We start from the raw sequence: 133088 nt of genomic DNA on the forward strand, positions 1-133088 counted from the left end.
CATTGTCCATAAAATTAAAAGCAAAAGGATTATTGGCTGGTCGTGGTGTCTCTTCTGGATGAGAAGGCGGGAAGCCAACCTTCTCATTAGGCTATCTGGGCACACGGGAATTGGGCAGGAGCCCAAACACTACATTTCCTGTGGTCAAAGCTGAGGAGAAGATAGATATGCTTTTCTCTGCGTGGAAGGGATTTTTATTAACTGGCTTAATGGATTAAGATGCCTGCGGGGCACTGAGCTTCCGTGTTAAGCAGGTAGCAGTTTATCTTATGTTCTCGGGCTGCATTTAAGCAAATAGCTGCTCAACAGCCAAGAAGAATCTTTTGATTTTCATGACTCCCGCTTCACGACCCCTTCAGCCTATGCTGATTTTACCTGTGGGAGATGGTCAACAGTTCTGAACTTCATGAAGGCAGACAGAGGAAAAGCACTACACTCTTTCCCCTTTTCTAACCGCACAGGTTATAGCCACCAGAGATTAAAGCCCATGGTGGCTTACCTAGAACACCAGGGAAGGAAAGACACCCTGGGAATTCGGCCCCAGCCGTTCTTCACACAAGAGAGCCAGGAGACAGTCAGTTGTATTTGATCTCCTGTCGATGGTTTTGCCACATCCCGACAAATTCTTACAAAACAAGAATTGCCCAAATTCTTTTTCTTCACTGCCTAAGCTGCCCAATCTGGTATGATTGGGGCCAGAGCCTTATCGATTTGGAGAGGGGGCGGGGTGGGGGGAAAAACAGGGAGGTAGTGGTAGATAGCGTCCCCTTTTCCCCCTTCCCTGAGAAGCCAGGAAATCTCTCCACGTAAGCCATTTTCTCCTGGTTTTCACTAACAGAAATGAAGCAGAGCATATTAAACACTAGGAAGTTCAGCTAGACTGTAATAGTCATAACAAACTTAGATATAAGTTCCCTCAAGTAGGGCACAAAGAAGCTCACTATCTCCCCTGAAAGGTAAGGCTGAGTGTCCCAAGAAAAGAGTATCTGACCTCGCGATCCTCCAAACACAGCACCACCACGTATGTTTTCTCTGGACTTGAAATTCTAACAATCAAGAATCGGAAGGTAGAGAAAGAAAGGCCAAATATAGGAGGGAGGGATTACAGAGAAAAATCATTGGCAGAATATTCAATTCCTGGGCTTCTGAAAGGGCACTGAGCAAACACCTAGCCCTTAGTTGTATAGGGTATTTCTGTTCACCTTGCATGACTGCATCAGGAAGAAGGATGCTGTGACCTTCTGAAGTCCTCACCCTATCATGAAAACTTAAGATAGTAACTACAGGACTAAGATGTCAAGTTCTTCAAACAAGCAAGCAGTATTTGGGGGTTCTGGAGATGATTTATTTTTTTATTTCTTAGAGCACGCACATGAGATGGGGAGAGAGGCAGAGGGAAAGAGAAAGAATCTTGAGCAGGCTTCACGCTCAGCACAGAGCCCCACGCGGGGCTCCATCCCATGATCCTGGGGCTCATGACCTGAGATGAAATCAAGAGTTGGACGCTTACCCAGGCGAGCCACCCAGGTGCCCCTAGACTAGGATGATTTTTTTTAAGTTTGAGAGAGTATGAGGAGTGTGCATGTGAGTGGGGGAGGGACAGAGAGAGAGAGAGAGAGGGAGAGAGAGAGAGAGAGAGAGAGAGAGAGAGAATCCCAAACAGGCTCTGTGTTGTCAGCTCGAGCCCAACTCAGGGCATGAACTCACAAATCATGAGATCATGACCTGAGCTGAAATCAAGAGTAGGACACTTAACCAACTGAGCCACCCAGGTGCTCCTAGGGTGATTTTTAAAGGGAAGACATTTTCTAGAGCAAAGCAAAAAGTTGAAGTGCTCCAAAGACCCCAGTCCTGAAAATACTCTTTGCATATTTACTTGCTGTAGAGCGTATGCCATATTCTGGGGTAAAGCTTTTAAAATAAAGGCAGGAGGAGAATCTGCCACTGCCTCTTGATCCATTCTTTGTGATTGTGATGTCTTCTAGGTATAAATTTCCTGGTTTCTGATGTGATCTGCAAAAAAAGGTCTTATAAACCTGAAATGGATAAAGGCAATGCTAAATAGAAAGAGGGATGAGAAAAAGTGGTAAGCTCAGCCCCATCTCTACTGATTGACTCCGATTCTCAGCTTTGGCAGTAATAGTTAGCTGCTACCTGTTTGCATCCCATCAGATTTGTGAATCAGGCTGTGTTAAACCATGCACCAAACAATGCCTATGTCTACTCATTCCCAATGACTATATTTATATATACACCTGTATTTCCCCAGATGCTTGGTTACATAATGATACTTGTGATATGACTGGACCCTAGATTTATATTACAGTTTCCAAGAAGAGACAACCAGCGAGTGTAACATTTTGTTCTCTAGAAAGCAGATATCCTGCTTTGCCTCACAGCTTTGTCTCTTCAAAAATAAACTTGTAACTTAACTACATTTATCCTGACATAACTTTGCACCAGCAAAGTGATGTGTGTGTGTGTGTGTATCTATCTATATATCTATCTATACATATATATACATAGATATGTATAGATATATATATATATTTAAGTGCCCATACTGACATTTTAAATTGCAGTGACTTCATGCAAGCCAAAGTAAAAAGAGTAGCAGGTAAGTTCATTGCTTAAAGTTTGTGACTTTTGCAAACCCTACAACATTTGATAGTAACTACAGTGCAAACTCTGGTGCTCTAGTGGGGTTCTGTGGTGAGGAACTAGATGTAGGGGAAAGGTTAGCAATGTATTTTTACAGGACTAGTTACTTAGTCGACACAATCTCTTTACTTCCATTTACACATGCTAAATATAGTCCCTGCATTTCTACTTGCTTCTTTCATTCACCTTTTCTATTGTTTAAAAAAGTAAAACAAAACCTTGGAGTATTTCAAAGGCTGAAGGCTCTCAAGATGTTGAGAGTGACCAAAGATAACGTAAGACGTGAAAACAAAACTTCCCCAACAATCATATTGCTTCTGTCCTCCCCTACGTGTATCTGCACAAACACCACAGCTGATGACAAGATACCCAGGAGAATTTGGACTGAGTATTTTTACCAGTTCAAGGAGTGATTTCAAAAACAGAGATGTGCAAAACTACTTTCACACAGTGTTCTTCCATTCTGTTCCCGATCCTTCCCCCATAATTACTTGATGGCTACTAAAAGACAAGCTGATTTTGGATATAATAAAGTCAAAAGTCCTCTTCACTTAAGCTTTGGTCAACAGAAAAAAGTAAGAGCTTTAACACGGTGGTTTTCAGATTTGTTCTTTGGTCAGGCAGTATAAAGCTCTCTGAATGAAGTCCCCTTACCTGCAAAGAGTCGAAATAGAGGATCCCAGTTTAGCAAAGAGATACAGGTGTTCAGGATTGCTCAAGAGGAAAAAAAAAAAAAGGAAAAAAGAGAGAGACCCTAACCTCCAGATGCCAGATTAGAATTGTCTTAGGACATCAAGAATAACAAAAGAGAACTAGCAGTCAGAAGAGTAATATTTAAATGGGTCAGCTTCTAAAAAGGGTAAGTTAATAACTTTAATCCTTAAAGAGGAACATGACAAATGATTTCTGAGTAGAGGATTTACCAACATTTTCCTTTATCAGTTTAAATCCTAATCTGGACCCAGACCCAGGCAGAAAAGTAAACAGTATGAATCAACCACAGATGTTCCACCGGGAGTAATCCGTTCTCTCCACACTGCCCCGGCCCTCTGACCCCTGCAGGATGGCAGGTCACTCTGCCAAACAGCGGTAGACACAGAACACACAGTGAGGTGTGAGTCAGCTCCACCACAACAGGTCTGACCAGGGTGGGATGTGGGTACTTTTTGAACAATTTAAGTGTTTTAAATAGCAAGTGGGAGTGTTAGTTTAGAGCTTGGGGAAAACCCAAGAAAGTGGACATAGCCCTCAGACGGTGACCATTACAAAGAAATATTTGATGGTGAAGGAAGAAATCCTCTGGTGACCAGAACAAAACGGAACAAGACCAAGCCTTGGGAGGCTGCTGGCCAGAGGGAGATACATAATGAGGGGCGGTTTTAGCAATGTTAGTGTTTAGGTTTTTCTTAAATGGCTAAGCTTGAGATGAAAGGAACACTTTGGTCGAATCCTTGACAGGTTAAATAAGGATTCTGAGGCTGGTGGCCTCTGAGACCTGGATGGGAAGTAAGCGGAAGGCACTTGCTCCCTGGGAAGGAGGGCCGGGTGAGTCTCTAGGCTGTAGTGCGGGGGACAGCAGGAGCTTTTGTAGGGCCAAGTCTGCAGGCGGCGGGGAGAGGGTAACGGCCTGCGTGGTTAGCCAGGGACAGGCTAGGGTCAGCGTGATTTCACAAGGAGAAGAGTTATAAAATAAAACATTTTTAATGGACAAAAAAGTAGAGCGGGTCACCTCTTTTTTGAAAGGTGAAATGTAGCAAAGGAAGAACGTGAAGCAGTTTTTTACTATTTACAAAATGCCATTTAGAGTGAGGTGGCCACCGTCAGTAGTTGAGGAAATGTCTTTCACGTGAGATGGCCACAGAAGTATGGTTCCTGGAACTGGCTCAGAAAAGCCACACACTGTCCTGGTAGGAAGAGTTCCTCCAAGGGAGCACCAAAAAGGCTCAGTCTTCTGTTTCTTCATATGTAGTCTCGTCAAAGGGCCTGTCCAGTAGAGGTACCAACCGATGACGGGAATACTTCAGTTGCAATAGGTCCCCAACTTCATCTATCTCTTTTAAAGCCTAAAATATGTAAGAGCAGAGGTTAGTCAGAGCCAGTAGGATGCAGGCATGCCTGGTGCTTTATTTTTCTAAAAACACTCATGGCAAGATTATCCTTTATGAGACCATTCGTGTCTAGTGCATTTACTCTGATCAGACTATAGGACAGCTGTGGAAAGAGCTGCTTTTTGAGCAAGAATGTCAGGCTGGTCATGAATAATGGGTTGTGAATAGCAATTATGCAGGATAAAGGGTATAATTCATCAAAGGACATTATGCTTGGTAGAAAAAGGAATATGCACCCTGAACTTGTCAGCCTGGCTACAACTATCCTCTCTCCTTTCGTATTCCAGTACTTGTTGTTTCTATTATTAAAATACAAGAAAACCGATGAGAGGTCTGTGTTGAGATGCCTTCTACATGCAAGATGAAGAGACCACCCAAGGTGGGCTGCTGATCAGACTTAGTAAGAAAAAGAGGAAGCTGGGGCGCCTGGGTGGCTCAGTCGGTTAAGCATCAGACTTAGGCTCAGGTCATGATCTCACCGTTTGTGAGTTTGAGCCCCGTGTTGGGCTCTGTGCTGACAGCTCAGAGCCTGGAGGCTGCTTTGGATTCTCTCTCTCCCTCTGCCCCTCCCCTGCCCCTCCCTCTGTCTCTCTCAAAAATAAACAAACATAAAAAAAATAAAAAAGAAAGAAAGAAAAAGGGGAAGCTGTTAGGAGACTCTGTGTAGGTAATGGACAGGGTGTAAGTGAGGGAGCAAGAACAGACAGAACCAGGATTTAAACTCAGGTATGAGTCTGAACTCCAAAATCCTAATCTTGAGAGATCATCTTGTCTTCCCATCAAAACTAATTAGCTCAGTATAACTTTCTTTCTTGTAAAACTTGCTCTTTTGTTTTTCAAAGAAATTCAAACGCTAAGATAAGTTATGAAATGAAAAGTCTCTCCCTGTCACCCCGCCTTTTTTTTTTTTTTTTTTTTTTTGAGAGTGCATGTGTGAGCGGGGGAGGGGCAGAGAGAAGGAGAGAAAATCCCCAGCAGGCTTTGCACTGTCAGAGCAGAGCCCGATGCGGGGCTCAATCTCACAACAGTGAGATCATGACCTGAGCCAAAATCAAAAGTTGGATGATTAACCGGCTGAGCCACCTAGGCACCCCAAAAAATCTCTTCCTGATTGCTACACCAGTCCTATCTGGTAGAGGTAATTGTTATTTTTTATACGTGTATGTTTTTTAAAAAATGAACTCTCGGTTGAAGTATAACATGTATACAGCAAAGTGCACGAATCACAGTCAGTTCACAGACTTAATCTTTCCAAAAAGCAGCCCAGAGAGTCAGATTAGAGGATCCAATATAAGAAAGCGATATGTGTTCACAATTTCTCAGAAAAAATCTAATAGAAGGACAGAGAAACTCTAAGCCCAGATACTTCCCAAAGAAATCCAAAGACAGCAAAAATTTGTAATCCTAGGTTCTAAGGCTTTTTACTAAGAGTGCCTCACGCAGGTCACAGAACGCAGTTTGCATGGCAGCTCTCCAGCCCTATTATTCATTCCCCAAGCGCCTGTGGATGTTACCCCGTGGATCCAGTAACAAACCTGGGGCAAAGGGCCCCAGCTTCGGAGACAGGGCTCTGTCTAGGACACCCTAATTAGACTAAGAAATGGAAAAGGTGGGCAGTAGTAGCCGAGTGTGACTCTCTAAATTTCCATCACGTCATACACATCTTCTGTTCACTCTTACGGTTACAATTTCATATGAAAATGTATACCTTCTACTTCATAAAAGGGAATCAACTGATTATTAGTAAAAGACACATTTGCCTGTTCTTAAATTTAACTTTTAAAACTCAGTGTTTGTAGAGAGAAAAAAAACCCCACCGGTAAATAGTATTCCTTAATTTATGTAGAAGAAAAAAAATTTTTCACCGCAAATGTGGAAAATATAGAAAGCAAATTAAGAGCTGCACTTCAGAATGCTATCAGAACAGTGGTATCTTCAAGAAAATGTTTAACCGAAAGTTCCATATGTAAATAAATTAAGAGTGACTTCAGCTGGAAGAACCCATTAACCATTTATCCCCCTGACCTCTGATACAGGATTTATTAATTTAAAACAACACATGACTTATGGAAGATCACAAAGGAAAGGACATTTATGACCTCTGACTTCAGAAAGACCTGATTTTTTTTATTGATGTAAAAAAGAAAATGAATAGACAGAAAGAAAAAAAACCCCACAGTATCCCAAAGGGATCTAGATTACATGATTTCCTCTGATCCCACACCAAATATTTCAGATAAATTGGTTTTATTTATTTATTAAAGATAAAATTGTACCTAGAAACTGTTAGTTTGCCATTATATAGGTTACCTGGTTAGATTAGCAATAAGAAACTGCTACAAGTTCCACCATCTGTTAAATAATCTACACTCAACCTCTGGACAGGGTGAGATGGGTTCTTAGGAAAAAAAGATGAGTAAATCAGAATTGAGTTTGGTCCTTGAATAAGAGAATATTCTAGGACAGCTGTAACCCAGAGATGATCGATAACCTTGCCCTTCTCATTTTTAAAAGTAACAGTTTTACTGAGATACAATTCATATGCCATAAGTCACCTTTTATTTTTAATTGATTAATCTTTATTTTTGAGACAGCAAGAGAGTGTGCGAGTGGGGGAGGGGCAGGGAGACAGGGAGAGAGGGAGGGAGATTTGGTGGGGGTGGGGTGGGGTGTGGGGGGTGGGGTGGGGTGTGGAAGAATCTTAAGCAGGCTCCACGCTCAGCATGGAGCCCAAAGCAGGGCTTGATTCCATGACCCTGGAATCATGACCTAAGCTGAAATCAAGAGCTCAACCTACTGAGTCACCCAGGCACCCCAAATTGTAAAGTGTACAATTCAGTGTTTCTTAGTATATTCACAGAGGTGTACAACTTTCACCATGCAATCTTAAAGCATTACCACCTCAAAAAAGAAACCCCACACTCTCATCCTCATCCCTGCCTCCTCCCAGGCCCTGAAAACCACCAATCTATTTTCTGTCCCTATGGATTTGCCTGTTCTGTACACTTCATATAATGTGGTCTTTTGTGCCTGGCTTCTTTTACTTAGCATAATGTTTTCAAGGTTCATCCATGTTGTAGGGGCCAACTTCATTCTTTTGCATATAGTTATTCAGTTGTCCAGTACCACTTGCTGAAGAGAACATTCTTTCCCCATTAACTAGTCTGAGCTCTCCTGTGGAAAAATCAATTGGCCATAGGTGCGTGGGTGTACTTATGGACTCTCACCACCATTGGTCTATACGTCTACCCTTAAGCTAGCACCCCACTGATTTAATTACTTTGTAGTAAGTTTCAAAACTGGAGAGTTTGACTCCTCCAACTTAGATTTTCCATTTCTATACTGTTTTGGCTATCGGGGGCCCCTTACAGTTCCTTATGAACTTGAGGATCAGCTTTTCCATTTCTGCTAAAAAAAAAAAAGCCACTGGAATTTTGACAGGGACTGCATTAGATCTACACATTTTAGAGTTTTCAGTATACAAGTTTTTCATATCATTGGTTTAATTTATTCCTGGGTATTTTATTGTTTTGAATGCTAGCATAAATGAAATTTTCTTAATTTCCTTTTTGTTTCTTCACTGCTGGTATTGGGAAACGTTCTAACTTTGTGCTGATTGTTTATTTTTTTATTTTATTTTTTTAATTTTTTTAATGTTTATTTATTTTTGAGAGACAGAGACAGCATGAGTGGGGGAGGGGCAGAGAGAGAAGAAGACACAGAATCCGAAGCAGGCTCCAGGCTCCGAACTGTCAGCACAGAGCCCAACCCGGGGCTCGAACTCACGAGCTGTGACATCATGACCTGAGCCGAAGTCAGATGCTCAACCAACTGAGCCACCCAGGTGCCCCTGTGCTGATTGTTTACTCTGCAACTCTGCTAGCTATGTTTATTAGCTCTAGAGGTTGGTTTTGGTTTTTCTGTGTGTGAATTTTATGGCATTTCTATGTAATCATGTCACACGGCTCATTACACACAAAATGCATTTGTACCTCATAAGGCTCATGTTTACCTCCATAAAATATTCTAGGACAAAACAACTTCAAGAAACCTTTGGTTTCAAAAAATGCACTTTATGCTTCAAGAAAAACTAAATGGGAGACAAAATCAAACAATTCCTTAAGTGGATCTTACAGAAAGGGTGAGAATTCTCAACTGGCAAACATATTTATTGGCAACATAAATCTACTTCAATATCTTGGCTACATCTAAATTCTTTCATGAATGTGTATAGTCTTTGGGAGTCAAAGCTGTTGTTAGAAGACAGTGTACTGCTGTAGCCATTGCTTGTAATGACACAGATCTTTTGTTAAAGGCACATCAAACTTTTAAACACACAAATAAAAGAGAATAGAAGAAAAGTTGGTATCAGTGGGTTAAAAAAGAAATAATGAAGAAACTCACCAGTAAGATTTTTGAAAAATTGGAAAATCTATTGGACAAAATTTGAAAGGCACATCAAAATAAAGAAAAAGAAAAAGATACAGTATCAATAATACAGTGAATCTAATTTCCCAGTGTTAGAATGTGATTAAAAATATAAATAAAGTTAAAGAAAAAAAAAAGGCTTGCAGTAGAAATAGCGCAAGGACAATTACACAGTTATAGTGGCCATAATAAGGGACAGAATAGAACAAGATAAAGCGAGAAATTCCCAGAGCTCTGATGGGTCTAGTGGGTGTTGCTAATGGCTTTGCGATTTATTTTGTAAATTGCAGTGTTTGAAGCAGCACTGTACACTCCCTCCTCCATTTTACCAGTCAATACCTCAGGTGCTCAAAGAACTTCAAGGTCAACAGATGATTAATTTCATCTGACATCTAGGTGTGCTTAGTGTAGGTATGTTTATATCAAGGTCAAAGTGTCTACTTACAGTATCAAGTATTTCTTTGGTATGAGCTGCTGACAGGCAAAACCTGGCTCTGGACTCAATGATGGGAGTAGCAGGAAACCCCACCACAACTACCCCGATATTCCGCTTCAGCATCTCCCGTCCAAAGGCGCTGCAAGGGGAAAGCAGGGTAAGAATCAGGAAGAATAATAAACTACGGTCCAAAGGTCTTTGGTCCTGAATGATTTAAACTCAGGAGACACAGGCATTGGAGACTTCTGTTAGAAATTTCCTCTAACTTCTTTTCAAGTTAAAATTGCCAGACTTCTTTAATTCAGTCCTAAAGTGGTCTTCTCCCAAATGGTTTCCTTCACAAAGATAAAGAATATAGTTGTCACAGACCAATTTTTAATAGGGCTTGACTAAAGTGATTTGCAGTTATAGCCTTAAAGTGTCCCTGACACATAAGAGTGGTTCAGAGGCTTCAAAATAAACTTGAGTTTATTTTTTTAAATACTTTATTTATTTTTGAGAGAGAGAAAGAGACAGAGCAAGAGCAGGAGAGGGGCAGAGAGAGAGGGAGACACAGAATCCGAGGCAAGCTCTGGGCTCTGTGTGGACAGCTCAGAGCCTGGAGGCTGCCTCAGATTCTGTGTTTCCCTCTGTCTCTGTCCACCCCGCTCCCAAAAATAAATAAACACTTAAAAAAAACTAAAAATTTTAAAACCTTGTCCTTGAAATATTAGAATTGGCGTAAATTTAAAGAATTCTTAAGATTACGGATGCAAAAGATCTGCTGTAACATGGACATCTTTCTGCTGGCAGAATGGCCGATTAGTATTAGCCCTCCAGACCAGGTATTTCTTTCTTTTTTTTTTTTTTTTAAGTTTATTTATCTATTTAAGTAATCTCTACCCAACGTGGGGCTCAAACTCACCTGAGATCAAGAGTTGTACAACTCTTCAGACTGAGCTAGCCAGGTGCCCCAAAGACCAGGTATTTCTGATTTGGAATTTAGGATTTCCTTTGGCGTCTGTGAGGCAAACTCATCCCCAGGCTTCAGCTGATTTCCCAGACTACACAAAATTTATTTAACTCTCCACCCTAAACCAAAGTGATGGCACGTGGCCTCACTCCACATCTATATCTTGTCTAAATAACAGAATTCTAACTTTCATGTAAGTTCTTATTTGCTAATTATGTTGTTTCTTGTCTTTCCCTCTTGCTGACCTACCTTATTCCTTCTTGACTATTCCCTTAGCTCTTTAAAGCATTTGTTTGAGAATAAAAAATCCTCCACACTTTAGTTACATGAGTAACCAATTATGTAAGTGCCACCCTCTCTCCACTTCCTCTAGTACTTCTTTTGACACCGAGCACCCTACATCTTCAGTCACCCTCCTGAACGGTCTAGTGCTTTATTCACCCTTTCTAAATCTTAATCATTTTGCACAGTCAGGTTTCCCTTGTGTAGAATAGGTCAGACATAGTCCTCTCTAAAAAAAACAGTTCTGGGGCACCTGGGTGGCTCAGATGGTTAAGCGTCCGACTCTTGATTTCGGCTCAGGTCATGATCTCACAGTGCATGGGTTTGAGCCCTGCATCGGGCTCTGTGCTGGTGGCTCAGAGCCTGCTTGGGATTCTCTGTCTCCCCCCTCTCTCTCTGCAACCTCCCCTCGCAAAATAAACATTTTCAAAAAAGGAAAGAAAGAAACAGTTCTAGACTAAGTCCTTCAGACCACACAACTCTTTGTTTATTTATGATAATTCCATTTAAAGAAGAGGGAGAAAATCTACACCTCTGCTTTGGTTCATTTCCTCCATCCCTGTAAGGCTATGAGGCCAAATGCGCATAGGACTTCCTGTTGAAAACTGAACTTTTTTTCCCTCAGTGGGCACTTTTCCCCAATTTCCTCCTCGTTATCTTTGCAATCACCGTACTTCTCCGCTTTAATTTTCCCTCCTATATCCACTTTAATAAACATTTACTGAGTGCCCTCTGAGTGACAGGGATCATGGTGGGCACTGGGGAATCAAAGATGAATAAAAATATCTGCTTCTTTAATGAGTTCAATTAAACCTGAGAAACGATCCTTATCCAGTTTTATATTTAAGATCAGTCAAAACCCACAAATCTGAAAAAATGTGCCTTTTTTTTAACCTGAGTCTATACTAAGTAGATAACTCCTTTCTAAAAAAAATTTTTTTTAACGTTTATTTATTTTTGAGACAGAGAGAGACAGAGCATGAACAAGGGAGGGGCAGAGAGAGAGGGAGACACAGAATCGGAAGCAAGCTCCAGGCTCTGAGCCATCAGCCCGGAGCCCCACGCGGGGCTCGAACTCACGGACCGCGAGATCGTGACCCGAGCTGAAGTCGGACGCTTAACCGACTGAGACACCCAGGCGCCCCAGATAACTCCTTTCTAATCTCTGATGCAGTTTTGCCTACTTTGCAAGTAACTATATTTGCTCACTTCATACTACTTTTCTTTCTTCCTTCCTTTTTTTTTTAAATTACTTTTCAAATGTCTTCTGGTTTTGTTATATACCTGGACTTGTCAAACACACTGGAAGCGGTTCCAGAGCAAGGCTTTCCATTATACACGAGTTGCACAAATCAAAGAAACTGGTGTAATCTACAACAACACACCCTGACCTCAAGGCTCATGACTCCCCTCCGGGCACTGCATTTCAGCTCCACTCACCTTCTTGCTACCCCTCTATCGACTAAGCATGTTCTTGTGCTATGGCATTTGCAGAGAACTTCTTTCTCTAAGTGGCTAACTCAGCTCCTTCAAGCTCACATGTCACCTTCCCTTTCCACTGGCTCACCCTGACCATTCCAAGTTAATACTGTCATCTGCCCACCCACAGGGTACTCTCCCCATCCCCCATGCCCTGCTCTACTTTTCCCCATAACATGTAACATCTTCTAACAAATTACATAACTTATTTATTACGTTTGTCTGACTTCTGCCCCATTAGAACATTAAGCTCCACAAGGACAGGGATTTTATTTTTGTGTTTTGTTCACTGATCTATGCCAATCTCCTAGAAGAGGGCACTGAACTCAGTATTTGTTTAATGAAAGACTAACAAGTTAACATTATTTCATAAATTGGAATCCACTATTTACGGAATTTCTAGCAAATGAAGGTAGGTTAATATAATGAAGCCAAGACAATTTTTCCTGACAAAATACATAAGCCTGAGTCTAACAGCACAGAAACCTTAAGTCTAATTAGAGACCCATCTGTGATCTGCAATAAAACATACCCAATTTTGGCTGGCATGTAGAGCATCAAAGGCACCACTGGAGAATCTTCATTTCCATAGATGATGAAGCCCATCTCTTTCAGACGTCTTCTGAAATACCTGGTGTTTTCGGCTAACTGCTGTATACATTCTTTGCCTGGAAAATCAAGAGGAGGAAAACAATAACACTAAGAAAAAGGAGTGGGGAAAAAGAGAGCAATCTCCTCTGTCTACATTCTATCAATCAGTCCTATGTTTGGTTCCTCCCTCCTAACATAAAATATTTTCACATAACAAACTGTATGAAATATAAATACAAACAAATCTTGCTTTGTATTCTGTCACAGTAGATGTTGATAGCAGATTTTGTAATAATGTACAAAATGAAGTTTAACAATTAATATTTTCATGGCACATTAGCATCATTAAACATTTTCAATATATCTCATTTAACATTCTTCTATCCCTTAACAGTAGGTACAATATTAACTATTATCTTCACTTTGCAGGTTGGGTGACTCCCACAAAGGTGGTGACTGGCCTGCAGTTACACGTTAACAGGTGGCACAGCCAAGACGAGAATCTAGGTCCCTCGACTTCAATATTCATTCCAATGAACTATGCTGCAAATAATTTTACACACGAGACCAGAGATGGAGCCATTTAGAGCCCCAAACTTTCCTCCTAAGAGTTTGGTTTTATGTTACCATTTCCCCAAAACTACTATCAGACAACAATAGCATATCCGTAATAATGTAAAATCATATTTTTAATCCCAGTCTGTTCATCTTCCTTACATAGGAATGGATTATAACAAACATTTCTCAAACCGCGGACTAAATATTTGAACTGGGTTTTGACATTATGGTACGTAAATCTATGAACAGACGTCCACGACCAGACATCATGGAGAGCAAGCCTAAATTCAAAAGATCAGCACGCAAAGGGCTCAGCACTGCTTAAGGGTCTTCCCAACCACAAATACTCACAAATAAGAAAGGGTTGCAGTCATCTTCTCACATATATTAGGGAGCCAACAAATTCGTATTTTTTAAAGTACAAGTGTCATATACCTCCAAAGATAAATTAATCAGTTGATCAGAAACACAGATGGTTAACAAACGTGCTTAGAATGCTAACATATCCATCCACTGACGCAAAGCCACCCTAGGTAAGTCTGCTACAAATAACCCAAAATTAATACTTTGTGTAAATAATTTCAAGTTAACCAGAGAATAACACTCAAACTTAGACTCGCTTAATGTGAACACTGAAGAACATCACTTAAGTTATGACATATGTCCTACACTAAAGCAGACATTAAAGTATGTTACATTTAAGTATATTGAGAATCTCTGAGCCCTGTGCCCAAGTTTTTCCCTAGAAATACCAATACACGCTTAACTCTGCATTTAGAAAAAGAGACTTCTACTTCTGGCCATGGTAAAATACCCGGGACCAGTTTTACCTTTCTGCCGTTAACAACAGAAAACTGGACAAATCACATAAAACAAAATGTATATACAATGGTTTTCAAACACCAGGCCACAGGCAGTGCAGGACTATGCTGCTGGGGAGAGGGAAAACAATACAGAAGCCTCTGGATTGCCCCGTGACTGCCTAGAGACAGGTCCCAGGCTGCTGTCCAGGGACAGGAACCTAGTCTCCTCAGTTGGGACACCAGCGATCAGAGTTGGGGATGCTAAGGTGGCTAGAATTTGCCGGGCAGCGTACAGGAAAGGAGGGAGAAGTGTACAAAGAGAGAAGTGTGAGGGTCTACAGAAGGGTCCCCTTGAGCCTCTGGCTGAGTGTCATCTGCTTGTGCTTGAGAAGAAACCACCAGGGGCTGGGGAAAAAGCCAGCAGAAAGCAGCAGACTCAACAGTTCCCAGAGCTCATACGGAATTGGCAACAGTGTGTACTGTCACCTTCCAAAATGGAGAGTCACACGAGTCGTGGAGCTAAATTAGCCCTAGACTCAAAGTTGCTGTGGATCCACCCTTACAAACCTTAATAGCAAGTCTCAAAAGGATCCAACTAATTCCAAGAACAAAGTCCAACACTACCTAAAGGAATAAAACAAAGTGCAGCCCCTGGTAATGTAAAATTTACAACATCTGGCATACAACAAAAAATTCCAGCCATTCAAAGAAACGGGAAAATATGACCCACCAACCAGGAGGTAAGTCAATCAATAGCAACAGACCATAAATAAGAGTACCAGCAGACAAGGATGCACAAAATGCTATTGTAAATATGCTCCATACATTCGGAAAAGTGGAGGGAAAACATGATAAAAGGGAGAAAGGAAATATGCTGATGAATCTCAAAAAGCATTATGCTACATGAAATAAGCCAGACACAAAAGACTATACACTGAGTGCATTCATATACAGGAAATTCTAAGAAAGACATAATTATAGAGACAGAACACAGGTTAGTGATTGCCAGGGAGTGGAGAGAGGACTGGCTGCAAAGGGGTATGAGGGAACTCCTGGGGAGTGACAAAAACATCCTATTCCTCGACTGTGGTGTGATTGCCTGACTACATTCATTGGTCAACGCTCATGGAATTATACACTTAAAGCTGGTGAATTTTACTGTATACAAGTGATATCTCACTAAAGATGGTTTTTAAAAAATTGAATGATACACCTACATATTAGTATACATTATTTTTTTCTGCATTCACCTTATTATTTTGCAATTTGCTACCTTTTTCTCATCACAAACCAAATAGCTGAAAAAAATTTTTTTCATTGCAAATGGCAAGACTTCATCCTAAAAAAATTTTTTTTCTCATTCCAAGAATATCAAGAAAAATTATCAAGGGAAAGGGGGCGCCTGGGTGGCTCAGTCGGTTAAGCATCGACTGCGGCTCAGGTCATGATCTCACGGTTCGTGAGTTCGAGCCCCGCATCGGGCTCTGTGCTGTCAGCTCGGAGCCTGGAGCCTGCTTCAGATTTTGTGTCTCCCTCTCTCTCTGCCATTCCCCCCTGCTCACACTCTGTCTCTCCCTCTCTCTCAAAAATAAATAAAAAACATTAATTAAAAAAAATTTTTTTAAAGAAAAATTATCAAGGAAAAGAGGAAATCTTAGGAGATGAAGACCTTAACTTTTTCAATTATTATATCTTTCTAAGCAAGTTTTCTCTAACAGAAGGAAGTGAAAATCTCAGGTGCACGATTCATCACCATCTGCCCCCAGACAAGAAGAGTCCCAGGAGAACATACATCTAAAATGACACTCACATTACACAACCTGAAGACAGTGGGAGTAGGCATTTAGGATCCCCAACTTATATAGCCCCATTGTTGCTGACTCGTGTTCCTTTGTAAAGATGCACCACCATTTTTTTGTTTGCATACTCACGTGCTAATGGACATCAGAGATCACCAACCTTCATTTTGGCAGCTATTAAAAGTTGAGGTTAAAAAGAATTCTCTCCTAAATATATATCTAGGTATCATAGTCACACTAGAATTGAAATACAATTTAAAAATAAATTTTAAAAAAAGAAGAAATTAACAGCTCCATTTCATTTGATCCCAACTGCTTTTAGATGGGTATAGTAAAAGAATGTACTATTGACAAAAAGAAACTGCCCGCAGGTGTTAAATTACTTTTTCTAAGGCCTTTCTTTCAGTAGGAGGCAGATCAACGTTCTCTGGGTGTTTTTTCTTCTACACCACATCAAGAAATTATGTATTTTTCAAACTTTAAAGAGCACAGCCCTTTACTGGGTAAGAGTATCTGTGTCCTATTTTTAAAACAGTACTTACTGGCAAATGAATAGGGTAGGGGTGAATGGGTGCAGGAGCCTAGGGAGACACAGGGCAAGTACAAGACAAGTGAAAAATAGTTCTTCCAATGAACTCACCCTGAACAGCAGACCACAGTCACTGCTGGTGAGTACGGGGAATAAAGACCGAGAGGAAGTGTCAAGACCAGTGCTAAAGAAAGAAGTCAACTCAATCACAAATGGCAGCAAATCATACAAGTTCAGTGGTCTATTTATGCTACAAAAGTCGCAGCCTGAACCATGAACTGCTAATATTTGACTATTTGTGACCTAAAAATGGCAATTTCTTGTGGTACAACCTAATAATATCAAAGATAATAATAGGAAAAATAAATAATAGCACACAATTCAGTAAGCTCTGGCATTTACATATACTGGGAAGTAGTTAAGTGGTTATTCCTTTTTTTGACGTGACACTGAATTTTAAAGACAACACAGTTACCTATTTTGAATTAAATATCACCTAAAATACTAGTTAATATTAATGCAAGAAGTGTAACTGCTACTTAAGTCCAATCTGCTAGCTCAGTTCTAAGAAGTTTTCTTACCACAGAGTTGCCACAAGTTATAACAGGCTGGAAGAATGGTCTAAGAGGGATTTAGACCTATTTCTTTTTCTTTTTTCTTTCTTTCTTTTTTTTTTTTTATTTAAGTAAACTCTACACCCAATGTGGGGCTCAAACTCATGACCCCAAGACCAAGAGTCTGACCAACTGTTAGGGATTTAAAACATGTAAAGTGTAAAAAGAAGGTTTAGTCTTGTCTTAAAAAATCTAACTCTTAAAATGTCTTTATCTTTTTAAGAACACAGATGGTACTAGAAGAGGCCAGCATTCTTCTCTACTTTGCAAACATAAATCTTTACTTTTAAGGATGATAAAAAGCATCAAAGCAATTGAAAAAAAAAAAAAAACCAACCTTAATACTGATTCTCTTTAACTTTACAACTAAGCCTTGCTGTGTGGCCGTGAGTTTGGAGTTCTTCAATATGGTTAAGTGAAACCATTTTTAGAACTTCCTTAATAAAATCTACAGCTTGGCATGAAAAAAAGAAAACAGGAGCACATAATTTCATTTCTCAGAAAATATAAGAGATAACTTTAATACATCATTTTTAGTCCTCAACTTCTTTGCAATGAATTTTATGCTTAGGAAGTAATGAAGGATCAATAGATTGTGATGGCATCATTAGATTTAGTTCTTTTAAGGAAACAAAACCTCAAAAGGTGGGGCATCACAACTATCTACCTATTGATAACCACTATGTATTAATAACTTCAAGTCACCGAACAAGATAGGATTAGATTTGGAGCTATAATTATTCACCCTGCCAAATAGATTGTGAGGTTGTACCAAATGCATTCCAGATGTTCTCCAAAAGGAATATTTGTATCAAGTCTTAATCCAGATTCCTCACGATTGCCAGCCATGTGAACTTAATGTTTGAAGGAACTACTGGATTATTACTCAAATAAAATTTCGTAAGCCCTCCCAGACAGGTATCAATCAGAACAGCTAGTGTTCTGTGAGCTACAAATTTCCTGATGTCTCAGGACTGGTTACAAAAACAACAGGACAAGACCTATGTATAGAGTAAGGGGATAAAAAAGGGAGCATTTTGTCTGAAATGGCATTAGTGCTAACTACTCAGAACTTATTCTTCAAAAATTATGGCATGTACTCACCTGCTTAAATAGCAATATAATTGTCAATTTAGCTGATGAGCTTTTATATAACTTATAACATAATCAACAAAATGTGTTTGAGTCTGCAACTTCAAAAATACCATCTCTGGTGTTAACTGAAATCTTTCAAAATAAAGGACACAAATATAAATGATGTTCAGCCAGATCTGATCCCCTAACTCACATCATACTCCATTACACAGTTCCTAATCTTCTTAGATTTCCTGGATATGCTGATATAATCTGCTTTCCTGGGAAAAATAAAATAAAATTACTGCTACTCTTCAGACTTACACTTTCCAATTAATTATAACGGGCTGGGAAAATTTGAAATTGAAGAACTTCTTCTCCCTCCTCCCTTTTTCTTCAAGGTCATAATCTCAAAGTAGGTTAAGGGTTTTCTTAATTGAGGGTCCCCCAAACAAAACAGCCCCAAGAATGGGCTCAATTGGTTTTCAGCTTTAACTACAAGGTAAGGGTTATTAAGGCAGGATAAAATATGGAAAAACACTACCCATCACCTTGGTCTAATTTAAACTATAAAAAATGTTACATTGTGGACAGTTCACATAGAATCTCTTTTTTTTTTTTTTTTAACATTTATTTATTTTTGAGACAGAGAGAGACACAGCATGAACGGGGGAGGGGCAGAGAGAGAGGGAGACACAGAATCGGAAACAGGCTCCAGGCTCTGAGCCATCAGCCCAGAGCCCGACGCGGGGCTCGAACTTGCGGACCACAAGATCGTGACCTGAGCTGAAGTCGGACGCTTAACCGACTGAGCCACCCAGGCGCCCCACATAGAATCTCTTTAATACTATAGGTCTAAGAATTGAATTTAACTATCAATCTTTTAGTTTAATCATCTATCCAAATGGCTTATTTTTGCTATTTGGAAAGTTACTTCTAATATTTTACTTTGGTTAGATCATACTGCCAAGTGAAAAGCAACTATGTTTCACTCTAGTGGTTTTTCTCTTGAAAAGCATTTTAGAAAAGTAGAATAAACTCACACATTGTGTACTTACTTTGCCTATGTTAAACATGTCTCCACTCAAATCTAAAATGGGGTTTTATCTTAAAGATCTCTTAAACAAGTATTATATTGTATCAAGTAAATGAGATCACATGCAAACTATGTTTTCAAAGGCTATTCCCACAGTGATTATGGAAGCTCTTAGTACTGATCCCCTTCAAGGCACAGAAAGTATGTAGTATAGCAAGCAGGGTGCCAGGCTCACTAAATGCTTCTTCCCTTTCCTTTGGCTGGTAACAGCAATTTCCAAACTGTATTTCATTTCAGTTGCTATATCTCTAAATATTACCAAGTCCATTACCAGCCAGCCTTATCTTCTAATAAGATACTACTGTATAGTCTCCCATTAGTGAATGGAAGAACATGTTGATTTATATTAATGTAAATGAACTTGGCATTCTCTTATATGAGTGGTGCTACATCTAAATGTAATGTTAGGACAACAGCTCAATCTCTTGCTTGGCTGGAAGTATTCTGGGCTTAGCTGAAGAGGCAGTCAGGTCTGCCTTAACTATTGCTATTACAGCAGTTCCACGAACTGTAAATTATTTGCACGGTAGAAAATCTCAGATGCAATCACGATGACACTTTCAAAAGAGACAAGTAAACCTTGGCTACGATACTTAAACCACAGTGTCTTTCCTACACCACATCAATAATTTCTGAGAGAAGAAGAGACTTAGTAGGGGTGCCCTCCTTTCCCTTTTAGAAACTGGCAAATTTAAGAGTTATTTTGCAGCTGGGGAAAGTAAACCAATGCCAGGAGAGGCTAAGTAACTCCAAGAGGAGGAACCAGGATTTGAACTCCCTGGTTCTTCTAGTTTCAAAGACTGTACCCTCAACCACTGCTCACAGACCCTGTTTAGCTTCTGTATTAAGTAGGACATAAAAGGGAATGGTAGTTAACAGGAATGTAAAAAAAGAACTGAGTAACTGTTTAATTAAAGTCACTGATGGTGCCTGCTGGAGCCTCCCTTGGAGACTTACCTGCCTCTTAAGAATCTTACACTAACCCTGCCTCCACCACCCAGCCCTGGAGGCCACACATCTCCTTGATTCTTGGGCCCTGATCCATCTGTTCCTAGGGAAAGAGTTGGTGCCGAGAGATTTCCTTTCATCCCGCATCCTTCGTATAATAGCACTTCAACCAGTATTAAGGGTTAAATTGTCTCAAGCTTATTCTGACCCAAGTCCCTTGATCTGTAGCAGACCTGACTTTCTCTGAGATTTGCAGACCACTGGCCTTGAGGAGTGAAGGACCAAACTTTCTCAGAAGATAAGGTCTGACTACATTTGAAAGCAGTTATTGCTGCTGCCAGCAATTCTGTTCACACTCATGTCAACAGAGGAGTGGCTGTCTGGGCACCTGCTTCTCTTGCACATATCCCCCTCCCTTTTCCTGTGCATTCCCTTTTAAAACCTTCTGGCTTCCCCTGGATGGGGCAGATGGTCTTTGAGATATTAGTCCACCATCTTCCCATGTTGCCCACTTCCTGAATAAAGCAATCTTTCCTTTCCCAACATCACCTGTCTCTCCACTATTGACTTTTGAGCGGCAAGGAACCAAATCTAAGATTGGAACGAGTTCTCTTGTCTAGTAACACTTCCAAATTTCCATTCTAAGATTTCAGTCACTGCTCTATCTTCCAACAGGGGGCATCCTGCAAAATTTCAGTCAACCACTGCCAGTGTTTCTCAGTAAGACTGCGATTGGCATATGGGACACAATTCTTGGTTGTTAAGGCTGTCCAGTGTCCTGAAGAACACTTAGAATCATTGGCCCCTTGGCAATAAATGCCAATACCACCACCCCACAGCCTAATCGGTGACAACCAAAAATGCCCCTAGATTTTTCCAAATATGTCTTAGGAAGGCAGCACTGCTCCTGGTTAGTTGAGAGCCACTACTGGCCCTAACGTTCTTTCTACATAGGAACCATGGGTTTCTTTTCTCTTTACCCTTAAACTTGAGTTGGAGACACATCAGCTATATGATCTTGGGTATGTTTTTACCTCCCCCTAGATTTAATTACGATATTACCAATTATGTAGAGGAAGATATAAATGTGGAGCAATCTGGTATATTTAAAGTGTAAAACCACACATGGGAAAACCCAATGTAAAATATGAGCTAAATGATTAGCAGTACATTAAAACACAATACTTTATGATTAGGTAAGGCTTCTTTTCAGCAGACCCTTTTCTTACCTTTCTGGAATTTTATTTCTATTCCATTACTTTGACTATTACAAATTATTACAGTTTATATAATAAATTGTACTCCCCCATTACTCTACTCTTTTTCAGTTCTCCTCCTTTTATTAAGATATAATTCACATCCTGTAACATTTACCCTTTTAAAAATGTACAACTCAATGGTTTTTAGCATATTCAAAGTTGTGCAGCCATCACTAGTATGTAATTCATCTCTCCCAAAAGAAACTCCTTACCCGTTAACAGTCATTCCCCATTTTCCTCTCTCCACTGCCCTGAGCAACCACTGATCTACTTCCTGTCTCTATGATTTGCCTATTCTGGACATTTCATATAAATGGAATCATATTTTATGTGGCCTTTTGTATCTTACTTCTTTCACTTAATGTTTTCAAGGTTCATCCATGTTATAACATATCAGTCCTTCATTCTTTTTTAAGAATTATTTTTTAATCCATTCTTTTTTAATGGATATACTACATTTTGTTTATCTACTCATCAGTTGATGCACACTGGTTGTTTCTACTTTTTGGCTACTGTGAATAATGCTGCGTATGTTTTCAATTTGATTGGGAATATACCTAGGAAGAGAATTTCTGGGTAAAGTGGTAACTCTTTGGTGTCTGCTTTTTGAGGAACTGGAACTGTTTTCTAAAGTGGCTGGGACATTTTACATTCCCACCAGTAATACGGGAACACGCCATTCCAATTGCTTAGATCCTCACCAACATTACTGTCTTTTTTACTTAAGCCATACCAGTGAGAGTACAGTGGTATCCTGTGATTTTCATTTGCAAATCCCTAACGTCTAACAGGTTTAAATACCTTTTTTTCTGTGTTTATTGGCCATTTATCTTTTTTGGAGAAATACCTATTTGTATCCTTTGCACATTTTTAATTGGGTTGTTTAGTTTGAGTTGTAAAAGTTCTTTCTATATTCTGGATACTAGAGTCTTATCAGACATGATTTGCAAAACTTCCTCCCATTCTGAGGGTTGTATTTTCACTTTCTGGATGGGGTGTCTTTCAAAGAACAAAAGCTTGTAATTCTGATGAAGTGCAATATATGTTTTTTGGTTGCTGATTCTTTTGGTGTCATAACTAAGAAAGCACTGCCTAATCCCACAGTCATGAAGACTTACATCTACATTTTCTTCTAAGAGTTTGGTAAATTTGGCTCTTACACTTAGGCTTTTGATCCATTTTGAGTTATTTTTGTACAAGGTGGGAGGTAGGGGTCTAACTTCATTCTTTTGTATGCGGATATCTAATTGTCTCAGAATCATTTGTTAAGAGAGACTATTCTTTTCCATTGGATTGTCTTATTGAATACCAACTAATCCTAAATTAAAAGTTTACTTCTGGACTCTCGTTTGTATTTCATGGTCTGTCTATCTATACTTATGCCAGTTTGACACTATCTTGATACCACAGCTTCGGGACATGTGACTCCTCTTTGTTCTTTTTCAAGTTGGACTTTTCTGGATCTCTTGTCTCTTGCATTTCCAAATGAATATGAGGATCCACTTGCCAACTTCTACAAAAAAGGCAGCTGGGATTCTGATGGGGATATTGTTGAATCTGTAGATCAATTTGGGAAGTACTGTTGTCTTAACAATACCAAGTCCTCCAATCCATGAGCACAGGAATCTTTCTATTTGTTTAGGTCTTCTTCCTGTTTGTTTCTGTACATTTTTTTTCCTTTGGATGGAATGTAGTAAATATTCTCAAAATATTGAGTTGGGTTGAGAAGGCAAGGCAAAGGGAGAAACGAATAAACATATTAAATACAACATGATACAGGTCCTAATTTGCATAACAATAAATGTCTCTTCTTTTTTCCACTTCCCTCTCTGATTTCCCCTAACGAAAATGTGTCTTTAAATGCATTAAAATATGTTGGAGAGGCTCTAGCAAATGCTGACAAAAATATGAAACCTCTCATACGTTGCTAGTGAGATGGCAAACTGGGACTTTGTAAAAATGACAATATATGCAGGGTGGTCTCAGGCGGTCTCCTGTCAGCCTTTGTTAGTTAAGACAAACCTGGAAAAATAATGAAATTTGCTAGGTGTTCCAGGAATTTGTAAGACAGAGAAAGTGTTATGAAAAGCATACTTTGGAGTTAAAACCCTTGCCCCGAGGCAGGAAATGAAAGCATAAAGGGGCTGGCCCTTCCTCTTTTTCCTCCTTTCTCTTTTAAATGATATGAACAAATGCACAAATCAGACAATACTGGCCATAAAAATATTTATTTTCCACCTGTGAATCTGCTTTCATTCTCAAAGTCATTTTTCCCTAGATGTTTTAGTATTAGGTGTTTTGTCTACATAGTTCACAAGGGGGAGTAGCTGATGAAAGGTTGGCACAAGTATTGTTAACGAATCTGGTTCCAACTGCCCTCCTGGATGAAGGCCTTTTAGGAGAGCTGCAGGGCATTATCACCGGGATTATCAGCCTGCAATGGGCACAGAACTAATCAGATTAGCAAAGGAAAAGTTAAAATGACGCCAATCTCTCAGTAAGCATAATATATTATCGATGTACAAAAATGGGTTCTCTTGAGATTGTGCTTTCTAAGGAAGACTCAAATCTGAAATTCTGACCATCAAATATGGCAATGGCAAAATATTAATTTCTTAGGACTAATGCTTTTGCTAAATTACAATAGAAGGATAGGTTCTTTTGGAAAGGAGTAGAGTTTGATTTCCATTTTAAAAGGTAGAGCTGAGCAGAGGGTGTAGATGTAGACAGACAGTTTAGGGAAGGCTGGACTTGTCCCAGGGTTTAAGATATTCCTGAACTAAATAAACCCTAGGTAAACAGAACATTCCTTACATGTGTAAGCATATCCTTTAATAGGGAGAATTGCTGGGATTCCTGACTCCACTTAATCAGGAAATCAGATGTCTAAAAATAACTTTTACTTCTTCCAAGAAAGAGGAAGTGGGTTGGCAAGTGAACATTTAGATTTGATAATCAACAGTAATGAAAAACATTCTTAAGTCTCTGGGGTTTTCAAGAGCCTAAAGGAAAACAGCTGAATGTTGAATCCCCATTAAAACTGCTACTTATTTAAAAAAAAAATTTTTTTTTGTACATTTACAGAAGTCTCAATAGAATGTGTAAGTTTGTTTCATACAAATTATTTACTCCATGTAAATGATGAACCACTTCATCAAATTCAATATAGTCAATTAAAACAAAAGTGCTCATAGGGCACCTGGGTGGCTCAGTCGATTAAGCGCCCGACTTTGGCTTAGGTCATGATCTCACGGTTCGTGAGTTTGAGCCCCATGTTGGGCTCTGTGCTGACAGCTCAGAGCCTTGAGCCTGCTTTGGATTATGTCTCCCTCTCTTCTGCTCCTCCCCTGGTCATTCTCTCTCTCTCTCTCAAATAAACATTAAAAAAACTTTTTAAAAAGTGCTCAGATTTGAGAAAAATGACCAATTTATATTAAGGTCACCAAATGAAAGAAACGGTGCATATACAGTAGTTGTGAATATGCTTCAGGATTTCTGTTTTTTTTTTTTTTTTTTTAAGTCTGCTAAAATACAATTGGGATGTTTATTATTTTTTCCATCAGCAGCAATGAAAAAATCACCAGAAATCATATTTTTGTCTTTTTCAAATAATCTGCATTCAGTGTCAAAATCCTCAAAACGTTTAGATATCAAAGACAAATAATGATTTTTTTCATTAATGATGAGAAACAAGAGATCCAGTTTAATCAAGATCTGACATTTATAAATTTTAAGCATGCAAGTGAGCTAAAAGATTAAGAGATTAATTATAAATAACAACTACAGGAAGAGATGATCATTTGTGTGATTTCTAGGTTCATTAGGATAGTATATACATCCAGAGAACCAACAGAAGTTCTCAGATCCAATGTCGAATAATGGAATGTGGGCAAGCACTCTTAAATGACCTTTATTATTTTTAAAAATTTTTTTTAATGTTTTATTTATTTTTTGAGACAGAGACAGAGCATGAGCAGGGGAGGGGCAGAGAGAGAGGGAGACACAGAATTTGAAGCAGGCTCCAGGCTCCGAGCTGTCAGCACAGAGCCCGACGCGGGGCTGGAACCCACGGACTGTGAGATCATGACCTGAGCCGAAGTCAGCCACTTAACTGACTGAGCCACAGGCGCCCCAAATGACCTTTATTTACTGTGCACTACATGCATACTGTATGCTGCAAGCAGAGAAAGAATCCATGCATTAAAGACAGATTGGTACTATTGCCAAACTATAGACATGCTATCAAGGTGAGTCAACTAGGATGCTGTTCAAAGCTCTTTATACTTAATGGTTTCCATGAAAATAAGTGCAGAAGCATAAATGCGTACACATCCCAAAGCGTCTTCTTCATTGTTTCCAGTGCTTTCTTTGCATTGTTTTTCTTTTGCTTTTTCTACTAGTGGCATTAACTGCTAGTGTTCTGCTAAAATCTTTAAAAATTCCATAATGAAAGGCAGATAATTATGCTACCCTCTGGTATTTTTGATCTCTTATCTTTTTAGTTTCTGTACTATTTCTTCAATAAGCATCTGAGTTTTGGCAACCTCTGACTGAACAGCACTTAACATATTATTATCCTGATCTGCATCCAAGAGTTCCTCAGCAAGTTGTCTTGTAACTGCTATCTGTTCATGTCTCATTTTTCTGTCAGACACAATGGCCATCAAGTTAAATCAAATTTCACTGTGCTTTTGTATCCGTTTTTCTATGACTGCTTCATTGTGCTGTCATCTTGATCTCATGCATCTAAACCAGTCGGTCCTTCTCTTAATCCATCTAATTCATACAATCTTCTGTCCACAGGAACATAACTGACAGAGTGAAAAGCATCTTCTTCTTTTGCTGATGACTTTGCATCAAATGCAAACATCTGCTGTCTGGACAAGCTATTGTGGACTTTCGAATCACACCTGGATTGCTCAATGCAAATCTTTCATAGCTGCATCAAAGCTTTGTGAACGTTCTTTAAACTCTGATAATGTCTCTTCTAAATGGACACCTTGATGGGTACAATTCAATAACACACTTACTGTGGCTTGACTAGCACAAACATTCTTAATTATCTGCTTGGCAAAAAATATCATGTCAAGTCTGGAGTCCTGAACTAAAGATACAGAGGGTGCTGATTCTTTTCCTGGCTGCCACTTGAAAAACAAACAAACAAAAAAAATTAGCCCATGAACTGGCTTTAACTTTTCAAAATTCTTAGGCTCTAAACTCCGTATTTCTTCTACTTGGGCTCCTCAGCAACCAAATCCTTTAATGAGCTCAGTGAAGAGACCAGGGTCGTTTTCCATGAAGCACCATTCCCCAGCACTGGCTGTCATGCCCTAGGCCACACACTACCCCTGCTGCCACCTAGGCTCTGCCCACCCCTCATCCCACCCGCTACCAGCTGCCACTGGCCACTGAGCTCGTTGATCTCAGCAACCCTGCTGCGGAGTTCATCAACCCAGGTCACTCCTCCTACTTCCGCCGACAGCCTGCTTCAGAATTTCTTACAGAAACTTAAAAGCAAACATTAAAGAAGTTGATTTGGGGGGCTACTAACATTTTTGAAGCCTCATCTACTTTTAAGACACAAAACTGTGAAGAAAAACAAATCTAGCACATAAAAATAAATAATAAAGATGTCATTTATTTCAGCATATATTTGCTAGAAATAGAGGAGATACGAAAGTAGCATCATAGTCACTACACGAAAGACAAAAATCTCACCAGGAAGGCTACACAGAAAAGGAAGAATGTACTACGTGCTAGGCAAGCAGACGTTAAATAAATACACCCTGAGTACCTGTCTAGTGTATCTGTCAGACATCTAGGCCCTGGATACACTGCATGGAATAAAAGAAGCAAAGTTCATCCAATGTGGGAAATGGACAACAAAAAAGGTAAATGTCTCACTCAAGTGATGTCTGAGAAATGACCTGGATGAGCAAGCACTATCTCCATAAAGCACCAAGGCCCAGAAGCAAAAGCACATGTGGCATTTCCTAGGGTGGAGTAAACCAGCAAGGCTGGAAATGAGCCAGTAAAGGGAGCGTGTGATACAGGCGATCTATAGAGGGCCAATCCACAGGGGACTCACAGGTCTTCACTGTAAGAAAGACTCTGATTTTGACTTTGAGAGGTGGGAGAAGCCCCACAAGGGTTCTCAAACAGAAGATTGGTAAGATCTCCTGTTTCAACAGGGTTACCTGAGTGCTGCATTTAAACAGGTGAAGAGAGAAGCAGACAGGGGGTGTGGGCGGTGATGGCTTGTACTAGGGTGACAGCAATGGGTATGAAAAGTGGATAGGACATGTATTTGAAGGTGGACAGAGTGTTTTACAAACTGTTAAAGCACACAGAAGATACAAAATAAATATTTGATGAATGAATGAATCTTGGATAGGAAAGAGAACCAATGTGGACTAGAGTACTCAGGAAAGGCATCAGACTTATCACGTTTCACTTGAACTCTCTGCATGGATGTCTCCTATTCCTTATTATAAGCATGTTTATTTATCTTAATTCTTGGAAATTATTTTTGCTCGACTGATCCTTCTAGGACTATTAAATCCAAGTGAAAGTAGATAGAAGTCTAAGTAAATAACAGTGGCAATAGAGTAGTGGACAGATTCAAAGATATTAAGGAGGCACAATCTAAAGGCTCTGGTGATTAAATACATGGAATAAAGAAGCAGAGAAAATATAATAGGGGTTTCTTATTTGGACAACTTGCTGTTATCTGAAGGAACACGAAAGAAAAAGCATGTTTGAGGGGGAAACAAATGGAAAAGGCTAAAAAATTTTAGAGAAATAAAACTCAATTTGGGGGAAGCAAGTATTTTTAAAGTCTAAAGGTATAAAATTAAGTAGGTCAAGACTACTGCTTCCAAACTCGGATTGGCATATTAAAAGTTAATTACTGTTTGGAATGATGAGAGGATTCTGGAAATGGACAGTGGTAATTGTTACACAACATTCTATAATATATTTAATGCCAGTGAATTGTACACCTAAAATTAGTTAAAATGTTACCTTTTATGTTATGTATATTTTACCACCATGTTCACTCACTAGAGGTCAAGTGGGTTTTTTTGTTTGTTTGTTTTTTTAACGTTTATTCCTTTTCAAGAAACAGAGACAGAGTGCAAGTGGGGGAGACACATAGAGAGAGGGAGACACAGAATCTGAAGCAGGCTCCAGGCTCTGAGCTGTCAGCACACAGCCTGATGCAGGGCTCAAACTCATGAACTGCTCGTGATCATGACTTGAGCTAAAATCAGTTGCTTAACCAACTGAGCCACCCAGGCGCCCTGAGGTCATTTTTTTAAATGAGATATAATTCACATTCCCATTTAAAGTGTTCAATTCCAAGTTTTTTAGTGTAACTATAGAACTGTGTAACCATCACAGTAATTAATTATAGAACATTTTCACTGCTCCCCAAAAGAAACTGCCCATGTATCACAGTCAATCATTCCCACTTCACCCCAATCTTCCAGCCTATATGTCAGGTGTAAGCAATACTTTTTGTTCGTTTGTTTGTTGAGGAATAATTTATCCCAAAGTCGCCTTTTTCTACATAAACAAGAGACTTAGGGGGATAACTTCTGAACAAAGCCCACACATCTTTCTCCATTGTTAGCTTGGTGGTAAATACACAGCTCTACTAACAAAAATTCCTGTGGACAATTTTTTTCCAGTAGGTGAAAATCATACAAATCAGTAAATATAAGCAATTTGTTTTCTCATTTTCATTTTGTTTTTGTTATTTTCTACCCATGTTTATATAGTTCTAAGTTTTTGAAAAACCTCAAAGGAACCAATAGCATTATGAAAGACAAAGGATAGAAGTAAAAAATTAGGTCGTGGAAAAATTCCTGGTACCCTTTAAGACATGCCTCTACTTTGTATGTCATTAATTTGCTCTTTTTATAAGTTCCTGTTTCTGTTCTTACACCTTTGATGTGTGGCCTCCTGTCCTCAAAACAAACTGCAAATTCTGAGGGCAAATAAGGTTTTCTCCCCCAGCACCTCCCCACCAAGAATATACAAACATTCAAGTTGAAATATTCTGAGAAAATGGAAACCTTTTTTATGTGTTCAAACTAATTTGAATTCCACAGAATTACCTAATTCAATTACACACACACACACACACACACACACACACACACACACAAATAATAATGAAATATGAAATAGCTCATACACAAAAAGCATCCTCACACTGGACACCCAGGTTCAAATTCTGGCTCTTCCAGTTAGTTAATTCTGTGACCTTGGGTAAGCAACTTAACTTCTCGGCTGTCTCATTTTCTAAAAGAAGGAAAATCATGTCTAATACATATTCTGAGAATTTATTTAAAAATTTTGAGCAGTGCTCAGTACATAGTAAACAGAATACATGTCCACTTTATTATTCTCTGCCACCTGTGTATTTTTCCCTTAAAATTATGCCATTTACATCTTCCACAACATGACATGATCTGGCTTTAGCTTAGCCTTAGCTTTTAAAGATGAAATAAAGTACCCTCTTGCTTTCCCTCACTGTTTCTAGTTCCCCACTTTTTAATTTAGTATACTCTTAACACATAACATAGGACACAGCTGACTTTACTAACATATAAACACATAACATATAAAGGTTTACAACTTATAAATACGCCTCAACTATCATACCATCATACTATACTATCAACTTTTCAAAGCTAGTTTTAGCCAGTGTTCCCTTACCAATTTAGACAATCTCTGCCATCACATTATCCATTAATTACCATCCAGATGAGGCAAATTACCTTTGCAGTTGGGAGTATTCAAGATGGCAAGCAGACACCCTTATTTTCTGAAAACCACTCCTCACCTTAACAGGGATGGGACCTGGTCCCTATCTGGGCTAAACTGATTCTTCCACCTAATCCAGAAGAGGCATACAGACATGCTTGCACTAAGGACATTTTATTTTATTTTATTTTTAAGCAGGCTTAAAAGTCCCCAACAAGGGACTTGACCTCATTACCCTGAGATCAAGACCCAGAGGAGATCAAGAGTCAGATGCTTCACTGACTGACCCACCCAGGTGCCCCCACTGAGGACATTTTAAAACCTGAAACCATCAGACAACCATTTTTAAGTAATACATCAAAGCAGTAAAAGCAGGTCTGAGAAAGAAAGGAACTAGTAATTCTACTGTCTTCCTAAATTTTACTCATGAGCTTTAGTTTGGTTCTTTGGTGGCACATACCCTTCTGAAGTCAGGCTATCTGGGTTTGTATTCTGGCTCCATCATCTACCAGCTGTAAGGTTTTGGCTAGGTCACTTAATCTCTCTGAGCTTGTTTCCTCATCTGCAAAATGGAATTGATAATGACGATTTCACCTACTTTGTAAGGCTGTTTGAAGGATGAAGTGAAATAATACATGTAAAGTGCTTAATAAAATGCCTCACATTTGGTACTTAAAAATTCATTAATTATATAAGAATTTATTATTTTACCTATAACAATGTGTTGAGGCATTATTCTTTCTTCCAATCAGAAAAAAAGCCAGAATAGATGACTATATATACTTTGTCTTAATAAGGAGATATTAAATATCTTGAGCAAAAAGAGAAAAAGCCAACTGACTCTTCTAACTCTAAAGCCTAATAAGACACCAAAAACGAGAGAATAAAAATTAATAAAATAAAACACACAAGGGGTTAGGAGGTATTAAGAAATACTAGGAAAATGTTGCTTATTTTGAGAATTCAAAAACCTGAATGTTTTGCATTAAGAAGTTTTTGAAGATGCTATGCCATTTTCCATAGCTGGCACACAGTAGTCAAAAACTGACTGCTGAGTGAATGAGGTCTTACTGGGGCTTAAACTAAAAAAATAACATAACATAACACAAAATTTTTAAAAAGCCAAAACCAAATAGAGGAGATAGTAAGCAGCTCCCTCTGGATGTTTTAAACAAACATCTGGATGATATCAATAAAAGGAATAATATGCCTTAAAAAGACTAAAAAATATAAAAATGTAACAAGATACAGTTCTTATCTGCTACTAAAATAAATTTAACAACATATTCTCAATTAACTGTGCAGATGGGAGAGGGGTGAGGTACAGCAGCAAGGGTGCACAGATAACCAAAAAAGTCTCCATTTGAATTTGAAATATATTTTGTTACCTTAAAAGCAGACTTCCTTAATTGCTAACATTTAATTCTGGCCTAAGTCCACATATGGCAGTTCCACTGAGACGGGAACTAACACATAGTTAGGGGAAATGATACATTTAGTTGCAGAGGTGGATTACGAGAACAAATGTGCCATAGATAATGTGTTTGCAAAACCAAAAATATATGAAACATGCAAAATCCAAGAACATGCAAAAATTAACTATACGAAGAAGGTCTGTTTGCAATCATTTTATTTTTTTATTTTAATTATTTTTGAGAGAGAGGGGGAGGGGGGGGGAGAGAGAGAGAGAGAGAGAGAGAGAAGATGCACAGGTGTGCATAAGCCGGGAAGGCGCAGAGGGAGAGGGAAAAAGAAACTCATAAGAAGGCTCCACGCTGGGCATGGATCTCATGATCCTGGATCATGACCTGAGCCGAAATCAAGAGTTGGACACTCAACCTACTGAGCCACCCAGGTGCTCCCGCAATCGTTTAAACTATACAGAAGAACAAACCAGTTCAACTGAAAGCAGCACATTCATCGATCAAAGAAACTTTTCCCAAGCAAAGTCTTATCATGGCCTATTTTCATTTCAATTTACTGTTTTCAGCTTAGAAACGCAAAGATTCTAGGTACACAGACTGCATTATCTGGACATACACATAACCCCGTTTAGGAGAGGTGTGGGATCTGTAAGGAAATGTGTTTGAGCATAATCCTACAGAGATGTACTTTCAGACAGGAACAGAGGAAGCCGCTTCTTGGCATCCTCTGAAATTATGGCAGGCTTCTGGTAACTCCACTGTTTCCTCTACTATCCTCACCATTACTGGTCAATACTCGCAGGCTGCAGGGACATCTGTGATGCTTTACAGTATCAAAGGCCTTAACTAACTAATCCTATTTTTTTTCTTTTTTTTTGCCGATCATTACTAGCTGAGTCCTCAACCATTTCCTTGAAGAAACATCTAGAAGCCATGAAATGTGCATTTGAACACCTGGCATAATCCATTCCTCATTTGCATGATAGCTCTATCACTTGCACACATTTGTCGGTCATGACACACAGGTCAAAACTGTTTGTCAGAATACAAAATACACTGGGAATGCAAGCTGGTGCGGCCACTCCGGAAAACAGTATGGAGGTTCCTCAAAAAACTAAAAATAGAACTACCCCATGACCCAGCAATCGCACTACTAGGCATTTATCCAAGGGATACAGGTGTGCTGTTTCAAAGGGACACATGCACCCCCATGTTTATAGCAGCACTATCAACAATAGCCAAAGTATGGAAAGAGCCCAAATGTCCATCGATGGATGAATGGATAAAGAAGATGTGGTAAATACATACAATGGAATATTACTCAGTGATCAAAAAGAATGAAATCTTGCCATTTGCAACTACGTGGATGGAACTGGAGGGTATTATGCTAAGTGAAATTTGCCAGAGAAAGATAAAAATCATATGACTTTACTCATATGAGGACTTTAAGAGACAAAAATAGATGAACATAAGGGAAGGGAAACAAAAATAATATAAAAACAGGGAGGGGGACAACACAGAAGAGCCTCATAAATATGGAGAACAAACTGAGGGTTACTAGAGGGTTGTGGGAGGGGGGATGGGCTAAATGGGTAAGGGGTACTAAGGAATCTACTCCTGAAATCACTGTTGCACTATATGCTAACTAATTTGGATGCACATTTTAAAAAATAAAAAATAAAACTAAAAAAAAAAATACAAAATAACAACAGCAAAAGAAGACACAAACATGCTCAAGTCAAGACAGAGAAAGAGATTCCTGCACAAGAGTATCTGTGTTCTGCCAGGGCAATTCTCACTGGTCTAAGGTGAGGAGAGCAATTGGCTAGACTCACCTCTCACCAACTCTTATTAACAACTGACAGTAACATGGCTTATTTTGTTTCATTTTTTTAACACTTCAGAGAGAATTAACATTGTAATACATTAGCCTTATGTGGGGTGCTCTCTCAGATGAAGGTGTATGTACAAGAAATGCTGAAACAATACAGACAATTCCGCTTACCATAAGGACAAGATTCTGACCTTCAAGCCGACTTGGATATTAGCACTTGCTTAGGCGTTGTTAATGCCCCCATTTATGGAGAATTCACAAGCTGACAGCCCTCTCACAATGTGATTTCTTTCTCTTCTGTAATACTTAAGTACTATTAAACACAGATGGTAGAGGAGGTATCCCAGCAGAACTCATCTGTTTTTTGTTCTTGCCAAAATTACGGAGTAAAGTGTAATAATCCTAGAACAAAACTGTCCCCAGCAACAGTTAAAAAAGCAATAAATATTCTCATTTTCTTCCTTCCCATGACTACCAGTCAAACTCTTTCTAATCAAGTGGTTTTATTTACACGCCATTGCTAAAAAGGAGTAACCGTGATAAAAATTACTATTTGTATAGAAGGGCATGTAAAATCAGTAATCTGCAGACTATATGCCAAACAACTGACATGAGTTATCCCAAGACATAAGATCATAGGGACTGTTTACTTTCTGTAATATTTGGGTTTGAAAATAAGCATGTTATTAGTTTTATAAACAAAATAAAGAATGAATAGATGGATACATTTCAATTGGTATTAAAAATCCTGTATTTTGGATCCTTAACAGACTGATCCCTGAGCTGCATATACTCATCATGTTACTGATGTTACTTTACAGCAAATTTCCCAGAGTTTGAACATTATTAATGAAACCAACTAAAAATCAACGAATAAACTAAAATATAAAGTTAACAAACAATGTTATAAAAACTGTTTTACATTTGAAGAGAACCAGAGTTTAGAACCCAAAGCCGGTTCTTCACTGCCAAGCCCACTACAGAGGGAGACAAAAGTGACAGGCCTAGAACAGAGTTTATTCACGTATTTACTTCTAGTGAACCTGGAAAACTTTGCAGGCAAATTTTAGTGTTCAAAAACAAGAGGGCTGGGGTGCTGGGTGGGTGAGTCAGTTAAGCATCTGACTCTTGATTTCAGCTCAGGTCTTGATCTCACGGTTCGGTTCGTGAGTCCGAGCCCCTGTTGGGCTCTTGCTGACAATGTGGAGCCTGCTTGGGATTCTCTCTCCCCCTCGCTCTGTCTCCCCCCGCCCCCAGCTTGTGCACTTGCTCACACACACATTTTCTCTCTCTCTCTCTCTCTCTCTCAATAAATAAACATTTTTAAAAAAGAGAGAGAGTGCTAATCAACAGAGAAGAAAGCTGTGATGGCTAATTTTATGTGTTGTCTTCACTGGGCCACAGAGTGTCTGATGTTTGGTCAGACATAATTTGGGTGTGCTTGTGAGGGTGTTTTGGATGAGATTAACATTTGAATAACTGAGTAAAGGCTGTCCTCCTTAACGTGGGTGGGCCTCATCCAGTTGGTTGAAGGCCTCACAAGAATAAATGGGCCTTCCTGAATAAGAAGGAATTTCTCCTGCCTGCCTGTCGCGCTGGCAAATCAGGTCTTTTCTGCCTTCAGACTTGAATTGAAGCATCAGCTCTTCCTGGGTCTCAAGACTAACGGCATTTGGACTAGAACTACATCAGCTCTTCTGGGCCTCCAGCTTGCCAAATGCAGATCTGCAGACTTGTCAGCCTCCACAACTATGTGAGCCAATTTCTTATAATACCTCTCTTGCCCACTCTACTCTCCCTCTTCCTCTCTATAAAAACACTGCACAGGAAAAGTCCAGCAAATGCTTTATGATGATGATTGCAGCTTTGATGCCTCAGAAAGCTTCAGATCCTCTCCAAGAAATGGCCATTTATTCATCTAACCAACTTATCCCAAGCCCAATGGGACTAAGATGATACTTAATAGAACATTTTCTTGAATAATGGCCACGCTCTTACTTAGATGTTAAAAATAATCTCCAACTGCTGTTAAAGCCACTCATTTTCTACCATCTTCTTTCTACTTCTCTCCCCAAATGGTCACCATCCCCACTGCGACCACTATCTGAAGAACAAGCACAGAATTGGAAAGAGTACTAACCCATATAATTACTGTACTTCATCTAAATAGTTTTGATTATGAGAGAGAAGAACCCCCCTTCCCATACCAAATATAAAAATAGCCAGGTACTTCCTTTGCTCTCTATCAATGGGCAAAAAACAGTACTCTAGGTCTCTAGGGAAGACAACATCCTATCATTAACGGGGTGTTTTTTAGGAATCATTGAATGGTACACATTACTCAAAATCACATACAGTAGCAAGCATCTTAGAGCAAAAAATCTTGCAGCCATACTCTCTGCACATTCCTCCAAGAATCAGGGTATGCTAACGAATTAAAACTGAATGGTAAGTTCAGAAAAGGTGAAGATCCATTAATGGAAAACAGAAAACCTTTCTGGCAGTAGTGGCAAACCCTTGGTACTTGTTGACATTTCTTAAACTTTTGTTTATCTTAAGAATCTTATGAGTGCTTAAGTACCAAAGCTGATTTCCCTGCCAACAGAAATATATCAAGAATTAACAAGGTTACACTACAAAGGAACTTCCACTCCATATTATTATTTTTATTATTTCACATGTAGATGATACCTTAGCGTAGGGGCTGGGCAGAACAGGGATGAATTCTTAACAAAGTCATCCAGTTTCTTTCCTAAAGAAGCAGCAGTCTCTCCTCACTCATCTTTCTTAATTACCAATGGTCACCTTCTATGGACAGCTCTAAAGTGGGTGGAGAAGGCAGCAGACAACACTTTCCACTCATCAGAGAACTTTCTAGATCAATAAACTATACACGTGTCACAAGCACCCAGTCAGGATATACCAGGGGAGTAGGATCTCATGGTTTACTGGAAAGGAGGGACAAAAGAATGCCTAAACACACAAATCAACTGACCTATGAGGTCATCCTTTGTTCTTTAACTTCTGCATGAACACCTGAAAATTTCAATCTGTAAATGAAATTAAGATCACTATACCTAAAAATATCTTTAAGTACCAAACAGGACTAGAGCAGGAAACAGGAGTGGGAGAGAGAGGAGACCATGGGATGTAAAGAAAAAACATTAGCAAAAACACACTATGTTGGAATTTGAATGTATGAGTTCAGGTTTTTCACATGATTTCAGAGAAAGAAGGATAAAGTATCTTATCCGGAAATATTACTTAAGACAAAAATAAAAGATATATTAGCTAAACGGCAGGGCAGACTGATTTGAATACCATGTTCCCCTTAAGTACCAGCTAAATTGCCCTAGAAAATCTTTCTGTTTGAAGGTCCTTATAAGAGACATAAGGAATAGGACAATAAATGTACCCCCAACCCACTCTTAACGAGCTATTTTTGTGCTCCAGCAAACAGTCTTATAAAAGAGATATTTATAAGGCACTTCCAGAAAGCAAGAGTTCAGGAACTTTAACACTGAAGCAAAAGGAGTAGGAGCTAGTTTCACCATCTCCTAGAAGCAGCCCCTCTATTTTGCCAGACTGGCAACAAACAAAGCGCTCAGTTTGGGCAACTGTCAAACTAATGAACATCAAAGCAGACAGCCTGCCTCTTCCTCCCCTAGGGACACTACTGTTCCAAAGTGGACTTTGGCGTTTTGTCTCCCTACAAGAATGCAGCCGAGTTATCTGAGTCTACTCTCCCACATTACTATTGCTCTTTCTCTCATCCGCAACTAGAGCAGCTTCTGCTAACACCAAGCACTGCACAGTAAATTACTCTCTCAAGTACTGCTTATCACTCCCTAACCGTAGTTTAATCTCTTAATTAGTTTCAATGCCAAAAATTAGGATTTCCTGAGGACTGCCACAGGATGTGCACCAGGCTGCAGGGGCCAAGGCTTAAAGTTGTTGATTCAATGCAATCAAGAGTTTAAAAGCATGGTTGCTATTGCACAGCCAGAAACAGAGGGCCCTAAACAAAAGGAAGAAAGGAGGCCAAGTGCTTTCGAAAAATTAAGGAACTGAGTTTAAAGGGTGCCAGCTCACAGTCAGGACAGAAAGTCTTAATTTGTCCAAAGACTACGCTTTGGGGCTGGAATACATTTAGGCAGAACTAAAGGGATGTATTGCCCTCAAGCATCCACCCTCAGATGAGGAGGGCCAGGAAATAAGACACTTGCGGGTAAGGCTAGGCTTGGAATTAAATTAATAGTTACCAGGGGTGGAAGACAAGCAATAATAAGTTTCACAAGCTAATTAGTATTGAACTTTTTAAAGTTTATAGCAGGGAAAGCCATTCGTAGGTTAGGTACTAGAAAAGTTTGATTCTGAATTAATAGGCCATTAAAAAAAAAAGAGCGAAACAAAAGTAATTCCAACCAGACTTAAGAAGCATGATCATGGGTCTCTGAATTCTTACTTCTCTTTCTCCTTTCCTAGTTGGTTTTTGACTTCTCCACCTGTGTCAATGATTCATTCAGGAAGGATCATCAGCTCTTTAGAAGAAAGCATCAAGGCATCCAGAGTTCCAAAAACAATTAAAATTGGCAACTCAGTTTTACCACCAAACTCCTGTTCCACAAGCGAACATGTCCCTTTATTTTTCTTTCAAAAGAAAGAGGTCATATATCATGCCTTCCAGACACCTACCAGTAGAGTAGCTCTTGGTTCTCTTTGAAGTAAGTAAGCAGAAGAAAGAAAGAAAGAAAGAAAGAAAGAAAGAAAGAAAGAAAGAAAGAAAGAAAGAAAGAAAGAAAGAAAGAAAGAAAGAAAGAAAGAAAGAAAGAAAGAAAGAAAGAAAGAAAGAAAGAAAGAAAAGAGAAAGAAAGAAAGGGAGGGAGGGAGGGAGGGAGGGAGGGAGGAAGGGAGAAGAAAAAGAAAAAAAATAACCCTTAAATTCCTTAAAAACTAGTTTGCATTATTAACTGAGGTTTTCTTTAAAATAAACATTCTAGGGACACTTGGGTGGCTCAGTCGGTTAAACACCTGACTTCGGCTCAGGTCATGATCTCACAATTTGTGGGTTTGGGCCCCACGTCGGGCTCTGTGCTGACAGCTGGGAGCCTGGAGCCTGCTTCAGATTCTGTGTCTCCCTCTCTCTCTGCCCCTCCCCTCTCTCCCTCTCTCTCTGCCCTCCCTCTCTCTCTCTCTGCCCCCTCCCTCTCTGCCTCTCTCTGCCCACTCACACTCTGTCTCTCTCTCAAAAATAAATAAACATTAAAAAAAAATTTTTTTTTAATGCACATTCTAGGGCCTTGTCCACCAAGACTCAGTGGTCTGGTAGAATGGACTAGAATCCTCATTTCTAACAAGCTCTACAACACTGGTGCTCAACTTCGAGGTGCTTTAAAAAAAATTTTTTTTTCCAACGTTTATTTATTTTTGGGACAGAGAGAGACAGAGCATGAACGGGGGAGGGGCAGAGAGAGAGGGAGACACAGAATCGGAAACAGGCTCCAGGCTCTGAGCCATCAGCCCAGAGCCTGACGCGGGGCTCGAACTCACGGACCGCGAGATCGTGACCTGGCTGAAGTCGGACGCTTAACCGACTGCGCCACCCAGGTGCCCCTCGAGGTGCTTTTAAATAACACCCTGCAGGGGTCTTACCCCCAGATACTCACAGGGTCTGCAAGGGACCCTGACATCAGCATTATTACTAACTTTAAAGCCTTCCTTTGTGTGAGCAAGTTAAGAACCACTTCACTAAAAGTGCCTTTGATGCCCAGGGTCCATGGACAAAGCTTGAGAACAGAGGCTTACAACAGTGTATCTTAATGAGGTCCTTCTGAACCTTACTTCACCACCGGAGCAGATGGCAGGCAGATTAAAATATTTAGATAATTAGAAAAACCATAGGTGACTTTTTGTTTGTTTCCTTAAATCAATTCCTCTTCAAAAAGCTCTCAAATGTGGCAAGGCTTCAGAAGGGTATCTGGTTCTTAATTGAGAACAGAGTCCATACACCCTCTCCTTTTTTAAAATATGTAGCAAATTGGTGAAAAACTAGGATCAAGTCTCCTAGACAAAGTCCTCAGAAATAATTCTGGGGGCAGGGGGGAAGCAATTCTAATCATGCTAAGGTTTAGAAAGTTCTTCTCCAACAAACAAAACAGAGCCTGGGTTATAAAGGTTCACAAATTAGAAATGATAAGAACAGGCTTAAGGAATGGTCATAAGGCTCAGCTAAACAGTAACTGAATAAATCAAACTGTGGGGAAAAAAATCTTCAAAATAAACTTGTTTTTAATTTTTTAAATTTTTTATTATTTATATTTGACAGAGAGAGACAGAGCATAAGCAGGGAAGGGGCAGAGAGAAAGGGAGACACAGAATCTGAAACAGGCTCCAGACTCTGAGCCGTCAGCACAGAGCCCGACACAGGGCTCGAACTCACAAACCGCAAGATCATGACCTGAGCCAAAGTCAGATGCTTAACTGACTGAGCCATCCAGGCGCCCCTAAAATAAATTTGATTATGTAATAAAACCAAGGTAATTCACCCACTTTCATCTTAAAAAACAAAATGACCCTGTACTGACTCACAATGCTTTAATTAAGAATTAGCTTCCTTATATCATCTTACTACATCTCCCAAAGGAGGAACATCCAGTGCAGGCTCCTTTCCTGTCCCATGGGAACCTCCAACTCCTTATTTATGTTTTGCATTAAGAACCATATTCTACGAACTGAACAAGCCTACATTTGTTCAAAGGTTAGCTCCCAGCCTGCTGCCTGTGGGCATCTTAATAGCTAGTTTCAAACAAACTCTGAAGCAAGACACAAAGGGAGAGACCACTCTTGTGGTGAGACACTTTTATTAGCATTTGGATGTGGAAGAAAGAGATGGGAGTGGAAGAAGAAACAGACTGTGCAACAGAGCTCTGGAGTATTCCAAACAGATTCCTAAAACAGAGAAGGAGGCTTAAGGGGTTATTGATCCATGCAGAGGAAATAGGTAGGTAAATACCCCAAAGGACTTTCATTTGCAGGGCTAATTACTCACAAATAAATTTAGCTGTTTTTTGGAATACTAGCATACCAGAAATCAGAAAATTAGAATGAGGTTATAAAGGTCTATTTTAATAAAATGTTAAATACCATTAATGCAACTTCAGAAGAAACGGAGTTCAAGAAAGCCACGTTCTTTCAATTTAGAGACAAGATATTAAGAAAACTTGTACCATTTGTGGGCTGAAATTTCTCCACTTATGAAGTGGTCATATTGCTTGCTGATTTTTTAAAATTTTTTTTTAAATGTTTATTTTTGAAAGGGAGAGAGCACAGGCAGGGGAGTGGCAGAGAGAGAAGGACAGAATCCAAAGCAGGCTCCAGGCTCTGAGCTGTGAGCACAGAGCCCAACGTGGGGCTTGAACCCACAAACTGTGAGATCATAACTTGAGCCGAAGTTGGATATTTAACCAACTGAGCCCCTGGCACCCCTGAAGCGGTCATATTGCTTGCCGATTTTAGAAGGCTTAAGCTATTGGTTAAAAAGCCCTTTAGGCTACATAATGATGAAGTCAATTTACAAAAGGAAAATCTTTCTTTTTCTTTAATTGCTGGTAATTTACTAGAGTGAAAGCTTCTATAGAAAAAAATCCACTTTGGGGCGCCTGGGTGGCTCAGTCGGTTGAGCGTCCGACTTCAGCCCAGGTCATGATCCCGCGGTTCGTGGGTTCGAGCCCCGCGTCGGGCTCTGTGCTGACAGCTCAGTGCCCGGAGCGTGTTTCAGATTCTGTGTCTCCCTCTCTCTCTGACCCTCCCCTGTTCATGCTCTGTCTCTCTCTGTCTCAAAAATAAAATAAACATTAAAAAAAAAGAAAAAAGAAAAAAAAGAAAAAAATCCACTTAGATGGGCCACCTGGGTGGCTCTGTCAGTTAAGGGTCTTGACTCTTGATTTGGGCTCAGGTCATGATCTCACAGTTTGTGAGCCTGCGGTGGGCATTGTGTGGACAGTGCGAAACCCACTTGGGATTCTCAATCTCTCTCTCTGTCTCTCCCCATCCCTCCCTCTCTCTCTCCTCCGCCTGCTTAAGTACACTCTAAAAATAAACATTAAAAAAAAGGGAAAAATCCATTTAGAAAAATTAAAGGAACATAAGATTAATAAAATCTGAGTTTGCCTCAAATAATTAGCTAGCTTCAAGGAAGTTTAAGATTTTGGGGGGATGATGGTGAGGAAGGAGCTTTTGGGGGAGGAGACAGAAGGAGGAACCTGAGAAAAGAGGAAGCTGAAAAAAGGAAGAATTTACCCGTGGCTCTGAGACCAGGTCTTTTCTGGAATCCTATCCCTAGCACTAGACAGTAAGATTTTTCAAAGGCAGGTATCATGTTTGAAACCTACCACAGGATACACAGTAGATGCTTGATAAATGTTTTATAAATGTCGAAGCCAGTATCTTTTTTAACGGTGTTCAAGGAAGTCAGTTATAAGAAAGGAGGTAATCTGGTTTGACTCGCGATGTCAGATATACTGCTAAGCTATACTAAGAAGAAAACTTTATTAGAAAACTTGATTTTTATTTACATGAATTTCTAATATTGAATTAAACACTTAGGTAAAAGCAGATAAATAATGACAACGAAAAAAGCGGAGTCCCAAAACAGTCCTGCGCGCAGAAAGCTCAGCACTTACAGAAGGGTGCCCAGGCTTAGCCTGTCCACCTAACGTAACAAATGGATGGAAAAGCTGCAGCCTCCTGCAGAAAAGCAGGAGATTCTCCTTAGGCCTACCTCTCCTCCCAAAAAGACCGTTGTCTTTTCTTTTCTTTTCAAATATTTTTTTAACATGTATTCACTTTTGAGAGACAGACAAAGAGTGGGAGAGGGGCAGAGAAAGAGGGAGACACAGAATCCAAAACAGGCTCCAGGTTCTGAGCTGTCAGCACAGAGCCCGATGTGGGGCTCAAACTCATGAACTGTGAGATCATGACCTGAGCCCGAAGTCAGATGCTTAACTGACTGAGCCACCCCGGCGCCCCAAGATTCTGTTTTCTTTAAAAGTTCAGCCTCCTCAGCATAGGACTCCTGGAATGCTTTTTTTAATTATTTTTTTAAGTTTCTCAGTTCTCCTAAATTAACTTTTGACAGTTCCTGGGATTCTCAAGATGATCATTTAACACCTCATTAACAAGTCTATTATTGGAATTAATTCAAATGAGCCCAAACTAATTTTAATTAAACCTCAATCTGCCCAAGGTATTCCTTTTTTCTCCTATACAATAACCGCCTAAATAGGCTCAGTTCTTTCAAAACTAAGAAGTACAAAAAGTGCAGTTTTCCGGAAAATTACTTGTCATCGTTTTTAAATTTACTTAGTAAAATGTACCTATCTATTTAATTTGTTCCATGATTTGGCCATTCCGCTTAACATTCATCTACTTAAGCAATACACTTTAAGAACCCACTCATTTTCTAATAGTTATGGATGTGTGCATTCATTCATTCAGCAAATTTATCAAAAGGCTACTACTAGATGCCAGACACTAAGCTGGGTGCTACGCATGTTATTAACTACATCTCTAGCCAGAAACAAAATACAGCCAAGCACAGCTCTGGAAAATGAAAAAGCACAATTTTAGTTGCTTTTGGTCAGTCATGTTTTGCCTGGACTCATGAATAGATCTTACAGCTAAATTTCCATTACTGGAGGTGTGCTAAGTAAAAGTTAGAATTTCAAATGTCTGGCAGAATCTGTCAGAATTTCCTAGCTGTCAGTTTTTCTAGCCGGCCTGTTCTAACTCCGTGTGTCCACTCAAAGCACGAGCCCCCCTCCTCCCCGCACACTTCCCACCCACTCTTCTCTGGCTTCGGTTCAACAGCTCCTCATCAATCCAGTCACATGACCCTCTCTTCTTTGGGAAAAGGAGAGGAACTGGAAGGAGAAAGGGGGAGAAAGGGAAGGAGGGAGGGAGGGAGGGAGGGAGGGAGGGAGGGAGGGAGGGAGAGGAGGGCTTACAAAGTAGGGGAGTGGGTGGATCTCAACCTCCCCTGCGCCATTGCGGCTTCTCTGAAGGCTCCACACTCCTATCACCACAGAGCAATACATCTTCCCACAAAAAAGATGAGAACATTTCTTAACAATCAACCATGTAATATCTGTGTATATGTTTAAGCCTTACTTTCATATTTTAGGCAGGATTTATTTCCATGTAGGTTATTCATGTAGCCTGGCATCTAATAACAAAAAAGTTGTACTCACAAAAGTGACATACACATAGGATAAAAGTCTAGTAGTACCGAATATTAAATACAAAGTACAGAAGTGCCCCTGCCCACCTCCAACCAGCCACCTCCATTCCCATCCCAGGAAGCGGGGCCGGGTTCTCCATCCAGCTTGTTGGCAGCTAGCACCACAATGCTGATTAACACGCTCACACCCCTGCTTCTGTTCCAGCAGCGCTGTAGGGTGGTGGTGGGGGGGGGGGGGGTGGGGGGGGTGGGGGTGGGGGTAGGGGTGGTGGGGGTGGCGGCGGCGGCGGCGGCGGCGGCAGCGGTGTGCCAAGACAGCCGTGCTTCTGCTACTAATCACTGCCCAGTTTTGTCGTATGACTGTTTTTAATTCTAGTGGCCAGCACCGTCATAAATTTGAAGACGATTCCTTTACTTTAAAATACTTTATTAACTTAAAATAGTATCTACTGACTCTCCACCAAGTACGTAACAGAAGCTGATACACCTTCATGTCCCTTACCTTCCTTTACCCCTTTCAACACCTCCTGTCTTCCGTCTGCTACTGTTTACAATGCCGAGGTTTTTGTTATTTACATTTGGTTTATAACCACTGCTAAACTTTCCATGCTTTACCTGTAACTGATCCTATAAACTAGAAATTAATTAAGAGCAATAATATTATGATTATTTCACCACACTTGTGTGAAACAAAAGAAAGTCTTCCAAGTGTCAAAACTAAGTGATTTTTTAACACCCAACAATTCAAGTCACATTTTAGTTTTGATTTCATCTTTTTTTCTTAATTGTTTTTAATGTTTATTTGTGAGAGAGACAGAGCATGAACAGGGGAAAGGGCAGGGAGAGAGGGAGACACAGAATCTGAAGCAGGCTCCAGGTTCTGAGCTGTCAGCACAGAGCCCAATGTGGGGCTCGAACTCACGAAAAACTGCAAGATCATGACCTGAGCCAAAGTCGGACGCTTAACCGACTGAGCCACCCAGACACCCAATTTCATCTTAAATGAAGAAGAGTTGTTCACTATTTCATAGCTCATCATATTATCATTATTTTTTTTTAAGTTTATTTATTTTGAGAGAGAGAGTGAACATGCTCGTGAGCAGGGAAGGGGCAGAGAGAGAGGGAGAGAGAATCCCAAGCAGGCGCCATGCTGTCAACGAAGAGCCCAACACGGGGCTCGATCTCACAAACCACCATGAGATCATGACCTGAGGCGAAATCAAGAGTCAGAAGCTTAACCAACTGAGCCACACAGGCACCCCCATGTTATCATTATGAAACAACTATTTCAGATCCACTAACTCTGGCTTTGGGGAGGGGCAGGGAGAAAAATCATACTAAGCACATAACTGGAGAGAGAACAGTAGCTCCTGTGAAAACAACGAGTGCCATAAGTCCCACATTCTGACGCAGGTCATATCTTTGCTTAGAATAGATGTTCAGGGACAACCCTAAAGCTCAACTAGAGTATTTAATGACAAACAAATATTTATATTATAATCCAAGTCTTCTGTTTTACAGTTACCTATAAATCCTATTTATATGAAACTAGGTTCAGCGTCTCTATCCTAATCTGATTCATAACATTTCTCCAACAATTCTTAGGCTCCATTTCTTTATCACTGATGAGATACAACACCTGCCAGTGAGAATGGAGCAAATGTTTCTCAGGCTCAGAAAGCTAACTTACAAATGGTTGCTACGTTACAAGTGGACCTGGTTAGGGACAGCAAAGGTCAAATCACCTGTATCATCAAAGTTTGAGGATTTATCCCACTAAGGGAAAATCAGTAACAACATCAAATCAAAGATACATTTATATTTTAAAAGCCAAATTATTAATCTTAAGTCTCTCGTATGTTTCTTCCTAAATCCTATAATTCTAGGAACATTGGTCAGTATACATACATGAGGCTTCAATTCAGGAATAATCCTATATGAGTGAATGAATGATCTTTTCCTCTTAGGTGCATAGGTTTATCAAGTCCTCAGCATTTAAGAGCACAAAGAATATAAGGGACTAAATCGTAGGTCATTAACTCTTAAGAATGCCTCTCTTCAAGGCACCAAAGTATTCATTTAATCACCCCCCAAGTATTTACTGCATGCCTACTATGTGCCAAACACAGTTCTAAACAGAAAGAATAAAATGAACAAGATGGTCAAAACTCCAGGTTTTTGTGGAGTTTATATTCTACTTTGGGAAGATATAGGTAACAATTATGAGAATAATCAAGTCAAACAATTATTGACTCTAAGTTCCTGATACAGGCACTATTTAAGGTGTGAAGGAGGAACAAGACAAGGATCTTAACAGGGGAGGTGACAGGGGCGCCTGGGTGGCTCAGTCGGTTGAGCGTCCGACTTCAGCCCGGGTCACGATCTCACGGTCTGTGAGTTCGAGCCCCGCGTCGGGCTCTGGGCTGATGGCTCAGAGCCTGGAACCTGCTTCCGATTCTGTGTCTCCCTCTCTGCCCCTCCCCCGTTCATGCTCTGTCTCTCTCTGTCTCAAGAATAAATAAACGTTAAAAAAAAACAAAACAAAACAGGGGAGGTGACATACATACAGAAACATTACAGCCAACGGTTAGGGAACTTCAATACATTATACAGTGAAATCTCCACACTACTGGTCTAGCTCCAGCACCTGACCAACAAGCTTTTCAAGTTACTACCCAGTAATACTGCCATAACTGAACGTTCATTTTTGGAAAAGTTTCTGTCTTTCTATAAAAGCATTATTCTATGACAGTTCATCCTGTATTACCAAAAATATTAGCTAAAGGGAAAAATAAAGTGTGAATACTAACACAGCACTCAGAAACTTAATTTATCTGAGACAAAACCAAAAATTATTAGACTCGCTGAATATGACAATAATAAACTTTATATGCTCATTGGAATTGTACTGTAGCTACACAATCAGTTATGAAGAAAAAAAAACCCAAAAGCAAGTAACATAAAATACTTTAAAATACTTAAAACAGTCAAAATTACAATGAAAAGGTAAGGTTTAGAGATTTCATCACATATTTGGTGTTTTAGGACTGGACACCAATTTTAACATCTAGCAGTTAAGTCTACAAACTGACGTACATACACACTTTAGACAAAACACTGTGTTCAAACATTAAACACCAACCCTGTGAGACAAAATTATAAGTCTGTGATACTATAAAGCTGTGAAAAAGGCTTTTGAGAGAAAAAGGGTATTAGCACAAAGGTGTTGGAAAAGAGCCTTTCAGCTGGTCCTGAAGAATGAACAGAATTTGGGGGATAGGAGGATAAGCATTCCGGCAGAGGGACCAAGCTGGTTTAAATAAGGATACGTGAGAGGATACAGAAAAAGATGGGTTAAGCTACTGTTAAATGTAGAGGACCTTGAGCATCGTATCAAGAATCTGGACTTTATTCTGCGAGCAACTAGCAGATACTGAAGACTGCTATTTTCTATTTCTGCATCTTTAGGCAGATGCTGACAAACAGCTGTCTGTTAGGAAGAGCAACAGGTGGCCGTGTTCAGGAAAAGATTGCAGCAAGAAAAAGGCAGTTATAGGCTGGGGCAATCGTTTGGGCAACAGGTAATCAGGGCCTAAAATAGAAATGTGGCAATGGGAGTAAGCAGAAGTGAGAGGCAGAATCAACAAAATCTGACTTAGATATGGGGGGTGTTGACCAAGATTTCAGGCCTGAATAACCTGAAGATAGAAAACCGCAGTGTAACTTCTGTGCTGTTCCTGTTCAAGATACATTCCTGAGTCTTAATCACGAGGAAAACACTGGGTGAACCCAAACTGAGGAATATTCTATAGCATAAGTGGCCTGTAATCGTTCGTGGTGTCAAAGTCATGGAAGTCAAAGAAAGAGTGGGAACTGTGGCGGCAGAAGACTAGAGACGGGGACCATTAAATGCAACACGTGATTCTGAACCACACCTGCATCACTCGGACACTGGCCAAACTTAAAAGGGGTCTGTGGAATAGACAGTAATAACGTTTCAGTATTAGTTACTGAAGTAACATCATGCCATATTGTTTAGTTAATTGTTAATTGTTTCAGTGTCAATTTCTGGCTTTGTATGGTTGTATTGTGGTTATGTAGGAAAATGTAGGAAGTACTCACTAAAGCATTTGGGATGATGAAGCTTCTCATCAGCAGCTTGTTTTCAACTGGTTCAGGAAAAAAAAAGTCTTTTGTGCTTTATTTCCAACTTTTCTTTTTTTTTAATTATTTTTTTAACGTTTATTTATTTTTGAGACACAGTGAGACACAGCACAAGCAGGGGAGGGGGAGAGAGAGAAGGAGTCACAGAATCCGAAACAGGCTCTAGGCTCTGAGCTGTCAGCACAGAGCCCGACGCGGGGCTCGAACTCACGGACCGCGAGATCATGACCTGAGCTGAAGTCGGACGCTTAACCGACTGCGCCACCCAGGCGCCCCTATTTCCAACTTTTCTGTGTGATTGTTTTAAATAAGAAAATGATTTAAAAATACTATGCTCAGAAATACTGACTCTACCATATGGCTATAGCTAGCTCTACATCATGGAATTTTCAAATATTTGAATAATATTTCAAATTATTGTGATTTTTTTCCCCACAGTTTTTAGTTGTCTTCCCCTGCCCCAGTCTCTTAAAGCCAACAGGAAAAGCCAAGAACACGGAGCAAGATTAGAATGCTCAAATTTCACATCCAGATGGCCAACCGACACACTCATCATCACTCAACATCAGGGAAATACAAATCAAAACCACAATGAGATACCACCTCACGCCTGTCAGAATGGCTAACATTATCAACTCAGGCAACAACAGATGTTGGCGAGAATGTGGAGAAAGAGGATCTCTTTTGCACTGCTGGTGGGATTGCAAGTTGGTGCAGCCACTCTGGAAAACAGTATGGAGGTTCCTCAAAAAACTAAAATTAGAACTACCCTATGACCCAGCAATTGCACTACTAGGTATTTATCCAAGGGATACAGGGGTGCTATTTCAAAGGGGCACGTGCACCCCAATATTTATAGCAGCACTATCAACAACAGCCAAAGTATGGAAAGAGCCCAAATGTCCATCGATGGATGAATGGATAAAGAAGATGTGGTATATATATATTCAATGGAGTATTACTTGGCAATCAAAAAGAATGAAATCTTGTCATTTGCAAGTACGTGGATGGAACTAAAGGGTATTATGCTAAGCGAAATCAGTCAGAGAAAGACAAATCTCATATGACTTCACTCATATGAGGACTTTAAGATACAAAACAGACAAACATAAGGGAAGGGAATAAAAATAAGATAAAAACGGGGGGGGGGGACAAAACATAAGAGACTCTTAAAATGGAGAACAAACAGGGTTACTGGAGGAGTTGTGGGAGGGGGGATGGCCTAAATGGGTAAGGGGCATTAAGGAATCTACTCCTGAAATCACTGTTGCACTATATGCTAACTTGGAGGTAAATTAAAAAGAAAAAAAATGCTCAAATTTCTCCCTACATTTTCTATTTTCTTCCAGAAGCTGCAAAGTTTCAAAAAATGAAACCTGCACACTTAAAAATAAAAGACATAAGAAAGATGATCTTTGTATGGCAACAAGAAACTTGTGCTGCAAATCAACAGGGGTCCATACTTGGCCAGGAAAGAAGAAAATAAAAACTACCTTAGCACGGGTAATACATGAACTTCCTAAATCAGTCTCAAAATTGACATTCTGAATAAAAGCCTCAAATTTATGACCACATATAAAATGCTAAAAACTCAAATAATAGATTATCTTAAAGAAAAGATACATAATCAGGGTGCCTGGGTGGCTCAGTCGGTTGAGCGTCTGGCTTTGGCTCAGGTCATGATCTCATGGTCCGTGAGTTCGAGCCCCGCATCGGGCTCTGTGCTGACAGTTCAGAGCCTAGAGCCTGCTTCAGATTCTGTGTCTCCCTCTCTCTGTCCCTCCCCCACTCATGCTCTGTCTCTCTCTCTCTCTCTCTCTCTCCCTCTCTCTGTCAAAAATAAACTTTAAAAAAAGAAAGAAAGAAAAGATATATAATAAATTCATGATCTTAAAAACAGAAAACTAAAACACATCTATCAAATACAACATATTCAGAAAAGTGAATCTGAGTGCCAAATAGGGTAGAGTGTGTGCTAATAAGGGTAGATTCAATTATATGGTACTGCAAGTGGTCAAGTGTAAACACAAAAACAAAACAAACAAAAAAATGCCATGCTAATAACTGCAGCTTATTTAAAGCCTCTAGCTATAATTCTTTGAATTATCTGAAACTGACATGAGAGAGAGAGAGAGAGAGAGAGAGAGAGAGAGACAGAGAGACAGAGAGAGAGAGAGAGAGAAAAGAAAAGAAAAGAAAAGAAAAGAAAAGAAAAGAAAAGAAAAGAAAAGAAAAAGGAAGGGAGGAAGAAGAGAGAGAAAGAGGGAGAAAGAAAGAAAGAAAGAAAGAAAGAAAGAAAGAAAGAAAGAAAGAAAGAAAGAAAGGAAGAAAGGAAGGAAGGAAGAAAGAAAGAAAAAGGAAGGAAGGAAGGAAGAAAGAAAGAAAAAGGAAGGAAGGAAGGAAGGAAGGAAGGAAGGAAGGAAGGAAGGAAGGAAGGAAGGAAATCAAGTTCCCAGTGACTTCACTGCCTTCAGCCCCATCTGCAACAGAACTCCATTGGGTTAGCATCCTGTTTGAAGTAGTCCTACAGCAAGGACTAGTTATGGTGAAATAACTTTACACAACACAGAGATTGAAAACGTGCAAGTAAACAGGAACTGTCATATCTTATAAAAAGGAGAAAATAGTATGTCAAAAATGAACTTATTCAAAATAATGCTTGATATTTTATATCCAATAACAGAAATCAGAAAATTAGAGGGTAAGGCATGAAAAGAAAGCAAGCCAGCTTCTTAGTCCAACATTCCCTAAAACTAAAATCAATGCCAGGACCAAGCACTTACATTACGTGACCTTTTCTCCCTCCTTCCTATACAGAAATTAAACATGAGATATCTGACACCAGGTAGAGAAAAGGCTCTTCACTTTGCAAGTTCACTGTCATGATGTAAAAGTGTCTTCAGCTCACATATGGGTTATCTTTAGCTCTCCCCATTTCCAATTCACAGCACTGTGGAAATTCAATGAAAGAAATACTGGTGCAGCTCTTATGTAAATCTGATTCCTTCCAGACAAACTTCTTCAACATATAAAAAGTGAAAAACAGTACAATATTAAAATGCATGGTTCTAGAAAGCCTAGATAACCCAAGATGAAACTGAAAAATGCCCCTAAAATAAGCCATGCACATACATATATAACCATAAAGACATACCACAAATTAATACAAAACAGAAGAAAGCAATAAACACTTACAGAAGATATATTTGACTCAGACTAAAGAAAAGTTTGTTTAAGGCACAAAAACATTGTTGGGGCGCCTGGGTGGAGCAGTCGGTTAAGCGTCCGACTTCAGCCAGGTCACGATCTCGCGGTCCGGGAGTTCGAGCCCCGCGTCGGGCTCTGGGCTGATGGCTCAGAGCCTGGAGCCTGTTTCCGATTCTGTGTCTCCCTCTCTCTCTGTCCCTCCCCTGTTCATGCTCTGTCTCTCTCTGTCCCAAAAATAAATAAACGTTGAAAAAAAAAATTAAAAAAAAAAAACAAACATTGTCCACATGGGAAAAGAATCATAAATTCTATCACATTAAGAATGAAAACTTTTGTGAAAGTTTTATGAAATTATTAACAAGATTTAAAGAAAAGCCATGTCTCTCAGGTTGAGAGACAATAGTGGTAAAGAATTATTATCCAGAATACATGAAGAACTCTTAAAAATACCCATCTAAACAAACAGCCAGGGGCGCCTGGGTGGCTCAGTAACTCTTGATCTCAGCTCAGGTTTTGATCTCAGGGTTGTAAGTTCAAGCCCCACCTTGGGCTCCACACTGGGCGTGGAACCTACTTAAGAAAATAACAAAAACCCCTGGCCAATGGGACAAATGATCAGGAAAATAGAAATAAAAACTACAATGAGATTCTGTTTCACACAGATCCTATGTGCAGGATTAAAGGGACTGACAGTATCTACAAAGACAAGGAAATGGGCATATGATAACTTTCATATACTAGAATGGGAGACTGAACTGCTGTAAGGACTTCTGAAAGAATTTGGCAGCCTCTGAGGATATCCACCAATATCACTGCAAGATAAAGAATCTCGGCCACACTGTTGCTGCAGCACCACGTAACAACAGCGAAAAAGAGCTGACAACCTAAATGTCCATCAATAGAGCGATGAACACAGAAGCTGTGGTAATACTACGTGGAACACGTTAACGGCAAAAACAAATGAATGAGAACCTCACACTCAACAGAAATAATGCAAACAATATTAAGCAAACAAAATAAATGGCAGAAAAACTTCCCTCGTATGACCAACTTATGTAACATTTAAAAACAGAAAATACCATAGACAGTCCTCGCTACTGGAATCCAGTCTGTTCCTAAGTGTGTCACACTGTGAATTTCAGGTGGCAGAGTCTGTATATTACATCATTCAAAAATAAGAAAAATTACATGTTCCTGGCTCATCCAAAGCTCCAAACTGAAACAGTCTTCAATATCTACATAACAGCCTACCAAGAATTTCTATAAAATAGAAGGCACCTAAAATACCAATGACCTATTTTAACCCTCACAACTGAAGTACTCTAGCGTGCATCATTCAGTGATGCTGCCCAGTACGGAGTCTATTATATTTTTACTTAGGCATTCACTCGTCTCCAGGAGCATGAGCACTCCCACATTTTCTTCAAATGCAGGGACATCTGTGGGCCTCTTGTGCTCACCTATTTCCTTCATAGGCTTTCCTGCATATCACAGGACATTTTCACTAGTAATATAAGGAAGGTAAGAGATATTGCACAACACATTTTACAACACAAGTGGACAAGGGACCGGGTCCTATCAGGAAAAGAGGAGAAATACAACTGAAGTGCACTCCACAGCCTCTTCCCCAGACTTGTGCACAAGTGAAAACATCTTTGATGGTGTGCACATGATGGGGGTTTTGATTCAGACAGTTAAATTCCATAAGCATTTCTGGAAGTCATCACAGCAAAGAGTGAGCCTTCAAACAGTGGGGGATACTTACATTACATGGATATGGTCCTAGTAAAAGCATAAAAGTACAGAAAGATAATTTCAGAATAGTGGTTATCTCTGGGGAATGGGTGAGAGAAACAGAAACAAGAAGGGACATTACAGGGAGTTTTAGCTATCTTTTTCTTTTTAAAAAGTGGATAAATGGGGTGAGATATTAACATCATTAAAATATTAGATCATGGGTACATTATTTTCTGTACCTTTTCATCAAATCTGAAGGACCAATAACATTTTTTTTAATGCTTATTTATTCTTGAGAGAGAGAGAATAGAGACAGAGCACAAGCAGGGGAGGGGCAGAGAGAGAGGGAGAGACAGAATCCGAAGCAGGCTCCAGGCTCGAAGCTGTCAGCACACAGCCCGATGCAGGGCTCGAACCCATGAACCATGAGATCATGACCTGAGCCAAAGTCAAACACTTAGCCAGCTGAGCCACCCAGGTGCCCCTGAAGGACCAATAACATTTTTAACCTACCTGAAGCATGCCAGAAGCCTGCCAACATTAGTGAGGCCACAGATTCATAAGAATCTGAACTCAATACTAGACAAGAATCTGAATTTGATACTAGGGCAAGAGAACCAGTGTGTCTGTTTTGTTTTGTGTCACCCTAATACCCTTAACAAGACAAGTGTGCCTCCTATCAGAACTGCCATCCTCCACACCTCACCTGCAACCCCTCTACCTGTACTATTATGCTCAGGCCACAGTGGACTCCTTGGTCTTCCTGACCACAGAGTTGCCTCCATCTCTAGGCCCTTTTATCCCTGGATTTTTCAGAGCCAAATCCTCACTTCTCTCAAATTCTTGCTAAAATCTTGCCTTCTCAATGACAGCTTTATTTAAAATTGCAAGCTGGGTCCCTCAAAACTTCTCTACTTATTCTCCGGAGTACTCACCATTTTCTAGCATACTCCATAATCTGTTTCCCTCACTAGAAACCCCATTAGGCAAAAATTTGGGGGTGTTTCATTCTTGATGAATCACGAGTGCCTAGAAACAGCACCAAGCACACAGCAAGCGCTCAAATATTTGGTAAAATAGTAAAACTTCAATTTTTCTGATATAGTACTCTCCAAGGCTAACACAACAAGCCACTGTCCTCTGCATCTCCAATACTGCCCAAGTATATACTCCGCTCAAATGATCTGCTTGTAAGCCCATTTCCTGTGGATTGTGATTCACAGAGCCTAACACGTAGTGAGATACTCCGTGTTTGTGGAATGAATGAAATTCAATGTCTCGAACATAAGAGAGTAAGTTTCACTCAGGGCAGGCCACTTCTATTATAAAATCACACTCAGGCAATTACTTGCAGATACCTCTTTTTAAAAATCACTTTAAGGCATAGTCAAAGGGCTGCTGCTTGAGTCACACTTTTTTCCTTCTGCAAGGACAATGAAAAGATGCATTCAGTGATACCATAAAAATAAACATTACCTTACACAGTCAAATCTAAAAGAAATCAGGTCATATTTAATTAAGACTGGGTAGCTGGATTTAAGAGATACAGAATTTATCTCTACTTTTGGTTTCATTTTTATTATCCTCTATTTTGGCAGAGAAATAATGTAACCAAAAGAAGTTTGTCACTACTAATTAAAAGTTTTAGAGAGTAATTTTTAAAATGTATAATAGCTGGTAGTGGCAAGTTGTAAAAATGGCCACAAACTCTTGGACCCACTTCCCATTTGAGACGGTGTCTGATTTCCCCGCCCTGCAATCTGGACTGGCCTTAGTGACCTGCTTGTTAACAACAAATCAGAAAAGGTCATGGGGTTACAGCACATCCTTTGGCAATGCCTGCTCTGAAGCATCCCTCTGGATTCCCAGTCACCGTGCAATAAGGAGCCCAGCCTCGCGGGGAGGGAATGTGAAGGTGCTCTGGTCAACAGCCTCAGCTGAGCCCAGAATTCAAGACACTTGGGCCCAAGTGACATGGGAGGGAAGAAGCCTCCAGATGATCCCAGCCCCCAGCCATCTGAGTCTTCCCCAGCCGTTTGGGTCTTCCAAGCTCAAGCCTTGGATATTACGGAGCAAAGACAAGCCATCCTGCTGTGCCCTGACCGAATTCCTGACCTGCAGAATCTGTGAGCATAATAAGACGGCTCTTATTTCACACCACTACGCATAGGGGGTGGTTAGAGAGGCGAGAAGTAAACTGGAAAATGAGTGCTAACCCAACGTCTATCTATAGCTAATTACCATATTTCATTTTCCCACTGCCAGCAGAGCCTAGATTTCATTATTTGGTATGGATAAGTCATCTATCCAGAGGTCACACATCACACAGATCCATGCTCTAGGACAGGGCAAAAAAAATATCCAAAATTAACTTTGATAGCTGTTGGCCTTTCACTGCAGTCACCTCAGTCCATATACTGGATCAGTAAGGTTGATGGCACCTACGTGAAGGAGGTAGATCACTGCTAGCTATATATGTATATCTCAGATCAGAACACGCTACTTGTAATTAACACCATAAAGGAAGGAGAGGAGATAACATAGATACTGTTAACAGGGGGTTACTCACAAGGCTCCATACTGTGTTCACAATATGAATGAAGTATTTCCTTCCCCAAGGAATGAATTCATGAAACTGAAAATGATCAACACTTTCAAAATCCATTTCCAAAAATCTCTTACTAGAGATAATAAGGATATATCACAGATGAGAAAAAATATTAAGGTAAAATTCTGATTTAAGAAAACAGGCTTACAATAATCAAAATCAGACATACTCCTTCCTTCCTGTTTTTCAGTGCAAACCAAATAAATCTTACCACAAAATATTATATAAATGAAGACAGCTCAAGGCTGATAATGCAGGATCTTTTACAAGAATAAGACTCATTTTAGACGCACTTAAAAAAGCAACAACCAAAACTAACGTATGTCTCATACACACAATGGAAATAGTTCAGAAGTGAAAAAAACAAAACAAAAATCCCAATTGTTCTACATTTTCTGCAGTCAATACTGCCCTCTAGTGATGCAGAATAAAAGCCAAATAGAAAGTGAGTACCACATTTTATTTATTGTTCATTTTAGTATGTTTATGTCAGGGCACCTCGCTTGGACTACAAATCCCACCAAAGACAGAATAAACAAATCCAGGATGACTTTTATTATCCACTCTTAAATTAGAAACTCTTTTAAAAGGCACTGAATCAAGGACACTAATATATGCAAACAGCAGACTTTAAATACATTGGGAACAGATTCTCACTACACACAGTGAGTTACATCTTCATATAAAACTGTACAATTTGAGAAAGACTCTGGGGCCCATTACCTAAGACTTATGAAGATAAGTAAGATCGTAAGATTAAAGTGTCACCATCTGTAGACAAGAAAATTCAACTGGAAGCAAGCCAGGCTAGTTGTCATGGCATATGTGTACCAAACACACTGAAAAGTGCCCATAGCAACCAAGGCCTCACACACCTGCCAGTTCTGCCCATTAGTAGACCTGACTCCTCATTTGAGGAAAAAAGTTCAAGAAAAGAGCATGTTTGGTTGCTAAGCATTTACTGAACATAGGAAATTTTCCAAGAAAACAGACTTACCGAGGGTAGTGCCATCCTGCCCCATGATGCACTTCATAGAGGTGACAATCTGCTCCACAACAGGCGGTGACAGCGACGTGGCATACACTGCACTATGGGAATGTGTTCGCAGATAGTCTATCAGCTCCTGCGGAGTTCACAGAAGCAAGTCATTAGAGGTAAAGCTTGAATCCTCGGACGATGTCACTGCCTTCCTTCCAGGTGAAAGCACTCTTCCTCCCTTCAAGAGCATGGGGATGGGGACACTAATCTGAGATGCGAGATCAACCAGCATCAACGGTCAAAGGACACCACCAGCAACAACTGCATCTGACACATGGCAACAGCCTCAGGCTTTGTTTTGTTTGTTAAATGTGCCACAACATGAAAGAAAGAAAAACTAGTTTTAAAGAAGCCCTCTAAATTTGGAGAACATACCACTTAATGTTATAAACATATCTGCAATGCTGTGTTAATAAACAAGGCGTATGGATTGCTTTTTAGATACAATAATTTCCTTTTTTTTTTTTAAGTTTATTTATTTATTTAGAGAACACACGCAGGGGAGGGGCAGAGAGAGAGGGAGAGAGAGAGAATTCCAAACAGGCTCCACACTGTCAGCGACTTGGGGCTCAATCTCACAAACCACGAGATCATGACCTGAGCCAAAACCAAGAGTCAGACACGTAACCAAATGAGCCACCTGGGCACCCCACAATAATTTACTTTTAAGTATTACAAAAAATATCATCTACATGCTACCCTATGTCTGCTAAGCCCATCCTTACACTTCTGAGTAAGAGTAAGACCGTTCTCTAGCATCAATTTTAAAGGTATTAAATATCCTCTAGGGGCGCCTGGGTGGCTCAGTTGGTTAAGTGTCCGACTTCACCTCAGGTCATAATCTCATGGTTCCTCATAACCATATCTCATAACCATAATCTCATGGTTCCTCAGTTCAAGCACCCCACAGGCTCTCTGCTGTCAGAGCAGAGCCTGCTTCAGATCCTCTCTGTCCCCTTGTCTCTCTGCCCCCCCCCCAAACATTAAAAAATCTAAATATCCTCCAGATACACAGATTTATAAAATAATATAAATATGGCAGAATAGAAATTCACTGGGTCTTTCATGAGAACAGGAAAGCCATCTCACTGAGTGAAGAAAAACTTTGTATGCCAGTTACAAGGAGTCCAAAACAATCAGGTCTATGTCCCTATTCTCTCCTTTTAACTTCACTAAATCTTTAAATAAAATGTGCAAAGTAGCTCATGTATCAGAACCCAAAAAGGACACACAGAATAGGACTACAAAAATAGCGTATCACTTCAAAAACACTAAAAACTATTCAAAACCCACAAAAGCAAAGATATACCATACCTAAATGATCTCCCAGAGTATGATTTCAAGTCCTTTGGTTTGGCAATAAATCTTAGCAATCAAACTCTCCAAAGTGAGCCTGGTTCCATTAACAAAAATTTGAGGTAAAACTCTATCAACCTTGACTAAAACCACTAATAATGAGTTTTCTCTAAAAGGCAATCAATTATTAAGAGAAAGTCCATGCTTTAAGCCTCCCAATGCCAAGGTTTAAAAAGGAATTAGAGATATGTATGAGCTCCTACCACATACCTCATACAAATACTGACAAATGATGTGTTTTTTTCTAACACCATGGAGAGTTTTTTTAAATAACAGTTTTACCAAGATGGAATTAACTTTTCTAAAGTATACAATTCAGTGGCTTTCAGTATACTCATAGAGCTGTGCGACTTTCATCACTATCTAATCTTGTTTTATTTATTTTTTTAAAGTAGGCTCTATGCCCAGCATGGGGCTTGAACTCATGACCCTGAGATCAAGAATCACATACTCTACCAACTGAGCGAGCCAGGCCCTACTATCTAATTTTAGGACATTTTATTACCTCAGAAAGAAACCTCATACCTATCAGCAATCACTTGCCACTTCTCCCATCCCCTCAGCCCTTGGCAACCACGAACCTATATTCTGTCTCTGAATTGGCCTGCTCTGGATATATCATATAAAAGCAATAATACAATGTGACCTTTGTGACTGACTTCTTTAAGTTCATGTAAACTGACTAACGTGAACTTTCAAATTCATCCATGTTGTAACATGGACGTACATTCTTTTTTCAACCCTTACTATACAATCTTATAAACTAGGCATATTTATCTCTGTTTTTAGTGATAAGGAAATGGGAAGGTTAAATGCTTTGCCCAAGGTCTCACAAAGTTAGGGAAATATTCAAACCTAGGCTTCTGTCTCATGATTCAGCCATTTCCATCATACCGCATTGATTCTCAAAAGCCTCAGAGTTCATTACGTAATTTTTAAATTGAAAAATACAATGCCTTGTAGTACACCAGAGCAGGCAAAATAATCTTTTTCTTCCTGTCTCTATGCTCACCCAAGATGCATTTGAGGTCAAGGGGAGGGAAACTGGTCTTCTATTCCCACTGGCTCTCATTGTAAACTCTACTTTTGAAACTGTGGGCACAACTCAAACCCAGTAGAAGACTGTGGCAAACAGGCAGCACCACTGTGTGTTCTCTCATACAAGAGGCTGTTCTGTATCTCAGACCAGTGTGTAGTTTAGAGTGAAGCTCAAATAAGAAAACAACAAACAATGAACAGAACCCGCCTTTAGTTTATCAGTCACTCCCTAAGCTGAACTGTGAAGCCCAAAGGCACTGTGAGCCTAAGCCACAAACAAATTCAGGGTCTCCACATCGGGGTTCCAGATTCTTATCTGTCACAAGTGAGTTACCAAGTCTAATCACCAGTCCCTTTATCCTCAATTGCTCAATTCACATGGCCCATTTACCTTCTTGCCTCCAATGTATCCTCCAGAAGCACCAAAACTCTTTGTGAATGTTCCCATCATAACGTCCACATCCTCAGGATCCAGGCCAAAGTAATCTACCACCCCTCGACCTGTAGGGCCCAGAGCCCCAATGCTGTGAGCTTCATCTAGATACAAGTATGCCTTGTATTTCTTCTTAAGAGCAATCACTTCAGGAAGGCGAACAATAGATCCCTCCATGCTGGCAAGACAGGAGAAAATACATACAGAGACTTCTTAACTCAAAATTAGGAGCTGGTCTGTCAACTTACTGTTACTATTAATTTTTTCAGTTTATTGCTTTTTTTAAAATAGTTTGACAACTCTGCCTGTGATTTTAAACTAGCAAAGTTAGGTGATGCCATGGCCAGGCAGATGTCTAGGGGAAAGGAGAGTGGATCTTTTAAAACAAGCGTCAGAACAGAACTGATCTTAATTTACCACAGATGGATAAAGGTCACCAGATTCTTCCAATGCTTGTAATTACAGGCAACATTAGATTTTGTATTACGTTGCATGTGTAATTAAAATAACAGAATAAAATGAAATAAAAGAATTAAAAAAAATAGGACGTAAGAAAGTAAGTGCGAGGACTGCAAATAAACCAGAATAAAATCTTTCTTCAAATGAAATGATGTATGATTTGTTTTGACATATTAGAAAATATATTCCAATTCTTGTCCCTGTGTATAAATTCCCTCTATAAACAGCAGAAAAAGAAAAGACCCCAACAGAGGGGTGATCTGAAGACTATGAAGCACAACAGAAAGAATAAAGAAAAGCCAGAGAAAAAGACTTCTGTTCTAGTGCAAACTCTGCTTCCAGGTTTGCTTTTTTTTTTTTTTAACGTTTATTTATTTTTGAGACAGAGAGAGACAGAGCATGAACGGGGGAGGGCCAGAGAGAGGGAGACACGGAATCTGAAGCAGACTCCAGGCTCTGAGCTGTCAGCACAGAGCCCGACGCGGGGCTGGAACTCACAGAGCGCGAGATCATATGACCTGAGCCGAAGTCGGCCGCTTAACCGACTGAGCCACCCAGGCGCCCCTGCTTCCAGGTATTTTAACAAATCATAAACATTGTTTCCTTAGTTTCCAGAGGGGTCTAGATTACCATTCCCTTCTGCTTAAAAATTCTGTAACTTCATGGAGCCAAATCAGAAAAGATAAGAATAGGAAAGTAGGATTACCTATATATTCCCTCCACAAGGATTAGGATTTTCTTCCAGGGCCTTCGAGTCCGAGGCTGACCATAAACAATGGCATCTTTCAGCAGCTTCTCTAGGCTTTGCATATCTACATCACACAAAAAAGAATTTCAGCACAAAGTACCTTCCTCTTTCTGAACTTTATTTCAGAAATGCAAATACACATTTCTTATTCAGGAAGGGTGTCTCAAATAGCAAAGGACATTAACTTATGGAATCAGAACTGAGCAGAAAAAGGCAAAATGGGTGAGCTACTGCTAGCTTGAATGACAATCTGAAATGTAATAAATGTTCAAAACCACAAAAACTCCACCAAATAACTGGCATAGGTGATTCAGAGTTGGTTAGCATGCTTGTGAAATGGCTCATGTTTCATGTTAAATACCTGACCATTCAGTTAGCTTTTTTTTTTTGTATTCGTAGAATCAACTGTATCTTTAATCCTAGTGAGTCATTCAGAAATACACATATAAAAGACTGAGCAAGAAAGTGCAAATAAACTATTAAAAATACATGCACCTCTTAAAAAGCAAATAGGAGGGAAAATTCATGCGCATGCTCCATTTCCTTTCACCCAGGATACACTCAATAACTGCTTGTTAAACAGCTTTAACTTAGTAGTGTGCTAAAAATACGCCAGTGGCATCCATGAGACTATGTGGTAAGAAAGCTTGGCAATCAGTTAGCCTTTTGTTTGACTTGATCAGCTGTCTGTACATTATCTAGCTCTCATGGCTCTGTTGGTCCTTAAGGATGGTTAACAGGCCCAGAAACAGCTTGGTTGGTACTACCATTAATGAGGATCATAATTTTCCTGTTAATGATAAATGCTCTGGGGACACCTGGGTGCCTCGGTCAGCTGAGCATCCGACTCTTGGTTTGTGCTCAGGTCATGATCCCAGGGTCAGGGGTTCGAGCCCCATGTCAGGCATCAGTCTCCACGCTGTGTGTGGAACCCACTTAAGATTCTCTCCCCCACCACAAGCCCTCCCCTGCCTCTCTCGGGGCACCTGGGTGGCTCAGTTGGTTAAGTGGCCGACTTCAGCTCAGGTCATGATCTCACTGTTCATGGATTCAAGCCCCACATTGGGTTCTGTGCTGACAGCTCAAAGCCTGGAGCCTGCTTCGGATTCTGTGTCTCCCTCTCTCTGCTCCTCCCCTGCTTGCACTCTGCCTCTCTCTCTCAGAAATAAATACACATTGAAAAAATTTATTTAGAAAAAGTTGAAAGCCAAATAAAAGGAGAATCTTGTATTTTGTACCAAAAGGTTTCCTTTAGCCTCTATTTCTATTCGAATGAGGAAGAGAATAACTTTTTAAAGTTTATTTATTTTTTTGAGAGAGAGAGAGAGAGAGAAAGAGAGAGACAGAGACAGAGAAGGAGAGAGAGAGAGTCCCAGGTAGACTCCACTCTGTTAGCACAGAGCCTGATTAGGGGCTTGAACTCACAAACTATTGATTGTGACCTGAGCCGAACCCAAGAGGCAGTCGCTTAACCAACTGAGCCACCCAGGTGCCCCAAGAATAACTTTTAAAAGACTGGACCAGAAGGACATTTTAAATGCTGCAACATGCTTCATTTAGATTTTCTATTATTAATGTAACTAATGGTACCACTGCCACTAACCCAAAAAATATTAAACACTAAAGTCTGAAGTGGATTCCACATCAAACTCACTGTTGTGTTTGAAGATTCGAATGGTTGCTCCCGAGAGTCTGGCTCCTAGAACCAGAGATGCATGGTTCAGTTCATCACTCAAAATCAGGCAACCCTGCAAAACCACAAGCACAGGAAGGTAAGAAGCTGGGAGGAAAGATGTAGTTACACAAATTATAAAACGCTAAAATCATGAATAATGCTATCTTATTAAGGAAAGCTTGTACAACAGCAAAACTATCAATTTCAAGAAGTATACATATTTTTGTTTTGCAAAATTAACTTAGAAGTAGATGCAGAATTCCAGCCTTTTAATTTCTTCAGTCCTGTGACTGACTTAAATATTCAGGTATACAACAACAAGCTTTTATTTACATCCAAACTCTGAATTTCTCTTCTCCAAGTCTTCAAATCCTTTACTTGCCACTCTTGCATTCCACTGTACCTTAAAAGGATCCTCCTCCTTTCCCTCCATACAATTTTATTTTCTTCTCTTTCCAGCTCATTTTTTTTTCCTGACAAAATCTGCAATATGATTTGTTATTTACCTTTTTATGTATTTTTTTTTATTTTTTTTTTCAACGTTTATTTATTTTTGGGACAGAGAGAGACAGAGGATGAACGGGGGAGGGGCAGAGAGAGAGGGAGACACAGAATCGGAAACAGGCTCCAGGCTCTGAGCCATCAGCCCAGAGCCCGACGCGGGGCTCGAACTCACGGACCGTGAGATCGTGACCTGGCTGAAGTCGGACGCTTAACCGACTGCGCCACCCAGGCGCCCCTTTATGTATTTTTTTAAGAGTTTATTTTTAAGTAATCTCTGCACCCAACGTGGGGCTCGAACTTACAGCTCCAAGATCAAGAGTTGCATGCTCCACGACTGAGCCAGCCAGGAGCCCCTTACCTCCTTTTCAGACATTCTTATTCACCATTTCTGTGTATCAATCTACCATGAACTATCCTTAGTTCAAAAATAAAATAAAATTAAATGTCAGCAGTTAACAGCTAAGTACTTAATAGGTTCCTGGCATTATGTTAAGGCTTTTAAAGGCATTATTACTTTTAATCCTCATTAAAAAAAATCTCTGAGGCAGGTACTATTATTATCCCCACTTTACATATGAGGAAATTCCCTTTCAGAGAAGTTAACAAACCTTGCCCAAGGTCACAAGCATGCTAAGTGATTCATTACAAAGCTTCTGCTACCAGAACACATGCTCTTATTCTACAGTATACTGTTTCCCCCTTCCTTGAAGCTGAATAATCAACAACCTCACATAGAATTTAGTATCAGACTCAAAGAAATATTAAAACTGTATTGGTTCCTGCCTTTAATAGATTAAATGATACTTAATAACATTTCAACTAAAATACTTGATTTGAAAGGTAAATCTTTAAGGTAAGACCTTCCGTGTCTGTATATAAGATCTCTAATTCTACATGATTATTAGAGTTTCTGAACATACAGGGAAGAATAGAACAAGATTATTTAACTCTTTACTGTGAAAAATTCTGAGAAATTCCAAGTAAGAATCTCAAGATTTATACTGCTAAAATGCATGACAGGAATGTATTATAATCAACGTAATGAAGTCAAAGAACCATACATTTAGGTCTTTCAAAGAATGTGTCCACTCTATCTAAGTTGTTGAATTTACTGGCATAAAGTTCTTAAAATGTCCTTATTATCCTTTTAATGTCTATAGGATGTGTAGTGATGTGCCCTCTGTCATTCCTGCCACTGGCAATTTGTGTCTTCTTTTTACCCTCACCAGTCTGGCTAGAGAGTTATCAATTTTATTCATTTTCTCAAAGAACCATCTTTGGTTTCACACATTTTTCCCATTGTCTCTTTTCTAAATCATTGATTTCTGAATTTACCTTTATTTTATCTTTCCTCTGTTTGGACTCTTTGGGACTCTTTAATTTGCTCTTCTTTTTCAAAGTCCTTATTTAGATGGCTGATTCATAATGTGGTTTTTTTTATATAAAATTTATTGTCAAATTGGTTTCCATAAAAATTTTTCTTTTTTGGGGTGCCTGGGTGGCTCAGTCGGTTAAGCATCTGACTTTGGCTCAGGTCATGATCTTGCAGTTCATGAGCTTGAGCCCCACATTGGGCTCTGTGCTGACAGCTCAGAGCCTGGAGCCTGCTTCAGACTGTGTCTCCCTCTCTCTCTGCCTCTCCCCTCCTCATTCTCTCTCTCTCTCCTTCAAAAAAAATGTTTTTCTTTTTTTTTTTAATGTTTATTTTTTTCATTTTGAAGGGAGGGGTGATAGGGACTGAGAGAGAAGGAGAGAGAAAAATCCCAAGCAGGCTCCAAGCTATCAGCATGGAACACAGGGCTCCATCTCATGAACCATGAGATCACGACCTGAGCTGAAATCAAGAGTCGGATGCTTAACCAAATGAGCTACCCAGGCACCCCAAAACTTTTCTTTTATTAATACAAGCACTTAACACTACATATTCCCTGAGAATTGCTTTAGCTTTGTCTCACAAATTATAATATGCTTCACTTCCACTTCATTCAAATTATTTTCTATGTTTCCTTTCTGCTTTGACTCATGAGTTATCTGGAAGTATGTTTTTTCAAATATTTGTGCATTTTCCAGGTATCTCTGTGTTACTGATTTCTTTTCTTATGTTTGTTTTTTTTGTTTGTTTGTTTTTGAGAGAGAGAGCAGGCACGTACGAGTTGGGGAGGGGCAGAGGGAGACACAGAATCTGAAGCAGACTCCAGGCTCTGACCTGTTAACACGGAGCCCAATGTGGGGCTCAAACTCATAAACCGTGATATCATGACCTGAGCCAAAGTCTGACACTTACGGATGCCACCCAGGTGCCCCTTATGTTACTGATTTCTAATTTAATTGCATTAGAATCAGAGAACATACTTTGAATAATTTAAATTTTTAAAATTTTGTTAAGGCTTGTTTAATGGTCCTGAAAATGGCCTATCTTGGTAAATGTTTGCTGTTATTGGGTAAAATGTTTCATAAATGTCAATTAGGTCAAGTTGGTTGATAATGTTTTTCAAGTGTTCTCTAACCTTGCTGATTTTCTGCCTAGTTCTATCAATTATTCAGAGAAGGATATGGAGATCTCTAGTAACAATTATATATTTGTCTATTTCTCCTTTCATCAATTTTTGCTTCATGTACTTGGAAGCTCTATTTAGGTACCGATATATTTTAAATTGTTACCTTTTTAATGAATTAACTCCTGTATCATTATACAATGTTCCACTTTACCCCAAGAAATATTCCTTGCTCTGAAATCTTTGTTTATATTAATATAGTCACTCTTTCTTTTCAATTATTGTTTGCTTGCTGTATCTCCTTTCATCCTTTTACTTTTAACCTGTGTCTTTAAAGTAGATTTTTGGTAGAAACCTACTTAATTTTATCTAATCTGACAAGCTCTTTTTTCTTTTTGAAAAAATAATTTTTTTAAGTTTATTTATTTTGAGAGAGAGAGTACGTGTGTGGGGGGAAGGGGCAGAGAGAAGGAGAGAGAGAGAAACCCAAGCCGGCTCTGCACCCAACGTGGGGCTTGATCTCATGAATAGTGAGATCACGACCTGAGCCAAAGTCAGATGCTTAAATGACTGAGCCACCCAGATGCCCCCAACCTCTCTTTTCTAATTGGAATGTATAAGCCATTTATATTTAATATAATATCATATAATATCAATATAATTGGATTTAAACCTCCTCCCTTGGTATTTGTTCTCTATTTGTTCCATGTGTTCCTTGAAACCATACATTATAGGGGCGCCTGGGTGGCTCAGTCAGTTAAGTGTCCGACTTCGGCTCAGGTCATGATCTTGCGGTCCGTGAGTTTGAGCCCTGCGTCGGGCTCTGTGCTGACAGCTCAGAGCCTGGAGCCTGTTTCAGATTCTGTGTCTCCCTCTCTCTCTGACCCTCCCCCGTTCATGCTCTGTCTCTCCCTGTCTCAAAAATAAATAAACGTAAAAAAAAAAAAAAATTAAAAAGAAACCATACATTATATAACTGAAAAGGACTTTACAGTTAACCTAGTCCAACTACCTCATTTTACAAGGCAAAATCTGAGGCTCAGAAAGTCTGTGACGGGGTGCCTGGCTGGCTCAGTCAGAAGAGCAGGCAATTCTAGTGTCTCCCTCCCTCTCTCTGCCTCTCCCCCACTCACACTGTCTCTCTCAAAAAATAAATAAACATTAAAAAAAAAAAAAAAAAAAAAAGAAGAGCAGGCCAATTCTTGACCTTGGGAGGTCATGGGTTTGAGCCCCAGGTTTGGGTGTAGAGATATCTTAAATAAATAAAACTTAAAAGGAAAAAAAAAAAAAAAAAAAAAGGAAGGCTGTGACATGCTCACAGTCATAGAGCTAAATTTGAATATATAAGCAACCAAACAAAAACCCAAGTCTTCCAACTCAGTAATCTACCAATTTTTCAATATACAATTCCTAAATATCAATATTAAAAAACCTGGGGCACCTGGCTGGCTCAGTCAGTGGAGCATATAATTCTTGATCTCAGGGTTGTGAGTTCAAGCCCCACATTGAGTGTGGAGCCGACTTAAAATAAAATTTAAAAAATAAATAAAATTCCTTGAGGGCCCTTTCAAGCTGAGAGTGTCAGTCTGCTAAAATGTGATTTACAAAGTCTCTAATCTCTTCTCTCCTTAACTGCCCCCTTACAAACTCTACCCACAAGGGAGCAAAAAATACACACTTCTTAAATTATTATTTTTATTAGTACTACTACTTTTAACTTTCATTATTACTTTTTTTAAGTTTATTTACTTATCTTGAGAGACAGAGAGAGAGTGCAAGCACAGGAGGGCAGAGAGGGAGAAAGAGAATCCCAAGGAGGCTCAACACTGTCAGTGCAGAGCCCGATGCAGGCTTGATCTCATGAACTGTGAGATCATGACCTGAGCCGAAATCAAGAGTTAGCCACTTAACTGACTGAGCCACCCAGGTGCTTCAAACCTTCACTATTATTAACTTATATTCTTACTTTTAACCTATAGTATTACCTTCACTTTACATATATACCTATAATTTGCCTATATTATCTCTGAGCAACACGCATTATAAGAACAAGTATTAGGGTACCTATGTATTTTCAAATTTTTCTACTTAGGAAAACCACCTGTTAAACAACCTTCCAAATTAAACATTCTTTCTTTCAAAATTTTAGCATTTTATGAGGTTTTTATCAGAATCCCTTTCAAAACCACATGAATGACGAAGGCAAGGGTCCTCTAATGGAAGAGTAAAGAATCATGAGTTCTAGCAAGAAAGCTTCCACTAAGTCTCCATGTGATGTTGTTATTCAAAAATTTGTGATAGAAATATCTTTCGGCAGACCAGGTTTGGTATGAAGTTTACAACAGCCTTTGGCTTGTTCTGAATGCTTTACAACATACAAGAGAGTTTTCATAAATGACAAGTCTTACTTTGCCAACAAGAGCAGGAATGTTCATTGAATTTGTTGCAAATCCCATGCCATATGCCATAGCAGCTTCTACTCCCAAGAAACTTGCCACAAGCTTCTCTAGTTCTTCATGCTTGTCCAGGTTTCCTGTGTGAAGAACTTAGTGAAGTTAACACTGCCAAATCCTGAATTTAAGAGTTACTCATTACTTTATAAAAAGAAATCACAGTCTTCACGTTACAACCTTTTCAGACTAAGCTCTATGGAAGAGTAGTATGAAGAGAAATGGCTAACGAAAGACATCGTGGTCGATACCACTTCAGATCTGAATACCTTCAGATTCAGCACCTGTGACGGAATTTCTGTAAAGAAGATTGCCAACAATTTCTCCCATTCCTGCTGACACATGATAGTTCTAAGTCTAGGCCTTGAGAGGCCTGGCAACATCTGCTTTTATACTTTTGAAGTCAGCTGCCACACAAAACAGTCTAACTAGCTTGTTGTAAAGAAAAGCCACGGGGAGCAGGAGGGCCTCTGGAGGATAAGAGACTATGGAAGAGGAATGCAGGGCTCAGCCAGCCCTTGACTGATCCCACTACCCAACTGAGGTACCAGACATGTAAGTGAAACCACCCTGGATACTCTATCCTCAGCCATAATGCCCCACCCAACACCACATGGAGCTAAGATAAATATCAAGGCTTCTCCAAACGGCAGAATTATAAGCAAATAAATGTATGTGTCTGTTTTAAGTTGCTAGGTTTTAGAACGATTTGTTATGTAGCAAAAGACAAGTTAAAAAACATCCTCCCTCACTTTGTATTGTGATTTTATGTCAATAATCAAATCTGTAAGGACTGAACAAGACTGATCAATGCAGAAAAGATGATGAAAAAAAGACTGCTGAACTGAGATGCTACAAGTCCTCAAAGCTTTAAGCAAGTCATTTAACCTCCCTGGGCTTCAGTTTCATATCTGCTAAATACCAATAATAATATTTGCTCTATCTACCTCATGACATTGTTGTGAGGATCAAAAGAGAGAAAAGGCTCAAGAAATTTATAAACTACAAAGTGCGATAAAGATGTAAGGTCTGATTACCATATATCGTCATTGCACCATGCTTCCTAAACTATGTCATTAAGGACCTGAGTACAAATGACCCAGCTAAACTTGCCAATCTTTAGAACTATGAGAAATAATGATGAATTACTGTTTTAATCTACTAAGTCTGAGGGTGATTCATAGTAATAAATATCCAGAAGTTGCCTTTTAACCTTTATAGTTATCAGTTCTCTGGAACAAAACAGAAGAATTTGAAATCGTCCTATGAACAAAAATGAAATTTATTTATATAAATCTATTCACCTTTACATTTTGTAAAGGTACAATAACCAAAAGTTAACATTTACTGAATATTTACCAAGTCACAAATGCTTTATATGAATTAATTCTTCAATAGCCCTATAAGGTAGTAATTATTCTCACCCCCACTTACCAGCATGGAAACAGATTAAATAACCCTCATATGCCCACAGGGTCAGGCCTAGGAAACAGCACTCTTAACCACTACCATTTGTAAAAGCCAACAAAGTGAACACTAAAGCTGTAAATGAGTCATATACTTATGGAACTTTTCTAGAGATATTTTGTATTATAATATAATGGAAAAGATAAATATGTCTCAACATGTGTTGAACACATTAAAATCATCCATTATTTCAGAAACTATATGGCAAAGTATGTATTTGGATGTTTACTATTCTAGCTCTGTATCAGCATTATTCCCTCCTGAGTAGCACAATTAAGAACATTAGCTGGCCAAACAGAGCCTGCACTTACCAATTTCCTGCCGAGTGCTGCACACTCCAACTCCATACTCCTCTAGGACTTTGGCAGCTGCTTCTTGACATGATCCAGTATTCCGTGCAAATCCAAGATAGTTGTAGGAACCCATGTTTATAACACCTTTAATTATATTCCCTGTGTACCTGTATTTCAATACCATAAAAGCTCATGAAACTCATGAGCAAATCAAATATGTACACGTAATAATAAACACACTGATGATATAAAAGGAAGCACCATATACAGAAAGTAGGGAGAATATGGCCTAGTAGAAAGGAAGCTCAAACTCACTAAGAAACTAAAATTAAGCAAATGAAAGTTAAAACAAAATAGTAATTTTCACGTATAGATAATGATAAAGATTTAAAAACTGACCATAGGGGCGCCTGGGTGGCGCAGTCGGTTAAGCGTCCGACTTCAGCCAGGTCACGATCTCGCGGTCTGTGAGTTCGAGCCCCACGTCAGGCTCTGGGCTGATGGCTCAGAGCCTGGAGCCTGTTTCTGATTCTGTGTCTCCCTCTCTCTCTGCCCCTCCCCCGTTCATCCTCTGTCTCTCTCTGTCCCAAAAATAAAATAAACGTTGAAAAAAAAAAATAAAAAAAATAAATAAATAAAATAAAATAAAATAAAATAATAAAATAAAATAAAATAAAATAAAATAAAATAAAATAAAATAAAATAAAATAAAAACTGACCATAGCCAGTGTTGGCCAGGACAGTCTCACATACTGTAGATAAGAATATCAGTCAGTAATTTTTTTTTTTTTGGAGGGCAATTTGGCAGGACTTCTCCATGAAAAGAAGTACATACTCTTTGACTCAGCAATTTCCACACAGATACGAAAGGATAGCTGCATAAAGATCCTTTCAGAGTCACTGCACAATTTATCTACCATGCCCCTTCTCCAGGCACACAGACCAGTGACATTCCATATGATGGAAGCTCGATCAGCCTGGGCCCACCAGTGAGAATAACATGGTTCAGAGGCTCCACCAACCTAAGGTGGATGGGAAGTGTGGACAAGAAACTGCTGCTGTTTGAACTCTGAAATTTTGGGGTTTTTAACAAAGGATGGTGCAGCCCAACCTGCCATACACTATATACATCTATACTATACGATGCTAAGTAGCCACTGCTAATATTAAGCTGGCTGTGGATACAGACAAGCAGGATATTACCAACATGTTAGCAAGAAAAAAGCAAGATATAAAATGATTTCTATAGTATGGTCCCATTTTTATAAATCAAATTACCTGTACGTAACCCCAGTGGATTCACCACATACATACCCCACAGAAAACATCTGGAGGAATCATACACAACAAACTGGTAACAGTGGTCACCTCTGGGGAGTGAAGATTTGTGGGGAAGTGGATTTGCAGAAGGGATAGTGGTTAGTTGTCATGGGGGAATGTTTCATTTATCTGTATTATCTGTCTTTTTGTTTTTTTAATAGTAACAATGCAACCATGCAATACTTGTGAGATCTAAACAATAAAGTTTTATGAATATGAAAAGTTTTCTAAACTATTCAGCCTATTTAAGTAAAAGCATTGCATATATCCTGGAACCATTCGAGAAATCAAAATATCTAGAAGTATATTCAGACACTTGATTCTGGTAAGTGGCATAACAGGACAGTTTTTCTTTGGCTTCTTGTTTTTCTTTTTAATTAGTCAAACTTTATTTTCAGTTATAATCCAACACAGTATCAAATGTAACAGAAAAATATATTTTAAAAATCTGGATAACGATGAACTATATGCAAGGAAACTAATTATGTTGTGCTGTACTCTCAGCTTGGACTCTTGTTTTAACAGAATACTCAATTTGCAATAGAATAAATTCTGAAGTGAAGAAATTCCTTTTTGTTGCTGTCAAGAGATAATTTCCCAACTGAGACTCACTTGAAGGACCAGTTATAATCATGAGACTGCCTCTCCATGATGTCCACCCTGGCTCCAGGCACACTACAGATCGGTCGATTCCAGTTGTCTCTAATCCTCATGTAGAGGTTTCTTGTATAGAAGTTTTCGAAATCCTGATACAATGACACAAAGTCCTGCCAACAAATGGTGAAATACCATGAATTTAACTAAATTGCTTTAGAAAATTTTTACAACTTCCCTTTTCATGTTGTAATAGCACTTAAGAATGAGAGGTCAATTATACTGAATTCGCTGATAAGGAAAACAATCACAAAGGCATCAATTCTCTATGTTAAAAACAACTTTAAAACTTTAAAACAACTCTGGGGCACCTGGTTGGCTTAGTAGAGCATGAGACTGTCGACTTCAGGGTTGTAATTTGAGTCCCATGTTGAGTGTGGACATTACTTTAAAAAAAGGGAAGGAGGGGGGAACAACTCTTTTTTTTTTTTTAGTTTTTTTATTTGAGAGAGACAGAGAGAGTGGGGAAGGGCAGAGAGAAACAGGAAGAGAGAGACAATCCCAAGCAAGCTCCGCACTGCCAGCACAGAGCCCCACACGGGCTCGAACTCACGAAACTGTGAGATCATGACCTGAGCTGAAACCAAGAGTCCCATGCTAAACCACTAAGCCACCCAGGCGCCTCAAGGTAAAACACTCTTAATCAGGTAAAAACCACTTGGCTTTGATGGCTAACCTATATGAAATCGTTGTAAATAATCATCTGACTGCATGAATGTAGAGTCAAAGAACTTAATAAAGTAGGTCTTGGGGCACCTGGGCGGCTCAGTCGAGTTCGGCTCAGGTCATGATCTCACGGTTCAGTTCAAGCCCCGCGTCGGGCTCTGTGCTGACAGCTCAGAGCCTGGAGCCTGCTTCTGATTCTGTCTCTCTCTTTCTCTCAAATATAAATAAAAACATTAAAAAAAATTTTTTTAATAAAAACACTAATTTTAAGGGCACCTGGGAGGCTTGGTTGGTTAAGCATTCAAAACTCTTGGTTTTGGCTCAGGTCATGATCTCATTGTTCACGGATTTGAACCCCTTGTCTGGCTCTGTGCTGACAGTGTGAAGCCTGTTTGGGATTCTCTCTCTCTGCCCCTCCCCTACTCATGCTCTCTCTCTGTCTCTCAAAATAAATTAAACTTAAAAAAAAAAAAAAAAACACTGTAATTTCAGTTTTAAACAAAAAATAATAATTCTGAAATTAAAATTCCATCCTCTGCATATTTTTAAAATCAAAGCGAAACATATCCAAAGAAAAATGATAAGCAAGAAAGACTAAAAGTTTGCTTATATAGAAAGACACCTATCTCAGGTTTCTTTCCTTGGATGGGAGTTTGAAAAAAAGATTCTCATGATGAATTCTCATGATGAGGGACTTAAAGCCCTCCCTTCTTCCCTGAAATAAGATGCACTAAAAATTAAGTCTATAAAAAAATAGTCTGGGTGGAGCTAAAATGAATGCATAATGTTATGACTGATGTGATATGACCACATGATCAGACCACATTAGAGCAACTGGACTCCTGAAGATAACTATACTACAGTTAGCAAACTGTTGAACTTCTAGCCCCGAGATCTGGACTTGGTGTCAATCTAAATTAATCTGTTAAATAAGCTAATTAGAAACATGCAAAGCTTAAGCCTTATTGTGTAAGATTTTTATTGCTAAAAAAGACTCTTCATAAAATTTTATAATTAACCTTCTATGACATTGGACTATAAAGTAACTAATAAGTAAGCCTCACAGTAGATAAAATCTTAAAGCTGAGCAGAGTCAGAAAGTACTCTCTGGAATGTGCAGTACCCGATACCATCTCTTTCACAATTGCCCTAACATTTACATTTCCTTGAGAAAATATCCATAAATAATGTGTCTATCATAATTGGAAATTTACTACTTAAATAACGTATCCTTTTTGATAGTCTCTTCTTCCAACAAGAATACTAAGTGAGTGAAAACTGGAACAAAGACATCCAAATTCTAATTTGGGACTTCCCCTTGGCTGTCATTCACCATGCATTTATTTCCCAAAGTAGGATTGGGGGAGTGGGGGGAGCTGTTTCCAATCTTTGTCCATTCACATCAAATAGGGTAAACAGTACAAACTCTTCTTGATCTCATTTCTTTAAACCCTTTCTAAATACTGCACATTAATGTTAAAGGTATTAACTCAAACACCTGAGAGAAATACTCCATCACAGACAAATTTTTATTAGAAGAAAGAGCACTATTTTTGTTTTACTATATAAACATCAGAAAACACTTAAGACGGTCTGGTCCCATTTATTGGAAGGGTTACCAAACCCAAAACGGTTGCAGGCTCAAGTGAAGTAGAGCTCTGGGCAGCCAGGGTGTGGCTGGGAGGGCAGAGACTGTCAAGATCAAGGAGCTCACCACTCCTCATTGTTCCGATGAGACAACACCTCAGTCCCTGAGACAGGAACAGACTTACACAGAGTGACAGGAAAGTTGCCACAGTGAGGGATGTTAGAGACCAAAAGCTGGTGGGACAGAACGGCAGAAGACAGGGACTCCTGGCCAGGGTAGAAGCTTGACTACAGTTAGAAGGTTCGGTGAAAAGAACTGAAAGGCCGCTAACCAAACTCCCTGCAGCTTAGCAATGAAGCAAGAATGGGGATGGAGCAGGGTAACTATTCAGGGTTCCAGTTTAGGCAACAAGAGTGTCTGTTCCCAAAAATATCTCCTACAGTTTAAATATTCTAGGACAGGGTTAAAATAGATGACTTATCTCTCCCTTCCTTCCTTCCTTCCTTCCTTCCTTCCTTCCTTCCTTCCTTCCTTCCTTCCTTCCTTCCTTCCAATGCCTTTTGCTGAATACTTCTGCCAGACTCAGGATATATTAAAAAACAAGACAGTTCTCTCCACAAACTACAATACCCCCACTACTCCTACCCTCCCCCTCCCCCAGCCTGTCCCCCATTCCCACTCCACATCCTCACCCTCCTCTTCCTCCTCCTTCTTAATTTAGTCACTGTGAAATGACTTTAGTCAGGCCAACCTAATACTTGTTTGCTCAGTCACTGAACAAACGTTTACTGAGCTGTCCTTTCCAGGCACTAAGGTAGGCATTAGGTATAAAAATGAGTAAGACACAACCTTTACACTCCTAAGGATCTCTTAGTGGAGCGGAGTGGCACACAAATGAAGTTATAATACAATATAACAAGTACTCTAAAGGGATACTTGCTCAGACAAAAAATACTTAACTGGCAGGTGAGTGGCAATGGTAAAGTACAAACAGCCTTCATGCGCTGTTTGAACTTGATGTTCATGAGTTTGAGCCTCACGTCGGGCTCTGTGCTTGGAGCCTGGAGCCTGCTTCAGATTCTGTGTCTCCCTCTCTCTGTTCCTCCCCCACTCGTGCTGTCTCTCTCTCTCAAAAATAAATAAAACATTAAAATAATAATAATAATAAAATTAAATTTAAAAAAGCTACACTGTTGCTCCAAACAAAAAAGCCCAAAAGGTGACAGGGAAACTTTTGCAAACCTACTAATGTCACTAGTGCAAAAGGATAAGGTGGTAATCTACTACAAAACTCTTTGAAAAGGTTTATCTGGGATACAGCTTGGTACTAGTGAGAAATCCCTAGAGTAAATACAAATAGATGACATCTATACAGTGGAATATGATTCAGCAATAAAAAGAAATGAATTACTGAAGCATACTACAACATGGATGACCCTCAAAAAACATTACGCCAAGTAAAAGAAGGCAGACACAAATAATCACACATTGTATGATCCCATTCATATGAAACATCTAGAAACAGAAAGTAGATCAGTGGTTGCCTAGGGTGATAAGGGGGAGTCATAAGTGACTGCTAACAGCTATGGGGTTTCTTTTTCAGATGATAAAAATGTTCTAAAACTAGATTATGGTGCTGGCTGCATACTTCTGAAAATACATTTGACCCTTGAACAATAGGGGTTTGAACTTTGCAGGTCCATCTACATGCAGATTTTTTTCTAATAAATACAGTACGGTATTATAAATGTATTTTCTCTTCCTTATAATTTTCTTAATATTTTTTCTCTAGCTTACTTTATTGTAAGAATACAGTATATAAGGGGCACCTGGCTGGCTCAGTTGGTGGAGCAGGTAATCTTGGTCTCAGGGTTGTAAATTCAAGCCCCACCTTGGGTGTAGAGATTACTTAAAAAAGAAAATAAAAGGTGGGGGTGCCTGGGTGGCTCAGTCAGTTGAGTGTCCCAGTCACTTGAATGTCCGTCCGACTGTTGGATTTGGCTCAGGTCATCATCTCATGGTTCTTGAGTTCAAGCCTGCATTGGGCTCTGCACTGCCGCTTGGGATCCTCTTTCTTTTCTCTTGCTCTCTGCCCCTCCCCTGCTGGTACTCTGTCTCAAAATAAATAAATAAACTTAAAAAAAAAAAAAAGAATACAGTATGATATATATAACTTACAAAATATGTGTTAATCGACTGTTTATGTTATCAGCAAAACTTCAGGTCAACTGAAGAGTATTAGTTAAGTTTTGGGGGAGTCAAAAGTATACATAAATTTTCAACTACATGTGGGGGGTGTCGGCACCCCTAACCTCCACATTTTTCAAGGGTCAACTGTAATGCTAAAATTAACTGAATTATATGTTTTAAACAGGTGACCTTTATGGTATATAAATTTTATCTCAATGAGGCTATTTAAAAAAAAAATAGATGACTGCTGTCCGGGGGTCCACACACACCACAAAACAATGGAAAGTAGAGCTCTTTGTAAGTCCACAGAACGAAAAAAGACAAACCAACTGATAATCCCTCAGCTTAATACATCAAGCAACTATACGACATTAATGGTTTCCAAAGATACTGCTACAATGGCAACCATCAGAATATTCTTAGTAAACTACTTTTTGAGGAAGGTCAAGAATAAAATACTTCCAGGAATTTCTATTAATCTATTTCAAATAATTTTCTTCTTTTGTATCTTGAAAATTAAACATATCAGGATGTGGATAAATAATGTCCCTTCCCAATATCCTATCCTTCCCATTTTTGAATATTTGATCATAAACCGTAGAGGCAAAATATTAGGTTTGGTAAGTTGTATGGGAACTACCTACCATGATTTGATCCTTAAATTTCTTAGGTATTTCTTGTCTAGATACTGGAATGTTTTAAATTCAACCTTTTGCTATATCTAATCACATACATGTTTCTAGAGGACTAGTAGCTTCATCTCACATAAAAAAGAAACAGACTACAGACTGGGAAAAACAACACTCTCCTCCAAAATAACACTAATAGGAGAGGATCAAGCAGTAAAGAATTCAAAGAATTTTTTTTTTTTTTTTTTTTACAATTTACATAGAATAGAACAAAGTCATGCTAACTCATTAGTTGGGGCCATGGGATTCAGTTCTACCCAAAGCAACATATAAAGCAACATATAAAAGCAACATATAAAAGCAACATATAAAGAACTAGCAACATATAAAGCAACATATAAAGAACTAGCATAAATAGTTAAAATGGACTCTCTTTTATAATGGAATGGGGAAGAAAGTAAGGAGGCAGTTATAAATACCATTCACTCAGTGAAATGAGGAAGTGGCAACATTAGATTTGCATTTTATGATCCCAAGCACTTTCCCTCACTTCTTCCAATGTAACACTTAAAACTCTGCATATCCCTCTCACTACATCTAATCCAGTATCAGAAAATAAACATGCTCTACCATAGGGCTGAATGATCTTCCTTTCCCTCTAAAAGCTAAACTTTGATAAGAAAATGGCAGAATTCGGGGCGCCTGGGTGGCTCAGTCGGTTAAGTGTACGACTTCAGCTCAAGTCATGATCTCACGGTTCGTGAGTTAGAGCCCCACCTTGGGTTCTGTGCTGACAGCTCGGGGCCTGGAGCCTGCTTCGGATTCTGTGTCTCCCTGTCTCTGCTCCTCCCCTGCTCACACTGTCTTTCTCTCAAAAATAAATAAAGATTAAAAAAAGAAAGAAAGAAAAGAAAATGGCAGTACTCAACTGTTTTAACTGTTAATGTTATCTACTGTGAAAATCCTATTGAAAGAATTCAAACAAATTAGTACAGTCCTCTAAACCGTAGAAGCAAATGTCCCCCCTCTGTCCCACATATTTCCTATTACTTCCTCCTACAATTATTTCCTGGTTAATTCAATGCTAATCAGCTATTTTTTTGTTCTACATCTGCATACAATTCAGACACTATTTACGTGTATAGTGCTTTGCAAAGACCCGTTAAATCTGAAGAGTTTATGTTTCCTCAACAGAATTAGAAACTACTTAATAAAATCTATGTGTTCTGACTCCTTAACACAAAGGTCAAGTACACACAGGCAGCCCCAATACTCAAGAGTCAATTCACCCTCTGGAAACACAGAACAAGTTCGAAACGTGATGTACTCTTTTACGAAGTAATTCTGATGCAACCCCATTCATTCTTTATCACACCATGACACAACACCAGCTATGCAAACTCTCCGGCCACTCCCCTGCTCAAAAACTGCCCAGACTCCTCACTGCCCACAAAGTTCTTAGCTTGACATTAAAACCACAATCTCTCATACAGCCAAAACCCAGCTGCTCCCAAACATTCCTCATACCCTTGCCCACCCCATCCCCTCAGCCTGGAATACTCTCCACATCAAAACCAGCACCCCCACACCCACCTCTACATGTTAGTTAGTAGCTCTTTGAAGTATGTCCACACTAGGAGAGGACCCTGTAGACAAAGATTTTTGAATGTGGCTATGTGAATCAAACGTTAGCTCCCATCAGTGACAACCACCATCAACTCAGTCTAATAGGAAGATACTGGCCCATAAATAAGTAACAGCAATACCATACAACGAGTTTTGCCTACTGGACCAAACTTCTGAGTGCAGGGCTTTGCTTGCATTAGGTATTCAAGAAATACCTTCTTGATGAAGTGAACTGTAGGCCCTTCAGCGCAGTGAAGGATGGCCAACTTGTGGTTCTGGTGCTGGTGAGGATGCAGAATGACTGACATGAGAGAGAAGACAGCCTGGGTTCTGGGTTCTCCCAGGACCAGAATCCTCAATTCCATACAGACTGGTTTTGGCTTTCTAACAGCTGATGAGGTCCCTTCTTTGCCCACATTTCTGGATGCCCCCGTCCCTCCCCCCACAGGACCACCATCCATGCCCAGTGTCTAATGGCTCCTCTCTCAGTGGTGACCTTGCTGCCACCACATCCGCCTCTCTCCTCTAAAACCCCACGAAAGTGAGAAGTATGATGGACCAAAAAAATCTAATTTCTGAAGCCCTTCTATAATCTATCTCTAATCTAAATCTAATCTATCTACCTACTCTATCTCTAATCTAAATATTCCTTGGGTTAGAGGACAACCTCTGCATACTTCACATGCCAAGAACAAACAAGTTTGTTTTTAGAAACACCAGGCATTTTTCACCTTAATTTGGCTGATTTTTGAGAATAGGCAATGCATGCATACTGTACAGAACTCTAGAGGTGCAAAGGAGTATAGAGAGAAAAGTGAAGTGAGGTCTTTCCTCCCAGAGACCACCATTATTATCCCTGTTTACAATTACTCAAACAAGATTGTTTTTCTACCATGAACAGAGCTCAACCACATTCTGTTTACAGACTTGTTTGGGGAGAGGAGCTGATCTGTGAGCCAAACATCTATGTACAATGTGTCTATGAGAAAACACATCATGAGTTCTCCAGAACTACATCTTCTGAGACGAATGGAGCCACAACTTGGGATACAGCACAGTACCATGACCAGAAAGAACATGGCTTCGGGCACTTCACAGACCTGTGTCTGTGTACCAGCTCTGACACGAAGTGTCTTAGGAAATGTTATTTTAACTTGTGAATTTTAGCTTTCTCATCCATCAAACAGGAATAAATTCTTGTGATGGCTAAATTAGAAATACCTTAAAGACCTTGATTTCTCCATGCCTTAACCTTGTTTTCCACTTCCTTTGTGAAATGCTTTCATTTAACTTCATCTGGAATATTTTTATTTTAACATGTCCCCAGATCTCTAAAGAAATAATGAGTGAAAATACCAAGATCTCTATAAAAGGCTTCCATTTATAGAATCAAAGACTCTTAACAATTACCTGTTGTTCTTTTCTTTCTGTTGCATGATGACACTTTTCAATTCTCCAATGCCTCAAGAAATCTCGGAGATATCCAAAGAGAGTGAGTACACCATACCCCACATAAGTAAGCACAGCGACCAGCATCGGTGTTTCTTCAAAAGCTTCATTAAACGGTTTTTTGTAAAGTCCTCCATTTTGTGTAACATGATGGACCTAAAAGGGAGTTTAAAGATGTTTATTTCAATCCCAGTAAGAAAAAGATTAAGCTCTAAGTCCTTACAGATTTGCATAACTTCAGAATTCTCTACTAGTAAAAATAAATCCACTAAGATCTAAGCAGGGCATAATTTTTTTCAACAGAAATATTGTAAGTTATATATACTTTAGATAAACAGCAAACAAAGAAAAACAGAGGGAGAAGGAAGTGCCCAAGAACAATGCTTAATGCTCATTTCTATCATTATTTGATTTTATGAAATAGATCCTAAAATGCTATGGTTGGAGCATGTATAATTTCCTTTGTTCTAATAAAGCAAATTAAAAAATAAATCAACAAAGAAAAAGCCTGTCCTGAAAAATAGTATATTAACTTACAAATGAAGCAAAGTAAGTCAGTCCTAGAATAAACTATTTATAATGTTTTACTGCTGTATAGTCTTAAAGCCACCAGCCATAGTATTCCAAATAATGACCAGTACTAGGTTCCTATGGGAAACACGTGGTTTATTAACAGCCTTTGTTGTGGTAACACAAATAAATTATGCACAAAAGTAAAATGCTTACATAAGAGTGGTCCAGCACTGTACAGAAGTAGAAAGTGAAATGCAACACAAGGGAAAAACAGTTAAGAATGGTCAGCAACTGTCATGAAATCATTCTGACCCCTTCATCTTCACCTAAGTACCCATTTCCACTCTAAGATTATCCCTGGTTTAATCCTTTGGGACACTTGAATTTTAATATAAAATACCAAGCTACTGTACTTTTGATCTCATACCTCAAAGCTTTTTACTTTTTGGTCAATCTTTTTTTTTTCTAATGTTTGTTTATTTTTGAGACAGACAGAGACAGCGTATGAGCAGGGAAGGGGCACAAGAGAGGGAGACACAGAATCTGAAGCAGGCTCCAGGCTCTGAGCTGTCAGCACAGAGTCTGACGCGGGGCTTGAACCACGAATCGTGAGATCATGATCTGAGCCGAAGTCAGACACTTAACTGGCTGAGCCACCCAGGCACCCCACTTTTTGGTCAATCTTAATGGAAATCTTGTTTTACAGAAAAATCTCATCAGAGGAGTTTGTGTGTTAACTTTTTTTTTTTAAGTTTATTTATTTTGACAGAGAGAGAACGCTTGAGCTCACAAACCAAACCGTGAGATCATGACCCAAGCTGAAATCAAGAGTCGTACACTAAACTGCCTGAGCCACCCAGGCACCCCTGTGTGTTAACTTTAATCTTAACTATGAAACAGCCAATTACAGTGAGGATGGTCATTCACAATTTATCAGGAACACATTTTCAATTGAGCACTGTACTAGAGTTATGAAAAGTCCCAAAGGAATAAAAGATTCTTTCTTGGCCTCTCAGGCAACTTGATCGAGGGGTTAAATATATTTTAGAGTATTTCATACCGATAATATTAATTTGGGGAAGCTATCTGAATGCTGCAAGCTAGAACAGCTGGAAAATAAAAACTTGTTCTTAACAAAGGAACGGCATTCAAATAGGCATGATACTTAGAATCTGATGGTACTGCTTCCATTTGATGGCCTAAAGAAACTTGTGAAAACTAATTGTAAAACTGATATAGATCTTCATCAATCTCTTCCCCAAAGAGGTAGAAGTTTGTATGGATGTTTACTACTGAAAGTTTTATGCAGGAGCAAGGCTGCAATGTGTTTAGAATAGAATAGCTAGAAATGAGCCAATAACTGAAGACAGGAGATTGTTTAAAAATTAACAATATAACATATAAACAAGTTACTAAACTGGGCAAAGCAGGGGCACCTGGGTGGCTTAGTCAGTTGAGCGTCCTACTCTTGGTTTCAGCTCAGGTCCTCTTCTCAAAGTTGTGAGATGGAGCCCCACACTGGGCTCAGAGGTGATAGCTCAGAGCCTACTTGGGAGTTTTTTCTCTCCCTCTCTCTCTGCCCCTTCCCCATTCACACATTCTCTCTCTCTCTCAAGATAAATAAACATTTTTAAAAACCTGGACAGGAGCACCTGGGTGGCTCAGTCAGTTAAGCGTCCAACTAGGTTTCAGCTCAGGTCATGATCTCATGGTTCCATGAGTTGAAGCCTCTCATGGAGCTCTGCACTGACAGTGCAGGGCCTGCTTGGGATTCTGTCTCCCTCTCTCCCTCTCATGTTGTCTCTGTCTTTCTCAAAATAAATAAACTTAAAACTTTTTTAAGCTGGACAAATCAAAAACACTTAAAACACAACAAAAATAAAATAATAATCTGATCATCTCTTTTAAAAACTGTATCTAGGGCACCTGGGTGGCTCAGCTGGTTAAGCATCTGACTTCAGCTCAGGTCATGATCTCACGGTTCACGAGTTCAAGCTCTGCATCAGGCTCTCTGCTGTCAGCACAGAGTCTGCTTCGGATCCTCTGTCCCTCTCTTTCTCTCTGCCCCTGCCTGGCTTGTGCTCTCTCTCTCTCTCTCAAAAATAAATAAACAGTAAAAATAAATAAATAATAAATAAAATATAAAAAATAAAAAACTATATCTAAAAGAACACTGTATTTAATACCAGTACCCAACTCTTAACTCTGAAATTTTTTAAACTATTTTCTCGCAATAGAACATACTAGTAAAAAGACAATTTTCAGAGCTCCTAAGTAACAAATGTGTGGCAGGTGTGTATGTCAGGAATGCTGTGAGTGTATCTCTTTAAAAGATATCCGCCTTGATTTGAGACACACCCAAACCAGCACTACCCACAGTGTATTCACACTGTTGGCTGGACTGTCTAGGAAGTAGTAAGTTAAATCATTAGTTTGCTTTTAAATATTGTAATTATAATCACGGTGTCACTTTAATTGCATTTTAAGGAACTGAGATTCAACTAAGTAACTCTTGGAAAACAGCCTCAGTCAAATCACTGGGGGTCACTCTGGGGGTGCCTAGGTGGCTCAGTCAGTTGAGTGTTCAACTTCAGCTCAGGTCATGATCTCAAAGTTTGTGAGCCCCTCATGGGCCTCGCTGCTGTCAGCGCGGACCCCGCTTGGGATCCTCTGTCTCCACCCCACCTCTGCCCCGCTCCCACTCTCTCAAAAAAAAAAAAAAAAAGGGGGCGCCTGGGTGGCGCAGTCGGTTAAGCGTCCGACTTCAGCCAGGTCACGATCTCGCGGTCCGTGAGTTTGAGCCCCGCGTCAGGATCTAGGCTGATGGCTCAGAGCCTGGAGCCTGTTTCCGATTCTGTGTCTCCCTCTCTCTCTGCCCCTCCCCTGTTCATGCTCTGTCTCTCTCTCTGTCCCAAAAATAAATAAACGTTGAAAAAAAAATTAATTAAAAAAAAAAAAGTTAAAAAAAAAATACAGGTCACTCTGATCATTCAGGATCAGAATGTACAGGCAAACTGGTATGCAAACCTCTGATAAAGGTGACAAAGTCTTAGAACTCAGAAGAAAATCAATTCAACTACTGATGCTAAATTTTCTTATTGACATGATTCAAATAAAAATGACAGTATTACTATCTTATACATGTGTAATGTTCCATAAAGGAAAGCACCAGGTTTATTTTGCTCATTATTAAACATCTAGCACTCAGGATAGTATTTATTAAAAGCTAACAAATAGTAAGTACTAAGCAATGTTTCCTTTTATTACTATCAGTATTACAGAAAGCGGTACCTTACAAGTGTTTGTTGAATGAATGAAAATACACATTATGCTCTTTGCTCTTTCAACAATAAGTACCCTGTAATAGAAGGGTTTAAACAAGTTACAGTGATTGCACAATTAACATTAGGACATTTCTCGAAACGACATCTAATACCTTTTAGTCTCGACTAGACTGGAGATCAAATCCATGCTAAAGAAAACATGGGCTACAAACTTTTCCAGTGTATTTTAGTCTCTGTATTCACCAGGCAAGAGGACTCTTAAAAGGCTTTCATTCATTCTAATGAGAATTACACTGTCGACAAGGCAATCAAGAAAAATACTAGCTTATCACTACCTTCAGGTTAAAAAAAGTTACTAGTCTGCTCACATTAAGCAGACAAGGTTGTGACAGTGTTAGTACTATTAATCGAGGGAAGATTTAAGTACTACAACGACTACTAAGATGTTTGCCTGAACAGTAACATTTTTTTCCAAGAAAATGCAAAAGAAAAAAAAGGCAAAAGAAGAAAAATTTTTTCCAGTCGAGATTATAAGCATATCATCATAAAACACATTACAGGACAAGGGGAGGGTGGGAAAATCAAACTAATAAGCCATACTGTTCACATGCCTGTAGGCTGTCAGCCATATTTATTAAACTGCTGCCACTCTTAACCAAAGCAATACTGGAAAGGAATAATCAAGATAAACCATAAACATAATATGTATGCACTAAAATCATCTGGAAGGAGACACAAGAAACTGGAGTGGGAAGAGAGCATACTTCCTACTCATAACCCTCTGAACCGATGTGATTTTTTCATTTTTAACAAAGAGTACACATTACTGAATTTTTATGTATCATGTTGTTTTAAAAATGTTTACACCAGGGGCACCTCGGTGGTTCAGTCAGTTAGGCATCCGACTTTGGCTCAGGTCATGATCTCCCAGTCTGTGAGTTCGAGCCCCACATCAGGCTCTGTGCTGACAGCTCAGAGCCTGAAGCCTGCTTTGGATTCAGTGTCTGCCTGCCTCTCTGCCCCTCCCCTGTTCGTGCTCTGTGTGTGTGTCTCTCTCTCCCTCAAAAATAAATAAACATTAAAATTAAAAAAAAAAAAAGTTTACACTGAATTTTTCTCACTGATTTTATGCACTATTAATAAAAACAGAATTAATAAAAGCAACACATGCCTTTCATCATAACCTTGGGTCTCTATAGCATCTCTAGAGAATTCTCATCTTCTTGCTGGCTCTCAGACCGCAAATGCTGATGAGTATACACAAATCCACATGTCAGTTCCAAACTTTCCCCAGAACTCCAAATTTACACTTCCACCCACCACCAAGTTCCACTTGGACATCCCCACTCAGCAAGTCCAAGGCTGAACTCTCACCCTCTTAACTCCTCCCTTAATGCAAACCAGAATCTCCTCCTGAACCACCCACCTCGTTGACAGCATCACCACCCAGTCTACCCAGTCTCCCAAGTTTGGAGTCATCTTTAGCACCACCTCATTTTCTAATTTCATTCTAGAACCAGTAATGCATTTTTGTGCCTTAGTTCAAGACCTTCTTTTGGGGCACAAGGACATTTTAAGGAGGCTGGAAATGTTCTACAATTTGAGAGAGGTATTGGAAACACAGTATACACACAGGTTAAAAAAGTCAGGGAGCAGGATATACTTTATGTACTTAACAGATGTATGTTACTCCTCAATTTTAAAAAGCCCTCAGTGCCTCTCCCTCCAGTGGACTAATGCAATGCCCTCCTCTTCCCAGCTGGTCTCCCTGCCACCAACACACTCCACACATGCCAGTTATCCTTCTAGTCACACCAAACTTCTTGCTGCAGTCTTTCCAACAAAGATCCTCTCCTAGAGGGACTGCAAGTCTTCTAATAGCAATAAGGCAATAAATAATGTCCAATGTGAACAGTCAAGTAGCAGTAACATAAGCACGTTGCAATGTGGAGGTCAATGCCAAAAAGAAGATGGAGAAAAGAGTAGAAGAGAGCAGGAGACTGCTGTATATTTCAAAACAAGCCTTGTGGAACCATTTGATGCTTGAAACCATGTGCTACAGGCTGTTAGGAATTCTTAGATCCTAGAGGACTGGACCATAGGGTTATTTGGCTGTGATCTTGTGCTATTTTCAAGACAGGAAAAGAATAACTCCAAAGACAATTCAGAGACCATCGGGTTCCCTCCTCAGTTTCAAAGGTGGCAAGGAGGGACCATCACTTCAGATCCAATAGGCAACCTACTTAAAAAGAGGTGGTGGGGGGATGGCACCTCTCAGTTGGTTAAGTGTCTGACTCTTGATCTCAGCTCAGGTCTTAATCTCAGGGTTGTGAGTTCAAGCTCTGTGCTGGGCATAAAGCCTACTTAAAGAAAAAGAAAAAAAAAAAAAAGGTTCACTAGGTGAGTGCCTCCAAAAGGCAGCCTGAAGCATAAGAGGTAGAGGAAAGTGACCCCCCCCCCCAACCCAGTGGGTCCAGGGGGCATAGCATCAAACCAAGCAGGATTTTTCTTGAGCCTTAAAAATCTCATGGAATCTGCCTTGCTAAATTTTGGACTTGGTTCGGACCCATTACTCCTTTCTTCATTCTGATTTCTCCCTTTTGGAACAGGAATGTCTATCCTCTGTGTCCCACCATAGCATTTTGGAAGCACATAATTTACATGGTTTTACAAGCTCACAGCTGAAGATGATTGTCTCAGAATAAATTGTGTCTTGAGTTTCACCCATATCAGATGTAGATGATATTTAGATGAGACTTTGGATTATAGACTTTAGAGTTGATGCTGGAATGAGTTAAGACTTTTGAGGCTGTTGGGGCAGAATGAATGTATTTTGCATGCAAGAACATGATTTTAGAGGGGTCATAGGCAGACTTATAGGCTGAATGTTTGTCTCCCCTCTTTCCCACCTCATTTATATACTGAAGCTCTAAGCCTCCAGTGTGATAGAATTTCAAAGTGGGGCCTCTGGGAGATAATTAGGTTTGTATTAGGTCATGAGGGTGGGACCCCATGATGTGATTATGCCCTTGTAAGTATTGGAAGCAGAGATCTCCACTGAAGAATGACCCTGTGAATGCACGATGAGAAAGCAGCCATCTACAAGCCAGGAAAAGGGCCCTCACCAAGAACTGAATGTGCCAGCAACTTGATCTTGAAATTCCTGAACCATGACAAATATCTATTGTTTTCTGATTTTTTTTTTTTAATTTTTCAGACAGAGACAGAGTGTGAGCGGGGGAGGGGCAGAGAGAGAGGGAGACAGAATCCAAAGCAGGCTCCAGGCTCTGAGCTAACAGCTCAGAGCCTGACGCAGGGACCGAACCCACGGACTGCGAGATCATGACCTGAGCCGAAGTTGGACACCCAACCGACTAAGCCACCTAGGCGCCCTGACAAATATCTATTGTTTAAGATAGATATGGTATCCATACTCCTATGGTGTTTTGTTACAGGTGCCCACACTGATTAAGAAAAAAGTAAGGGGAGATAATATACAGAACTTACTTTCAATTGGCTCAGGAAAAAATAATTGTGTGTGTGTGTGTGTGTGTGGTGTGTAGAGAGAATGATGGAGAATTTTCTTCAAGAACCATTGGTGAGTCAGTTGCAGTTATGATGTACCTCCATAATTCATCATGTCTCTCTTAAAAACAAAGATATTATCTTACATAACTACAGAATAATTACTAATCAGGAAACCGATAGGGTACTGTACTAATAGCTAGTCTACAGACTTTATTTAAATTTTGCCAGTTTTCCTAATAACGTCTTTATAGCAAAAGAGTCCTTGATAACGTGCCGCATTCTGGCTTTTCAGTTTCAGAAAAGGAAAAAGGTAAGTTTTGATTACAGGGTAAACTGACTTACAAGGAATGATCCTGAGCAGAGGTTTTGAGAATCCCATGAAAGAACACAAGATAACTACGTAATGATACAAAAATGGGGAAGCAATGATTGGGAAACAAAAGCAAGTATATTCATACATTTGACAGGAATACAAAACCATACAAGCATGATTTTATAAGCAAATAGATATATCCCCACTGAATGTGATAGCACAATGACAGAACCTGCCCACCCGGCAGACATTTTGGAACATTACAAAAGAAATCAATGTCCACTATGAACACCTATTATTCTTTGGCAACCAAAGGACTGTTATCATCCTTTTCTGCTAAATGAACCCTGTTTACTTCCAGTGGTATACTCTGTTGTTCCTTAAAAAGTTCTACCGAAATGGCCCTTTCTTGGAATCCTACTGAAATGTACTATCCTCTCCCTACCGCATACCACACATACTAACGAAAATAGTTTGGAGCTTTGCACTGGTCACACAAGCTATTCCACACTCTGAACATATTATTTCCAGAAGTATCCTCCTTTTTCAGCAGGGGAATTTTGAAAAGTAGGGAGTCCGCATTTTTTTTTTTTTTTTTTTTTTTTTTTTTGCAATCAGGATAAATTCCCTCATTTGTGTCAATAGCATCCCCATATGGAATGACTGAAAAGTGCTTCCAAAGCTAGCTGTGAAGCAAACATATTTTGACATTACTGTTTTCCTGCCTCAAAAATGGAGACCCCCAAGTATGTACGCACGGGAGCGTTTTCAGTTAGTCCAGTGGCATCCTGTGCACACGGGCAGCGAGGCTCTGCCCCGGAGTTACCGTGCTCACCTGCCGCCCACATCTCCTCTTTAGCGTTTCCCAGTCTCCGGGTCGGCGTGTCACGGCATCACAGACCCGCGCAGCAGGAGAGCGGAGCACGAGGGTGGCTCTGCCACAGGTGACTGCACCTTCATCTCGGCTCTCGTCCACCTCTGACACGTTCTGGGCCTGTGGCACCACACCCTCCACTCTGGCCATGTGGTGGACGCCGACTGAGAGGCAACCTGGTTCGCGTGCCTTTGCCTTCTCTGCGAATAATCTCGGATTATTCCGGTGGTCGCCTCAGTGCCACACGATCACGTTCCTTCCTCGGTCCTGACTGACACGGGGGTAGGCTCCTGTGCCACAATGAACCTAACAACACTCTCTCACGGGGATTTATGGTTTCAACAGGGAAAGAGTCTGAAGGGCACTGGATCTCCAACATCCTGGAGAAAAGGTCTGCGAACTCCTGCTGCTGAGGTCCCAGGTGCTAGTTCCCATCTGACTTTTCTGAGTTGTTCATCAGTTCTACCCTGCTCCCTCCTTTTATTTATTTTTTGCATGCCTATGATCCTTGCAGTAAATCACCTTTTTGGTTAGCTAGAGTCAGTTTCCACTGCTATCAACTGAGAGAAATTTAACAGGTATATATTCTGTGTTAAAATGTCTCAGAACTTCTTACACTGACTAGGCACCTACTGATTTTCAGAGCGTCAGTAAAAATTTTTAAAAGGGCTCCTAACTCTGTTAATTTTGTGCATTTGGAATATTGTTTACTCTTATCTGGGATAAGGGACATCTGGTCCAAAATTATAAGGCAGTACCTTTCCTGTTTTGAAGACGTGAGAGTCTCATTGCCACCTATAACTAAACCCTTTCCAGGTTCTCATTAACACACTTGAAGACAGACCAAAAAAGGAAAAACAAAAATCAGAACTAGTATTTTTAAAAAAAGACAACAGAAGACCACAGATCAAAATTCAGACAGTATTTGTCTGCTAACTTTGCCTAACTATGGAGAACATGCTCATAAACATTAAACAAGACTCATTCAGGTTTGAAAAATCACAAATCAAAGAGGAAGTAATAGATTATTTAGTACAAGAGTTTAAGAAAATGGGACTATTTAGAAGAAAACTCTGGTTAGAGCTTCTCCCCACACCATAGCATCACAGAGACTGCTAACTGGCCCCCTGTAGATATTCCTATCTCCCCTTTGGTAATAGAAGCTCTCAGATTTAGCTGGGTCCATGGTCACCCAGCTACAGTCTACATTTCTCAATCTCCCTGGCAGCTAGGGGTAGCCACGTAATGAACTTTGGCCAACAGGAAGTGAACAGAAGGGGCAGGTACCAGGGCCGGATTACATCCTTTAAAACAATTGTTCTCCTTCCACTTCTCTTTCCTGGAGAGAAAGAGAATGAAGTGCCAGTGGCCTGGAATGTAGATGGATGTGGTTGAAGACGGAGATGCTGAAAAAACAACAACAACAACAACAACAACAACAACAACAACAACAACAACAACAACAAAACATCCTGGTGCCTGGGTGGCTCAGTGAGTTAAGCCTCTGACTCTTGATTTCTGCTTCAGTCATGATCCCAGGGTAGTGGGATCAAGCCCGTCGTTGGGCTCTGCTCTGAACATGGAGCCTGCTTAAGATTCTCTCTCTCTCTCCGCCTCTGCCCCTCTCCCCAGCTCATGCTCCCGTACTCTCTCCCTCTCTCTCTCTAACAAAAAATAAACAGGAGCACCTGAGTTAAGCGTCTGACTTCTGCTCACATCATAATCTCACAGTTCGTGGGATCAAGCCCCCTCCTTGGGTTCTGTGGTGACAGCTCAGGCCTGGAGCCTGCTTCAGATTCTGTGTTCCCTCTCTTGCCACCCCTTCCCCACTTGTAGGGTTTTTTTTTCCCCTCTCTCTCAAAAATAAACACTACAAAAAGAAATTTAATAAATAAAAATAAAAACATCCTAAAAGATTACAAAACAAAGATAGCTCATACCTTACTGAATGCTACCTGTCTACCTTCAGACTTTACAAAGAGAATTTCTATCTTGTTTTTTTTTTTTTTTTTAATGTTTATTTATTTTTGAGAGAGAGAGCACAAGTTGGGGAGGGGCAGAGAGAGAGGGAGACACAGAATCCAAAGCAAGCTCCAGGCTCTGTGCTGACAGCAGAGAGCCCAACACAGGGCTCGAACCCATGAACCGGGAGATCATGACCTGATTGGACCCTTAACCGACTGAGCCACCCAGGCACCCTCTATCAAAGTTGTTTGAACAACTTTATTTTGATGTCCCATTTACATCAACAAAAACAAAAAACCATACTGAGACTTCTACTTATAGGTTAAAATTAATAGGTAGAGATAAACCATCACTTTCACAGAACAACTAGATAAAACTACACAGATTACTCAAAACAAGAAATAGTTTTAAAGACATTGAAGAACTGTCTCTCATGCAAAGCAAAGAGGGCAAATAAACTAAAATTCCAGAGAAGAAGAACCTTTCCTTAGTGAGCTGAAATCACTAGTCATTTTCTTCCCTGGTGTTATTTGCAGAGTGTGAGCACGAATGGTCATAAATGGGCTTGCCACAAGCAGAAGAACTCTGCCCAGAGGAAGAAAAACCAGTGGAGCTTATGATAGCTCTATAGGATGGTGTGACAGACTGAATTCTAGCAGAGCCCCAGACCTACGGCCAGTTTTCTGCACAAGACACTTATCACGTGCCAGAGAAGCTAGAGAGCTAGACTAGAAAGGTGGCTTGAAATCAACCACAGTCTTACAGTGCTAGAGGGAGGGAGGGGCTTGCAACAAACACAATGGATCCCATCCTTAGATGGAATCTACCCAAAGTTTTAGCCCAGTCCCACCTATCTCAGTCCCTGGTTAGATTGAGGGTGCTCAGAGCAAAAGGAGAAAACAACATAGACTTGAGTCTCTGCAGGTCCTTTATATATATAGTGTCCAGCAATCAATCAAAGATGTCTGCTTTTTAGGGGCAGGGAGAGAATGTGGACATGCCTGAAATAGAAAGCAGAGAATACAATAGTCTACACATTCCCTCTCTTCACTTCGGTACTACCAACCCTGGAAAATCCCTTACAACTTGACCCTCTCCCTCTCTCCTTAATTTCACGTACCCGGGAATGGACATTCCTCCTGTTTCATTTTTTAACATCCCAAAACTGCACAAATAACTTTCAGACATTAAAGCCTCTCCTAGGAACCCAGAGCCCCCTTTCTACCAAGGAGCTCAAAATCAGCGTTATCATCTCATTCTTCTCAACAAATATTTAATCTCTGTATCAAGGTTTGTACTCTGTATTTGAAGACACAAATAAAGAGATAATCCTTGTATTCAAGGACTCTTCAGGGTTTTGTTTTTTTTTTTTTTTGCAAAAAAGGATGCAAAGATCAATATGGTTTTTGAGATTAAAGAGAATAAGGAAACTACTTTAAAGAGTACTGTCAAAAGGGATTTATATTTAAATACACAGGATGAAAAATACACCAACACAGTGAGAAGCCCTTCTTTTACAAGTGATTCTGAGTCCTCTTCACATGACTAAATGACAGCACCAAGGAAAGGAGATTGAGCAATGTGTCCAGTCACACACATTCTAGGAAACTGAATTCAAAAATTTAATTCTAAGTTCTAAATTGCGATTAGAATCCAAGTCTTTACATTTTCAATTCATTGCCATTTCTTAGTCATATTTCTCAGATTTTCTATGAATCAAATTTTCCTTTATTTCAGAAATACTACAACTTAGTCTGTTTTAAAATCATCAGTGGCTTAATATTAGAATTTCACTTAAAACTCACCATTTGTGCTCCTTTTTTGCTACTCATACAGTAATTAGATAATTTTGCTGCTCATATTACTTAGCTATACTTGGATTGAGATAAATAGTTATATGAGCTTCCACTGCTAAGAAAACGTCTGCTTTTAGGAAACCAGGACACTAATTTAGCTGTCCTAGAAATAAACTGCTCCCTGTGCTTCTACATGCAAGCCACGCCTGCGCAGGAGGCAATAAAGATCCTAGCTGTTAGCACATAAACAGGGGTCTCCAACATGTACTTCTGTTACAGTCTAATTGGTGATCACAGGTGTCTCAGCCCAGCTTCATGGCATTTCAAATCAAGGTGAGAACGGGAGACATGGCAGAAAAGTCCGTGCTGACAGGCTTCCCCTTCCCTTGAAGCACTAACCAGCATGTCACAGCTTAGACCCCTCACAGGACAATGGGAAGGGGTGCTACAGAAGTCCCACTTGTGGCCACGCCGCCCCTTAGAAAGAACTAATGGAAAGGCGATAAAATACACTAGGGTCTGTGCCATTTCCAGACCATCGGACGGTCATCGGCCTCTTCCTGCTCCTCCTCACAGGCTGTCACTGCCACTACCAGGAACGTTCAGTAAGCTCCTGCTGAGTCTAACCACCTGTAAACCTGAAACAATAAAAACTACGCTACGGGTTTCTTTAACAGCAAACGTACCACAACTTGTTTCTTGTGTATATTTACAACATTATTTTGGGAAACTGGTTTTTGTCAACTAGCAAGTATATATGAAATAGCACACTGTAATTAATACAAAAAGCAGATTAAAAGGTACTCAACATATAGATTTATCAAAACTTAATTAGCTTATAGGCTTTAGATCTTATTTTTTCCCATTAAATAAAACATTAAAGCTATCATTAATTCTTTCATTTATTCCATTAATACTTCCTGAGCCTCTATGAGCTAAGCATGATCTGAACACTGGAATACAATACCATACACTCTAATGGGAGAGGCAGACAATAAATAAGCAAATAGACATACACTAAAATACCAGGCAATTGTAAGCTCTATAACCAGGAAAAAAAAAAAAAATCATGGGAAGAGGAAAGCATTTTAGACAAGGTGGTCAAGGATAACCTGTCAGAAGCAGGTAAGGGGTAAGCAAAATGTACACAGAGGCAGGGAGAAAACTAATGAGAGAAGTTTTCCAGGCTGGAGTTACTGTGAGGGCAAAAGCCCCGCGGCGAAGGGTGGGGGAAGGGCAGTGGTGCTTCTTGATGTGTTCAGGGAAGAGCAGAAAGGCCCACTCGGCTGGACTGCAGTGACCTGACGGGATATGAATGAAGTCAGAAGTATGGGAGAACCTGATGACACAGGGCCCTGCAAACCAACAGAAACTGTCTTTTGTTGTCAGTGATAAGAAGCCCTCAGGGGAGTGTTGATCTGACTTATGTTTAAGCAATTCCCCCAGTCCGTTTAAGAAGTTTGTCCTAGTGAAGTGTTAACTTCCCTTTCTCCCCCAAAAGTATAAAAACTACCCTCATTTTGGTGTTTATCATTACCATGCATGAAAAAAAAATACCTTTCTGGGATGCCTGGGTGGCTCAGTTGGTTAAGCATCCTGATCTCAGCTCTCAGGTCACGAACTCCCTGTTGGTGGGTTCAAGCCCTGCGTCAGACTCTGATACTAAAAGCAAAGAGCCTGCTAGGGATTCTAGCTCTCCCTCTCTCTGCCCCTCCTCCATGCGCATGCAAGCACTCTCTCAAAAATAAACAAATTATTTAAAAAGATGAAAAAAATACCTTTCCTTTTATAAATGAATGAATGAATGAAACCTTCCCTGTAGACACAGCCATAAGCAATACAGTATTCTCCTGCATGTTTTTAATCCTTATATACATATCACACCATATGTATCTTTCTGCAGCTTTTAACAATATGTTTCTGAGATTTGCCCATGTTGATAATACAGATCTAGAGTCATCTCTTCACTGCTGTATAGTATTCATTCTAGCAATATGCCATACTGGTTTTTTTGCTTGTTTGTGTTGTAGGAGGGTAGGCATTCTCCTACTAATGAAAAACTAGGTTACTTCCATTTTTTTGTTATTACATTTCTACAGTAAACATTCTTAAACATGTCTCCTTGTGGCATGAGCAGAATTTCTTGGGAAAACAGCATGTTACAGGTTGAACTGATCCCAAAAGTAATATGTTGAGGTCCTCATTCCCAAGACCTCATACATTATACGTGCGTTAGGTTGATAGAAAAATGTTCATCCTTAGTATAGGCTAGAACAAAAATGTTTGCAAATCTCAGCTATTGCATATATCCACATAAAAACTTAGTAGGGTGGTCATTATTTCAACTTTTCTAGAAATTGCCACTATTCTCCAAGACAATTGTACCAATTTATACTAAGAGCACCTGTATATAAATTCCCATTGCTACATAACATTGCCAACATTTAATATGGTCTTTTATTTTTACAGCTTTCAGAAAGGTAAAGATGGAAACAGTTACTTCATTGTTTTCATTTACAATAACTTGGACTAGCGAGTATGAGCATATTCATATATTTATTTTGCGATCAAGTTCCTTTCTCTGTGAATTGACAGGTCCTATCTTTGGCCCATTTTTCTGCTGGAGTGCATACTTGCCTCTAATTTATATGGCTTTTGCACCTGGATACTAACCCCTGGTGTTATTGTGTTTATGATGTCATATTGTGCACAAGGCCTGTTTCTTACAAAACAGTTTTATTGAAATGTAATTAACAAATCATTACATTCGCCCTTCCCAAGTGTACAATTCATTGGTTTTTATTATATTCACATAATGGTGCAATCATCACAACGTAACTTTAGAACAGTTTCATTGCCCCAAAAACAAACTCCACCCCTGGCCCTGGCAAACTCCTAGTCTACTTTCTGTCTCTGTGGATTTACCTGTCCTAGACATTTCATGTTAGTGGAACCACAGAGTATGAAGCCTTTGATTTCTGGCTTTTTATAATATGCATAATGTTTCTTTCATCTTTAACATGTATCATTACTTCCTTTTTATTGCTAAATAATATTCCACTGTAAAATTATTCTGTATTTTGTTTATCTGCTCATCAATTTATGGACATTTGGATTGTTTCCACTTTTTGACTCTTAGGAATAATGTTGCCATGAGCATTTATGTAGAAGTTTTTGTGTGTATGTTTCATTTCTCCAGGGACTAGAAATGCTGCATCATATGGTAACTTTAGGTTTAGCATTTTAGGAACTGTTTTCCAAAGTGTCTATATCATTTTGTGATCACACCAGCAACGTACAAGGGTTTTAGCTATCCTAGTGGATATGAAGTAGCATCTCACTGTGGTTTTGACTTGCATTTCCCTAATGACTAATGATGCAGAGCATCTTTTCGTGGATTTACTAGTCATTTGTATATTTTCTTTGGAGAAATGTCTATTCAAGTCCTTTGTTTTATTTTTTATTTTATTTATTTTTATTTTTATTTAAAAACATTTTTTTTTAACATTTATTTTTGAGACAGAGACAAAGCATGAACAGGGGAGGGTCAGAGAGAAGGAGACACAGAATCCGAAACAGGCTCCAGGCTCTGAGCTGTCAGCACAGAGCCCGACGCGGGGCTCGAACTCACGGACCACAAGATCATGACCTGAGCCGAAGTCGGCTGCTTAGCCGACTGAGCCACCCAGGCGCCCCTCAAGTCCTTTGTTTTAAAATTGGGTTGTCTTTTTATTGTTGAGTTGTAAGAGTACGTTATGCATTCTATATAACAAGTCCCTTATCCACATATGATTTCAAATATATTGTGAATTATCTTTTCATTCTATGGACAGTGTCCTTTGAAATACAAAAGTGCAAAGAGGGAAAAAGTTAATTTTGATCTACTCCAATTTATTTGTTTTTGGTTGCTTATACTTACAGAGCCATATCTAAAAACCCACTGCCTAGGGGTGCCTGGGTGGGTCAGTCAGTTGAGCAACTGAGTCTTGACCTGAGCCAAAATTAAGAGTCAGACGCTCAACCAACTGAGCCACCCAGGTGCCCCTGTAAAGGTTTTAAGCGATCAAACTTATCAACCTTTATTTTATAATTTGTGCTTTGGTAGTTTTAGGAAAGTCACTCTATACTTTAAGGTCATAAATATTTTCTCCTCTATGCTAGAGTTATATATATATATATATATATAACTAATAATTATATATATATAATTTTCATATTTGAGTATCTAACAACCTGGAATTGATTTTACAGATTGGTGTGAGGTGGGGATTTTTTTTTCCTTCTTTTTCTATACAGAAAATCACCTCTCTCAGCACTAGTCCATTCCCCACTGATTTGAAATGCCACCATCATTATCAATCAAATTTCATATTCATAGTGTGCTCTTTCTGGGTTTTTGATTCTGTTCCATCAAACTCATACTGCCAATATCACTATAGGTTTACGCAAGTCTTATTATCTAATAAAGGTGATTCCTCCTACCTAATTTCTCTTCAAAACTGCTTTGGCTCTTCCTGGTCCTTTGCTTTTGCACATGAATTTTAGAATCAATGTGTCAGGAAAGAAAGCATGAGGAAGAGAGGAAGGGAGAGAGAGAGAAGGAAAAAAAACCAAAAACACTCAGAAGGTAGGACTGTGTACCTGAAACGCTCTGACTTAAAGATCAGGTGAGGAAAGTGACATTTGTATCACATTTTCACCAATGCATTTTGGGAACCCAAGATGATTCTGTGTTACATTATATTTTGAGATAGTAGTTTTACTCATTTAAAGATACGGTTTGGATCACTTAAATTGCAGTCAATTGCACTTTAGAAATCAGAAAGCTTAAAAAATAGTTCTACAGCTTCCTTTAAATTCATTTTAAAATGATATTCTGATCAGAATCATATATATATGCATACATACATATACATTTTTTTAATGTTTACTCATTTTTGAGAGAAAGAGATAGAACATGAGCGGGGGAGAGGGAGAGAGAGGGGGAGACACAGAATCTGAACCAGGCTCCAGGCTCTGAGCTATCAGCAGAGTCTGATGTGGGGCTTGAACCCATGAACCATAACATCATGACCTGAGCTGAAATCAGAAGCTTAACCCAGTGAGCCACCCATGCACGTCCCTCTTTTTCTTAAGAGAGAAAGCGCAAGCACACACGGGAGAGTGGCAGAGAGAGAGGGAGAGAGAGAATCTCAAGCGGTCTCTGCCCCACGTGGGACAGGATCCCCTGACCTTGAGATCATGACCTGAGCCAAATTAAGAGTCGGACGCTCAACCAATTGAGCCACCCAGGCGTCCCACACATATACTTTTTGAGTGGGCAATCTCATTTCCAGGAATTTATCCCTATGAAAAACTCAAAAGTGTGAAAAGATATACAAAGTGTTGACATATTGAAAATACTGGGGAAGTGTAAACATTATGCACAGGGATTGGTTAAATAAATTACACTATATATTCATACTGGGAAATTTTTGTACCCCTTAAAAGAATGATGTTTGTCTTACTGACTGGTGATAGAATATATTAATGACATTAAGCAATTTCTTTTACATAAAACTGTACCCCCTCCCTATTACATATATATTTATATATTTATAAATATATAATAAATAAACATATTAATCTTATTATTAATAAAATATAATATAATTTTAATATTTATAATAATTTATAAATATCTATAATAAAATCTTATTAATAAATATAATAAATAAATATATATATATTTATATATTTGTGTGTATGTGTATCTATCTACCTACCTACCTATCTGGCAAGATATACATGAAAATGTTACAGTGGTTATCTCCGGGTTGTAGAACTTCAGGAGATTATTTTCTTTATACTTTAATGTGTTGGTTTAATGCTTTCCAAGTATGGTGTTTTTCCAATTCCAGTATTTTGCATGTAAAATTGTATGTAATGTATGCTGACTTTACAAGAGAAACACTACATATGCCCACTTTAAATTTTATTGAAAATATGCAAACGTTCAAGAATACTTGTTAAAACTAAAAATTTGTAAAAGTTTTCAGATATGTTAACTCTGATGGAGAGTATATAATACAGATACTATTCTACTTAAGGACAAACTCTCCCCATGGAAATTTTAAATCCCGTGAGAGAGTGTTGTTAGGTTCATTGTGGCACAGGAGCCTACCCCCGTGTCAGTCAGGACCGAGGAAGGAACGTGATCGTGTCGCACAGAGGTGACCACCGGAATAATCCGAAAAATTTTTAAAAAATTAAAAAAAAAAAAAAAAAAAAGGGGGGGGGCGCCTGGGTGGCTTGGTCGGTTAAGCGTCCGACTTCGGCTCAGGTCATGATCTCACGGTCCGTGAGTTCGAGCCCCGCATCGGGCTCTGTGCTGACAACTCAGAGCCTGGAGCCTGTTTCAGATTCTGTGTCTCCCTCTCTTTCTCTGCCCTTCCCCTGGTCATGCTCTGTCTCTCTCTCTGTCTCAAAAATAAATAAACGTTAAAAAAAATTAAAAAAAAAAAATAATCCGAGATTATTCGCAGAGAAGGCAAAGGCACGCGAACCAGGTTGCCTCTCAGTCGGCGTCCACCACACGGCCAGAGCGGAGGGTGTGGTGCCACAGGCCCAGAACGTGTCAGAGGTGGACGAGAGCCGAGATGAAGGTGCAGTCACCTGTGGCAGAGCCACCCTCGTGCTCCGCTCTCCTGTTGCGCGGGTCTGTGATGCCGTGACACGCCGACCCGGAGACTGGGAAACAGAGGAGATGTGGGCGGCAGGTGAGCACGGTAACTCCGGGGCAGAGCCTCGCTGCCCGCGTGCACAGGATGCCACTGGACTAACTGAAAACGCTCCCGTGCGTACATACTTGGGGGTCTCCATTTTTGAGGCAGGAAAACAGTAATGTCAAAATATGTTTGCTTCACAGCTAGCTTCGGAAGCACTTTTCAGTCATTCCATATGGGGATGCTATTGACACAAATGAGGGAATTTATCCTGATTGCAAAAAAAAAAAGAAAAAAAAAAAAATGCGGACTCCCTACTTTTCAAAATTCCCCTGCTGAAAAAGGAGGATACTTCTGGAAATATATGTTCAGAGCGTGGCATAACTTGTGGCATATCTAATTTAAACTCCCCAAAACTTACCAGTAATTTCTAAACTGCCAAATCCAGTGGCTTAATAGAATAAGACAAGCCAGGTTCTATCAACTTACTAACTGGACTGGTTATTTAAATGATCTGGAATTCAGTCTTATTTATAAAATGGCGATAATATACACCCAGAAAGGACCTTGTGAAGACTAGTTACGTGAAGAAGCTGGAGGAGGTCCTGGCCACAGTAAATGGTACCTGTTACAATTATAGCCTTGCTTTCCCACCGCCACCACGTTGCATACCCTCCTTAATGAAATGGCCTCTCTCTCTCCTTGGGCTTTCTCAAACCACTTCCCAATGATTCTGTTCTTGCACAGCCTTCTCCAGCAGTGTGTGTGTCTTCTCCCAGTAACATTATGGTTCCCCCATATTACTTCTAGGTGCCTCCTCTTCCTGCTTAGTGCCTTCTTCTGCTTCACCAATTCTCATGGCTTCAACCACCACCAGTTCATTCCTTCAACTAAGATTCCCTAAGATCCTACCACACCCCAGGCACAAGGCAAATATAGAAGTCCCCCTTACCCATGTTTTCCAAACCCACAGTCAACCACAGTCAACCACAGTCTGGAAGATGATCCTCCTTCTGACGTATCATCAGAAGGTCAACACCAGTCTTAATGCTGTGACACAATGCCTACATCATTCACCTCATTTCGTCACATCCTGTAGGCATGTTATCGTCTCACATCATCGCAACAGTGAGTACAGTACAATAAGGTTTTTTGAGAGAGAGAAACCACATTCACATAACTTTTATTACAGCGTATCATTATAATTTTCTATTTTATTATTATTTATTGTGGTTAATCTCTTACTGTGCCTAATTTATAAATTAACATTTATCATGGGAATGTATGTAGAGGAAAAAATAGTATATACAGGGTTTGATACTATCTACTGTATACAGTGGTTTCAGGCATCGACTAGGGATCTTAGAAAATATGCCCCACGGATAAGGGGAACTATGCAGTAAAATCTCAGATGTTTGCTGAAGGCTTACTAATTAGACAGCAGGAGGCTTATTTAGAGTAAGTCAAAACCATCAAATTTGGGAAGTCAGTACTTTACTTTCTAAACCTACCAGATTACCAAATTTGTTGAATACTTTCCCCAACCTCAATATGTGTTATTTGGAGTAAGGCTGGGCCATACCCATAGTCTCAGTACAACTGCGTATTTCACTGTACTTAGAGATCAGCAGAAAGCAGCAGGCTGGTAAAACAGACCACACTAAAAAAAATCAATACCCCTACACCAGGGATTATCCCAATCCTTTTGGGTCCTACAGTACACATGTATTATTTCTACAATCAGAAGCAAAAATTTTTTAAAGAGGAAAAATAGCAACCTTAATCTTTATTATGGGTCTTGTAGGTAGCATTAAAGACCGCAAACATCAACATAAATGTTCTCAGATTAAATGGGTTGAGAGAAAGGGCTTACTTGCTCAATCAGTCACAAACTACAAATTATATTATGGAAGCCTTCTTAGAAGCTATTCAGAAGGCAACGGACTTCTGAGGCCACAAACCACGTATTTAATCAAGTAAGGCACACCCACTCAGAATGCAAACACAGTCTCTACCCATCCCTCTCAATTGCCTATTCTGCCAATAAAACACTACTTCTTTCTTTCAAAAACTGAATCTAATTGAATCTCAACCAATTAACTATCTTGCCCCAGAGCACTACAAAGTTTCTAGGGCACCTAGGCCAACCCTAAAAAGTGGGCAAGCCTGCTTTCCCTGAATATCCAAGTTTTAAAATGATGTCTTAAGAATACAGAGGTTTACGTATTAAATACTGCTTTCATTGCCCAAGAAGTTTTATTCGAGAGAATTCCTGAGTGGAATTAATGACTCTGGAATCTTTCAGATCCAGCTAGGAAGATTTGAAATGTTCTTCTCCTTGGAAGAAGTGCATTCACAACAAAAATCTAGTCCCACAACTGTAGTTACAACATTATTTTGGCTCAACGCCTTGAGGTCTTTGGATGTCTCATGAGACCTGTGAAGTGTGAACAGATACTCCTCCAGCTCTTGTCTTAAAACTTCTTTTCACAGTTACTGTTTCCTTTCAGTGGAAACAAAAGCTAGTAGCTATTTAGTAAACCACCCTCCATTAGTTATTCATTTGCCTCCTAAGTAGCAAGACTGGCCCTTTGTTCTTTCTACTTTGCTTGTCTTATATTTAAATAAGAACATGACTTGTGCCCCAAGTCCTCCTTAGGATAGAATCTTATTCTGGCAGCTAGAAGGCTGTCATCATTCTAATATATCATTAAAACTACTTCTAAAACTACTTCTACAGGTTAGAAAGTTAGGTTCAAAATGGTCTCAAAGGCAGGTAATTTTTTTTTTCCCTTCAATACTTATTAACTAGTTAAGGAAGGTGAAATGTGTGCCCAAACCTCAAACATTCCTTAAAGAAAATTTTTTTTAAAGGCTGTAAACAAAGAGCTCTAAAAGTAAAAACAAGTATTCTATTTCAGGTGCAACCAAAATACGGCATTTATTTGATCAAACGTTAAACCCACAGTAAGAAACTCTTGCAATTAAGATCACTGAATGCTGCAACACGCTGAAGAAAAGTTCCTGCAAATCCTCTAGGGGTCTTTAAAAATAGAATAGAATCATCTATCAAGATTACTTTTTAATAAAGTCCTACAAAGAGATAAAAGAACTGAATTAATAAACCCCTAAAGGTGCCTTCTAGCTCTAATTCTGCCAAAGCTCCCAATTCTAACTCTTTCAAAGTTTTCCTAGGGCTAATTGCCACCCTTCACCTCAAATAAAGGCTGGCCCTCCTCTCACCCCTCTGAATGGTAAGGGAGGAAAAATTACTGCTTTATTGCTCCTCTTCCTTGTGAAAACTCCATGTCTACTGTCATCGTTAAAAAACAGTCATGTCTACACAGGGCTCCCGTAAAGAGCAAAACCCAGTGCTCCTGCGATGTTCCTCCTCTCCTCTCCTCTCCTCTCCTCTCCTCTCACTGAGCTACCACACTCACAGCACTTCTCACACCTGATTGGGGCGGGGGGAGGTGTTCCACCGTGACACCAGCTGGTGTCGATCTAACCCAATTCTGACACTCTCTTCCTGGAGACAGTGTCAGATCCCTCAGGTGAAGGCCCCACCCCTTCAGATGCCTGTCACAAGCCCAGGTTGTCCCATGGCTTCTGACCCATCGGCTATAAATCAGGTTTCTCACCACTTCCTCCTCTGGTTGATAATTTGCTAGAATGGCTCACAGAACTAAGGAAAACTGTTTATTTACTATTTCCCAGTTTATTATAAAAAGATACGATAAAGGACACAGACGAACAGGGGCAATGTGTGTGGGAAGGGGAGCCACTCTCCTAGCATCTCCATATGTTCAACAACCCGGAAGCTCCCTGAACCTGGTACTTTGGGGATTTTTATAGAGGCTTCACGCATCAGCAATCATTAACTTCATTTCCAGCCTCTCGCTCCTCTGTGGAGAATGGAGGTGGAGCTGACACCCGGCTTGGTCTTTCTGGTGAGCAGCCCCCATCCGGGAACCCACACAGAGTCACCTCATTAGAACAAAAGACACTGCTATCACTGGGGAAATTCCAAGGGATTTAGATACTCTGTGTCAGGAATAAGGGTCAAAGACTAAATATTAGAACAAAAGATGTTCCTAGTATTATCACTTAGGAAATTGCACAAGTTTCATGAGCTCTGCGCCAGGATATGGGAGCAGAAACACATAGACACATTTTTCCCTATTACCTCACAGCTACTATGCGAAAAAAAAAGAGAGAGAGAGAGAGAAAATAACAAGTGTTAGCGAGGATGTGAAGAAATTGGAACCCTTGTGCACTGTTGATGGGAATGTAAAATGGTATAGCTGCTGTGGAAAACAGTACGGCATTTCCTCAAAAACTTCAAAATAGAATTATCATATGATACAGCAATTCCACTTCTGAATATATATCCAAGATGATGGAAAGCTCGGTCTTGAAGAGGTATTTGTATACCCATATTCAAAGCAGCATTATTCACAATACCTAAACCTTGGAAGCAACCCAAGTGTCAATTAACAAATGGCTGGGAATGCAAACTGGTGCAGCCACTCTGGAAAACAGTATGGAGGTTCCTCAAAAAACTAAAATAGAACTACCTTACAACCCAGCAACTGCACTACTAGGCATTTATCCACAGGATACAGGTGTGCTGTTTCAAAGGGAAACATGCACCCCCATGTTTATAGCAGCACTATCAACAATAGCCAAAGTATGGAAAGAGCCCAAATGTCCATCGATGGATGAATGGATAAAGATGTGGTATATATATACAATGGAGTATTACTCGCCAATCAGAAAGGATGAAATCTTGCCATTTGCAACTACGTGGATGGAACTACAGGGTATGATGTTAAGTGAAATTAGTCAGAGAAAGACAAATCTCATATGACTTCACTCATATGAGGACTTTAAGATACAAAATAGATGAACACAAGGCAAAGGGAAGCAAAATTAATATAAAAACAGGGAGGGGGACAAAACATAGGAGACTCTGAAATATAGAGAACAAACAGAGGGTTGCTGGAGGGGAGATGGGCTAAATGGGTAAGGGCTTAAGGAATCTGCTCCTGAAATCATTGTTGCACCATGTGCTAACTAACTTGGGTGTAAATTATAAAAAATACAGAAAAATAAAATAAAATAAAAATAAACTCCTGCAAGAAAAAAAAAATAAATGGCTAAGCAAAATGTGGTTTATACATACAATGGAATATTATTCAGCCTTTAAAAGGAAGGATATTCTGATACACAGTGCTACGTGGATGAACCATGAGGACATTATGCTAAATGAAATAAGCCAGTCACAAAAAGAAAAATATTGTACGATTCCATTTATATGAGGTACTTACAGCAAATTCAGAGAGACAGAAGTAGAATGGTGGTTGCCACAGACTGGGTGGGCTAGGTGGAGGAGGGAATGGGGAGTTACTGTTTGATGGGGACAGAGTTTCCGTTTTACAAGAAGAAAAAGTTGGGGCGCCTGGGTGGCGCAGTCGGTTGAGCGTCTGACTTCGGCTCAGGTCGTGATCTCACAGTCTGTGGGTTCGAGCCCCGGGTCGGGCTCTGGGCTGATGGCTCAGAGCCTGGAGCCCGTTTCAGATTCTGTGTCTCCCTCTCTCTCTGACCCTCCCCTGTTCATGCTCTGTCTCTCTCTGTCTCAAAAATAAATAAACGTTTAAAATTAAAAAAAAAAAAAAAGAAGAAGAAGAAGAAACAGTTATGGCAGTGGATGGTGGTGGTGGTAGCACATTATGAATGTATATAATACCACTGAACTGTATACTTACAAATGGTTAAGATGGTAAATTTTATGTTATGTGTATTTTACTACAATGAGAAGAAACTGGGGGGGGGGACCCAGAAAACAAAAACAAACATTAATGTTTGATCGTTTTATATGTCCATTCTACCAAAGGATCTATTTACTCAGACTCTAAACCCAAATAGAACAAAGGGCAAGCATATATATCCATCCCATAAGACGCAGAAACTCCTGAGAGTGTAAAAGGACCCTAGAAGTTTCTAAGTTCTCTCCTGTTCATCCAAAGACAAATGCTGGGATATGGGAGGAAACAAACCTGTATCTTGGGGTTTAAAAACTCTCGATTTATATTTCAGTTCAAAGAGGACACAAACCTGCAGACTTAATATCTTATGTGTATTTTTATGGCATAATTGGGAACATTTCCCCAGCAACTGAGGAAAAATAGAGGTTGGAGCACTAATGTAGCACTTTAAAGTGATTAACTTAATTAATCACTTTAATTAAAACAAAAACAACTAAAAATTTTTTAAAGATACTCTTGCTCCCATGAAGTTACCAAAAATCTCTTTGGCTTAAGGAAAAACAAACAAACCCATGGTCAATATTCCTCATATTCATGTACAAAGCTGTATCTCTAAAGTCTCTGTTTTAAAAAGACTTGTGACAGACAGTTTTCTAGAAGGGACAGTGGAGCCCTAAACATTCTTTCAGGCCTTCTACTAGACCATTTTTCCAGATGCCACCACAGTGCCTTGAGTGGAATTTTTCTCTAAAATATACTAGAAAAAGTCAGCCAGCTATTAGAGTCATACAAATTTTTAAATTTCACTTTAGCAACTTGATGTGTCTTCATCTTATTATTAATCAGCTGTCTCTGAAGAAATATCATGCCAGGGCGCTTGGGTGGCTCAGTCGATTAAGCATCTGACTTCGACTCAGGGCATGATCTCGAGGTTTGTGAGTTCGAGCCCCACATCAAGCTCTGTGCTGACAGCTCGGAGACTGGGGCCTGCTTTGGATCCTGTGTCTCCCTCTCTCTCTCTGCCCCTCCCCCTACTCATGCTCCGTCTCTCTCTCAACAATAAATATAAACATTAAAGAAATATATATCGTGCCTACAAATGTTAAATTGCTAGATTATGGGAGGGAGAAATTTACTATTAAATCAGAACATAACTCCTTTGTTAGGTGAAAAGAGCAGCTAAACACAAAACACTTCCTGAAGTGCAAACACCTTTCTCTTGTCTTCCTTCTCCTTCTTAAAAAGCATAATCCACTCATTCATCGGCAATGGATTCTCTGACTCCTACCCCTTAGGTTTCCATGCTGTACCCTATACCACAAGTTTCTTATTACCCATTTATGTTACTAAAAAAACAACCCTTTACACCATTAATAACGAGAGCATTCTTACCACTTCTTCTCTCACACATTTCTTTAAAAATGAAAATAAATCTTTTGTTTTTTAATAGTTTTTTATCTTTTGTTCTTAAACATTTTAAGGTGTATTTATTTTTGAAGGACAGAGAAAGAGAGGGGCAGGGGAGGGGCAGAGAGAGAGGGAGACACAGAATTTGAAGCAGGCTCCAGGATCCGAGCTGTCAGCACAGAGCCAGATGCGAGGCTCGAACTCAGGGGCCTCAAGATCATGACCTGAGCCGAAGTCGGAGGCTTCACCGACTGAGCCACCCAGGTTCCCCGAAAATAAATCTTTTGAATCTGTGCATTATGGTGCCTTCCATCTTACAACTTCAAGGGAGGTCAAGTCTTTTATTTGTCCCCCAACTCTCATAGTTTTACTATGTCAGCATGACCTGGAGAAATGCTCTATTTTCTATTTCACACCACACAGTAACAGGTCTATCTACCATATCACATCTACTGACTTGGGGGGGCGGGGGCTGCTAGATATATTAAAGCCAAATTAAATCACAATAGTCACACTACTGCTACTGGGAACAGATGGCTTTGGGAGGGAAAAAAAAGTTTTCCTTAATATCTGATTGGGATTTGCAAGTATTAAAGTCAATTGCAGGGGCACCTGGGTGGCTCCGACTTTGGCTCAGGTTATGATCTAGAGGTTTGTGAGTTCCAGCCCCACAAAGGATTCTGTGCTGACAGCTCAGAGCCTGGAGCCTGCTTCAGATTCTGTGTTTCCCTCTCTCTCTCTCTGCCCCTTCCCTCTCTCTCTCTCTCAAAAATAAATAAACATTAAAATTTTTTCATTAAAAATAAAAAAAAATAAAGTCAATTGTAAATCTCACAACACTTTCTTCAAGTAACACTGTCCTTTAATCTTTTTAAACAGCTCGTCTTTAAAAACACAACTCAGGAGAATATGTCATCCAGAGAATTGGAAGGCTGTTAACAATTATTGTCTTCAATTCACAACTTTTCAAAATATTTCAGAACTGCCTGAACTTGGTTGGTGATTCAACCTTGGTTAACTGGTATAGAGACGCATCACAAGTCACCACCTGCGTTCAACAGCCCCTTCTGTGATAGCACGCTTGCTCACAGGGACCACCTAACTCTACCTAGAGCCCGGGATGGGGTTTCACCAAGGGCTGGGTAGAAGCATAATGCTTGTGAGGCACCAGGCCCGGTTCACTGTCAGATCTGTGGTCCAATGCCTTGCTTGCAGAAGGGGTAGGTATGTGTTAGGGAGAGACTGGGTGTGTTTCCGCCTGGTACCACCTCCTAACTTTCTCTGCCTCCTGAGGACCCCGAGGGTGTTTCTAGGACTCTTAAAGGAAGCAACCACCTCGAGGACAAGACGAGGGAGCCTCCAGGGAAAAAACCAAGAGCCCCGGAGTGGATCTTCCCAGGGTCCGCAGGGTCACTCCCTGCCTCCCCGGGGGAGGAGGGGCACGAATTTCTGGTCAAATCAGGCAGAGGAAGGCACTGTGGCTTTGAGCAGAACCCAAACCTCTGGAGGAAAAGAGGAAGACCTCAGACGCGGAGAGATGGGGGAGCCCCTACGCCTCCCTTGAGCCTCCCGCTCCGGGCAGGCCCGGTCAGCGCCGGGACACCGCTTCCAGCACACCTGAGCCGTGCCCGGCGCCCGCTCCCGGCCCCGCGGACGGTCACCGCGACCTCGCCCTGCCCGGCCGCCCCCTCCGCGGACTCGGCACGGGCGCAGCTCGCGGGGTCCCGGCCCACTGCCTCCGGTTCAGCCCGACCGCCCAGTCCCACCGTACCTGGCCGGCGGCGGCGGCTGCGGCGGCGGCCGCAGCGGCGGTGCTCCTCACGTACCCGTTCCGCACTTCCCCGTTCGCCACGCAGCCGTTCGCCCGCACAGGGCGACGGTAGCAGCAGCCTCCGGGCCCCGGCCGCATCGTCCCGGTAGCACCAGGCACAAGGCGACTCTGTAGGCGGCGGCCGAGACGGCAGCAGCTTCAGTCCCGCTCCGCACCCCACCCACCTCCTCGAAACCGGAAATGGTTGCACGCCCCCGCCAATTACCGGCCTGGCCGTCACATAGGGGCGGGGCCCACTCCCGCGGAGTAGGTGGTTCGCCCAAAGCCCCGCTGCCAAGGGGAAACGGGGAGGGGCCGGACAGGAGGGTCATAAGCCTAAGGACTGATGACCAATCAGGAGGAGGAGAAGGCAGACCCCATGCTACTGTCTGGCCAATCACGGGGGCGACAGCAAAACAGCTTGCTGGTGTTGAGGAGGTGGTCTGAGGAGGCTTTGGCGGCTTCTTGGTCCCCGCAAAGGAGGCGGGGCCCAGGAAGAAGTAGCCAATTAGAGTGTGAGAAAAGGAAGGGGGCTGAGCCCAAGTGTCCAGAGCGGGTTCCCGGGTTCTCCCGGACAGGTGGCGCCCTCTTTGCCCTTGCCTTCGGGGAAGTTCTCCGAGGTGAATCCCAGCCCGAGACAGGGATCCTTTATTTAATTTGCGAATTCCTATGTAGGTGTCTGTAGAAGAGCATTTTCAGCATTCTCTAACCATTCCTCGACATGCACCGTACAATAACATATTTCTTAGTAATTCGAACGTCGCTTGGCCCTTCACATCTGCCCCCAATCAGGATTTTCTGTACAATTTCCTTTAAAGGGTACTTATTTGAGAGCCAAGGAACCTGAATAACTGAAAGCTAAACCTTGAGTAGCCACTTTGGGAGCCAAATTCTTTAAAGTTAACACTTGTTTCATAGACTCACAGCAAGAAATATATTAATAAAACATCATGCACCTATCATAATGCCTGGCCCATAGTAGGAGCATAATAAATATTATTTTCGCACCCCTTTAGTTCTCTCTTCCCGTAGGGGTTAGAAAGGAAATGGATCTACATCATAACACGAGACTTTTGGGGGAGCCTGGGTGGCCCAATCGGTTGAGCCTCTGAGTTTGGCTCAGGTCATCATCTCACAGTTCTGAGTTTGAACCCTGCATTGGGGTTCTCTGCTGTCAGACTAGAGCCCGCCTCGAATCCTCTCTCTGCACCTCCCCTGCTCATGCTCTCTCTAGGTCTCAAAAATAAATAAACATAAAAAAAGAGAGAGAGAGAGACTTTTGGTTACCCATAAAGAATTTCGTGTCACAGTCAGGAGCATGGACTCTGGAGGTGGTCTGGGTTTGAATCCTGACTGCACCACTTAACTACTAGCTGAGTGACCACTATATATCTTCATCTGTTCAGTGAAGACAATAATAGTTGTCCTGAGGATTTGAGTTAATATATGTAGTGTATTTTGTATAAGACATGGCCATGGGTAAAAATTCATTCAATGTTGGTTATTTTTAACTGCTGAATGGGCCTATGAGAGCCCCTGCATTCTCCCCCCTACCCCATATTTAGAAAAGGGATAGACAAGGTATCAGTTTTGTGTGGTTTAGGAGCTGAACAATCTAACAGCAGATGGGCAGAGAGTTTTCTTCTTTGAGTTAACAAACACTGTGATCCCAAAGAATATAAGTTTGTGACAGAAGTATGAGGCTAAAAGAAAAGCATGTGGGGACCCCTGGGTGGCTCAGTTGGTTGACTGTGTGATTCCTGGTCTCGGCTCAGGTCATGATCTCATGGTTGGTGAATTCAAGCCCCATGTCAGGCTCTGTGCTGACAGTGTGGAACCTGCTTGAGATTCTCTGTCTCCCTCTCTCTCTCTCTCTCTCTCTGCCTCTTCCTTGCTTGTGCTCTTTCTCTCAAAAATAAATAAATATTTTTTAAAAAGAAGAAGAAAAGCATGTGTTTTGCACCTCATGGAGCTTACATTATAGTGAGAAAAGATGTACATAGATAAAGCAAACAGCAATAAAAGTCCTACGGAAGGCTGGAGTTCTGATGAAGAAAGCTGGACCGCAGTGACAAGTCTAGACTTCCCATATAGAAAGTTTTCAGGGCAGGAATCTGGTTGGAAGCAGGGCTAAAGGATTTAATTGAAGCTTAGATATTGGGTTGAATGAAATTGGAAAAGACTTGGGAAGACGATGTAGGATGAGCTTAATCCTGAAGGATGAGCAGGATTTGGAGAGCTGAGAATGAGAAGGAAGGGGACAGTGTTCCCGGGAGAGAGAACCTTCAAAAACTCAGGTGCAGAGCCTGGAAAGAACAAAGACTAAAAACTGGAGCATAAGGGTGAAGAATGCGGCTAGATTAGAGGAATCCTGTTAGCTAGTGCCTCCCTCCAGAGGGCAGGACACAGGTCCTTGTCTTGTTCTGCCACTTACTCACCATGTGTGGTCTTGGACGAGTCATACAACATTATCCTTAGTTTCCGCACCCATCTTACAAAATTAATACCTGTAATACTTACCTTGCAGGGCTTTTGTGAGCATCAATGATATGATATGCAAATGATCTGATAACCTTGCACACCATTGCTAAATCACAAAACGCATGCCTCAGAAGGCAGTAGGAAACACCCCAGGCTCCATGCAAACAGAAAAACAGCTCCTTCCAGATGCATAAGCCACCTCATCACCATTTTACTGAGTTCATATGCAAAGTTCTGGGCTAGGCACCAGAGTTACAACCCTTCCTTCAAGATTGCTCAAACCAACTGTAAAACCAACTGTAAAACCTTTCTTGAACTCCAAACTCCTCACAAAATTAGTCTCTTTCTTCGCTGTGAACTTATACACACCTGTGTAAGCATGTGTCACATTACTTCTTTGGGATTCTTTTTTTTTTTTTTTTTTTTTTTGAGAGAGAGATTACACAGTGGTTAGAAGCAAGAGCTCCAGGGACACCTGGGTGGCTCAGTCAGTTAAGTGTCCAACTTTGGTTCAGATCATGATCTCATGGCTCATGAGTTCATGCCCTCATTGGGCTCTCTGCTGTCAGCACAGAGTCTGCTTCAGATCCTCTGCCCTCCCCCCACCCCCGTCCCTTCCCTGCTTGCATGCTCTCTCTGTCTCAAAAATAAATAAACATTAAAAATAAAATAAAATAAAAAGAAGAAGAAGAAGAAGAAGAAGAAGCAAGAGCTCCATAGTCACACAGAATTGGAGACCCAGGTTCAGCACTTAGAAGCCTTGTGACTTTAGCAAAGCTACTTGACATCTCTGTGTCTCAGTTCTTTCATCTGTAAAATGAAGCATAACTCTGTTGTGAGAATGAAATAAGAAAAGCATTTACTTACAGGGCCTGTCACATAATAGTAAGTGCTAGCAATCATTTTTTAATAAATGAATTATTTGTTAAATGAATAAATGATTGATTAAATATATTTATACCCCCAACTAGACATAGAGTAAGCTCCTTGAGTACAGGAGATTATTTAACTCACCTTTGGGTTCCCAGCACCCAGTACAGTGCCTGGAACATACTAAATGCTCAAGAAATGTCGGATGAATAATAAATAAATGGACAAATGAATGAAAATCTGGCCCTGCCTCCAAGGAGCTTTCTATCACATGGAGACTGTATTAAGATTCTTATGATTGAGGCTAACATAAGTCAATATTAGAAAACTTTGTCAAGAAAGGTACATTTATTGGAATTCTCCTCATGATAGGGAAGTGTGGGGACTCAGGAAAAAAATCCCAAACATCAGCAACAGAAACTTATAGACCTTCCTCCTAGCACCAACCCACTTCTGAGGCTTAGCTCTCAGCAACCAACCCCTTTCAAATTCCCTAGGTCAAATTTATAAAATGCCAGGGAAGAGAAATCTAATTGGCCCAGCTTAGGGTGAGATGTCTAATGCTTGACCAAAAACATTAGACATAGTGGCCAAAGCACAAGTCCAAGCTGCTGGAGGTGAGGAGCCGGTTACAGAGAAAGAAGAATCAATGCAGAGAAGAAAGGACAACCCTATCATTGTCTGCTACAAGGAGATAGAACTTGGGAATGAAAAGAACAGGTAACAATCACTTGGAAGAAGTATTGAAGAGGAGGCTTCCGGTATAGCATTTGTTTGTATGTATGTATGTGTGTATGTATGTATGTGTAAGTAGGCTCTACACCCAGTGTGGGGCTCAAACTCACAACCCTGAGATCAAGAGTCACTTGCTCTACTGAATGCCCCGGTATGGCATTTTTAAATGGCCACGCAGAATGCTTGCCTAGAAAGAGAAGTGAAGTGAGAGAAGGCAGGCTATTTAGCTGGAGGAGCAGGCGGCCTGCACAACAGGATAGGGGTCTCGGTCACATGCATGCAAGTTAACACTGGCTGACTTAGAAGGGGATTCAGTGGAAGGTTATTAGCAGCTCGGTGCATGGCTGAAGGCTGGAGGACAGGGCTCAGAAAAAGTCAGGAGTAAGGGGAATCTCCATAGGGCTAGGCAGCAAGGGCTGTAGCAAGGGTTTGTGGCAGAGACTGTCTGGTAAGTGTATCACCACTAAGATAAATGATCTCCAACCAGCTTTTTCATCCTTGAGTCATTTGCCCAAGAGTCAAAGTCCTAGGAGAGAGCATCTGATGGGCTGAGTTTAGGTCACACTGGTCCATACAGAGAGTGGCTGAAAGGGAGGCAAACATAAGGATGTGATTCCTTTACCTTTCATGATGGGAGCTGCTTACCAAAATTCACCCTTCCCACAAGAGGATACAAAATGAAGACAGGTGATTTCCCAAAAGGAAATTGAGGACCTCTTGAAAATGGGAGCCAACACTGGGCAGGCAGAAATGATGAAAATCAGTTAAGACTGCAGAAGAGGGGCACCTGGGTGCCTCAGTTGGCTAAACACCTGACTTCGGCTCAGGTCATGATCTAGAAGTTCATGGGTTCGAGCCCCACGCCGGGCTCTGTGCTAACAGCACAGACCCTGGAGCCTGCTTCGGATTCTGTGTCTCCTTCTTTCTCTACCTTGCCTCCCCTCTCTCTCTCTCTCAAAAATAAATACACATTAAAAAAAAAAAAGACTGCAGAAGAATCATAAGGGAAAAGGGGCCCTTTAGTTGTTCTCTGCTTTGGTACAAAAACTAGGGCTGGACACCTCGGAGGTACTATCTGATTCTGACCCTGGGATCATCATTTGGTTTTCCTTTCTAAACTTTTCATGCTCGTTCATTCATTTTTATATTTGACCAGTCATTTGACAAATACTTTTTTTCTAACCATCATGTTATTACATCTATAGGCGCCCCTATAAATACAATGACAGGGGCGCCTTGCAGGCTCAGTTGGTAGAGCATGTGACTCTTGATCTTAGGGTTGTGAGTTTAAGCCCCATGTTGGAGGTAGAGTTTACTTTTAAAAGTTATATATATAGGGGCGCCTGAGTGGCTCAGTCGGTTAAGCAACTGACTTCGGCTCAGGTCATGATCTCATGGTTTGTGGGTTCAAGCCCTGCGTTGGGCTCTGTGACGACAGCTAAGAGCCATGCTGTGTCTCCCTTCCTCTCTGCCCCTCCCCTGCTCATTCTCTGTCTCTCTCTGTCTCTCAAAAATAAATAAAATTTAAAAAATAAAAATTATATATACAGTGAGATCCACAGTCATGAATTTTGGGTCCAAGAACTTCTAGCTGCCGCCTTGGACAGGGGCCGCTTTCCACTGGATCACTTCGGTGGATGTAAAAGCTTTAAAGAGAAATTCATGAAGTGTCTCTGTGACAATAAATTTGAAAATGCTTTGTGCAGAAATGAACCAAAAGACTATTTAGAATGCAGAATGGATAGGCAGCTGACAGAACAAGAACCACTGGAAAAACTGAGATTAGAAGATTTGATCGATGGAAAACCAGAGGCAAAGACTAAGTTTTGATGGGAAAAAGACTGCTGGCTGCTGGGTCGTCCAGTATGGACCTCATCACCTGACAATTTATGGTTAGGTGCTGTGACTTAGAAAGGGGCTTCCAGAACACCCTCCTTGATGGAAACATCTCATCCTGACGTTTACCAGCTTATTTTGAAAAATTATTGCTCCTTTTAGATCTCATTTTCCCCCAAGAGCGTCAGGTTTTATCTTCACATCGTGTGTGGCAGAGTTCCTAGGGAGACCCATGGCAGGTGGGAGTTAAGAATGCGAATCACACCTGCTTACCGAGGGGACACGTGAAACAGTGACTCCATATGGTAATACTCTGCATAGCTTCCCAATAGTGATATGCTCAATGTTCATGGCTTCAGATATTGTCAGAAAACCATTCCCTAGCAAAACAGTTTCCTTTTTGTACTCATAAATACATATGTCAATTTCCTTTTTTAAAAAACAAAAATAGAGCATAAACTTGGAAATGAGAAAAAAAAATACAGTGACAGAAAGAAACATAGTCTCTGCCCTTGTGGAGCTTATGGTCTTGATTTACAAGAAATGGGTTTGGTATTTCCCTTTTTACTACTCCTGATACAGTGAGTGAAAAAGTCCGATTCTCTCCCTGAGTTTCTGGCCCTCCTTTTGCTGGAAAATCTTGGATAACATTTTTGGACCATTTTTAGTGGCAATATTTGCATCCACAAAACTGAGTAGGCCCTGGGACAAGAGTTTAGAATTGCGTTATTCTAGAATTGCATTATTCTGCTGAGGCCTGGGCTGTTTAAAGGAATGATTGCTTGCAAATATGAAGTTTTAACAGGAATGGTGGTTCCTGATTGCCTGCTAAGCAGCCCAGAAGAGGGACTCGAATCTGTGTCTAACAGGCATTTGCAGTTGGAGCTGGGAGATAAGACTGATGCATGCTCCAGGAATAGGCAGCTAGAGCCTGTGTCTCAATGGTTGCTCTCTGCCTGTATGTTTCCTCGGCCCTAGAAGCACCTTGAAGCCTCCTACTCAACCACCACACCCCACACTGCCACTCCATACTTCCTGTGGGTATTCACTCAGTTGACTGTTGCAATCATCTGATGTTCTGCTTCAGGAAGTGGACTTTTGCTTCTGGCTCCAGGAAGAAGGGGTGGTGCTGAAGATAACGATTATGATAACGGGTGGTTGTATTAGTCAAAGCTCTTCGAGTTGCAAGGTTGGTTTTTTTTTTAATTTTTTTTTTAATGTTTATTTTTGACAGAGAGAGAGAGAGAGAGCAAGCAGAGGAGGGGCAGAGAGAGAGGGAGACACAGAATCCGAAGCAGGCTCCAGGCTTAGAGCTGTCAGCACAAAGTCCGATGCGGAGCTCGAACCCACAAACCATGAGATCATGACCTGAGCTGAAGCTGGACGTTTAACCCACTGACCCACCCAGGCGCCCCTGAGTTGGAAGTTTTGAAACTGAATTCAAATTGGATTAAGCATAGAGATTTATTGGCTTACATAACCAAAAAGAGTAGGGATAGATCTGACAGGATTCATGTGCTCAAATGATGTCATCAGGAATCCAACTCTATCCTTGGCTTGGCACCCCTCTGAGTTGGCTTCATTCACACAGAAGGGGTTACCCTGTGATAGTAAAGATGGTCTATGGCTTGGCAAGCTTGCATTCTACCAGTTTTAAAATCTCAGCCTAGAAAAAGTGCTTCCTTTCTGGACTCCCAGTGGGAATCCTAGCTAAATTCCCATTGACCCAGCTCAGGTCACAGGCCCCAGGCAGATGTTGAATTGATTGGCCAGGCCTGAGTCTTATGCCCACCCATTCCCTCAGGTCTCATCTACAGGCTCTGAGAATGGGTGACCGACCAATGGTTTCCCAAATAGAAAACATGGGTTCTGTTTCCAGAAAAAAGGGTGCTGGGCAGGCATAAAAAACAGATAGACTGCTCATATTGGATATGATGATAACAAGAAGAGGTGGTAAGAATGCCTAGGAGATTCTCAACATTTTTAGAAGATGTTATTAAGAAATACCAGTTTTAGACTTTCCCTCCTGCCCAAATCCAGCCTCCAAAATTCACCCCAGATTTATGTTTATTTAAACTGATTAAAGTTGTTGGTATCTTATTATTCTCATCTTCATCAAATCATCATCCCACAGCAATTAATAAACAGACTCTGTGTATGTGGTTGTGTAAGAAAAATATAAATATCATCTTTACAAACTGAGACTTTATTCCCAAAGGGAGCATTAATGATGACAAAGGACTCACAGACAACCATGCTAGCTCTGAATGTTACATATTGTCAATTTTATTTTCTAAAAGTTTTTTTTTAATGTGTATTTTTGAGAGAGAGCAAGTGGGGGAGGGGGAGAGAGAGAGGGAGACAGAGAATCCCAAGCAGGATCCATGCTGTCAGCACAGAGCCCAATGTAGGGCTCAAACTCACAAACCATGAGATCATGACCTGAGCTGAAATCAAGAGCTGGACATTTAATCGACTGAGCCACCCAGGCCCCCTGTATTGTCAATTAAATGACATAAATTGAATTGTACTATATGCAAAGGATACCTCAGTAAAAGAAAAAAAATAGTTAAAAGAAAAATGACACAAAGTAGAAGGTTCATTCATTGTGGGCCAGGGTGTCATATGCATTCTATGGAGTGATGAGATTTGCTTATTTATTTATTCATATTTTTGTATTTATTTATTTATTAAGTAGGCTCCATGCCCAATTTGGGACTTGAACTCACGACCCTGAGATCAAGGGTCACATGTCTGTACTGACTGAGCCAACCAAGGGCCCTGAGTTTTGTTTTTTTTTTTTCAACGTTTATTTATTTTTTGGGACAGAGAGAGACAGAGCATGAACGGGGGAGGGGCAGAGAGAGAGGGAGACACAGAATCGGAAACAGGCTCCAGGCTCTGAGCCATCAGCCCAGAGCCCGACGCGGGGCTCGAACTCACAGACCGCGAGATCATGACCTGGCTGAAGTCGGACGCTTAACCGACTGCTGCCACCCAGGCGCCCCGGGCCCTGAGTTTTTAAATGGAATAGATTCAAGGTGAGGCTGCCATTTCTTTTCTACTTCATTGTAGAACACTTTAAAGACTTTGCTGTCTTCTTCATCACTCTCTTTATATCTATTTGGCAATGCTATATATTCTTGGAGAAAATAACTTCTTTTAAAATGGCCTTCTGAGGCTCTTGCCCATACCCTCAATATTTCCTAACTTTTCCTCACATATTTTCCTATCTTACACAATCCCCAAACCTGTCATTTCCGGTGCCTAATGTCTGGGAGAGCCATTTTAACCTGTACCTAGAATGTGCTACTTTGTTGCTTGTGCTCCCAGGGTATCTCCAAAATCACATAAGCTGTCTCAGTAGATGCCCTGGGACACCTGGGCGGCTCAGTGGGTTGAGAAGTTGAGCATCTGACTCTTGATTTCGGCTCAGAGCCTGATCTTATGGGTCTGTAGGTTTGAACCCCATGTCAAGGATGGGATTCTCTCTTTCCCTCTCTTTCTGCACCTCAACCCCCTCAAAATAAATAAACTTAAAAAAAAATAGATGTCTTGGAAAGCATAGGAATTAGGACAGGCAGTGAGAACCAGAGAAAAGAAACTTTCTCATACCTACTGTAAGGCCCTGTCACTCTAACACTTTAAAATATAGCATACCTCTGGGGAACCTGGGTGTCTCAGTTGGTTGAGCATCTGACTTCAGCTCAGGTCATGATCTTGCAGTTCATGAGTTCAAGCTCCACATCGGCTCACTGCTGTCAGCCTGTCAGCACAGAGTCTGCTTCAGATCCTCTGTCCCCTTCTCTCTGCCCCTCCCCCACTCTCCCAAAAAAATAAATATTTAAAAAAATATATAGCGTACTTCTGTTTTGTATCGAGAACACCTTTTAAAACATGAATGATGGGTTGCCTGGGTGGCTCAGTCTGTTAAGCATCTGACTCTGGATTCTCACCTCAGGTCTTGATTTCAGGGTCATGAGTTCAAGCCCCACATTGGACTCCACAAGGCTACTTGTGGTAGGGTCCCCTCCTTAAGGAGAGAGAAAAAAAAGGGAGAGAAAACTTCAAGGTAACCTGGCTTTGCACCTAAGTGACAACATCCCTCATGACCTTGTAAACTGAGACGACTTAATCAGATTGCGTGTTTATGTGTGTTACCATAGATGGGAGACAAAGAAATAGAAACTGTATAAAGAAGCTATGCCATGTGACATTCGGTGCTCAGTTCTTTGGGTACGAGCCCAACTGAGAGGTGCTGGCACGAATAAAAGTTGCTTCCTGGAAATTAAAAAGCCTCAGTGTCACAGCTCTCTGTGGGAGAATCCTGCTACATACTTATAAACAAAAACAAAAACATAAATGACAATTTTATTTATTTACTTACTTATTTTACCAGCAAAAGAAGAGTTTATTCAGAAGTAGATAATTGCCATGCCATACAAACAAGCCACAAGCAAATCCTCTAGGTGACATCTTTGGAGTCACCTTCTATTTCAATCCAATCTTGACTTTCCCCACGCTGACCATTCCATACTGATTTGCCGATCCACATCTCACATTTCAACCGGTTGCTTCTCTCTCATCCGTTCCACTTTTCCTTTATCAGTTAGGAGTCATATCCTTAGAGTTGGGTTCATTGTTGCCCTGGTCCTTGCCACAGTGTTTGGTTTAGGGACAGACACAGCTTAGTCAATTCAATCACAGTAAGACTGGAGATTTGGGTTCAATGGTTGGGAGAAGGAAACCTATCTGTTCTCCTAGATGTGCTGTATGAATGTGAAGCCCATACCTGTTGTAGTTATTTGGCTACTAGAAACAAAACCCATGTAAGGATGAAGCCAGCATCAGAAAGCAAACAGACTGGCTCACAGACATATGGAGGTGGTGCCCTGATCAAACCATGCCTGAAGCCTACTCCTAGACATTTCAATTATACTGAGTCAAGAATTTTTAATTGTTTATGCCAGTTGGGTTTAAAAAAAATGTTTTGGGGCGCCTGGGTGGCGCAGTCGGTTAAGCGTCCGACTTCAGCCAGGTCACGATCTCGCGGTCCGTGAGTTCGAGCCCCGCGTCGGGCTCTGGGCTGATGGCTCAGAGCCTGGAGCCTGTTTCCGATTCTGTGTCTCCCTCTCTCTCTGCCCCTCCCCCGTTCATGCTCTGTCTCTCTCTGTCCCAAAAATAAATAAACGTTGAAAAAAAAATTAAAAAAAATGTTTTTAATGTTTATTCATTTTTGAGAGAGAGGCGAGGGAGGGGGGAAGAGGGTGAGCAGGGGAGGGGAAGAGAGAGAGGGAGACACAGAATCTGAAGCAGGCTCCAGGCTCTGAGCTGTCAGCACAGAGTCCCACGTGGTACTCTAACTCATGAAGATCATGACCTGAGCCAAAGTCGGACTTTACCTGACTGAGCCACCCAGGAGCTTCTGGATTTTTTTTTTTTTTTAATTGTAACTTAAAGTATCCTATTAAACTCCCTCAGGAGAATCTTTTTTATAACATTATTGATGTACATTTTACACCATGTAAACTATATATATTTAAGTGTAAGATGTAATGAGTTTTCACATATATACACACCTGTGAAATCATTTCCACAATCCAAATAATGAAAATACTTGTCAGCCTCCAAAGATTCCCAGTACCTTTTGGAATCCCCTCCCCCCCCCCCCCCACTACCCTTCCCCATCCCTTTCTGACAATAGACTAGTTTACATTATCTAAATTTTATCTAAATGGAAGAATAGAGCACCATACACTAAATGTTTGTGTCCTCCCCCCATTTCATAGGTTAAAATACAAATCCTTAAGGCGATGACAATAGGAGGTAGTACCTTTGTGAGGTGAGTAGGTCATGAGGGTGGAGATTTCATGAATGGGATTAGTGCCTTTATAAGAGAGGCCCCAGAGAGATTCCTCCTCTCTTCCCTCATATGAGGTTACATTGAAAAGGCAGGTTCTCGGGGTGCCTGGGTGGCTCAGTTGGTTAAGCCTCCAACTTCGGCTCAGTTCATCATCTTGCAGCTCATGGGTTCAGGCCCCGAGTCTGTGCTGACAGCTCAGACCCTGGGGCCTGTTTCAGATTCTGTCTCCATCTCTCTCTGCCTCTTTCTCCCTCTCTCTCAAAAATAAATAAACATTAAAAAAAAAAAAAAAAGGCAAGCTTTCATCAGATACTAAACCTGCCAGTGCCTTGATCTGGGACTTCCCAGAACTGTGAGAAATAAATTTGGGTTGTTTATAAACCATCCAGTCTATGATATTTTGTTATAGCAGCCTTGACTGACTGAGACAGACAATCGGTACTGACAAGTAGGGTGCTGGTACAACAAATATCTAAATTGTTGAAGCAGCTTTGGATGTGGGTAATGGATAGAGGCTTTAAGTTTTCAGGTACATGACAAAAATTTTACATTGTTGTTAATGGACGTTTAAGGGTGATGTTAGTGAGAGTCCAGGGAGTAAAGAGAGCTGTAGAGAGAGTCTCAGACTTGTTAGAGAATACTCAACTAATTATAAACAGAATGTTGACAAAAACATTGACTATTTTTTTAAATTCACTTATCTTTTTTTTAAATGTTTATTTATTTTTGAGTGAGACAGACAGAGTGCAAGTGGGGGAAGGGCAGAGAGAGAGGGAGAGGGAGAATCCCAAGCAGGATCCTTGCTGTCAACACAGAGCCTGATGAGGGGCTCGAACTCACGAACCGTGAGATCATGGACCTGAGCTGAAATCAAGAGTCGGATGCTTAACCAACTGAGCCACCCAGGTGCCCCAAAACATTAACCATTCTGATGGGATCTCAGACAGAAATGAGGAACATGCTTTTGGACAATGGCTGAAAGGCCATCCTGTTATAAAGTGGCAAAGAACTTGGCTGAATTGTGTTTGTATCACAGTATTTTGTGGAAGGTTAAACTTGTATGTGACAATATTAGATATTTAGCTGAGGAAATATCCAAGCAAAGTGTTGAAGAAGTGACATGATTCCTCTTGACTACTTAAAGTAAAATGTATGAAAAGAGAAATGATTTAAAGATGAAATTGTTCATCAAAAAGGATGCAGAACTGAAAAGACTGCAAATTCTCAGCCTATCCATCTTGTAAAGAATGAGAAAATATGTTTGGGAGAGAACACAAGGGGTGTGGCCAACCAATCATTTGGTAAGGGGATTGATCAGCCATTTCACCAGAAACGCTGAGCTGTTGTTTAAAACAATGGACGAGCGCAAAGGAGGGGTCACCAGTACCTGTGATTCCCCAGTGCACTGCTTTGTCTCAAGTCACAGGCTCGGCTTCCTGCATTCTGGCGCCTAGCACCTAGGGCACTCCAGGTGCAGCTCTTGTGGGCCCCCAAGTGGAGTCTATTTATTTATTTATTTATTTATTTAATTTATTTAATTTTTTTAAAACATTTATTTTTGAGAAAGAGAAAGCACGAGTGGGGGAGGGGCAGAGAGAGGGGGACAGGAGCTCTTTAGCAGGCTCTGTGCTGACAGCAGAGAGCCCGATGTGGGGCTTGATCTCATAAACCATGAGATCGTGACCTGAGCCAAAGCCCGGCTCTTAACTGACTGAGCCACCCATGTGCCCCTGGAGTCTTTTTTTTAATTTTCATTTTTAAGTAATGTTTGTTTCTACTACAAAAGCAACATGTATTTAATACAGGAAAATTAGAATATAAGCAAAAGGAAAGAAATTAAAACCACTACTAATATATATTGATCTATGACCTCCCAGGAATAATAAGCAAGAAAAAAATAGTGAAAGAAAGATGGGAAGAAAATTTGGGGCAAAACAAGCAGCATGAGCAGTCAGTCACCAAGATACAAAACATTCTAGAATGTGGGCAGACAACGCAGCCACTTGTTATTTGTGGAGCAGAGTCCTAGAGAAGTAGTCTCCCTGCTAAGGCGAATTTTGTTCAGGTACAGGGAAGAAATCCCTTGATCTCAGAGAAGCAGATGCCCTGCTAGACCCATGAATCACAATCATGGAAATCCAGTTCCCTTTTCCTTGCCAGATACTCAGCTTTCCAGCCCATATTGCAGGTAGAGTAAATATATGAAACAGTTCTAGCTAACAAGATATAAGAGGGAGATGTCTATGGAGACTCTAAGAAACAGGATTTTTCGTTATTAACAAAAAGTAAGCCTCTTTCGTCAGCTCCCTTCCTTCTTAACTTCATGCAGTGATGTGAGGACATGACATCTGGAGCCATGGCAGCCATATGGAGACCATGAAGCAACAAGCACAGAATGAAAAGTCAACATGCTGAATGGCATAGCCAACAGATGGAAAGAGTGTGGGTCCTTGACGATATAGCTGATGATATAGGTGAAGCCACTCCTTGGCTACACCTGCCTCCAGACTGCTTAAGGAAACAATGCATCCTAGCAGTTCAAGCCATGGTCTTTTAGGTTCTCTCTTACTTGCGGTCAAATACATCCTAATTCCTACAGACTTATACCACATTCACAGTGATTATCAAGGAAGCCAAGGGCAGCTGCTCTTAAACAGGAAGCAGGAACTGGAAAGTTGTCACACCCGTAGTCAGTTGTTTATTCTCTGCCAGCCTCATCTCCGCTTATGTCTGAAAATTTGTGTCTTTCTTCATTCTTCTCTACAGACCAGTTTTCACAGATTCAACATCCACACAGCAAAGCCTTCTCTGTCTGCATTTCCTGCATCTAAGAGACCAGCTTAGGCTGTGACTACATCTCAAGCTCGATTCCAAAGTCTAGAAGGGAGAGGAGGCTGGACCCAGTTGTTTCTGCACTCTCTGGGGGCAAAATCACACCCTCAAACCTGGCTGCCAAAGGCCCATCCACGTGTGTGTGACTCTCAGGGAAAGGAGAGGCACGGGCTAAAAGACACCCCTAACTATCTACCATACTGGCTGCGGTTATGTTAGACAGTGGGTGGGAAGGGGCCATTCAGTATGAGAGAGATGAACAGATTCCAACACCAAGTGGAAAAGCTGAGAGAGGGCTAAGCTAACTCAAGGCGGGGTAGCTGGGAAATTCCTCCCCAAAGAAGTCAAAATTCAATCTCCCAAGGCCTTTCCTTGAATGAGGAGTGAGGGAAAGAAATAAGAAGGAAAAAAGGAGTGGCCTTGGAAGCTGTCACTGAGAAAACGGGGCATAGGCTTGGACGCGCCTCTAACCTCCCCGCCGCCGCCTCCACCCCCACCCCCAGAGAAGGGAAAACCAGGATTTCTGCTTATTTTAGGTTCAAGTCCCACCGAGAGCGTGAGCTTGTGTGCGTACCCTGGCTGTCGCTGGCAGCAACGTTTCGGTCGAGAAAAGGTTACTGGAACAGATTGGGGTCAGCATTAATGCTGTTTCCGTACAGAGATGAGAACAGCGTGGAGGCCAGAACGCTGCCCCGAGGGTCACCAGCTTCCCACGTGGCCTGCCCAGAAACAGGCGACAACCGGAGGAGGGGCGCTGGGAGGCAGGGAGCAATTCCGAGAAAGGCGCGGGGGCGGGCCGCGGGGCAGCGGTCGCCGTGGAGAACGACGAGATTCTCAAGCCCCCTCTGCCCTCAGTGCGCGGGGCAAGGTGGGGCGGCAGAAGTGCGCAGGCGCAGGCGCAGACGCAGGCGCTGGCGGTAGGGGCAGGGAGGACGAGGATAGCTGGAGGACGTGTTCGGGGAAAACGCAGGAAGGAAGTCAGGGCGGGCAGATAGCGAGGGCTGTGGAGTCACAGTAGACAATTCTGGGAACACACAGGCTGGGGTGGATTTGGATCCAACTCTCCCTTCCTCCCTCCCGCTTTCTCTGCATTCCTGCATAATACATCAGCGGGCACTGGGCCCCTGCGAAGGCACTTTCCACTTGCCACCGGGAGGGACCGGTCCCGCTTGGTTCACTACAGGTCATCCAATGCAGGGCTCTGAACTGGGAAGGTGCTCAGCAAATATTTCTTTCATGAGTAAGTGCGTGGAACTTTGTCCGGGAGAAAGGATCCAAGACATAAACAAACGTGCCGGTCGTCCAATAAGGGAGTACTTCAGAAGAGTAACCTTCACACCATTTTTGGCTGTACCCTTTAAAGTGTTAACTAGTGGATTTCTCTTGTGCCGGTAGCCTAAGGAGGCAGGAAAAAATGGAATCACTGGGCCAATTAGTAATTTACCAAACTAATTCGTAGGAGGGGAATTCTTTTGTTTACGTGAAATTTCACCTGGAAGCCTAAACAAATAATAGAGATTAACAACAACAACAAAACCAGCAGCGGCTCTCCTGCCCATCCTCAGTGAAGAGCTGGTTTTCAAAAAACCATTCACCCTGGTGCCTGGATGGTTTTCCTCTGTTTTGTGGGTAGAGCATGCGACTCTCCATCTGGGGTCATGAGTTCAAGCCCCACATTGGGTGTGGAGCCTACTTACAAAATAAAAAATAATTTAAAAAAGAAACAAAAGCATTCCTTTGCTGCTACTCCACGGTTACTGGTAAAAAGTGAGGTCCGGATGGATAACTAAAATTACCGTAATCATTTCACAAGATATGTATGTCAAGTCATTATGCTATACATCTTAAACTTAGTGCTGTATGTCAATGATATCTTAATGAAACTGAAAAAAATAAGTAAACAATTTAATTTTAAAAAAAGAGAGAGAACCGAGGCCCAGAGAGATTAATTGACTTACTCAGTGTCACACAGCAAAGAAGGAAAGAAAGAGGGCAACTACTAAAATATCACAGGAACTTGAGTAAAAAGCCTACAGAAAATGATGACCCACAGTTCAGATTCTACTTGTTGCCTGTTTTTGTACAACTTGAGAGCAAAGAATGTTTTCTACATTTTTAAGTGGTTAAAAAAATAAAAAATAGTATTTTATTATTTTTCTTTTTTTTAATGTTTATTTATTTTGGGGGGGGTGGAGGGGCTGAGAGGAGAAGAGAGAATCCCAAACAGACCCTAAGCCTATGTGGAGCTGGAACTCATGAACCATAAGATCATGACCTGAGCCGAAGTCAGATGCTTAAATGATCCAGGTGCCCCGAGAGAGAAACTCTTAAAATGATTACTTCTGTGAAGTGGTACTGTGGGTTGGGGGAGGGAGGATTTATTTATCACATTATACTCTGGTATGCATTTAATATATGTGTCACTAAAATAAATTAAAAATACTTCACTCATAATGGATTTGAGCCAAGGTATGCACAACCACCTTAAAGACACAGAGTGCCTTCCAGATTAACAGAACTTGACACAGTAGCGTAATTGGAACCATTGATCTCTCTCAAGAAAGAATATGCCTGTTAGAATGTGGTTACCAGATCATACTAGAATATATATATATATATATATATATATATATATATATACATATACACACACATACACACACATATATATATGTCTGTACTTTTATGTATCATATTATATAGACAGAACATTTTATTATATATTATAAACTTATAAGTTTAAATTTATGGCATTTACTTCTCAATGAGAGGATATATATCATTTTGATAAATAGAAAAAGTTAGGATTATTGAAACCTATTATGCTATCAGCCTCAGCATCAGAGTTAGCATGTTTGGTTTGTTTGTATATGTCTTGGTCGGGATAGGTTAGGTTAGGCTGCTATTACAAATGATCCCAACATTTCAGTGGCATGTAACAAAGGTTTATTTCTCACTCAGGCTCAGTGTCTGGCAAGGCGCAGACTCTACTACATGTTGCCTTCTCTCCAGGGCATAGCTATCCTCCTTGTGGCCAAGAGAAGAAAGAACCATGGTGAACATCTGCTAGTTTTTATTTTTATTTTATTTTTGTTTTAGAGAAAGAGAGAAAGTGTGAGCAGGGTAGAGGGGCAGAGGGAGGGAGAGGGAGGGAGGGAGAGAGAGAGAGAGAGAGAGAGAGAGAGAGAGAGAGAGAGAGAGAATCCCAAGCAGGCTCCACACTCAGCACAGAGCCCGATGTGGGGCTTGATCCCACGACCCTGGATCATGACCTGAGCTGAAATCAAGAGTTGGACAGTCAAGTCACTGAGCCACCCAGGCATCCCTACATCTGGTAGTTCTTAGAGCTTTGTTTCTGAAGTGGCCTATATTACTTCCACTCACATCTTATTGGCCCAAACAAATCACATGGTCAAGCCTGAGGTCAACAAGGCAAGAAAATAATCCCATCCAAGGGGGAAGCAGTGAATACTTGTAAAGAACAATACAGTCTATCATAGCAAAACACTGCAGAAATCGGGATTAACAGAAAAATCCTTAGAAGTGATAAAAACTCACCTGACAATCTCAAGTTCTCTAATTACATGAGTCACCAACCTTGAAATAAAAGCGAGAAAATTTGTTTCAAAGTTGGATCACTAAGCACTGAGTTCATCACTACTCATAAATATAAAAGTCAGACTAGAAGTATCCATCTGAAACCAAGCATTAAAATATCTACTTTTGGACATTCTCCCCATGTGATGAGTTAAGTATTCACTTTTTATTGCCCAACTGATTCTTAGCCCTGTGACAAAAGCATGTCTCTAGGAGATACACCTGACCTTCAGCATTCACTAGAGTGCAGAGGTCACGTGTTCCAGGGTGTACCCACTTGGATAATTTCATGTGCCCAGGCCTGGAATTTTCAATAAGAACCAATGCCAAACTAGTGGCTTGGTGAGTTAAGCATCCGACTTCAGCTCAGGTTATGATCTCACGGTTCATGGGTTTGAGCCCCCCATCGGACTCTGAGCTGCCAGTGTGGATCTTGCTTGGGATTTTCTCTCTCTCCCTCTCTCTCTGCCCTCCCTGACTCATGCTTTCTCTCTCTCTCTCAAAATAAATAAGTAAACTTAAAAAAAAAAAAGAACCAGTGCCAAACTACAGTCTTCCTAATCAGGGTCCTGTTTACAGGGTGTTTAAATACATTCACAGGGGCGCCTGGGTGGCTCAGTCGGTTGAGCGTCCGACTTCGCTCAGGTCACGATCTCACGGTCCTTGAGTTCGAGCCCCGCATCAGGCTCTGTGCTGACAGCTCAGAGCCTGGAGCCTGCTTCAGATTCTGTGTCTCCCTCTCTCTCTGGCCCTCCCCCCGTTCATGCTCTGTCTCTCTCTGTCTCAAAAATAAATAAATGTTAAAAAAAAAAATGTAAATACATTCACAGACCTGGTAGGAAAATCCACCCCGAGGACTGCTCTGAAGTCTGGTGGGTATCATGCCACAGAATCCAAATAAAGAAACAGAGAAGTCTTGGAAATTCCAATATGTGGAGGAGCCAGGCTGATCACTTAGGTGGTCAAAAGGATGAGCAACGAACCTTCCAGCAGTGTCAGCAGGCTCCAGAAAGGGAGGAGACTGGGAAGATGGAGAACCTACACTTCCAAAAGAGACAGCTACTGGTTGGCCCTAGCCAGCTGTTGCTATATAGAAAAAAAAAAAAAAACAAAAGAAAAACTTTTTTTAGGTTGCAAATCAAACTTGTATGTGAAACCTGCCAGTTTAAAATACTGACACTAATTCAAAATTGTGAAATACGGTGTAGGCCAAGTAAGCACATTTGTAGGCCCTGTTTGGGGTTGTAAATCTGTGATCTCTGAGGCAGGTGACCAGGGTAAAGATCTCGGAAGAGAGAGGAGAAATCTGGAGAAAGGAAAGAGGAGGAGTCCCAAAATGGGGCATGTGGGAGGGAGCAGAGAGCGGGAGGTCAGCCGCTGGAGGGCAGGATGCTGCGGAAGAGACAGATGTGGAGACAGGACATTTAGCCAGTTTTGTGACGTGTAACCTCTTCGCTCTCCTTTTCATAAAACCTTCAGGAAAACAGGCTTTCGACGTTGGCGTCAAATCTGTGTTTTCCTAGTGGTGCGTCGTGGTGTTGAGACCGGCTCCAAGGAGGCCCAGTGACGCCTGATCTCACGGTTCACGGTTTGAGCCTCCACCTAAAGCCCCTTGCTTTGAGTCCACATTGCAGGTTTCCCAGGTGGTTGGAGAGGCAGGAGAGGTGGTGGCACATTCAGAGGGTGGGTCTTGGAGGCAGGCAGAATGGGGTTTGAATCCTGGGCCCCCGCACTTACTTGCTGTAAACATTTCTGAACCCCATTGCAAAGTGGGGATAAAGTACCCCCACTGCAGAGTGGTAGAGATTTACATGCAAAGATGAAGACAACACGCTCAGGACCGTACCCAGCACATCGTGTTACTCAACAAAGAGTAACTGTACTGTTATTAGTGTTATTTATATATGATTACTTTCATTTGTAATCATAAGCCCGCAGGGAGAGAACGTGCTGATCCTCAAACACAAGTAATTGCCCAGTAAAAGCTGGGCAATCCGTTTAAAACTTTTATTTCTTATCAGAAAACAATTAAAGTGCTCTCCTGGCCTTTATGCCTGAGTCTCTTCTGAGTTTGGTCACACGATTCAGTCCAGTGGAGCGCAAGTTCTGCTCTACACCTGTCTGGCGTCTTGCCTTAGGCTCTACACCTGTCTGGCATCTAACCTGGGTGTCTCCGCACTGCCTGGAGGAGAGAGATTACTCCCACAGCCTGCGTGCGAGGGAGCTCCGGGGAGAGGGAACCATGTGTCAGCTCCTCAGTCAGTGCTCACGAGTGAATTAAAGCCTGCTGCCTGCTGAGGTGACTTCCTCTCTCCCTCCTTCCTCCAGTACTGCACATCCTCTGCCTTCCTTCTCCTCCTCCTCTTCCTCCTCCTCCTTTTCCTCTTTCTCTTTTTCCGCTTCCTCTGGCTCCTCCTTTTCCTCTTCATTATTACAGGGGAAATATCATGCCAAAGGGCTCCCTTCGTTCTGGAAATCTGAGCAAGTGGAAGCCTTGCTCTGAGGAGGTAGTGTAAGAAGACTTCCTTTGGCATACTTAGTGAAAGGCACTTTCTTTTTTTTTTTTTTTTTTAATTTTTTTTCCCAACGTTTATTTATTTTTGGGACAGAGAGAGACAGAGCATGAACGGGGGAGGTGCAGAGAGAGAGGGAGACACAGAATCGGAAACAGGCTCCAGGCTCTGAGCCATCAGCCCAGAGCCCGACGCGGGGCTCGAACTCACGGACCGCGAGATCGTGACCTGGCTGAAGTCGGACGCTTAACTGACTGCGCCACCCAGGCGCCCCTGAAAGGCACTTTCCACATAGACTTTTTATGACCAGGTATTAAGGAGCCCAGGAATCTTCTAGAACCAAAGGTTCCAATATCCCCTATTCTTAGTTCTCTCCAGCTGAAGTTAGAGAATTCTGTTGGGGATGAATCTAGATAGTTCTTGACCAAAACTTTGCAGCAACATGGTCATTTTTTTCCAAGAGATTATTTATTTATTTATATATATTTTAAAGTTTATATTATTTATTTTGAGAGAGAGAGAGAGAGTGCTGAAGGGGCAGAGAGAGAGGGAGAAAGAGAGAATCACAAGCAGGGTCCTCACCATCAGAGTGGAGCCCAATGCAGGGCTCAAACTCACGAACCATAAGATCATGACCTGGGCTGAAACTGAGAGACGCTTAACTGACTGAGCCACCCAGGTGCCCCGCAACATGATCACTTTAACCTAGGACTGCTGGAATAAAATGACCATGAGAGAGAAGTCTTTTCTTATGAATCAGACTAAAAATGAAATGAATACACACACCCGCCCCCAGAAATCTGGAATGCCATAAACCAAATTGAAAACAGGGGTTATCTTTTAGTGGGATGGCTGACAACTTTTACTTTCTACTTTAAATATTTGTGTTTGCATTTTTTTCCTACAACAAGACTATTACTTTCATAATCAGGAAGGAAAAAAAAGGTCCTGTAGTTCCATTTTGAAGAAAAAAGAGAAGGAATGGATATAGCCTTGTGGCTGCAGCACTGCAGGTGGGTAAGAGTGTCTGTTTAATGCTCATGGCTGGTTTACAGAACAGAGAGTAGAGAAGGAAGGCAGGGAGGATGGGGGAAGGGACGGAGGGAGGAAGGGGGAAGGCTGGTGGGGCCAGCAGGGGAGGACGGCAGGCAGTCCTTCAGGAGCAGCGGGGTACGTGGGTGCAAACCTGGAGGGTGATGGCCAGTTTGGGGTGAATTAATTGAGAAACGGGGGAATTAAGGATCAGTTGTTTTGGCAACCAGCCCCAAGTTAGACCCTATTTCTTATCCTCAGTGAATCTGTGAACTCTGCCCACAGCTTCTGGCCTCACTTGTCCGGAGCATGTGACTGGCTCTGAGTCCGGAACAAGATTTTTAGCCTTAGATGGGAGAAAAAGCATAGCAGGCAGCACCAGCCCTTCCTGTCTGCCACTCGATCTGGGTAATCAACTGAGGGCTTTCCAGGCACAGGGGGCTTCATGCTCCATGCTGGGGGTTCGGAGACAAGAGAACAAGCCTTCTGTTCGGAGGAGCTTGTAGGCAGGAAAGAAGGACGTCTGTCTACGAGCTGCGGTTGAGGGGGTGGCACTTGTGACCACAGGCCTCTTTCACTTGCTGTCTGTGTGACCATGGGCACAGGACCTGACCCGGCTCCTCTCAGCTTCCCCATCTGTAAAATGGGGATGGAACTAGCACCTGGCTGTTAGGGTTAGTGTAGGGATTAAAGAGACTGCCTCTGGAGCCCTTAGCACAGGGACTGGCATTACGTGCTCAGTGTTAGCTATTGTTCCATACACAAGTGCTCAGGGGAATCCTGTGAGGGGCCGGGGATTCTCCCTCAGGGGGCAAAGAAAGCCACAGAGGTGTGAAGTGGGTCTTTAGAGGAGTAAGAGTTTGTTTGGTGGACAAAGGTGGGCAGTTTATTGCTGGCCAAAGAAGTAAGGCAAGGAAATATATGGTGTGTTGTTGAAGGTGGTGGCTGTGTGTGTGTGTGTGTGTGTGTGTGTGAGTGAGAGAGAGAGAGAGAGAGAGAGAGAGAGAGAGAGAGAGGGAGAGGGAGAGGGGAAGAGAGAGGGAGAAGCTGGCTTTCAGTGGCCCTGGAAATGTAGGCTGGCTTGAACTTGAGAAAGACCTTGTAAACCAGGCCAACGGGCTTGGGCTTTATCTTTCCCTTGAAGGCACAGGGTGTGTGGAGTGGGGAGGTATGAGTTTGCTGTGTTTTTGAGGTTTCTAAGCAAAGAATAACAGAATCAGATATATGTTTCGAAAAGTAGGTTCTGGGGGTGCCTGGGTGGCTTAGTCGGTTAAACATTCCACTCTTGATTTCGGCTCAGGTCATGGTCTCACGGTGTGCCTCACATCCCCTGCTTGGGGTTCTCTCTCTCCCTTTCTCTCTCTCTGCGCCTCCTCTACTTGCTCTCTTTCTCTCTTTCTCTGTCTCTCCAAATAAGTAAATAAACTTTAAATAAAAAAGAAAAGAAAAGTAGGTTCTGGAAGAGCTGTCCATTCTGTAGAGTGGCCAGGAGCCCTGGCTGTTGTGCCCAGACTGGTCACTAGAGGGAGGCCTGGGTTCAGAAGTGGCACCACACTAGCCCGTTTTGTGGGACTGCTGGTCCCTGGTGGCTGAGTAGGGGCGCCACGGAGGCAACCAAACCTTGACTCACATGAGCCCCTCACCTAGGCTGGGGTAGACTTGCCAGGTTACAAACAAGGGCACTGGGCAAGTTTAGAAGAAAAGAAAAGACGTGCCGTGGGAACCTTGATTTCCATGCATCTCACAACTAACTGACCTCTTCATCTCCCTCCCAGTTCACCCTCCTTGTCTCCCTATTCCTGATTCTGGCCCACTCCAAGTGTGTGGACACGCCAGCCTGCATGGCCAAGTTTTGTCCACACGCCCACAAATAGCCCAGGGGTGCACATACTGGTGGAAAAATGAACCTGACGACAGACCCCGGGAGAGGCTTGGGTCATTAGAGAAGAGAATTCTGGGGTCCTGTGTACTCAGAGCACGGCTTACAAGGGGGTCAAGGGCTCTAAGAAGGTACTTCGTTTGGTCTCTAAGGGAGGGACGGGGCTAAAGGAGGGCCCCAAGGATGTGTGCTCTTTGAACCACATCTTGAGTGAAAGTACCTTGCGTTATTTCTGCCTTTATACACAACATCTGGCAGGGAGTCTAGCAGTTAGTAGGTTTTCAATAAAAGCTGTTTGAATGAATGACTTGTCCTTCTCCAGCTCTTGACTGGCTTCTTATGTGAGAGAGCTGAGTCACTTTTCCTTTGTGGAGCGTTCTGTGGTTTTAAGAAAGATCCACACAGTCTTTGACACTCTCCTGAAGAAATGGGGCCTAATTCCCCTTCTGGGCCAGCCTGTCAGCGACTTGAAAGTGTGGATGTGCTACTTTGGGAACTAGGTCGTAAGGGCACCGTGACTTTCTCCCTTTGTCACTGGGATCATTGCGGGAGAAGCCCGCTGCCGTGTCAAAAGGACACTCAGGCAGCCCTGTGGAGAGGCCTGGGGTGGAGCCGATGCCTCCTGCCAACAGCCATGTTGGAAGCTGCTGGTGCCCCAGCCCTGATCAATCTTTCGATGACGGCGCCTGACCTACATACAACCTCATCACCACCCCAAGTCGCCCCCTGAGAAACAGTATGAGATAATACACATGTGTCAGTTTACATCATTATGTTGAGGGTAATTTGTTAGGAAGCAATAAATAACTACTACAAGCTTCAAAGTAGCACTCTTGCTTCCTGCTTAGGTTTTGTGTAAGTTGAAAAATAAATCAGAAGTAAATATGGAAGGTGAAATGTCACCTTCATTAGTGGCAAGAGGCCAGTCTTTTGCCAACTGAGCCTGCTAATACTGAACCCCAGAATTTAGGCAGACTGACCCACCCAGTCCTAAGAAACACTTGGTGGAGGGGCGCCTGGGTGGCTCGGTTGGTTAAGTGTCCGCCTTTGGCTCAGGTCATGATTTCATGGTTCACGGGTTTGAGCCCTGCGTCGGGATCTGTATGGACAGCTCAGAGCCTGGAGCCCGCTTTGGATTCTGTGTCTCCCTCTCTCTCTGCCCCTCCCCTGCTCACACTCCATGTCTCTCTCTCTCTCAAAAATAAACATTAAAACAGATTTGAAAAAAAAAAGAAGAAAAGAAACACTTGGTAGAGACAAATCACCCCTCACAGAAGGTTCCAGAGGGGGAATAAAAACCTGGATGGGAGAATTTCTACTCGACTAGGAGAGAAACAAGGTGTGGGTCAAGGACGCCCGCATGTGTGTTCTTCCCAAAATTAACAGAGCAGGATGAGCAAGATGCTTCAAGCACGATGCTTCAAACTTGTCATTTTGAGACCGAAGTTTTGTTTTCTCTTTAGGTGGGCCCCTTTTTCCTGGGAGTACTGTTTGGTTAGATCACCAGTGCCGATGGGCCAAACCGCCTCTGCAGGAATATTGTATAAATGTGAAATCATCACTCTTTTTTCACAAAGATCTTATCAGGGAGAATCAATCCCTTTTACTGGTGGGAATGTTGTTCTAGAAAGTATTTTTTTTTTAATTTTTTTTTTCAACATTTATTTATTTTTGGGACAGAGAGAGACAGAGCATGAACGGGGGAGGGGCAGAGAGAGAGGGAGACACAGAATCGGAAACAGGCTCCAGGCTCTGAGCCATCAGCCCAGAGCCCGACGCGGGGCTCGAACTCACGGACCGCGAGATCGT

General features: G+C 40.9%; 1 protein-coding gene, 1 long non-coding RNA gene and 1 pseudogene across 2 annotated transcripts; 1 reads left to right on the plus strand and 2 right to left on the minus strand.

The window, feature by feature from the left end:
- Positions 1–4343: 4343 nt before the first annotated feature.
- On the minus strand, positions 4344–107834 carry SPTLC2 (serine palmitoyltransferase long chain base subunit 2). The gene is made up of 12 exons (XM_003987869.5): positions 107603–107834; positions 79641–79835; positions 71490–71644; positions 69576–69724; positions 67756–67880; positions 62328–62421; positions 60632–60737; positions 59425–59644; positions 56598–56724; positions 12879–13014; positions 9643–9772; positions 4344–4724 (listed from the first exon to the last, which is right to left on the minus strand). Exons 1-12 carry the CDS (start codon positions 107738–107740, stop codon positions 4605–4607), a joined length of 1695 nt encoding a protein of 564 aa, XP_003987918.1. The 5' UTR covers positions 107741–107834; the 3' UTR covers positions 4344–4604.
- On the plus strand, positions 7792–13630 carry LOC123386156. The gene is made up of 2 exons (XR_006599845.1): positions 7792–8673; positions 13367–13630. It is a non-coding gene; the product is annotated as an uncharacterized LOC123386156 (long non-coding RNA).
- On the minus strand, positions 22812–28804 carry LOC109500941 (annotated as a pseudogene).
- Positions 107835–133088: the final 25254 nt, after the last annotated feature.

Source organism: Felis catus, chromosome B3 (assembly GCF_018350175.1).
Source record: "Felis catus isolate Fca126 chromosome B3, F.catus_Fca126_mat1.0, whole genome shotgun sequence".
In the NCBI taxonomy this organism is placed as follows: Eukaryota; Metazoa; Chordata; class Mammalia; order Carnivora; family Felidae; genus Felis; species Felis catus.

Coding starts and splice junctions, on each gene's coding strand:
- SPTLC2 (XM_003987869.5), bottom strand. CDS start 107,740: ATGCGGCCGGGGCCCGGAGGCTGCTGCTACCGTCGCCCTGTGCGGGCG. Junction 56,725..59,424: donor GATACATTGGAGGCAAGAAG/GTAAATGGGCCA, acceptor TGAACTCCGCAG/GAGCTGATAGACTATCTGCG. Junction 4,725..9,642: donor CCAAAGAAATACTTGATACT/GTAAGTAGACAC, acceptor TACATATTTTAG/GCTTTAAAAGAGATAGATGA.